At 42.2% G+C, this 137,718-nt stretch overlaps 2 protein-coding genes across 6 annotated transcripts in view; one reads left to right on the top strand and one right to left on the bottom strand.

Moving 5' to 3' along the window:
• Window positions 1-47,839: 47,839 nt before the first annotated feature.
• On the top strand, window positions 47,840-107,622 carry LOC133537943 (glycine receptor subunit alpha-2-like). The gene is made up of 9 exons (XM_061879131.1): window positions 47,840-48,186; window positions 54,525-54,646; window positions 75,079-75,146; window positions 86,100-86,323; window positions 95,783-95,865; window positions 95,961-96,098; window positions 96,162-96,376; window positions 102,780-102,929; window positions 107,206-107,622. Exons 1-9 carry the CDS (start codon window positions 48,119-48,121, stop codon window positions 107,485-107,487), a joined length of 1,350 nt encoding a protein of 449 aa, XP_061735115.1. The 5' UTR covers window positions 47,840-48,118; the 3' UTR covers window positions 107,488-107,622.
• A 10,117-nt stretch (window positions 107,623-117,739) lies between these two features.
• LOC133537942 (Fanconi anemia group B protein-like) overlaps window positions 117,740-137,718 on the bottom strand; it is a 20,400-nt gene continuing 421 nt past the window's right edge. For 2 of the 5 annotated variants that reach the window (XM_061879129.1, XM_061879130.1), the window contains 9 exons: window positions 137,700-137,718; window positions 137,136-137,568; window positions 130,666-130,815; window positions 130,189-130,278; window positions 129,859-129,987; window positions 126,759-126,931; window positions 125,872-126,296; window positions 124,548-124,788; window positions 117,740-118,607 (listed from right to left, as the gene is read on the bottom strand). The exon at window positions 137,700-137,718 is cut by the window's right edge. In XM_061879129.1, coding sequence (XP_061735113.1) covers window positions 118,223-118,607; window positions 124,548-124,788; window positions 125,872-126,296; window positions 126,759-126,931; window positions 129,859-129,987; window positions 130,189-130,278; window positions 130,666-130,815; window positions 137,136-137,568; window positions 137,700-137,718 — 2,045 coding nt within the window. In that variant the 3' untranslated portion in view covers window positions 117,740-118,222. Of the gene's footprint in view, window positions 118,608-124,547; window positions 124,789-125,871; window positions 126,297-126,758; window positions 126,932-129,858; window positions 129,988-130,188; window positions 130,279-130,665; window positions 130,816-137,135 lie in introns of all 5 variants that reach the window. The other 3 variants (XM_061879126.1, XM_061879128.1, XM_061879127.1) reach the window with 2 other exon arrangements.

Below are 137,718 nucleotides of genomic sequence, written 5' to 3'. Positions count from 1 at the left end.
AATGCGGCTGCTAGACTTTTGACAAGAACAAGAAAGTTTGATCACATTACGCCTGTACTGGCTCACCTGCACTGGCTTCCTGTGCACTTAAGATGTGACTTTAAGGTTTTACTACTTACGTATAAAATACTACACGGTCTAGCTCCATCCTATCTTGCCGATTGTATTGTACCATATGTCCCGGCAAGAAATCTGCGTTCAAAAGACCTCGGCTTACTAGTGATTCCTAAAGCCCAAAAAAAGTCTGCGGGCTATAGAGCGTTTTCCGTTCGGGCTCCAGTACTCTGGAATGCCCTCCCGAAACAAGTTCGAGATGCTACCTCAGTAGAAGCATTTAAGTCTCACCTTAAAACTCATCTGTATACTCTAGCCTTTAAATAGACCTCCTTTTTAGACCAGTTGATCTGCCGCTTCTTTTCTTTTTCTCCTCTGTTCCCCCCGGTCCGATGACCATGGATGAAGTACTGGCTGTCCAGAGTCGAGACCCAGGATGGACCGCTCGCCTGTGTATCGGTTGGGGACATCTCTACGCTGCTGATCCGACTCCGCTTGGGATGGTTTCCTGTGGACGGGACTCTCGCTGCTGTCTTGGATCCGCTTTGAACTGAACTCTGGCGGTTGTGTTGGATCCACTATGGATTGAACTTTCACAGTATAATGTTAGACCCGCTCGACATCCATTGCTTTCGGTCCCCTACAGTGGCGGGGGGGTTGCCCACATTTGAGGTCCTCTCCAAGGTTTCTCATAGTCATCATTGTCACTGGCGTCCCACTGGGTGTGAGTTTTCCTTGCCCTTATGTGGGTTCTTCCGAGGATGTCGTAGTCGTAGTGGTTTGTACAGTCCTTTGAGACATTTGTGATTTAGGGCTACATAAATAAACATTGATTGATTGATTGATTGAAATGTTGAGGGTAATAGAGGTTGAGTTGCTTCAGCTAAAAAATAGTTTGATGTTAATCAGTTATCATTAAATGATAACAAAACTAAATTTATGGTGTTTAGTGGTGCAAAGACCAAGCAAAATTAAATCAATTGGAAATTGATAAGAGTATATGAAACTAAGTTCTTGGGAATAATAATTGATTATAAATTATGTTGGAAACCCATCCATCCATCCATTTTCTACCACTAATTCCCTTTGGGGTCGCTGGTGCCTATCTCAGCTACAAATGGGCGGAAGCCGGAGTACACCCTGGACAAGTCGCCACCTCATCGCAGTATGTTGGAAACAGCATATTGAATATATAAAAGGGAAAAATATCCAAATCTGTTGCTATTATTTATAAAGTAAGACCCATGCAGAATAAGAAATGTCTGCATAGGTTATATTATTCTTTTATTTTTCCATATCTAACATATTGTGTTGAAGTTTGGGGAAATGTTTATAACACCAACACAGACCCCATAATACAACTTCAAAAAAGTGTAATTAGAATAATAACAAAGCGTGCTACTATGAACCTACCAATACATTATTTCTAAGTTCTAATGTGTTAAAATGTTCATATATTGTGGTTTTAAAAACAACGGAAATTGTGTTATCAGTAAAGAACAACAGCCTTTTGCGTGTATTATTAGGTTATTTAACTTAAGAGGAGACAACTATCATTTACGAGGGGAGATTGGTTTTTGAAATAGGTAAACTAAGAACGAATATAAAATACAAATGTATTTCAGTTTTAGGAGTTAAATGGTGGAACAAGCTCAGTGATGAGTTGAAGACGTGTAATTCTTTGTTCAGGTTTAAGAAAGCCTTGAACGGTGAAATAATGGAAAATTATAAAATATAGTAACAAGTACTTTCAGCCCTATTGATTTTTTTTTTAATGTTGATGTTCCAAGTTCCAGATTCTCCCTGTACGATCAGTGTCAGAGCTTGGTCCGCATTGCCGGTAGTAAGTCGGCCACGTTTCCAGTGAGGGTTGGACTCCGCCAAAGCTGCCCTTTGTCACCGAGTCTGTTCATAACTTATATGGACAGAATTTCTTGGCGCATTCAGGGCGTTGAGGGGATCCGGTTTTGTAGCTGCAGGATTAAGTCTCTGCTTTTTAGCAGATGATGTGATCCTGATGGCTTCATCTGGCCAGAATCTTCAGTTCTCACTGGGTTAGTTTTCAGCAGAGTGTGAAGCGACTGGGATGAGAATCAGCACCTCCAAGTTTGAGTTCATGGTTCTCGCCCGGAAAAGGGTGGAGTGCCATCTCCGGGTTGGGGAGGAGACCCTGCCCCAAGTGGAGGAGTTCAAGTACCTTGGAGTCTTGTTCACGAGTGGGGGAAGAGTGGATCGTGAGATCCACAGGCGGATTGCTGCAGTAATGCGGACGCTGTATCGAGCCGTTGTGGTGAAGAAGGAGCTTGTTGTTCCAAAACCTGTATGTACCTTTCAGCAATAATGGTGCCTTCGCAGATGTGTGCCTTGGGCACTAATGCACCCCCATACCATCACAGATGCTGGTTTTTGATAACAGTCTGGATGGTTCGCTTCCCCTTTGGTCCGGATGACACGATGTCGAATATTTCCAAAAACAATTTGAAATGTGGACTCGTCAGACCGCAGAACACTTTTCTACTTTGCATCAGTCCATATTAGATGATCTCGGGCCCGGAGAAGCCGGCGGCGTTTCTGGATGTTGTTGATAAATGGCTTTCGCTTTGCATAGTGGAGCTTAAACTTGCACTTACAGATGTAGCGACAAACTGAATTTAGTGACAGTAGTTTTCTGAAGTGTTCCTGAGCCCATGTGGTGATATCCTTTACAGATTGATGTCGGTTTCTGGTACAGTGTCGTCTGGGGGATCGAAGGTCACGGTCATTCAATGTTGGTTTCCGGCCATGCCGCTTACGTGGAGTGATTTCTCCAGATTCTCTGAACCTTTTGATGATATCATGGACCTTAAATGTTGAAATTTCTAAATTTCTTGCAATTGCACTTTGAGAAACGTTGTTCTTAAACTGTTTGACTATTTGCTCATGCAGTTGTGGACAAAAGGGTGTACCTCGCCCCATCCTTTCTTGTGAAAGACTGAGCATTTTTTGGGAAGGCAAAGCTCTCAATTTATCGGTCGATCTACGTTCCCATCCTCACCTATGGTCATGAGCTTTGGGTTATGACTGAAAGGACAAGATCACGGGTACAAGCGGCCGAAATGAGTTTCCTCCGCCGGGTGGCGGGGCTCTCCCTTAGAGATAGGGTGAGAAGCTCTGCCATCCGGGAGGAACTCAAAGTAAAGCTGCTGCTTCTCCACATCGAGAGGAGCCAGATGAGGTGGTTCAAGCATCTGGTCAGGATGCCACCCGAACGCCTCCCTAGGGAGGTGTTTAGGGCACGTCCAACCGGTAGGAGGCCACGGGGAAGACCCAGGACACGTTGGGAAGATTATGTCTCCCGGCTGGCCTGGGAAGGCTTCGGGATCCCCCGGGAAGTGCTGGACGAAGTGGATGGGGAGAGGAAAGTCTGGGCTTCCCTGCTTAGGCTGCTGCCCCCGCCACCTGACCTCGGATAAGCGGAAGAAAATGGATGGTTGTTCCAGGCAATCTAATTTTCAGTGAATGTATAGGATAGGCATGTATAAACCTGGGCTTCAGATTATTCCTTTTTCGGTCATTCTTTTTGTGTTTGTGTGTGTATGCGTATGATTGTTAAATATGAATAATCTGTGCTGTTAAATTGATCACACAAAATGGTTGTTTAAATGACTGAAATAAACTCATTTCATTGCATTATTTTTCTGGATTGGTTTATTTTTCGAGTCAGTACTTCAACTATACTCACACTCAATAATTCCAGCAATTAGGGTGAATAATTGAACTTATTTCATTGTATTTTCCAATTGGTCCTTTCTGTTTTTCAGGTTTTACAAAAAAAATAACAAATTAATACTTAAAGGCCTACTGAAACCCACTACTACCGACCACGCAGTCTGATAGTTTATATATCAATGATGAAATATTAACATTGCAACACATGCCAATACGGCCGGTTTAGTTTACTAAATTACAATTTTAAATTTCCCGCAGAGTTTCTTGTTGAAAACGTCACGGAATGATGACGTGTGTTTGTGACGTTTCGGGTTGGAGGGGACATACTAGCTTGACACCACTTACGGCTAAAAGTCGTCTCTTTTCATCGCGCAATTACACAGTAATTTGGACATCTGTGTTGCTGAATCTTTTGCAATTTGTTCAATTAACAATGGAGACTATAAAGAACAATGCTGTTGGTGGAAAGCGGTGTATTGCAGCTGTCTTTAGCACCAAAACACAGCCGGTGTTTCTTTGTTTGTTGTGAAGCTTTAACACGGAGCGGTCAAGCGAACATAATTCTCTACATCAACCAGCATAATTTTGGATGGTAAAATTGTGATATATATCTTACCGGAGACATCAGTGGATTATTCGTCCTCCTGCAGTAGCTGTCAAAAAAGGCAGCTGTGAGCTTGGCTCCTCGGCTTCTCTCTGAGACACTGCGTGTTCACCGCAGCCATCCGACCTCGAGGTATGTCTTCACAATCTCACTAAAACACTATTAAAACAATAAGCAGATAAGGGATCTTCCAGAATTATCCTAGTAAATGTGTCTAATTACATCTGAAACGCTCACACTGCCGCCGCCCAGAACCGTCGCTTTTTATTTATTTTTTCTAGTCCTTCACTATCAATATCCTCATCACAAATCTGTCATGCTCGCTCAAATTAATGGGGAAATTGTCGCTTTCTCGGCCCGAATTGCTCTTACTGCTGGTGGCTCAAATTATAAACAATGTGAGGATGTGAGGAGCCCTCACACCGGTGACGTCACGCGCACATACTTCCGGTAAATGCAAAGGTATTTTTATCAGCGACCAAAAGTTGCAAACTTTATCATCAATGTTCTCTACTAAATCCTTTCAGCAAAAATATGGCAATATGGCGAAATGATCAAGTATGACACATAGAATGGACCTGCTATCCCCGTTTAAATAAGAAAATCTCATTTCAGTAGGCCTTTAAAGCGTTGCCTTTGTCTGCATCCAGTTGGACGTTTTTGTTTTTTTGTCGCCTAGCCTGTTGTTTCCTTGGTGATCATTTGTATCTAAGGGCTCCATTTTTTTTTTCTGACACTGTCTGCCTTGTGTTGACTCTAGCTGACTATTTATCTATTTCCAGCTCGTGTGCTTGTTTCACTGAGCGATCCCTTCCGAGTTATGAGCCCATCAAAAATGTTATAAGACGGATGTTTGCAATAAGACGGGAATAGATCATTTACGCAGAAAAACAACTTATTTCTGTTTGGGGAAATTAATCTCCTCCTCTCAAAGGGCTTGTATTGAATATTAATGCCTGTTGATTTTCTTCAAGCCTAATGAGGCACGGCCCGATCCTTTTATCAGCTGTGTGACAAGACACCGGGAAGGTGGTGTGCTTGCACAAGCACGGCCTCACAAAAGTGATTAGCATGCATCCTGTCAAAATGAGAGAGCATGTAAAGTGGACCGCCTGTCTGCAGAAGACAGACTATTGTGTCTAACGGAGAAGGTGCATTGAAAGTATGACAGCACCGACATGCTCGAGATTAGTAATCAGTGCCGATGCACTTTGAAAAACTCCCGGCTGGGCGCTCGCCATGTCTTCCCTTACTAGTTAGTTTCCTGGCACCAGTGCTACTGTCTGTGGGTTATCAACATGCATCAAACAAAACATTAAATACAAACCTTGTTTCCATATGAGTTGGGAAATTGTGTTAGATGTAAATATAAACGGAATACAATGATTTGCAAATCCTTTTCAACCCATATTCAATTGAATACACTAAAAAGACAAGATATTTGATATTCAAACTCATGAACTTTGTTTATTTTTTTGCAAATAATAATTAACTTAGAATGTCATGGCTGCAACCCGTGCCAAAGTAGTTGGGAAAGGGCATGTTCACCACTGTGTTACATCACCTTTTCCTTTAACAACAATCAATAAACGTTTGGGAACTGAGGAAACAAATTGTTGAAGCCTTGAAAGTGGAATTGTTTCCCATTCTTGTTTTATGTAGAGCTTCAGTCGTTCAACAGTCCGGGGTCTCCGCTGTTGTATTTTACGCTTCATAATGCGCCACACATTTTCGATGGGAGACAGGTCTGGACTGCAGACGGGCCAGGAAAGTACCCGCACTCTTTTTTTACGAAGCCACGCTGTTGTAACACGGGCTTAATGTGGCTTGGCTTTGTCTTGCTGAAATAAGCAGGGGCGTCCATGAAAAAGACGGCGCTTAGATGGCAGCATATGTTGTTCCAAAATCTGTGAGTACCTTTCAGCATTAATGGTGCCTTCGCAGATGTGTAAGTTACCCATGCCTTGGGCATTAATGTACCCCCATACCATCACAGATGCTGGCTTTTGAACTTTGCGTCGATAACAGTCTGGATGGTTCGCTTCCCCTTTGGTCCGGATGACACGATGTCGAATATTTCCAAAAACAATTTGAAATGTAGACTCGTCAGACCGCAGAACACTTTTCTACTTTGCATCAGTCCATCTTAGATGATCTCGGGCCTGGAGAATCCGGCGGCGTTTCTGGATGTTGTTGATAAATGGCTTTCACTTTGCATAGTGGAGCTTAAGCTTGCACTTACAGATGTAGGGACAAACTGAATTTAGTGGCAGTGGTTTTCTGAAGTGTTCCTGAGCCCATGTGGTGATATCCTTTACAGATTGATGTCGGTTTTTGATACACTGTTGTCTGAGGGATCGAAGGTCACGGTCATTCAATGTTGGTTTCCGGCCATGCCGCTTACGTGGAGTGATTTCTCCAGATTCTCTGAACCTTTTGATGATATCATGGACCGTAGATGTTGAAATCTTAAAATTTCTTGCAATTGCACTTTGAGAAACGTTGTTCTTAAACTGTTTGACTATTTGCTCACGCAGTTGTGGACAAAGGGGTGTACCTCGCCCCATCCTTTCTTGTGAAAGACTGAGCATTTTTTGGGGAGCTGTTTTTATACCCAATCACGGAACCCACCTGTTCCCAATTAGCCTGCACACCTGTGGGATGTTCCAAATAAGTGTTTGATGAGCATCCCTCAACTTTATCAGTATTTATTGCCACCATTCCCAACTTCTTTGTCACGTGTTGCTGGCATCTAATTCTAAAGTTGATTATTTGCAATAAAAAATATGTTTATCAGTTTGAACATCAAATATGTTGTCTTTGTAGCACATTCAACTGAATATGGGTTGAAAATAATTAGCAAATCATTGTATTCCATTTATATTTACATCTAACACAATTTCCCAACTCATATGGAAACGGGGTTTTGCGACTAAGCGTCTTTTTTGCAGCAACTTCTGTTTAAGTTAACCTACAAGTTTGGTTTTCTAGTGTGCTTTTTTTTTTTTTTTTTTTATACAATCCCAAGCATCTCCAGGAGCCTGTTAAGTGGAGTGGACCGGGCATCAGTCCAGTCTGGCAGCCGGCTAACTCCCACTGATAGAGGGAGGCCTTTGATTGACAGGTGAGTGTTAGCATAGATCCTCAGCCTGGGGAGCAACGTGGTCCAAAGGAGAGGCATCTGGGTGAGCATTTAGACAGGCTCACTCGACCGTGCTTCCCTCCGAATTAAAGGCAAAGGAACGGCGGGCACGTGTCGACACATACCAACCACGGAATAGCTCGCCGGTGCAATGACAGAGGGATTATGATAAGTGTGTTGCGGCACGGGAGACTTGACAAAAAAAAATCCCTCCCCTCTCATCAAGAATCCACTCATTAAAGCCTTTGCATTCGTCCGGCGGGCGTGTTGGCAGCCAATCGAAAGAGCTCCCGGCAGCCAGTTATTTCGCCGCATCCTTTCAAGGCCTGGGATCAGCCCCCAAGAGTGGAATTAGAGCGGCGAGAGAACGGAATAATTAGACAAAAAAAATCGATGGAGCAATGGATATTTTGTTGTCTCCGGTCTAGCGCGCCAGCACGTCATCGTGTGACGCGCGTCTGCTTGCAGGTGAGCTCAGCGGCCAAGTGGCTTAAAGCGAGCTTTCCCCAACGCCATCAATGTGCACTGTAATTCATTGCAGTGACGTGCGGTCAGGGGAGGCAGGGGAGGCAGTGCCTCACCTATGATCATGCCTCCATCCATTCATTTTCTACTGCTTATTCCCTTTGGGGTCGCTGGTGTCTATTTCAGCTACAATCGGGCGGAAGGCGGCGTACACCGTGGACAAGTCGCCATTATGATTATGCAAATAAATAAAATATATGATGATGAAATAATTGCAATTGTTAGTTTTTAAATTTCATTTAGCTTCACCAATTTGGATTATTTATTTCTTCAGAATCGCAGAATTTTCGCAATCCCTCGTTAACTTCTCTGTCTGCCGTGCGGTTAGAGCGCGTTCTTGTCTGGTGAGTTGCTGAGCGTTCAGAACGGCAGAGAAAAAAGTCTGAGGTGAGGCAAACAGTTCTCGTGCCTCACGGTAGGGGCGCTCATGATCACAGACATACGGTGGCGTAAGCGAGTCAAGTGCAGCAGCAAGTAACATGTTTTGTGTGTTGGTTGAGCCATCAAAACGGCAGAGAAAAAAGTCTGAGGTGAGGCAAACAGTTCTCGTGCCTCATGGTAGGGGCGATCCTGATCAGAGACAAACAGTGGCGTAAGCGAGTCAAATGCAGCAGCGAATAACATGTTTTGTGTGTTGGTTGAGCTTCAAAACGGCAGAGAAAAAAGTCTAAGGTGAGGCAAACAGTTCTCGTGCCTCACGGTAGGGGCGCTCGTGATCACAGACATACGGTGGCGTAAGCGAGTCAAGTGCAGCAGTGAGTAACATGTTTTGTGTGTTGGTTGAGCCATCAAAACGGCAGAAAAAAAAGTCTGAGGTGAGGCAAACAGTTCTCGTGCCTCACGGTAGGGGCGATCCTGATCAGAGACAAACGGTGGCGTAAGCGAGTCAAATGCATCAGCGAATAACATGTTTTGTGTGTTGGTTGAGCCCTCAAAACGGCAGAGAAAAAAGTCTAAGGTGAGGCAAACAGTTCTCGTGCCTCACAGTAGGGGCGCTCATGATCACAGACATACGGTGGCGTAAGCGAGTAAGCGCAGCAGCGAGTAACATGTTTTGTGTCTTGGTTGAGCCATCAGAACGGCAGAGAAAAAAGTCTGAGGTGAGGCAAACAGTTCTCGTGCCTCACGGTAGGGGCGCTCATGATCACAGACATACGGTGGCGTAAGCGAGTCAAGTGCAGCAGCAAGTAACATGTTTTGTGTGTTGGTTGAGCCATCAAAACGGCAGAGAAAAAAGTCTGAGGTGAGGCAAACAGTTCTCGTGCCTCATGGTAGGGGCGATCCTGATCAGAGACAAACAGTGGCGTAAGCGAGTCAAATGCAGCAGCGAATAACATGTTTTGTGTGTTGGTTGAGCTTCAAAACGGCAGAGAAAAAAGTCTAAGGTGAGGCAAACAGTTCTCGTGCCTCACGGTAGGGGCGCTCGTGATCACAGACATACGGTGGCGTAAGCGAGTCAAGTGCAGCAGCGAGTAACATGTTTTGTGTGTTGGTTGAGCCATCAAAACGGCAGAAAAAAAAGTCTGAGGTGAGGCAAACAGTTCTCGTGCCTCACGGTAGGGGCGATCCTGATCAGAGACAAACGGTGGCGTAAGCGAGTCAAATGCATCAGCGAATAACATGTTTTGTGTGTTGGTTGAGCCATCAAAACGGCAGAGAAAAAAGTCTAAGGTGAGGCAAACAGTTCTCGTGCCTCACAGTAGGGGCGCTCATGATCACAGACATACGGTGGCGTAAGCGAGTAAGCGCAGCAGCGAGTAACATGTTTTGTGTCTTGGTTGAGCCATCAAAACGGCAGAGAAAAAAGTCTGAGGTGAGATATACAGTTCTCGCGCCTCACGGTAGGGGTGATCCTGATCAGAGACAAACGGTGGCGTAAGCGAGTCAAGTGCAGCAGCGAGTAACATGTTTTGTGTGTTGGTTGAGCCATCAAAACGGCGGAGAAAAAAGTCTGAGGTGAGGCAAACAGTTCTCGTGCCTCATGGTAGGGGCGATCCTGATCAGAGACAAACGGTGGCGTAAGCGAGTCAAGTGCAGCAGCGAGTAACATGTTTTGTGTGTTGGTTGAGCCATCAAAACGGCAGAGAAAAAAGTCTGAGGTGAGGCAAACAGTTCTCGGGCCTCATGGTAGGGGCGCTCAAGATCAGAGACATACGGTGGCGTAAGCGAGTCAAGTGCCGCAGCGAGTAACATGTTTTGTGTGTTGGTTGAGCCATCAAAACGGCAGAGAAAAAAGTCTGAGGTGAGGCAAACAGTTCTCGTGCCTCATGGTAGGGGCGATCCTGATTAGAGACAAACGGTGGCGTAAGCGAGTCAAGTGCCGCAGCGAGTAACATGTTTTGTGTGTTGGTTGAGCTTCAAAACGGCAGAGGAAAAAGTCTGAGGTGAGGCAAACAGTTCTCGTGCCTCACGGTAGGGGCGATCCTGATCAGAGACAAACGGTGGCGTAAGCGAGTCAAGTGCCGCAGCGAGTAACATGTTTTGTGTGTTGGTTGAGCTTCAAAACGGCAGAGAAAAAAGTCTGAGGTGAGGCAAACAGTTCTCGTGCCTCACGGTAGGGGCGCTCATGATCAGAGACGTACGGTGGCGTAAGCAAGTCAAGTGCAGCAGCGACTAACATGTTTTGTGTGTTGGTTGAGCCATCAAAACGGCAGACAAAAATGTCTGAGGTGAGGCAAACAGTTCTCGTGCCTCACGGTAGGGGCACTCATGATCACAGACATACGGTGGCGTAAGCGAGTCAAGTGCCGCAGCGAGTAACATGTTTTGTGTGTTGGTTGAGCCATCAAAACGGCAGAGAAAAAAGTGTGAGGTGAAGCAAACAGTTCTCGTGCCTCACGGTAGGGGCGATCCTGATCAGAGACAAACGGTGGCGTAAGCGAGTCAAGTACAGCAGCGAGTAACATGTTTTGTTTGTTGGTTGAGCCATCAAAACGGCAGAGAAAAAAGTCTCAGGTGAGGCAAACAGTTCTCGTGCCTCACGGTAGGGGCGATCCTGATCAGAGACATACGGTGGTGTAAGCGAGTAAAGTGCAGCAGCGAGTAACATGTTTTGTGTGTTGGTTGAGCCATCAAAACGGCAGAGAAAAAAGTCAGAGGTAAGGCAAACAGTTCTCGTGCCTCATGGTAGGGGCGCTCATGATCAGAGACAAACGGTGGCATAAGCGAGTCAAGTGCCGCAGCGAGTAACATGTTTTGTGTGTTGGTTGAGCCATCAAAACGGCAGAGAAAAAAGTCAGAGGTGAGGCAAACAGTTCTTTTGCCTCACGGTAGGGGCGATCCTGATCAGAGACATACGTTGGCGTAAGCGAGTCAAGTGCAGCAGCGAGTAACATGTTTTGTGTGTTGGTTGAGCCATCAAAACGGCAGAGAAAAAAGCCTGAGGTGAGGCTAACAGTTCTTGTGCCTCATGGTAGGGGCGCTCATGATCAGAGACAAACGGTGGCATAAGCGAGTCAAGTGCCGCAGCGAGTAACATGTTTTGTGTGTTGGTTGAGCCATCAAAACGGCAGAGAAAAAAGTCTGAGTTGAGGCAAACAGTTCTCTTGCCTCACGGTAGGGGCAATCCTGATCAGAGACAAACGGTGGCGTAAGCAAGTAAAGTGCGGCAGCGAGTAACATGTTTTGTGTTGGTTGAGCCATCAAAACGGCAGAGAAAAAAGTACAAGGTGAGGCAAACAGTTTTTCGTGCCTCATGGTAGGGGCGCTCATGATCAGAGACATACGGTGGCGTAAGCGAGTCAAGTGCCGCACTGAGTAACATGTTTTGTGTGTTGGTTGAGCCATCAAAACGGCAGAGAAAAAAGTCTGAGTTGAGGCAAACAGTTCTCGTGCCTCATGGTAGGGGTGCTCATGATCAGAGACATACGGTGGCGTAAGCGAGTCAAGTGCAGCAGCGAGTAACATGTTTTGTGTGTTGGTTGAGCCATCAAAACGGCAGAGAAAAAAGTCTCAGGTGAGGCAAACAGTTTTTCGTGCCTCATGGTAGGGGCGCTCATGATCAGAGACATACGGTGGCGTAAGCGAGTCAAGTCCCGCATAGAGTAACATGTTTTGTGTGTTGGTTGTGCCATCAAAACGGCAGAGAAAAAAGTCTGAGGTGAGGCTAACAGTTCTTGTGCCTCATGGTAGGGGCGCTCATGATCAGAGACAAACGGTGGCATAAGCGAGTCAAGTGCCGCAGCGAGTAACATGTTTTGTGTGTTGGTTGAGCCATCAAAACGGCAGAGAAAAAAGTCTGAGTTGAGGCAAACAGTTCTCGTGCCTCACGGTAGGGGCGATCCTGATCAAAGACAAACGGTGGCGTAAGCAAGTAAAGTGCAGCAGCGAGTAACATGCTTTGTGTTGGTTGAGCCATCAAAACGGCAGAGAAAAAAGTACAAGATGAGGCAAACAGTTTTTCGTGCCTCATGGTAGGGGCGCTCATGATCAGAGACATACGGTGGCGTAAGCGAGTCAAGTGCCGCACTGAGTAACATGTTTTGTGTGTTGGTTGAGCCATCAAAACGGCAGAGAAAAAAGTCTGAGGTGAAGCAAACAGTTCTCGTGCCTCATGGTAGGGGCGATCCTGATCAGAGACAAACGGTGGCGTAAGCGAGTCAAGTCCCGCATAGAGTAACATGTTTTGTGTGTTGGTTGTGCCATCAAAACGGCAGAGAAAAAAGTCTGAGATGAGGCAAACAGTTCTCGTGTCTCATGGTAGGGGCGCTCATGATCAGAGACAAACGGTGGCATAAGCGAGTCAAGTGCCACAGCGAGTAACATGTTTTGTGTGTTGCTTGCGCCATCAAAACGGTAGAGAAAAAAGTCTCAGGTGAGGCAAACAGTTCTCGTGCCTCACGGTAGGGGCGATCCTGATCAAAGACAAACGGTGGCGTAAGCAAGTAAAGTGCAGCAGCGAGTAACATGCTTTGTGTTGGTTGAGCCATCAAAACGGCAGAGAAAAAAGTACAAGGTGAGGCAAACAGTTTTTCGTGCCTCATGGTAGGGGCGCTCATGATCAGAGACATACGGTGGCGTAAGCGAGTCAAGTGCCGCAGTGAGTAACATGTTTTGTGTGTTGGTTGAGCCATCAAAACGGCAGAGAAAAAAGTCTGAGTTGTGGCAAACAGTTCTCGTGCCTCATGGTAGGGGCGATCCTGATCAGAGACAAACGGTGGCGTAAGCGAGTCAAATGCAGCAGCGAATAACATGTTTTGTGTGTTGGTTGAGCCATCAAAACGGCAGAGAAAAAAGTCCAAGGTGAGGCAAACAGTTCTCGTGCCTCATGGTAGGGGTGCTCATGATCAGAGACATACGGTGGCGTAAGCGAGTCAAGTCCCGCATAGAGTAACATGTTTTGTGTGTTGGTTGTGCAATCAAAACGGCAGAGAAAAAAGTCTGAGATGAGGCAAACAGTTCTCGTGTCTCATGGTAGGGGCGCTCATGATCAGAGACAAACGGTGGCATAAGCGAGTCAAGTGCCGCAGCGAGTAACATGTTTTGTGTGTTGCTTGCGCCATTAAAACGGTAGAGAAAAAAGTCTCAGGTGAGGCAAACAGTTCTCGTGCCTCACGGTAGGGGCGATCCTGATCAGAGACAAACGGTGCCGTAAGCGAGTAAAGTGCAGCAGCGAGTAACATGCTTTGTGTTGGTTGAGCCATCAAAACGGCAGAGAAAAAAGTACAAGGTGAGGCAAACAGTTTTTCGTGCCTCATGGTAGGGGCGCTCATGATCAGAGACATACGGTGGCGTAAGCGAGTCAAGTGCCGCAGTGAGTAACATGTTTTGTGTGTTGGTTGAGCCATCAAAACGGCAGAGAAAAAAGTATGAGTTGTGGCAAACAGTTCTCGTGCCTCATGGTAGGGGCGCTCATGATCAGAGACATACGGTGGCGTAAGCGAGTCAAGTGCCGCAGCGAGTAACATGTTTTCTGTGTTGGTTGAGCCATCAAAACGGCAGAGAAAAAGTCTGAGGTGAGGCAAACAGTTTGTTGTGCCTCATGGTAGGGGTGCTCATGATCAGAGACATACGGTGGCGTAAGCGAGTCAAGTTCCGCATAGAGTAAGATGTTTTGTGTGTTGGTTGAGCCATCAAAACGGCAGAGAAACAAGTCTGAGGTGAGGCAAACAGTTCTCGTGCCTCATGGTAGGGGCGCTCATGATCAGAGACAAACGGTGGCATAAGCGAGTCAAGTGCCGCAGCGAGTAACATGTTTTTTGTTGGTTGAGCCATCAAAACGGCAGAGAAAAAAGTCAGAGGTGAGGCAAACAGTTCTTTTGCCTCACGGTAGGGGCGATCCTGATCAGAGACAAATGGTGGCGTAAGCGAGTCAAGTGCGGCAGCGAGTAACATGTTTTGTGTGTTGGTTGAGACATCAAAACGGCAGAGAAAAAAGTCTAAGGTGAGGCAAACAGTTCTCGTGCCTCATGGTAGGGGAGGTCATGATCAGAGACATACAGTGGCGTAAGCGAGTCAAGTCCCGCATAGAGTAACATGTTTTGTGTGTTGGTTGAGCCATCAAAACAGCAGAGAAAAAAGTCTGAGTTGAGGCAAACAGTTCTCGTGCCTCATGGTAGGCGCGATCCTGATCAGAGACTAACGGTGGCGTAAGCGAGTCAAGTGCGGCAGCGAGTAACATGTTTTGTGTGTTGGTTGAGCCATCAAAAAGACAGAGAAAAAAGTCTGAGGTGAGGCAAACAGTTCTCGTGCCTCATGGTTGGGGCGATCATGATCAGAGACATACGTTGGCGTAAGCGAGTCAAATGCATCAGCGAATAACATGTTTTGTGTGTTGGTTGAGCCATCAAAACGGCAGAGAAAAAAGTCTGAGGTGAGGCAAACAGTTCTCGTGCCTCACGATACGGGCCCTCATGATCCCAGACATACGGTGGCCTTAGCGACTCGTGAACCCCGACTTTTGACATGGATGACTACCTTTCTGCACTTAAACAGTTTTCTAAAGTGGACTTTCAAGAGAAGCAGGAGATAATTACTAAATGAAGACCAACGCCGGAACTGAATGGTTTGTTTCAATCAACAGGACGGAAAGTTACTCGCTCTTTCCAAATGGAATGGTATACGTGAAAAGACTGGCTTTATGGATGTTCTGCAAGAAACAGCCTTTTCTGCTTTCCTTGCCTTCTTTTTTCAACCTGTGGAACTGTGTGGACTCAAATGGGATTCGGTGACATAAAGAATTTGCAACGAAGCCTCACCAAACATGAGCGGTCGGCCGCTAATATTAAAAGCTAGATTGCGCTAAAAAACGTTTGGGGTGACGAGGATAGACTTGACTTTGGATGAACAGCGGCGACTCAACATCAGTGTCCACAACGCTAAGGTAGAAGAGAACCGAGAGATTTAAAAAGATGTCATCAATGCGACCTGCTTCCTCGCCAAACAGCAGCTCGCATTTCGTGGAAATGATTAGAGTGGGAGCTCTACTGATCGCAGCAACTATTTTGAACTGTTATAAGACTTATTTAAACGGGGATAGCAGGTCCATTGTATGTGTCATACTTGATCATTTCGCGATATTGCCATATTTTTGCTGAAAGGATTTAGTAGAGAACATCGACGATAAAGTTCACAACTTTTGGTCGCTAATAAAAAAAAGCATTGCCTGTACCGGAAGTAGCAGACGATGTGCGCGTGGCGTCACGGGTTGTGGAGCTCCTCACTTCTGAACATTGTTTACAATCATGGCCACCAGCAGCGAGAGCGATTCGGACCGAGAAAGCGACGATTTCCCCATTAATTTGAGCGAGGATGAAAGATTTGTGGATGAGGAAAGTGAGAGTGAAGGACTAGAGAAAAAAAAATAGACTGCAGAGCGATTCAGATGTTATTAGACAAATTCACTAGGAAAATCCCTTATCTGCTTATTGTGTTACTGGTGTTATAGTGAGATTATATGGTCGTACCTGTAAAACCTGGAGGTCGGAGGGGTGTGGCCAGGGGTGTGGTGACCGCCTTTGTCTCCGAGGGAAGCGACGTTTCTCGACGAGGCGCAGGCAGCCGATGCTTCCTCCACGTTGGAAGCATCCGACGGTCGGGGGCGGCCGGTGGGAGGAGGCAAGACAGTCCGCATCTGCCTCTTTGACAAGCTCTCAGGTCATGTCTACGGTATGAGCCGACTTATTACCACCATTTCCTCACCGAAACCTGCCGGTTGACATATGGTAGGGAACCATGTTCGCTTGACCGCTCTGTTCCATAGTAAAGCTTCACCGTCATCTTTAAATCTTTAAATAGACTCCCTTTTTAGACCAGTTGATCTGCCGTTTCTTTTCTTTTTCTTCTATGTCCCACTCTCCCTTGTGGAGGGGGTCCGGTCCGATCCGGTGGCCATGTACTGCTTGCCTGTGTATCGGCTGGGGACATCGCTGCGCTGCTGATCCGCCTCCGCTTGGGATGGTTTCCTGCTGGCTCCGCTGTGAACGTGACTCTCGCTGCTGTGTTGGATCCGCTTTGGACTGGACTCTTGCGGCTGTGTTGGATCCATTATGGATTGAACTTTCACAGTATCATGTTAGACCCGCTCGACATCCATTGCTTTCCTCCTCTCCAAGGTTCTCATAGTCATCATTGTCACCGACGTCCCACTGGGTCATTATTGTCACCAATGTCCCACTGGGTGTGAGTTTTCCTTGCCCTTATGTGGGCCTACCGAGGATGTTGTAGTGGTTTGTGCAGCCCTTTGAGACACTAGTGATTTAGGGCTATATTAGTAAACATTGATTGATTGATTGATTGATCTTTCGGGAATGTAAAGAAAGTTTGTGTTGCTAAATCAGCCGCAATACACCGCTTCCCACCTACATCTTTCTTCTTTGACGTCTCCAATATTAATTGAACAAATTGCAAAAGATTCAGCAACACAGATGTCCAGAATACTGTGGAATTATGTGATGAAACGAGACGACTTTTAGCTGTGAATGGTGCTGGACCAAAATGTCCTCTAAAACAGTGTGGGGGTGGGGTGGGGGAGGGGGCTGGGGGGGGTAGAATCTTTTTTTTTTTTTCCTTTTTTTTTTTTTCTTCTTTGTCATGAAAAAGGGACGTTTTTGTCATGAAAAAGGGAGGTTTTTGTGGTTGGTGCACTAATTGTAAGTGTATATTGTGTTGTTTATGTTGATTAAATTAAAAAATATATATGTTTTTTATTTTTTTTAATAAAAATGAATAAAAAATTCTTCTGCGGTACCGGGGACCACTGCTCTAAAATGGCATCATACCGCGATATTTTAGCATGATACTTCCGTGCGAAATTTAAAATTTTAATTTAGTAAACTAAACCGGCCGTATTGGCATGTGTTGCAATGTTAATATTTCATCATTGATATATAAACTATCAGACTGCGTGGTCGGTAGTAGTGGGTTTCTGTAGGCCTTTAAAACTGAAGGAAGTGAAGGAGGACTTTTACCAGAAAGTGACGGATATTTTTATCCAAAAGGATTCCTATTTAATGAAATGCACATTTTGTGAGCGACAGTTTGTATGTGTAAAGAATGCAGAAACGAAACATAACCCGTAAACTGCTGCCAATCAAATGGCAAATAATCTGCGCAGAGCGTATTCTGTATATTTGTAAATCTGACCCCGATTACGTCACTGCCTCACCAGCTATAAACCTCACCGCACGTCACTGATTCATTGGAATGATGTAAATTATTGGGAGGCTTCGTCTTACAGTTATCAATTGAGCGGAAAATCCGTTTTACAACAATAAACCTTTAATCCCACGCAGACTAACTAATTTCGCGCGTGTGGGCAGCTTTAAAATAGCTGTGCTTGATAAGAGGCTGTAATTTTAATGGCTGTTGGATAATTGACAGTTCTTTTCACTCCCCCCCCCCCCCCCCCCCCAGACTCTCCTTCCCCAGATAGGGGACATTACTTCTCCCCTTAATGATGCACACATTTGACTTTTCCTTCCTTAATTGCATGACCCACCTGGCCCAAAGTCCCCCCCCCCTTATTAAACTAATGGCCAACGGTGCCATTAAAATGTCACCAGAAGCCGCCATTGGTCATTACAGAAGCAGCTGGGAGAAAATGTGGAAAGTAAGTCGGAAAACGGTGACGGTGATTTTTTTTGCTACAGATCAGTGGCATAAATCTCCGGGATAAGCGGACTCATCAGGGTGGAATTATGCGAGCGGAGTTAAAATAACTTTGCCCATTAAAAGATAGGAAATAAATAGCTACAAGTGCAAAAGTCTAGGGACAAACCGTGTCACTGTAATTATTATTTCAGTTTAATGTGCAGACTTTTGCTTAGTCGGTAAATGTATTTATTTACAAAACCCAAAACCAGTGAAGCTGGCATAGTGTGTAAATCCATCCATCCATCCATCATCTTCCGCTTATCCGAGGTCGGGTCGCGGGGGCAGCAGCCTAAGCAGGGAAGCCCAGACTTCCCTATCTCCAGCCACTTCGTCTAGCTCTTCCCGGGGGATCCCGAGGCGTTCCCAGGCCAGCCGGGAGACATAGTCTTCCCAACGTGTCCTGGGTCTTCCCCGTGGCCTCCTACCAGCTGGACATCCCTAGGGAGGCGTTCGGGTGGCATCCGGACCAGATGCCCGAACCACCTCATCTGGCTCCTCTCGATGTGGAGGAGCAGCGGCTTTACTTTGAGTTCCTCCCGGATGGCAGAGCTTCTCACACTATCTCTAAGGGAGAGCCCCGCCACCCGGCGGAGGAAACTCATTTCGACCGCTTGTACCCGTGATCTTATCCTTTCGGTCATGACCCAAAGCTCATGACCATAGGTGAGGATGGGAACGTAGATCGACCGGTAAATTGAGAGCTTTGCCTTCCGGCTCAGCTCCTTCTTCACCACAACGGATCGATAAAACGTCCGCATTACTGAAGACGCCGCACCGATCCGCCTGTCGATCTCACGATCCACTCTTCCCCCACTTGAGAACAAGACTCCTAGGTACTTGAACTCCTCCACTTGGGGCAGGGTCTCCTCCCCAACCCGGAGATGGCACTCCACCCTTTTCCGGGCGAGAACCATGGACTCGGACTTGGAGGTGCTGATTCTCATTCCGGTCGCTTCACACTCGGCTGCGAACCGATCCAGTGAGAGCTGAAGATCCCGGCCAGATGAAGCCATCAGGACCACATCATCTGCAAAAAGCAGAGACCTAATCCCGTGGCCACCAAACCGGATCCCCTCAACGCCTTGGCTGCGCCTAGAAATTCTGTCCATAAAAGTTATAAACAGAATCGGTGACAAAGGACAGCCTTGGCGGAGTCCAACCCTCACTGGAAACGTGTCCGACTTACTGCCAGCAATGCGGACCAAGCTCTGGCACTGATCGTACAGGGAGCGGTGTGTGTAAATCATGAATAAAAAGGAAGTCTAAGTCTAGTCTAAGTCTGAAAGCATAGGCAAAGGAGCTATTGCTCATACACACGTTGCTATAAAAGTTCCACTATATGACTGATACGTACGTGTCAACGAGAAACATTTTCATTCAATCAAATCCATAGATCATATGTGATGTGCAAATGCAATGAAGCAACATTGTCGTAATGTTAACGCATGATTCTTACATTAAATGGGTTGTACTTGCATAGCGCTTTTCTACCTTCAAGGTACTCAAAGCGCTTTGACACTACTTCCACATTTACCCATTCACACACACATTCACACACTGATGGAGGGAGCTGCCATGCAAGGCGCCAACCAGCACCCTTCAGGAGCAAGGTTGAAGTGTCTTGCTCAGGACACAACGGACGTGACGAGGCTGGTACTAGGTGGGATTTGAACCAGGGACCCTCGGGTTGCACACGGCCACTCTCCCACTGCGCCACGCCGTCCCTATTCTGAGTAACAGCAGCATGGTTGGGATCAGACTACAAGTTGGCATTGTGATGCACATTTTAAGCAAATGTGCCCCCCTTAGTGTGACATGTTGTTGACTAAGTATGCCCTTCATTCGCCCGTGTGCAATGTGTTCAAAAACCAGATGATTGCGTCATTAGTCAGAGTTAAAGGCCTACTGAAATTAGATTTTCTTATTTAAACGGGGATAGCAGGTCCATTCTATGTGTCATACTTGATCATTTTGCAATATTGCCATGTTTTTGCTGAAAGGATTTAGTAGAGAACATCGACGATAAAGTTCGCAACTTTTGGTCGGCAGTATAGCTCGGTTGATAGAGCGGCCGTGCCAGCAACTTTAGGGTTGCAGGTTCGATCCCCGCTTCCACCATCCTAGTCTCTGCGGTTGTGTCCTTGGGCAAGACACTTTACCCACCTGCTCCCAGCGCCACCCACACTGGTTTAAATGTAACTTAGATATTGGGTTTCACAATGGAAAGTGCTTTGAGTCACTTGAGAAAAGCGCTATATAAATATAAATATATAATTCACTAATAAAAAAAGCCTTGCCTGTACCGGAAGTAGCAGACGATGTGCACGTGACGTCACGGGTTGTGGAGCTCCTCACATCTGAAATTTGTTTACATTCATGGCCACCAGCAGCGAGAGCGATTCGGACCGAGAAAGCGATGATTTCCCCATTAATTTGAGCGAGGATGAAAGATTCGTGGATGAGGATAGTGAGAGTGAAGGACTAGAAAAAATACATAAAAAAATAGACTGCAGAGCGATTCAGATGTTATTAGACACATTTACAAGGAAAATTCTGGAAAATCCCTTATCTGCTTATTGTGTTACTAGTGTTTTAGTGAGATTATATGGTCGTACCTGTACAACCTGAAGGTCGGAGGGGTGTGGCCATGGGTGTGGTGACCGCCATTGTTTCCGAGGGAAGCCACGTTTCTCGACGAGGCGAAGGCAGCCGATGCTTCCTCCACGTTGGAAGCATCCGACGATCGGGGGCGGCCGGTGGGAGGAGGCAAGGGAGTCCGCACCTGCCTCTTTGACAGGTGCAAAAGGAACGACGCAAGCTCTTCGCTCATGTCTATGGTAAGAGCTGATTTATTACCACGATTCGGACCGAGAAAGCGACAATTTCCCCATTAATTTGAGCGAGGATGAAAGATTTGTGGATGAGGATAGTGAGAGTGTAGGACTAGAAAAAAAAAGTGAGGGCAGTGGGAGTGATTCAGATGTTATTAGACACTTATCTACTTATTGTGTTACTAGTGTTTTAGTGAGAGTATATGGTACCTGAAAGTCGGAGGGGTGTGACCGCCAGTGTCTCCGGTGGGAGGAGGTAAGAGAGTCCGCAGCTGCAGGAGGACGCAAGCTCCGCTCATGTCTACGGTAAGAGCCGACTTATTACCACAATTTTCTCACCGAAACCTGCCGGTTGACATGTGGTCGGGAACAATGTTCGCTTGACCGCTCTGTTCCATAGTAAAGCTTCACCTTCGGGATTGTAAACAAGGAAACACCGGCTGTGATTGTGTTGCTAAAGGCAGCTGCAATACACCGCTTTCCACCTACGTCTTTCTTCTTTGACGTCTCCATTATTAATTGAACAAATTGTAAAAGATTCAGCAACACAGATGTCCAGAATACTGTGTAATTATGTGATTAAAGCAGACTACTTATAGCTTGGATCGGGCTGGAAAAAAATGTCCGCTACAATCCGAGACGTCACGCCCGCGCGTCATCATACCGACGTTTTCAACAGGATACTTCGCGCGAAATTTAAAATTGCAATTTAATAAACTAATTTAGTATTGGCATGTGTTGCAATGTTTATATTTCATCATTGATATATAAACTATCAGACTGCGTGGTCGGTAGTAGTGGCTTTCAGGAGGCCTTTAAAAGTTAAAGTTAAAGTACCAATGATTGTCACACACACACTAGGTGTGGTGAAATGTGTCCTCTGCATTTGACCCATCCCCTTGTTCACCCCCTGAGAAGTGAGGGGAGCAGTGAGCAGCAGCGGTGGCCGCGCCTGGTAATCATTTTGGTGATTTAACCCCCAATTCCAACCCTTGATACTGAGTGTCAAGCAGGGAGGTAATGGGTCCCATTGGTATAGTCCTTGGTATGACTCGGCCGGGGTTTGAACTCACAACCTACCGATCTCAGGGCGGACACTCTAACCACTAGGCCACTGAATAGTTCATTATCGAATAACATGAAATCTTGGTTTGGGTTTGTTAATTAGGGACTATATGATTTATAACTTTTTTATTGTGTTATACGGACTAAACCGCCAGAAATGTAACAACAAGGTTGATTATTCCAAAATTACTCTTAAAGATTGAAAGTTGGCATCAATCCCATGCGTGTGTTGATGTTGTGCAAGTATTTTTCAAAGACAGTAAAGTACCTTTTTTAAATCATTAGCACCGCACTACTTTATTGATACCGTTATTATACTGTACAACCCTACTAGATATTACGGTTTGAGTGACACGCTAATACTTTTTAGCATCGACTTGGTAAAATTAAATGACATCTGGTTCATTGCATGGATCATCCAAAGTTTCTTCTATGTCGCTTTTGTCAGAACAATTGTATCTAAGTTATCACAAAACTTTGTGAGATTGAGTTCAGCTCGCCCCGCGAGAGGATAATAGCCGTCTTTGATCCTGCCAAGAAGGCTTGTAAAACTCCACTGTGTAGGATGGGAAGCAACATGAAGGTGTTCTGTTTCTGTGATGCATTGTAATCAACAGAAAGATATTGCTTTGACCCGAGATCTACAAAGTGGAGAGAAAGCAGGACTTGCCCAAGCTCCAGGCTCCTCTTCTTTGAACTGTTTTCGACCTTTTCTTTGAACTGTTTTAAGACCTTTTCTTTTAACTGTTTTAAGACCTTTTCTTTGAACTGTTTTGTAACCACAGGCAGCAGCTGTTCCAAATAAAAGAGTACAATCTTTCGTCAGAGAGCGGTGAGACACTGTACAAGGGTACAGGTGTACGTACTCTCATCATTGAGCCAAATTTAATTATGTCTCTTTTTAATTCCTTGCTTCTTGTCTTGTTTAATAGATGTTATCAGTGTTTGAACCTGACAGCGTTCAGTTGGATTTTCTTGTTCTATGGCATGGGTGTCAAACTCTGGCACGACGTTTAATTTCATTTGGCCCTTGAGGCAATATCAAATTAACATTAGAGCTGGCCTTCCGCTGTAACACCGCATTCACCACTAATACTCATACTCGTCAACCCTCCCAATTTTCCCGGGAGACTCCCGAAGTTCAGTGCCCCTCCCGAATTTCTCCCGATTTCCACCAGGACAATAATATTGGGGGCGGGCCGTAAAAGCACTGACTTTGGCGTTCTCTACATGTCGCCACGTCCGCTTTTCCTCCATACAAACAGCGTGCCGGCCCACTCACATAATATATGCGGCTCATACAGACACACACAAGTGTATGTAAGGCATACTTGGTCAACAGCCATACAGGTCACACTGAGGGTGGCCGTATAAACAACTTTAACACTGTTACAAATATACGCCACACTGTGAACTCACAGCAAACAATAATGACAAACACATTTCGGGAGAAAATCCACACCGTAACACAACATAAACACAACCGATCAAATACCCAGAATCCCTTGCTTGCATCACTAACTCTTCCGGGATGCTACAATATACATCCCCGCCCCAACTCAAACACGCCGCCGAAAAGAGGCATTCAATTTGTATTTTTATTTTATTTGATATGCCATTGATATTTTTTAATTATTATTATTTAAAACTCGATTTTGCATGTCACTATAAAGTTATATAAGCCTTGCTTGGTCAATATTCAATGCAAAACTTGTTTGGGTCCTTATTAAAGGATTCATTTGTTCAACCTTGGCCCGTGGCTTCGTTCAGTTTAAAATTTTGGCCCACTCAGTATTTGAGTTTGACACCCCTGTTCTATGGCTATCATTACACTTAAGATTTTGAAAAAGACTAGTAACCTTCCGTACTGTTGTGACAGAAAAGAAAAATAAAAAAAAATTCAACAACAACTGTTCCCCCAAAATTTTACTCCCCATCTTTACAGCATCATTACATGTCTGTGGTTAAAGTTAGTGACTTGCTGTTTTTTTGGTTAAAATCACATCTTAAGATCTTTCAAAGAAGCCCCAGATTGTGTCTGAGTGTGTAGTATAAAAGTATAAAAACCTGTGGGAAAAGTGTGAAATATAAAAAACACACCTTTTCTTTCGGGGTTGCGGGGGGTTGCTGGAGCCAATCTCAGCTGCATTCAGGTAGAAGGCGGCGTACACCCTGGACAAGTCGCCACCTCAGCACAGTGCCAACAAAGATAGACAGTGGAATAGAGTACATGTTTACATTACAGCAAGAATCATCTGCAAGTATCTGTGCATTGTTTTCTTTTTTGCCTTTTTGCTCATTAGTTTTTAATTTTCCCACTGTGCAGTGTGGGGGACCTCAGGCACATTGCTCATCTAAATATGATTTGCATACTTAAACGGGGCGTGCACAGGGAGGGGCCAGCCACATGTTGATTGGGAGGTACCAAAAAAATGATTAATGCCTGCAGACACTTTAATACATCCGTGCGTATGTTTTTGGGATTTGAGCGTACAACATTCTTTAGTAGAAAATCCACGCTGGCTTTTGAACTTTGCGCCTATAACAACCTGGATGGTTGTGTTCCTCTTTGTCTCGGAGGACACGACGTCCACAGTTTCCAAAACCAAATTGAAATGTGGACCTGTCAGACCATGGAACACTTTTGCATCAGGTATAAATAAATATATAAATAAATAAACAGCCCTAATATATACATATACATATATATATATATATATATATATATATATATATATATATATATATATATATATAAATATATAACGGCCTCTTCTTGTACGCCGTGGCTTGCTGGGGCAGCGGGCTAAGAGCGAGGGACACAAACAGACTGGACAAGCTGGTAGAGAAGGCCAGTAACGTGGCGGGAGTGGAGCATGGACTCTCTGGCGGTGGTGTCAGAGAGGAGAAGTCTAGTAAAACTCCTAACCATTATGGACAACACCTCCCACCCACTACACTCGGACCTTACGGAGAGAATGAGCACGTTCAGTGGAAGGCTCTGACTCCCAAAATGTAACAAGGAACGACACAGGAGGTCCTTCGTACAGACAGCCATCAGACTATATAATGTATATGTTCCTTGACTGCACTTAAATGGAGAATATATACAGATTTATATTATTCATATATAAAATATTATATATATATATATATATATATATATATATGTATATATATATATGTTATATATTATTTATTATTATTATTGTCTATTGTGAGAAAACTGTGGTGCTGAATTTCCCCCAGGGATCAATAAAGTACTTTCTATTCTATTATATATATATATATATATATATATATATATACAGCTTCACGGTGGAAGAGGGGTTAGTGCGTCTGCCTCACAATACGAAGGTCCTGCAGTCCTGGGTTCAAATCCAGGCTCGGGATCTTTCTGTGTGGAGTTTGCATGTTCTCCCCGTGAATGCGTGGGTTCCCTCCGGGTACTCCGGCTTCCTCCCACCTACAAAGACATGCACCTGGGGGATAGGTTGATTGGCAACACTAAATTGGCCCTAGTGTGTGAATGTGAGTGTGAATGTTGTCTGTCTATCTGTGTTGGCCCTGCGATGAGGTGGCGACTTGTCCAGGGTGTACCCCGCCTTCCGCCCGATTGTAGCTGAGATAGGCACCAGCGCCCCCCGCGACCCCAAAAAGGGAATAAGCGGTAGAAAATGGATGGATGGATGGATGGATATATACAGTATATATATATTTATATATATATATATATATATATATATATATATATATATATATATATATGTATATATATATATATATATATATAAAAGGGCTGGACGATATATCGATATACTCGATATATCACGGGTTTGTCTATGTGCGATATAGAAAATGACTACATCGTGATATTCGAGTATACGTTCTCACGCAGTTGCTTTTAGCTGCCGGCATTACACCGCATGCTCTTCCCACTCTTTCTTGACTCTGCTTCTCACTGAGACATAAAACAAGCGCACCTTCTTACATATGTCCCATACAACGTCATACGCCCTCGCGGAGATGAGAGGTAACAGCATGTGTAACGTTAGCTGCACGTAAGCGATGATAATACGGACCTTTGATCCCTCAGGCGGAGCCGTGCGAGTGGTAATACGAGAGAAAGAAGGTGCAAATGAAGGAAGAATTCATTCCCAAGAAAAACAGCAGGGGGTCCATCGTCTGGCAGTGGTTTGGCTTCAAGTGTGGGCCAAAAGTAGCATTACAGCTAATATGTAGCATTATCCGAAAAGTCACCTGCTAGAGAATGAAGAGTGATTACTCTGCATGTCAGCATCTCCATTTTGTGCCACACGCCCACACCATCAAAATGCTGAGGCAAACATTTCCAGATCAACACCATATGAAAAAATAGTCAACAACAGGATTTAATAACATCCGTAGTAACCTACCACATAGCAAAGCACGAACACTATTCGATTTCCTATTATCTAGCTCATTTTTAATTGACAGTTATTGAAATATCTTGTGTGACATCATGCACAAAAGTGCACTTTATTTGTTTTAAACTATTGTAATGGTGTTCTGTACAAAAAGTGCACTTTAATTTAGTGTTGTTTTGGAATGTCATCTTAGTGACATCATGCACAAAAGTGCACTAATAGCTTGTTTTAAATGTCTCTGACAATCTTGCACTTTTCTGTTTTGGAAATGATATGAATGTTTGTGCCACTGCTTAATAATTGTTAAATAAATACACTTTTGGTCAACTGACTTAGTTGTGGTTTCCCTCTCTGCATGAAATGTTAAAAGTAGCATAGAATAATGCAGTATGAAGAAGAATGTTTTAATGTAGACACATACAAACCCCGTTTCCATATGAGTTGGGAAATTGTGTTAGATGTAAATATATACGGAATCATTTTCAACCCATATTCAGTTGAATATGCTACAAAGACAACATATTTGATGTTCAAACTGATAAACATTTTTTTTTTGTGCAAATAATCATTAACTTTAGAATTTGATGCCAGCAACACGTGACAAAGAAGTTGGGAAAAGTGGCAATAAATACTGATAAAGTGGAGGAATGCTCATCAAACACTTATTTGGAACATCCCACAGGTGTGCAGGCTAATTGGGAACAGGTGGGTGCCATGATTGGGTATAAAAACAGCTTCCCAAAAAATGCTCAGTCTTTCACAAGAAAGGATGGGGCGAGGTACACCCCTTTGTCCACAACTGTGTGAGCAAATAGTCAAACAGTTTAAGAACAACGTTTCTCAAAGTGCAATTGCAAGAAATTTAGGGATTTCAACAGAGAATCGGTAGAAATCACTCCACGTAAGCGGCATGGCCAGAAACCAACATTGAATGACCGTGACCTTCGATCCCTCAGACGGCACTGTATCAAAAACCGACCTCAATCTCTAAAGGATATCACCACATGGGCTCAGGAACACTTCAGAAAACCACTGTTATTAAATACAGTTTGTCGCGACATCCGTAAGTGCAAGTTAAAGCTCTACTATGCAAAGCAAAAGCCATTTATCAACAACATCCAGAAACGCCTCCGGCAGCTCTAGGCCCAAGATCATCTAAGATGGACTGATGCAAAGTCTAAAAGTGTTCCGTGGTCTGACGAGTCCACATAATAATAATAATAATAATAATAATAATAATGGATTAGATTTATATCGCGCTTTTCTATTGTTAGATACTCAAAGCGCTCACAGAGAGGTGGGAACCCATCATTCATTCACACCGGTGGTGGTAAGCTACATCAGTAGCCACAGCTGCCCTGGTGTAGACTGACGTAGGCGTGGCTGCCAGTTTGCGCCTACGGCCCCTCCGACCACCACCTATCATTCATTCATTATTCATTCACCAGTGTGAGCGGCAATCTCTAAAGGATATCACCACATGGGCTCAGGAACACTTCAGAAAACCACTGTCACTAAATACAGTTTGTCGCGACATCCGTAAGTGCAAGTTAAAGCTCGACTATGCAAAGCAAAAGCCATTTATCAACAACATCCAGAAACGCCGCCGGCTTCTCTGGGCCCAAGATCATCTAAGATGGACTGATGCAAAGTGGAAAAGTGTTCTGTGGTCTGACGAGTCCACATAATAATAATAATAATAATAATAATAATAATAATAATGGATTAGATTTATATCGCGCTTTTCTATTGCTAGATACTCAAAGCGCTCACAGAGAGGTGGGAACCCATCATTCATTCACACCGGTGGTGGTAAGCTACATCAGTAGCCACAGCTGCCCTGGGGTAGACTGACGTAGGCGTGGCTGCCAGTTTGCGCCTACGGCCCCTCCGACCACCACCTATCATTCATTCATTATTCATTCACCAGTGTGAGCGGCAATCTCTAAAGGATATCACCACATGGGCTCAGGAACACTTCAGAAAACCACTGTCACTAAATACAGTTTGTCGCGACATCCGTAAGTGCAAGTTAAAGCTCTACTATGCAAAGCAAAAGCCATTTATCAACAACATCCAGAAACGCCGCCGGCTTCTCTGGGCCCAAGATCATCTAAGATGGACTGATGCAAAGTGGAAAAGTGTTCTGTGGTCTGACGAGTCCACATAATAATAATAATAATAATAATAATAATAATGGATTAGATTTATATCGCGCTTTTCTATTGTTAGATACTCAAAGCGCTCACAGAGAGGTGGGAACCCATCACTCATTCACACCGGTGGTGGTAAGCTACATCAGTAGCCACAGCTGCCCTGGGGTAGACTGACGGAGGCGTAGCTGCCAGTTTGCGCCTACGGCCCCTCCGACCACCACCTATCATTGATTCATTATTCATTCACCAGTGTGAGCGGCAATCTCTAAAGGATATCACCACATGGGCTCAGGAACACTTCAGAAAACCACTGTCACTAAATACAGTTTGTCGCGACATCTGTAAGTGCAAGTTAAAGCTCGACTATGCAAAGCAAAAGCCATTTATCAACAACATCCAGAAACGCCGCCGGCTTCTCTGGGCCCAAGATCATCTAAGATGGACTGATGCAAAGTGGAAAAGTGTTCTGTGGTCTGACGAGTCCACATAATAATAATAATAATAATAATAATAATAATAATAATGGATTAGATTTACATCGCGCTTTTCTATCGTTAGATACCCAAAGCGCTCACAGCACAGCTGCCCCGGGGTAGACTGACGGAGGCGTGGCTGCCAGTTTGCGCCTACGGCCCCTCCGACCACCACCTATCATTCATTCATTATTCATTCACCAGTGTGAGCGGCAATCTCTAAAGGATATCACCACATGGGCTCAGGAACACTTCAGAAAACCACTGTCACTAAATACAGTTTGTCGCGACATCCGTAAGTGCAAGTTAAAGCTCTACTATGCAAAGCAAAAGCCATTTATCAACAACATCCAGAAACGCCGCCGGCTTCTCTGGGCCCAAGATCATCTAAGATGGACTGATGCAAAGTGGAAAAGTGTTCTGTGGTCTGACGAGTCCACATAATAATAATAATAATAATAATAATAATAATGGATTAGATTTATATCGCGCTTTTCTATTGTTAGATACTCAAAGCGCTCACAGAGAGGTGGGAACCCATCACTCATTCACACCGGTGGTGGTAAGCTACATCAGTAGCCACAGCTGCCCTGGGGTAGACTGACGGAGGCGTAGCTGCCAGTTTGCGCCTACGGCCCCTCCGACCACCACCTATCATTGATTCATTATTCATTCACCAGTGTGAGCGGCAATCTCTAAAGGATATCACCACATGGGCTCAGGAACACTTCAGAAAACCACTGTCACTAAATACAGTTTGTCGCGACATCTGTAAGTGCAAGTTAAAGCTCGACTATGCAAAGCAAAAGCCATTTATCAACAACATCCAGAAACGCCGCCGGCTTCTCTGGGCCCAAGATCATCTAAGATGGACTGATGCAAAGTGGAAAAGTGTTCTGTGGTCTGACGAGTCCACATAATAATAATAATAATAATAATAATAATAATAATAATGGATTAGATTTACATCGCGCTTTTCTATCGTTAGATACCCAAAGCGCTCACAGCACAGCTGCCCCGGGGTAGACTGACGGAGGCGTGGCTGCCAGTTTGCGCCTACGGCCCCTCCGACCACCACCAATCATTCATTCATCATTCATTCACCAGTGTGAGCAGCACCGGGGGCAAGGGTGAAGTGTCCTGCCCAAGGACACAACGGCAGCGATTTGGATGTCAATAGGTGGGAAGCGAACCTGCAACCCTCAGGTTTCTGGCACGGCCGCTCTACCCACTACACCATGCCGCCCCAAATATGATCCAAGTAGACTGGATAGGCATACTCCCAGGCCTTCTCCAGGATTCCCGCGATGTATGTATGTAATTCGGGAGTCCATCCATCCATTTACTACCGCTGATTCCCTTTTGGGGTCTCAGCTACAATCGGGCGGATGGCGGGGTACGCCCTGGACAAGTCGCCACCTCATGGCAGGGCCAACACAGATAGACAGACAACATTCACACTCACATTCACACACTAGGGCCAATTTAGTGTTGCCAATCAACCTATCCCCAGGTGCATGTTTTGGGAAGTGGGAGGAAGCCGGAGGACCCGGAGGGAACCCACGCATTCACGGGGAGAACATGCAAACTCCACACAGAAAGATCCCGAGCCTGGATTTGAACCCAGGACTGCAGGAACTTCGTATTGTGAGGCAGACGCACTAACCCCTCTGCCACCGTGAAGCCCGTAATTCGGGACTCTCCCGGGAAAATCGGGAGGGTTGGCAAGTATGTTTTCTGCTGGTGGTGTGCCTCCGTATTTTCTTGATCAAAAAAATGTGCCTTGGCTCAAAAAAGGTTGAAAAACACTTGTATTAGTGACACCCCTAGAACTTTGTATTTTTTTCTGGATTCCTGCTGACTAGCAAACCAACCAACCAACCAAGTGCGGCCGAACCAGCCCTTCGCGCTCTTAGCAGACGTAATAAATCCAAGACGTCTGCACGGCTCGTGAATATTTCATAGCAGGCCTTCGGTATTCACTTATAAACATGCTCCTTGTGATACATCCGCAGATATACGAGCATACGCACATGAAAATACATACAGGCACGCTCGCTTTTCAGCTACCACGCGATGCAATGTGACACTGGTGACCTCAGCATTAAAAAGAGGAGCTTTTGTCCGCCGGCTCTTAAAGGCCATGATGATCAGGAAGCTGGTCAGTAACCAAACACCAGACCAATATGGCCTCCAGCGAGTCACAGTGATGAGCATCCCGTCCACACACACAAGAGTGAGCCCACAGTCCTACTTGAAAGTGAATGGAACAGTATTTTTTTTTTTTAGGCGCTGCATGCTTCTACCACACATGAGTCACCTCGCAGCTTACTCCCACACTGTCAGGACCAAGTCACAGTATTATATCGCATACAGTAGCCCCTTTCACACAGCCTGTACGTGCTGCCTTTCCCCCGTTTTAGGTGACGTGAAAACGCATTGCATTGTGGGTCTTGCTGGACCCTGACTCAATGCAAGACTCTGTTTTTTTCTTTAACAAGTTCAAACGTGCGACATCATTAACTGCCACAATCGTGGTCATGATTGCTTCAGGAAAAAAAATGGATTCGGTGAGATATTTCTCATTTCCAGCATGAAAGCAAAGCCAAAATCAATCAATCAATCAATGTTTATTTATATAGCCCTAAATCACAAATGTCTCTAAGGACTGTACAAACCATTACGACTACGACATCCTCGGAAGAACCCACATAAGGGCAAGGAAAACTCACACCCAGTGGGACGCCAGTGACAATGCTGACTATGAGAAACCTTGGAGAGGACCTCAAATGTGGGCAAACCTCCCCCTAGGGGACCGAAAGCAATGGATGTCGAGCGGCTCTAACATGATACTGTGAAAGTTCAATCCATAGTGGCTCCAACACAGCCGCGAGAGTTCAGTTCAAAGCGGATCCAAGACAGCAGCGAGAGTCCCGTCCACAGGAAACCATCCCAAGTGGAGTCGGATCAGCATCGTAGAGATGTCCCCAACTGAAACACAGACGAGCGGTCCATCCTGGGTCCCGACGAGCGGTCCATCCTGGGTCCCGACTCTGGACAGCCAGTACTTCAACCATGGTCATCGGACCGGACCCCCTCCACAAGGGAGGGGGGGACATAGGAGAAAAAGAAAAGAAGCGGCAGATCAACTGGTCTAAAAAGGAGGTCTATTTAAAGGCTAGGGTATACAAATTAGTTTTATAGTGAGACTTAAATGCTTCTACTAAATAAGTTGGGTTAACAAGCTAAAATTGGAATTGTCAACAAATTAGAAGTTGGTGGCAGTCTGACTGCCACAAATGATTGGAGGATGCGGGAAGAACTGTGGACACTTGTGGTTTTGGGTCACATCGGACTGTCTGCCCTGCATGATGAATTTTGAGGACCAGTCATAGACAATTTAGAGTGAAAAGCAAGTTTTATTTTCACTCGCATACAAAACCTCAGTAGAAACATTTAAGTCTTATCTTAAAACTCATTTGTATACTCTAGCCTTCAAATAGACTCCCTTTTTGGACCAGTTGATCTGCCGTTTCTTTTCTTTTTCTCCTATGTCCCGCTCTCCTTTGTGGAGGGGGTCCGGTCCGATGTCCATGGATGAACTTCTGGCTGTCCAGAGTCGGGACCCAGGATGGACCACTCGTCTGGAGTCGGGACCCAGGATGGACCGCTCGCCTGTGTATCGGCTGGGGACATCTCTGCGCTGCTGATCGGCCTCCGCTTGGGATGGTTTCCTGCTGGCTCCGCTGTGGACGGGACTCTCGCTGCTGTGTTTGATCCGCTTTGGACTGGACTTTCGCGGATGTGTTGGATCCACTATGGACTGAACTTTTCACAGTATCATGTTAGACACGCTCGACATCCATTGGTTTTGGTCCCCTATAGGGGGTGGGGCGGTTGCCCACATATGTGGTCCTCTCCAAGGTTCTCATAGTCCTCATTGTCACCGACGTTCCACTGGGTCATCATTGTCACCGACGTCCCACTGGGTGTGAGTTTTCCTTGCCCTTATGTGGGCCTACCGAGGATGTCATAGTGGTTTGTGCAGCCCTTTGAGACACTAGTGATTTAGGGCTATATAAATGAACATTGATTGATTGATTGAAAACATTCTGACTTGGATTGTTTCCCTGGGTTCGAGACTCTCCCGAAGGACAGTGCGGCGAAGACACAACAAACTCCCTTCTTGTCTCTCATTGACACACACCTGTTGCTGTTGACTTTGGACTTTGGACGGAATAGAGACACGCGGCAGGCTTACCCAAACACATGCATCCACAAAAATATACACCACACACACGTACCCCACCCCCCATCCAACGCCCTTGACGCAAGTCCCTTAGGGGTGATGGGCGGATGGGCAGCGCCTGAGGAACTGCAGCCGGCCACCGTGGCCCCCACTCCCTCCCCTCTGTTGCAAGTCTTGAGATGTTGTAATATGGATATGTGCTTTGCTATGGAGGTTTTTTTCCCACTCCAGACTGGGCCCCCTTGGGAGCCCAGTCGAAATCGACATAACTCTTGACCCAACTCTCTCCTTTGAGTCACACATTAAAAGCGTTACTAAAACAGCCTTCTTTCATCTCCGTAATATCGCTAAAATTCGCTCCATTCTGTCCACTAAAGACGCTGAGATCATTATCCATGCGTTTGTTACGTCTCGTCTCGATTACTGTAAGGTATTATTTTCGGGTCTCCCCATGTCTAGCATTAAAAGATTACAGTTGGTACAAAATGCGGCTGCTAGACTTTTGACAAGAACAAGAAAGTTTGATCACATTACGCCTGTACTGGCTCACCTGCACTGGCTTCCTGTGCACTTAAGATGTGACTTTAAGGTTTTACTACTTACGTATAAAATACTACACGGTCTAGCTCCAGCCTATCTTGCCGATTGTATTGTACAATATGTCCCGGCAAGAAATCTGCGTTCAAAAGACTACGGCTTATTAGTGATTCCTAGAGCCCAAAAAAAGTCTGCGGGCTATAGAGCGTTTTCCGTTCGGGCTCCAGTACTCTGGAATGCCCTCCCGGTAACAGTTCGAGATGCTACCTCAGTAGAAGCATTTAAGTCTCACCTTAAAACTCATCTGTATACTCTAGCCTTTAAATAGACCTCCTTTTTAGACCAGTTGATCTGCCGCTTCTTTTCTTTCTCATATGTCCCCCCCTCCCTTGTGGAGGGGGTCCGGTCCGATGACCATGGATGAAGTACTGGCTGTCCAGAGTCGAGACCCAGGATGGACCGCTCGCCTGTATCGGTTGGGGACATCTCTACGCTGCTGATCCGCCTCCGTTTGGGATGGTTTCCTGTGGACGGGACTCTCGCTGCTGTCTTGGATCCGCTTGAACTGAACTCTCGCGGCTGTGTTGGAGCCACTATGGATTGAACTTTCACAGTATCATGTTAGACCCGCTCGACATCCATTGCTTTCGGTCCCCTAGAGGGGGGGGGGTTGCCCACATCTGAGGTCCTCTCCAAGGTTTCTCAAAGTCAGCATTGTCACTGGCGTCCCACTGGATGTGAATTCTCCCTGCCCACTGGGTGTGAGTTTTCCTTTCCCTTTTGTGGGTTCTTCCGAGGATGTTGTAGTCGTAATGATTTGTGCAGTCCTTTGAGACATTTGTGATTTGGGGCTATATAAATAAACATTGATTGATTGATTGATTGAACTAGAGTTATGTGGACTTCCTACTAAAAATAGACCTGCGTTTAGATCCAGAAAACTACGTACGCAAGTAAAAAATCAGATGTATTAAAATGTGCATACATACAAATCCAAGCACATTAACCAGCTTCTAAGGAGGCTCATAGTCCTGATGTTGTATCATGATGCTCTTATATAAGGCAAACATTGAATCTGTCATCCGTTATGGCATCCCCACATGGTTTGGAAATCTGTCTGTCAAACTCAAAACCCAACTTCAAAACCTTATCAAGAGGCCTGGTAAAACAATTGGCATGCAGCCCCCCTTTTCCCTTCAAGAAATATTGGACAAGACACCACATAGTTCATAGTGAAATTGTGTTGATTCCAAATAGTAAATGTACAAAACAGCAACATACAAATTCAAATTTTCCTTTGTCCCACTGGCAATCAAAGCACTTAACAGAAAAATACGTCAATAATTGGATGCAATAATAAGGAGTGCAATATTGGGATAGTGCAATACGGGAAGTGTGCAATACGGGGGGAGTGTAATGTGTGATATCATAACTAACTGATATACTTGCGCACTGTTAACTGTCGTCACTGTATTGTCGACTGAACTGTATGTATGTATGTCCATCCATCCATCCATTTTCTACGGCTATCTCAGCTACAATCGGGCGGAAGGCGGGGTACACCCTGGACAAGTCGCCACCTCATCGCAGGGCCAACACAGACAGACAGACAACATTCACACTCACATTCACACACTAGGGCCAATTTAGTGTTGCCAATCAACCTATCCCCAGGTGCATGTCTTTGGAAGTGGGAGGAAGCCGGAGTACCCGGAGGGAACCCACGCATTCACGGGGAGAACATGCAAACTCCACACAGAAAGATCCCGAGCCTGGATTTGAACCCAGGACTGCAGGACCTTCGTATTGTGAGGCAGACGCACTAACCCCTCTGCCACTCTGTATGTATATATTAGGGCTGCAAATCTTTGGGTGTCCCACAATTCGATTCAATATCGATTCTTGGAGTCAGGATTCCATTCAAAATCTTTTTTTTTTTTCCAATTTAACACGATTCTCGATTCAAAAACGATTTTTTCCCGATTTAAAAAGATTCTCTGTTCATTCAATATATAGGATTTCAGCAGGATCTACCTCAGTCTGCTGACATGCAAGCAGAGTAGTACATTTTTGTGAAAAGCTTTTATAATTGTAAAGGACAATGTTTTATCAACTGTTTGCAATAATGTAAATTTGTTTTAACTATTAAACAAACCAAAAATAAGACTTATTTTATCTTTGTGAAAATATTGGACACAGTGTGTTGTCAAGTTTATGAGATGCCATGCAAGTGTAAGCCACTGTGACACTATTGTTCTTTTTTTATTATTTTTATAAATGTCTAATGATAATGTCAATGAGGGATTTTTAATCACTGCTGTGCTGAAATTATAACTAATATTGATACTGTTGTTGATAATATTCATTTTTGTTTCACTACTTTTGGTTTGTTCTGTGTCGTGTTTGTGTCTCCTCTCAATTGCTCTGTTTATTGCAGTTCTGAGTGTTGCTGGGTCAGGTTTGGTTTTGGAATTGGATTGCATTGTTATGGTATTGCTGTGTAATGTTTTGTTGGATTGCTAAAAAAAAAAAAAAAAAAAAAAAAATACAAATATAAAAAAATAGATTTTTTAAAATGTATAATCGTTTCTGAATCGCACAACGTGAGAATCGCGATTCAAATTCGAATTGATTTTTTCCCACAACCCTAGTATATATGTATGTATGTATGTATGTATGTATGTAAAAAGCTGTGACTTGATGTCCTGGACAACTTTCTCCTCTGAGACATACATCCATCCATCCATCCATCATCTTCCGCTTATCCGAGGTCGGGTCGCGGGGGCAGCAGCCTAAGCAGGGAAGCCCAGACTTCCCTCTCTCCAGCCACTTCGTCTAGCTCTTCTCGGGGGATCCCGAGGCGTTCCCAGGCCAGCCGGGAGACATAGTCTTCCCAACGTGTCCTGGGTCTTCCCCGTGGCCTCTTACCAGCTGGACGTGCCCTAAACACCTCCCTAGGGAGGCGTTCGGGTGGCATCCTGACCAGATGCCCGAACCACCTCATCTGGCTCCTCTCGATGTGGAGGAGCAGCGGCTTTACTTTGAGTTCCTCCCGGATGGCAGAGCTTCTCACCCTATCTCTAAGGGAGAGACCCAAACTCATTTGGGCCGCTTGTACCCGTGATCTTATCCTTTTGGTCATGACCCAAAGCTCATGACCATAGGTGAGGATCGGAACGTAGATCGACCGGTAAATTGAGAGCTTTGGCTTCCGGCTCAGCTCCTTCTTCACCACAACGGATCGATACAACGTCCGCATTACTGAAGACGCCGCACCGATCCGCCTGTCGATCTCACGATCCACTCTTCCCCCACTCGTGAACAAGACTCCTAGGTACTTGAACTCCTCCACTTGGGGCAGGGTCTCCTCCCCAACCCGGAGATGGCACTCCACCCTTTTCCGGGCGAGAACCATGGACTCGGACTTGGAGGTGCTGATTCTCATTACGGTCGCTTCACACTCGGCTGTGAACCGATCCAGTGAGAGCTGAAGATCCCGGCCAGATGAAGCCATCAGGACCACATCATCTGCAAAAAGCAGAGACCTAATCCCGTGGCCACCAAACCGGAACCCCTCAACGCCTTGACTGCGCCTAGAAATTCTGTCCATAAAAGTTATGAACAGAATCGGTGACAAAGGACAGCCTTGGCGGAGTCCAACCCTCACTGGAAATGTGTCCGACTTACTGCCAGCAATGCGGACCAAGCTCTGACACCGATCATACAGCGAGCAGACCGCCACAATAAGACAGTCCGGTACATTTGACCGAGGGACACGGTCGAATGCCTTCTTAAGTCCACAAAGCACATCTAGACTGGTTGGGCAAACTCCCATGCACCCTCAAGAACCCTGCCGAGAGTATAGAGCTGGTCCACAGTTCCACGACCAGGACGAAAACCACACTGTTCCTCCTGAATCCGAGGTTCGACTATCCGACGTAGCCTCCTCTCCAGTACACCTGAATAAACCTTACCGGGAAGGCTGAGGAGTGTGATCCCACGATAGTTGGAACACACCCTCCGGTCCCCCTTCTTAAAGAGAGGGACCACCACCCCGGTCTGCCAATCCAGAGGTACCGCCCCTGATGTCCACGCGATGCTGCAGAGTCTTGTCAACCAAGACAGCCCCACAGCATCCAGAGCCTTAAGGAACTCTGGGCGGGTCTCGTCCACCCCCGGGGCCTTTCTGCCGAGGAGCTTTTTAACTACCTCAGCGACCTCAGCCCCAGAAATAGGAGAGCCCACCACAGATTCCGCAGGCACCGCTTCCTCAAAGGAAGACGTGTTGGTGGGATTGAGGAGGTCTTCGAAGTATTCCCTCCACCGATCCACAACATCCGCAGTCGAAGTCAGCAGAACACCATCCACACCATACACCTTTGAGACAATAAAGCTAATTATTATTATTATTTTTAATAATAATTATCATTGTTAAACAATTTTTACATTGCAACCAACTTCAAATGCTATAGAAAATGGATGAATGGATTTCTTTGAAATAATGTAAACATGCCGGCATATTACAAAGGATACGAAAGGTTTTGACTAATTTGATTACTCAATTTACTATCACAATATAGGAGCTTCTTGCGGTATGGCAGCCGTATACGTGTGACCCAGGGGTGTCAAACTCAAATACAGAGTGGGCCAAAATTTTAAACTGAACAAAGACGCGGGCCAAGATTGAAGAAATTAAGCTTTTAATAGGGACCCCAACAAGTTTTGCTTTGAATATTGAAAAAGCAAGGCTTATATGACTTTATACTGACATAAAAAAATCGAGTTTGAAATAATAATAATAATAATAATAAAATATCAATAATTATTGCTCAGTTTGTAATTATTGCTCAGTTTGGGGCTTCACGGTGGCAGAGGGGTTAGTGCGTCTGCCTCACAATACGAAGTTCCTGTAGTCCTGGGTTCAAATCCAGGCTCGGGATATTTCTGTGTGGAGTTTGCATGTTCTCCCCGTGAATGCGTGGGTTCCCTCCGGGTACTCCGGCTTCCAAAGACATGCACCTGGGGATAGGTTGATTGGCAACACTAAATTGGCCCTAGTGTGTGAATGTTGTCTGTCTATCTGTGTTGGCCCTGCGATGAGGTGGCGACTTGTCCAGGGTGTACCCCGCCTTCCGCCCGATTGTAGCTGAGATAGGCGCCAGCGACCCCCGCGACCCCAAAAGGGAATAAGCGGTAGGAAATGGATGGATGGATGGATAATTATTGCTCAGTTTGCTACACTGATTTGCTTTAACACTGAATAGAATAGAATAAAATAGAATAGAGTAGAAAGTACATTATTGATAGAATAGAAAGTACTTTATTGATCCCTATGGAACAAGAAACGCTTATATAACTTAATAGTGCAAAATCCATCCATCCATCCATTTTCTACCGCTTATTCCCTTTTGGGGTCACAGGGGGCGCTGGCGCCTATCTCAGCTACAATCGGGTGGAAGGCGGGGTACACCCTGGACAAGTCGCCACCTCATCGCAGGGCCAACACAGATAGACAGACAACATTCACACTCACATTTACACACTAGGGCCAATTTAGTGTTGCCAATCAACCTATCCCCAGGTGCATGTCAAATCAACTTTCAAAAGACAAACAAAAAAACATCAATGGCATATTAAATACAATTTTAATAAAAAATTTAATGCCTCTTTTCTATTTGCAGCCTTCTGAGGTAAATAGCAACATTAACTTTTTCCACAGGCTAATACATTTGAAAATAAAACGGGGGAAGGGGTTTGTTGGTAGCGGGGAGGTTTATATTGTAGCGTCCCGGAAGAGTTATTGCTGCAAGGGGGTTTGGGTATTTGTTCTGTTGTGTTGCGGTGCGGATGTTCTCACAAAATGTGTTTGTCATTCTTGTTTAGTGTGGGTTCACAGTGTGGCGCATATTTATAACAGTGTTAAAGTTGTTTATACGGCCACCCTCAGTGTGACCTGTATGGCTGTTGACCAAGTATGCCTTGCATTCACATACTTGTGTGTAGAAGCCGCATATATTATGCAACTGGGCCGGCACGCTGTTTGTATGGAGGAAAAGCGGACATGACGGTTGTAGAGGGCGCTAAAGGCAGTGCCTTTAAGGCACGCCCCCAATATTGTTGTCCGGGTGGAAATCGGGAGAATGGTTGCCCCGGGAGTTTTTTCGGGAGGGACAGTGAAATTCGGGAGTCTCTCGGAAAATCGGGAGGGTTGGCAAGTATGAATATTAGCGGTGAATGCGGTGTTACAGCGACACCGCCGCTGTATAATACCGGCGGGCCAGCTCTAATGTTAATTTGATATTGCCTCAAGGGCCAAATGAAATTACACGGCGGGCCAGAGTTTGACACCTATGGTGTAACGTCTTCGGTCTCCGGTTCGCCTGGATAAATTATTACATGTGCATTTTTTTTTTTTCCCAAGATGGCGCTGCTGTAGTGGCTGCTGTAGGCAGGAGCTCTGTGCTCTTGTGTCATCCTTTTGTGTTTCCCTCTTGTTTTCATGTCTTATTATATTTTTTTGCCTTTTGGTCCGGGACCCTTTGGGACTGTGTGACAAGGGGTGGCACTTTCGTGACCTCTGTGGTGCTTTTTTTGTGGACTTCTGGATCTGCCTCCCGGGAGCCTTTTGGCCATGGAGACCAGCTGCTGGGTCTCTGCTACACCAGAGTCTGTTTGGAGGGACTGGAGGAGATGCGGATGAGGGGGACAGGACTGTGGAGCTAGCACTGAGCTACTGGGACGGAGAGGCTTCGCGGTGTCTTGACTGGGTGAGCAGGTGTCGGACACCTCAGTCACCTTGGACGTATCCTCGCTCATCCATGCGGACTGGACACTGGCCGAGAGTGGAGTCGGCTGTCTTGGTTGCTTTGTTGGGTCTGCTTCTGTCTCTGGCCATGCTCCCTCCACCCCAGCAGACGATGGCGTGGAACACCGCAGAGGCCACCACAGTGGATATGTTTCTTTTACTTTTTATTCATAGCTGTATGTAGAAGTGTCTGCTTGTATCTGCTGCTTTAATGTCTTTAATGTCCTCTGTGTTCTTTGATGTTTGATGTTTCCCTCTTACACACATGGAAGAGGGATGTGTACTATGGCTATGAGTTGTTTTTTTATTTTTTTTAATTTATTTGTTTTTTTTCCTTGGCCTCAGTCTGAATTGAATTGAATTATATTTTATATAGCGCTTTTTCTCTAGTGACTCAAAGCGCTTTACATAGTGAAACCCAATATTTAATGTTTACATTTAAACCAGTGTGGGTGGCACTGGGAGCAGGTGGGTAAAGTGTCTTGCCCAAGGACACAACGGCAATGACTAGGATGGCTGAAGCGGGTATCGAAACCTGCAACCCTCAAGTTGCTGGCCCGGCCGCTCTACCAACCGAGCTATACCGTCTGCACCCCCACTCCAGGGCCCAGGCAAAGACCGATTTTTTAAATTTTATTTTAATCTTCTATTTTTCCCCCCCCTTTGTTTACCTTTATCTCATCTTTTTTGAAAGGGGCGCTGGAAGCCGGCAGACCCGTCAGCGATCCTGTTCTGTCTCCCTGTAATGTTTGCCTAAACTTCAATGGGATTGTGCTGAAAATTTTAATTTTCCCGAAGGAACTCTCCTGACCGAATAAATAAAGTACTATCTAATCTATCTAATTTGAATATGAAGCATTAAATGCATTGGCAAAAAAGTGAATTTTGTGTCCTTGATTCAATCGTTTTTGCATTGTCAAAATCGAATGTTAGCAAAGCCTTAATGACTACCTCCACAGTCTGTAGAAATGCACGTATGTCACGTCAACCTCAGTTTTGAAACATCTCTGCCGAGAAAAAGGGCGTACACCAAGTTTTTGTGCGTATGTGAATTATATTTATATAGCGCTTTTCTCTAGTGACTCAAAGCACCTTACATAGTGAAACCCAATATCTAAGTTACTTTTAAACTAGTGTGGGTGGCACTGGGAGCAGGTGGGTAAAGTGTCTTGCCCAAGGACACAACAACAGTGACTAGGATGGCGGAAGCGGGAGTCGAACCTGCAACCCTCAAGTTGCTGGCACGGCCGCTCTACCAACCGAGCTATACCGCCCCTTGCGTAAGCAAGCACGTTACATGAGCCCCCAGGTGTGTGCTGTATAAGGCAGGGGCGTCAAACGTTCGGCCCGTGGGCCACATCAGGCCTATGTTAGAATAATTATGTATAAGTTATCACACAGCTCTCATGCTTAAAGGCCGTTGCTGTAGTAATTATCAATTGTGCTGAAGTTGTACTTATCTATTTGGGCAAAGGCACAACGCGTAATCTTCCATTGTGAGTTGTCTCGTATCAGCAGTTTGTTTCCAGACCCTGCCTGCTGACAGCCAAGGACGGACATGGAGTACCTCAACGCAGACAAAACGGAGACAGGGCGAAATCATGAGTGTCAGCACATTTCCATTCTGAATAATCACATATTGTGTCTACTGGTGCTGCTTGCATTACCCCTCCCTTCAGAAGCAGCCTCAGTGATGTTAACTAGCGACCTCCAGAATAAATAGAGGAGCATGTGGGACTGTACCTTAGAGCAGTGGTTCTCAAATGGGGGTACGCATACCCCTGGGGGTACTTGGAGATATGCCAAGGGGTACCTGAGATTTTTTTTTAAATATTCTAAAAATAGCAACAATTCAAAAATCCTTTATAAATATATTTATTGAATAATACTTCAACAAAATATGAATGTAGGTTCATAAACTGTGAAAAAAAATACAACAATGCAATACTCAGTGTTGAAAGCTAGATTTTTGTGGACATGTTCCATAAATATTGATGTTAAATATTTCTTTTTTTGTGAAGAAATGTTTAGAATTAAGTTCATGAATCCAGATGGATCTCTATTACAATCCCCAAAGAGGGCACTTTAAGTTGATGATTACTTCTTTGTGTAGAAATCTTTATTTATAATTAAATCACTTGTTTATATTCCAACAAGTTTTTAGTTATTTTTATAGCTTTTTTTTTTAATAGTTCAACAAAGACCACTACAAATGAGCAATATTTATACCATTTAATAAATCAGAAACTGATGACATAGTGCTGTATTTTACTTCATCTCTTTTTTTTAACCAAAAATGCTTTGCTCTGATTAGGGGGTACTTGAATTTAAAAAATGTTCACAGGGGGTACATCACTGAAAAAAAGTTGAGAACCACTGCGTTAGAGCGTAGAGTGAAGCTGTAACTGGGTGTACAGCCCAATCGTCTCTCCTCATGAGCCAAATTGAACTCTGTCTCATCTTGATTCCTTGCTTCTTGTCTAGTTTAATACATAGTTTGGTGTTTGAACCTGACGGCCTGAGAACAAGTTTTACCCGGCCCGCGTGATGAGTTTGCAAAGTATAAAAACAAGCTGCTTTTTTTTTTTTGGAACAAAAGAAACTGATGTTCTAAATGTGTCTACTGGGTGTCACCATATAAATTCTGTTAGGCAAGCAAACAGTTTGTACCGCGGCTAAGCAAGAGGTACACTGTAAAGGGGGACTGTGGCTCCTCCTCATCGACCCACATGATACTTAAAACCTTTCCTTTTTACGTCTTCTACTTTGAAAACATTGTCATTTAGCAGCCTTACACCCCCAGAACGTCTCTGTCAAACACGAGAAAAATGAACTTAACCTTTTTGAATAGTTTTTACCTCAGTTTCTGACGGTTTGTTGAGTTCGCACTGGATTGATAGGTGGACATGACAAAGGAAATATTTGATACCTACAAAAGTTTACATGTGTTTTTGTTCAAACCCAAAAAGACTGTGATTTAAAGGCCTACTGAAATGAGATGTTCTTATTTAAACGGGGATAGCAGGTCCATTCTATGTTTCATACTTGATCATTTCGCGATATTGCCATATTTTTGCTGAAAAGATTTAGTAGAGAACATCGATGATAAAGTTCACAACTTTTGGTCGCTAATAAAAAAGCCTTGCCTTTACCGGAAGTAGCAGATGATGACGTAACCGGTGTGAGGGCTCCTCACATCCTTACCCATCCATCCATTTTCTACTGCTTATTCCCTTTTGGGGTCGCGGGGGGCGCTGGCGCCTATCTCAGCTACAATCGGGCGGATGGCAGGGTACACCCTGGACAAGTCGTCACCTCATCGCAGGGCCAACACAGATAGACAGACAACATTCACACTCACATCCTCACATTGTTTATAATGTGAGCCTCCAGCATCAAGGACTATTTTGACCGAGAAAGCGACAATTTCCCCATTAATTTGAGTGAGGATGAAAGATTTGTGGATGAGTATATTGATAGTGAAGGACTAGAAAAAAAATAAAAATAAAATAAATAATAAAAAAAAAAAGGCGATTGCATTGGGAGCGATTCAGATGTTTTTAGACACATTTACTAGAATAATTCTGGGAAATCCCTTATCTTTCTATTGTGTTGCTAGTGTTTTAGTGAGTTAAATAGTACCTGATAGTCGGAGGGGTGTGTCCACGACTGTGTTGATGCCAGTCTCTGAGGGAAGTCACGGCAGCTGCATGGACGGCACAAGCTCAGCTGATGTCCGGTAAGAGGCAACATTTTACCACAATTTTCTCACCGAAACATGCCGGTTGACAAGTGGTCAGGAACCATGTTCGCTTGACCGCTCTGATCCATAGTAAAGCTTCACCTTCGGGAATTTTAAACAAGGAAACATCGTGTGTTTGTGTGGCTAAGGGCTAAAGCTTCCCACCTCCATCTTTGTACTTCGACTTCTCCATTATTAATTGAACAAATTGCAAAAGATTCAGCAACACAGATGTCCAAAATACTGTGTAATTGCGCGATGAAAAGAGACGACTTTTAGCCGCAAGTGGTGCCGCGCTAATATGTCCCCTCCAACCAATAACGTCACGAACACGCATCATCATACGCATCATCATTCCTCGACGTTATCAACAGGAAACTCCGCAGGAAATTCCATCCATCCATCCATCCATCATCTTCCGCTTATCCGAGGTCGGGTCGCGGGGGCAGCAGCCTAAGCAGGGAAGCCCAGACTTCCCTCTCCCCAACCACTCCGTCCAGCTCTTCCCGGGGGATCTTGAGGCGTTCTCAGGCCAGCCGGGAGACATAGTCTTCCCAACGTGTCCTCTGTCTCCCCCGTGCCCTAAACACGGATGTGTTTGGGTGGCATCCTGACCAGATGCCCGAGCCACCACATCTGGCTCCTCTCGATGCGGAGGAGCAGTGGTTTTACTTTGAGTTCCTCCCGGACGGCAGAGATTCTCACACTATCTCTAAGGGAGAGCCCTGCCACCCGGCGGCGGAAACTAATTTCGGCCGCTTGTACCCGTGATCTTATCCTTTCGGTCATGACCCAAAGCTCATGACCATAGGTGAGGATGGGAACGTAGATCGACCGGTAAATTGAGAGCTTTGCCTTCCGGCTCAGCTCCTTCTTCACCACAACGGATCGGTACAACGTCCGCATTACTGAAGACGCCACACCGATCCGCCTGTCGATCTGACGATCCACTCTTCCCCCACTCGTGAACAAGATTCCTAGGTATTGAACTCCTCCACTTGGGGTAGGGTCTCCTCCCCAACCCGGAGATGGCACTCCACCCTTTTCCGGGCGAGAACCATGGACTTGGAGGTGCTGATTCTCATTCCGGTCGCTTCACACTAGGCTACGAACCGATCCAGTGAGAGCTGAAGATCCCTGCCAGATGAAACCATCAGGACCACATCACCTGCAAAAAGCAGAGACCTAATCCCGCGGCCACCAAACCGGAACCCCTCAACGCCTTGACAGCGCCTAGAAATTCTGTCCATAAAAGTTATGAACAGAATCGGTGACAAAGGACAGCCTTGGCGGAGTCCAATCGTCACTGGAAACGTGTCCGACTTACTGCCAGCAATGTGGACCAAGCTCTGACACCGATCATACAGGGAGCAGACCGCCACAATAAGACAGTCCGGTACATTCGACCGAGGGACACGGTCGAATGCCTTCTCCAAGTCCACAAAGCACATCTAGACTGGTTGGGCAAACTCCCATGCACCCTCAAGAACCCTGCCGAGAGTATAGAGCTGGTCCACAGTTCCACGACCAGGACGAAAACCACACTGTTCCTCCTGAATCCGAGGTTCGACTATCCGGCGTAGCCTCCTCTCCAGTACACCTGAATAAACCTTACCAGGAAGGCTGAGGAGTGTGATCCCACGATAGTTGGAACACACCCTCCGGTCCCCCTTCTTAAAGAGAGGAACCACCACCCCGGTCTGCCAATCCAGAGGTACCGCCCCCGATGTCCACGCGATGCTGCAGAGTCTTGTCAACCAAGACAGCCCCACAGCATCCAGAGCCTTAAGGAACTCCGGGCGGATCTCATCTACCCCCGGGGCCTTGCCGCCGAGGAAATTTTTAACTACCTCAGCCCCAGAAATAGGAGAGTCCACCACAGATTCCCCAGGCACCGCTTCCTCAAAGGAAGACGTGTTGGTGGGATTGAGGAGGTCTTCGAAGTATTCCTTCCACCTATCCACAACATCCGCAGTCGAAGTCAGCAGAACACCATCCGCACCATACACGGTGTTGATAGTGCACTGCTTCCCCTTCCTGAGGCGGCGTATGGTGGTCTAGAATCGCTTCGAAGCCGTCTGGAAGTCGTTTTCCATGGCTTCCCCGAACTCTTCCCATGTCTGAGTTTTTTCCTCCGCGACCAAAATTTAAAATTGTAATTTAGTAAACTAAACCGGCCGTATTGGCATGTGTTGCAATGTTAATATTTCATCATTGATATATAAACTGTGTGGTCGGTAGTAGTGGGTTTCAGTAGGCCTTTAAAGTTTAATCCTAGCTTTATAGATACACTGAGACCAAGTCTAAGGTCATTGTGTCTTTGAAGCTGCACCAATTTCCTCAGTATTTTTAACACATTTGAAGTGTTTTGTCCAGAGGATTATTTGTGATTTGTATGTTTTTAGAATGTGCTTGTTCTATTTTTGGCCAAAATTAAACAAAGAAAACAACCTTAAATTGCCTTTATTTTTAAATTATCATGGCATGATTTTACCATTCCGGTCCACTTTTCCTCCATGCGGCCCCTGAGATTAAATGAGTTTGAAACCTGCCAGCTACTGTAGTGTCATAACAACAAGTTACATTACTATGTGTTTATTAGGGAGGGCGAACAGGTAGCATCAAATCTATTTGGTTGGTCCAAATCGTATGATTTAATTAAAAATGTGTTTTAGCATTGTTCTGTTTGACTATTAACAGTTCTTCCCTTATTTTTACACTTGCACGACGGCTAGGGAAGTTGAAATATTAATAATTATAATTGTCTCTGCAGCTAATAAAGGTTTTATGATGGCTATAGTTTAATTCTGGAACAGATTATTCCCATTATAATTGGACCTGACTGGGGGAGGAAAAAATTGTTTTTAAAATGACTATGAAACTCAGACCAGCGTGACCGACAGGACTGGGTCGCGGACTTATGAATGACACTTAACGCGTCTAAGTGGACCTTTCGCCTCGTGCAGCCTGGCAGAATACCTCCTCCTCCTTGTCTGTCACTCACATCTCATCTCGTCTCGCTCGGAAGAGGCCAACCTTTGCAGCATCTCCAATCATATGCCTGGAAATCTGTTTCCAGGGTAACCGTGGTACCAAATACTCTCCATCCAGCAGCCTCTGCTGGTCCAACCTTTGTTTACACTCCTGAGGAGGGAGGGAGAGGGGGTTCACACAATTAAAAAGGCTGACCAAACATGCAAAAGTGGAAAGTGTCAAATATAAAATCCAGTAATTAATCTGGTGCTTCTGAATTGTTTTAGGCAACAAATTGCATTTCCACATGTAAAATTTGCAGTATTCAAAAGTGACAGGTCCCTATTATGTAACAGGCACCGCTATGTTACAGATTACCTTATTTTATTGGAACCCAACGCACGTCCGCCGCTTGTGCGCCTGCGCGTAAAAGGACCAAAAAGCTCTCGAAGCGCCCAAAGGAGAGAGAGGCGTTACTCACCCATTCCTCCACCGTGGCCGCGCATCCAACCTCCTCCTGGAGACTGGAGAAGAAGGTGCTTTTTATTTTTAATCCTTTTTTTAGTATTTTTAAGCCACCTTTTTCCTTGTAACCATCATTGCGTGTGTGTGTTTTTTTTTTTTAAAGAGTTGGGCTACAACTAAACTATGTTGTGCAGTGTGCCGTACAGAAGCGATATGTATTTTTGGGAGACGACTGACAGATGGAAGAAGTGAAAGTACAAAAGTGAGCGCAAACAGCCAACGGCGCCCGGAATGCATCGCTCCTTCGTGGTGGTTTGGGGAGCTTTGCTTGCGTGTTTCATGGAGACGAACAACTTCAGGTGCGTACACGCAGACGACTCGTTCGAAGCCGATCATATGCACCGAACGTGAAACGACATCGGGTCGTGCGTAATGCGCAATAACGCACGAACCCGCCCGCCCACGTCGGGAATAGAAATACAACAATGTGCAACAATTCTTCTCAGGTAAAGAGGAGAAATATAACCTTGGAGCAGGGGTCTCAAACTCAATTTACCTGGGGGCCACTGGATGCAGAAACTGGGTGAGGCTGGGCCGCAAGAAAAGATTTCTTAAAAAAATCTAACATGCACTTTTTTAATGAATTTTACCTTCTTTGAATGGCTTTCCCGTTCTAGTAACATACTTGCCAACTCTCACGCACCCGAATATCAGTGCCCTTCCCGACAATCTCCCGGGGCAATCATTTTCCCGGTTTTCACCCGGACAACAATTAACGTCCTCTACAACCTGCCGTCTCGTCCGCTTTTCCACCATAAAAACATTGTGCCGGCCCGGTCACATATTGTATGAGGCTTCTGCAGACCCACGGAAGTGACTGCAAGACATACTTGATCATCAACCATACAGGTCACACTGAGGGTGGCCGTATAAAAAAATGTGTCACTGTTACAAATATCCGCCACACTGCGAACCCACATCAAACAAGAATGACAAACACATTTTGGGAGAACATCCGCACCGTAACACAAAATAAACACAACAGAATAAAATCCCCAGAATCCAATGCAGCCCTAACTCTTCCGGGCTACAATGGGGGGGTCGGGGTATATATTGTAGCCCGCAAGAGTGAAGTGAAGTGAATTATATTTATATAGCGCTTTTCTCTACATAGTGAAACCCAATATCTAAGTTACATTTAAACCAGTGTGGGTGGCACTGGGAGCAGGTGGGTAAAGTGCCTTGCCCAAGGACACAACGGCAGTGACTAGGATGGTGAAAGCGGGAATCGAACCTGCAACCCTCAAGTTGCTGGCACGGCCACTCTACCAACAGAACTAGGGCTGCATGGGATTCTGGGTGTTTGTTCTGTTGTGTTTATGTTGTGTTACGGTGCGGATGTTGTCCCAAAATGTGTTTGTCAATCTTGTTTGGTGTGGGTTCACAGTGTGGCACATATTTGTAACAGTGTTAAAGTTGTTTATACGGCCACACTCAGTGTGACCTGTATGGCTGTTGATCAACTATGTCTTGCAGTCGCTTACTGCGTCTCTAGAAGCCAAATACAAGATGTGGCTAGGCTGGCACGCTGTTTGTACGGGTTGTAGAGGACACTAAAGGCAGCGCCTCCACGGTGCCCCCTTATTATTGTTGTTTGGGTGAAATTCGGGAGAATGATTACCCCTGGAGGGTCACTGAAAATTGGTAGTCTCCCGGAAAAATTGAGAGTGTACAAGTATGACGCTATAAAGCGCTATTCATATGAAACTCGCAGGCCGCACCATCATTAAATTTTCATATTAAAGGTGCTGGCCGCCAAATAATGTCTCGCGGGCCGCGTGTTTGAGACCCCTGCCTTGGAGGAAAATCTAATTCAAAAAATGTGTTTGATCTAGAGATGCGTGATTTGCGGTTTCATCCGCGGAGTCCGCGGATAAACCGCGGGTCGGGCGGGTGACATGACGAAAAAAATAGATTTTAATTAGATTCGGGCGGGTGGCGGTTGAACCATCCGGAAATATTTGATATACATGGTTCTGGGATCGTTATCCTTTGCCATTCAAAGAGCCATTTAAGACCCGTGTCACAAAGCGAAGAAGACAATAGGAGACGCTAATATTCTCTAGAATGACTGCCGAGAGTCACCCAGATAATAAGTATTAGGGTGTGCGATGAAGCCATTGGCTTTGTCGCCTTCTACAACATGTACGATCTGCTTGTCAGTCCAGCATCATGTTGTGTGTGGCTTCCGCGGCAACACACACACGACTGCAAGGCATACTGGGTGACACAGAGTACACTAATGGTTGTGATATAAGCAATTTTAACACTCTTAGTAATATGCGCCACGCTGTGAAGCCACACCAAACAAGATTGACAAACACATTTCGGGAGAACATCCTCACAGTAACACAACATAAACGCAACACAACAAATACCCAGAATCCTTTGTATCATGACAATTCCGTGTCCCGAGCGTCGGTAATGTGGGCGGGGTTGGGGGCGCGTTGGTGTAAAATGTATTCAGGTGTGTCACAGATACAAAGGATTCTGGGTATTTGTTGTGTTGCGTTTATGTTGTGCTACTGTGAGGATGTTCTCCCGAAATGTGTTTGTCAATCTTGTTTGGTGTGGCTTCACAGCATGGCGCATATTAGTAAGTGTTAAAGTTGTTTATATCACAACCATCAGTGTACTCTGTATCACCCAGTATGCCTTTCAATCTTTTACGTGTGATTGTGGAAGCAGCACACAACATGTTGCCGGACTAACAATCGGTTAGTACATGTTTTTGAAGGTGTCAAAGGGAATGGCTTCACAGCACGTTAGAGGCTCCAATTGTCTTCATTACTCTGTGAAACGGGTTTAAATAGCTCTTTGAGTGGTTAAGGTGGCCGACCTCTGATGTATTTCAGCGGGCGGGTGGCGGGCGGTTGGTGTCCTGATAAAATGTTGGTTCGGGTGGACGGCGGGTGGATGACGACTTTGGTGATGCGGTTGCGGATTATATAATTGCCTATCCGCGCATCTCTAGTTTGCTCGTACAACACTTAAAACCTTTAGCACAGGGGTCTCAAACTCAATTTACCTGGGGGCCACTGGATGCAGAGTCTGGGTGAGGCTGGGCCGCGAGAAAAGATTTCTTTAAAAAAAAGTTGCATACTCCTTAGCATGTCTAGTTGTATAATGACATTTCAAATTGTATCCCTTGTGCACCGCAACTTTCTCTGTCCAAATAAGACACGTCGGGGTGCCCCTGTGCTCAACAAAGAAATATTGCATCTCCAACTTTTCCTGGAATTGTCTTTGCTCATCACTAACCCTTCTCTTCACTGCAGGCTTTGAAAAAGACATGTTTGGGGTTGTGGAATATATTTGTATTTCGCCGACGCACGGAGAATAATGTTATTTCCGCAATGTGTGTCATTCCGCTTTTCCTCCCTAAAGCAACACGGCGGTCGGCGGACAATAGAAAGTACTGGGATAGCGAGCGCAAAAAAGTGACGGCTCCCATAGTGTTATCCGGGCGTCACATAGAAATATATGTATAGTGTTCATCGAGTGAGGCAATGCAAGTTAAACAATATGGTTTGGATTGGTCCAGGTTATCGGGGACTGTTATTACTGACGGACAGGTGTCGCGGTGTGACTGCAGCCAGGCATGTAAGAAAACCCTCGTCTCCATGGCAACGTCTCTGTCGCTTTCACTCATTTGCCGCTTTTCCACCAATGCAGGGGTAGGCAACCCAGAACGTTGAAAGAGCCATTTTGGACCCAAATTACACAATGCTGTCAAGCGCCATTCATATAAAACTAGCGGGCCGCATTAACATTAAACTTTCATATTAAGGTGGGGGCCGCAAAATATGTCTCGCGGGCCGCGTGTCTGAGACCCCTGCTTTTGCATATCAGCATGTGGAATTAAATTATGGAACTGATTAACCAAGGGAATCAAACAAAGCAGCAATATGATTCAGTTTAAGAGACTGTTTAAACTACAAGTGATCACAAAGTACACAGAAAAAGAATTGTGATGAACGTCTTAAACCAAGGGTGTCAAACGTACGGCCTGAGGGCCGGATCAGGCACGCGAACAGGTTTTATCCGGCCCGCGGAATGAGTTTGCTCAGTATAAAAATGAACCTCAAATTTTTTAATGTCCACTGGATGTCGCCATATAAATTATTTGTATCTTTGTAGATCAGGGGTGTCTAAAGTGCGGCCGTGGGGCCATTTGCGGCCCGCAGCAAATCGTTTACCGGGCCGCCACACAATCTGCGAAAATTGCAAAATTGATAGTATTGCAAAAATAAATAAAAAAAATTGAAAAAAGTGGAATGAGGTGAAATCTAATGAGAAAAACTGGCAATGTTGACACAAAGCTGCCATGCAGGCAGTTTTTTTTCCCCTTTTATCTTTATTTTCTTTTTTTCCATTGCTCATAAAAAAAAAAAGGACCAAAAAAAATCTATGTTATAATGAATTATTACTTTAAAATTATCACTTTAAAATGTTTTATGTGGAAAAAATATTGCATATGTTGTGTGGTTGCCATATAAAAACATCAAAGTTTTGACAAAAGAGCATAAAACAAACAAAATAATAGTTCAAACTTATAATCGACAGATATATCGGAAGTTTATCTTGAAATTTAAGTGTTAAAAGTAAAAAAAGAACTAAAAAAAAAATGCATGACTTTATGAGTGGGGAAGCTTTTTGATATCAAATATATTTAATAAGATTTAATTTAACATTTCACTGTGATCACTCAAAAATATTAAATAAATATTTTCAATGATGTCCTGCATTATTGATCTGTGAGGGCTTTAATTGCTAAATAAAGAAACTCTCCTGAAGGAATCAATAAAGTACTTACTATCTATCTATCTATCTATCTAAATACTGCATATTTCAGTTTTACTATAAAAAACAAAGTTGTCTTTGACAGAAAAGGCATACAACATTAAATTTAAAAAAAATAATAATAATTTGACTTATTTTTAAAATTTTAGTGACTGAGACCCTCTATGCTCCCCAGGAGCCCAAAGGATAAAAAAATAAAAAAAATCCATATATTTTGTTACGGTTTGAAAATGAAAAAATATCAAAATGGCCCCCGCATGCTTAAATTTTTCCGTGTGCGGCCCTCTGTGGAAAAAGTTTGGATACCCCTGTTGTAGATGATCCTATATATGTACAAAATAAACCACAAGATGTTAGTACATAAGTCGAGGAAAATGATCAAACTACATTAATAACATCCTGTAATGCAATTTTGATACAATTTTTTTTATCTTGACGGATTGAAAATTAATGAGTTGACTGATGAACATTATCACATTATTTACCCAGAAAATATAAATAACGACAAATAAAGATAGAATGCTATTAACCGCAAAATGTAAGTGTAAAAAAACCAAAACAATAACATTATGATTTGCACACTTTCAGAATGTGCCTGTTCTATTTTTAAACAAAGAAAACAATCTGACATTGTCTTTATTTTTAAGTTATCATACCGGGATTTTACAACGCTGGCCCACTTGGGAGTAGATTTTTCTCCATGTGGCCCCAGATCTAAAATGAGTTTGATACCCTTTTTAGGGGCAGCACGGTGTAACAGGGGTTAGTGCATATGCCTCATAATACGAGAGTCCTGAGTAGTCCTGAGTTCAATCCCGGGCTCGGGATCTTTTTGTGTGGAGTTTGCGTGTAAACATGATGTAAAATCTTCCACTCCTTCTTTGTCTCATTTTGTCCACCAAACGTTTTATACTGTGTGAATGCACAAACATGCTTTGTTGATGTTATTGACTTGTTGGAGTGCTAATCTGGCATATTTGGTCAGAACATGACTGCAAGCTAATGAATGCTAACATGCTATTTAGGCTAGCTGTGTGTGCATATTGCATCATTATGCCTCATTTGTAGCTATTTTGGAGCTCATTTATTTTCCTTTACTATTATCCTCTTTGTATATAATTTAGTTTTGCATGTCTCATGACATGGGCAGCACGGTGGCTGCAAAACTAAGATCCTGGGGTCGATCCTGCGCTCAGGATCTTTCTGTGTGGAGTTTGCATGTTCTACCCTTGACTGCGTGGGTTCCTTCTGGAACCTCCAAAGACATGCACCTGGGGATAGGTTGATTGGCAACACTAAATTGGTCTTAGTGTGTGAATGTTAGTGTGAATGTTGTCTGTCTATCTGTGTTGGCTCTACGATGAGATGGCGAATTGTCCAGGGTGTACACCGCCTTCCGCCCGAATGCAGCTGCGATAGGCTCCAGCACCCCCCGCATCTCCAAAAGGGACAAGCGGTAGAAAATGGATGGATGGATGTTTTATTGAGACAAATATTATTTATGTATTTAATATTTGTTTGCTTAGTATTGTATATTATTTATGGGTGTACCCCGCGTTCCGCCTGATTGTAGCTGAGCAGTAGAAAATGGATGGATGGTATTATTTATTTTTAAATGGGATAAAATTGCTACGGTATGAAAAGGGGTAGGATTAAATAAGCTCTGCTTCTTCCTACTCCTTTTCGGACGTGCTGTAATGAAACAACTTGAAATGTGTGATGAATTACATTGTATTGTATGCATGTTCGAAATAAACAGAAACAGAAACTGAACTGAACTGAACAGTATTTTTGTGTTTTGACTCCTATCTCCATCGGCGTGCATGTGTTGCAGGCTTGTGGGCGCCAAGGAGCACGACCCCAGGTCCTCCACCAACATGTCTCCATCGGACTTTCTGGACTCACTAATGGGTCGGACGTCGGGCTACGACGCGCGAATACGACCCAATTTTAAAGGTTTGCATTCAACTGCGTATCACATTGATTTATTTGACATTCACTGTTAAGTAATACAAACCCTGTTTCCATATGAGTTGGGAAATTGTGTTAGATGTAAATATAAAAGGAATACAATGATTTGCAAATTCTTTTCAACCCATATTCAGTTGAATTCACTACATAGACAAGATATTTGATGTTCAAACTCATAAACTTTATTTTTTTTTTGCAAATAATAATTAACTTAGAATGTCATGGCTGCAACATGTGCCAAAGTAGTTGGGAAAGGGCATGTTCACCACTGTGTTACATCACCTTTTCTTTTAACAACACTCAATAAACGTTTGGGAACTGAGGAAACTAATTGTTGAAGCTTTGAAAGTGGAATTCTTTCCCATTCTTGTTTTATGTAGAGCTTCAGTCGTTCAACAGTCCGGGGTCTCCGCTGTCGTATTTTACGCTTCATAATGCGCCACACATTTTCGATGGGAGACAGGTCTGGACTTCAGGCGGGCCACCAAAGTACCCACACTTTTTTTTTACAAAGCCACGCTGTTGTAACACGTATTGAATGTGGCTTGGCATTGTCTTGCTGAAATAAGCAGGGGTGTCCATGAAAAAGACAGCGCTTAGATAGCAGCATATGTTGTTCCATAACCTGTGTACCTTTCAGCATTAATGATGCCTTCACAGATGTGTAAGTTACCCATGCCTTGGGCACTAATGCACCCCCATACCATCACAGATGCTGGCTTTTGAACTTTGCGTCGATAACAGTTTGGATGGTTCACTTCCCCTTTGGTCCGGATGACACGATGTCGAATATTTCCAAAAACAATTTGAAATGTGGACTCGTCAGACCACAGAACACTTTTCCACTTTGCATCAGTCCATGTTAGATGATCTCGGGCCCAGAGAAGCCGGCGGCGTTTCTGGATGTTGTTGATGAATGGCTTTCGCTTTGCATAGTGGAGCTTAAACTTGCACTTACAGATGTAGCGACGAACTGTATTTAGTGACGGTGGTTTTCTGAAGTGTTCCTTAGCCCATGTGGTGATATCCTTTACAGATTGATGTCGGTTTTTTATACCATGCCGTCTGAGGGATCGAAGGTCACGGTCATTCAATGTTGGTTTCCAGCCATGCCGCTTACGTGGAGTGATTTCTCCAGATTCTCTGAACCTTTTGATGATATTATGGACCGTATATGTTGAAATCCCTACATTTCTTGCAATTGCACTTTGAGAAACGTTCTTAAACTGTTTGACTATTTGCTCACGCAGTTGTGGACAAAGGGGTGTACCTCACCGCGTCCTTTCTTGTGAAAGACTGAGCTTTTTTTGGTATGCTGCTTTTATACCCAATCATGGCACCCACCTGTTCCCAATTAGCCTGCACACCCGTGGGAGGTTCCAAATAAGTGCTTGATGAGCATTCCTCAACTTTATCATGAATTATTGCCACCTTTCCCAACTTCTTTGTCACGTGTTGCTGGCATCAAATTCTAAAGTTAATGATTAATTGCAAAAAAAAAAATGTTTATCAGTTTGAACATCAAATATGTTGTCTTTGTAGCATATTCAACTGAATATGGGTTGAAATTAATTTGCAAATCATTGTATTCCATTTATATTTACATCTAACACAATTTCCCAACTCATATGGAAACGGGGTTTGTAATTATCTGGTCATTGCAAACGTGTCAACCAATAGTTCCAGCGCAAGCTGTTTAATACATAAATCTGCCCTTAAAAGGGTATTGAGAGATTGTGTTGAATAATACTTTTGACAACTGTTGAACTTTACATGGTGGATGTTAACAACATGCAAAAAGGTAAGTAAATCATGAGAATCATGCACACAAATGGTTGTAGTTAGCAGTGGATTGCAAACTGTTAGAAAGACATTGCATAGATTTACCAACATGGTATAATTGTACAGTAGTACCTCAACTTACTAGCTTTGTTCTGTGACGGCACTCTTGATCCAAAATATTTGTATTTCACGTTGAAATCCATTTAAAAGCCTATCGAAATGAGATTTTCTTATCTAAACGGGGATAGCAGGTCCATTCTATGTGTCATACTTGATCATTTTGCGATATTGCCATATTTTTGCTGAAAGTTCGCAACTTTTGGTCGCTAATAAAAAAGCCTTGCCTTTACCGGAAGTAGCAGACGATGTGCGCATGACGTCACAGGTTGTGGAGCTCCTCACCTCTGAAAATTGTTTCCAATCATGGCCACCAGCAGCGAGAGGGATTCGGACCGAGAAAGCGACAATTTCCCCATTAATTTGAGCGAGGATGAAAGATTCATGGATGAGGATAGTGAGAGTGAAGGACTAGAAGGAAAAAAAAAGAAGGCGAGGGCAGTGGTAGCGATTCAGATGTTATTAGACACATTTACTAGGATAATTGTGGAAAATCCCTTATCTGCATATTGTGTTACTAGTGTTTTAGTAAGATTATATGGTACCTGAAAGTCGGAGGGGTGTGGTGACCGCCAGTGTCTCTGGTGGGAAGAGGCAAGAGAGTTCCGCAGCTGCAGGAGGACGCAAGCTCCGCTCATGTCTATGGTAAGAGCCGACTTATTACCACAATTTTCTCACCGAAACCTGCCGGTTGACATGTGGTCGGGAACCATGTTCGCTTGACCGCTCTGTTCCATAGTAAAGCTTCACCTTTGGGAATGTAAACAAGGAAACACCGGCTGTGTTTGTGTTGCTAAAGGCAGCTGCAATACACCGCTTCCCACCTACATCTTTCTTCTTTGACGTCTCCATTATTAATTGAACAAATTGCAAAAGATTCAGCAACACAGATGTCCAGAATACTGTGTAATTATGCGATTAAAGCAGACTACTTATAGCTTGGATCGGGCTGGAAAAAAATGTCCGCTACAACCCGAGACATCATGCACACGCGTCATCATACCGACGTTTTCAACAGGATACTTTGCCCGAAATTTAAAATTGCAATTTAGTAAACTAAAAAGGCCATATTGGCATGTGTTGCAATGTTAATATTTCATCAATGATATATAAACCATCAGACTGCGTGGTCGGTAGTAGTGGGTTTCAGTAGGCCTTTAACTGGTGCTTGGCCCCTCCAAAACAGCAAAATTTGAACATGTAACATGCCTTTTAAAAAGAAAAAACTAACTTTTAGATAATCAATATTGTATATAAAAAAAAAATACAATAGCAAGTATGACAAACAACTACAGTAGTTTTATGAAGTAATGTAATAATGTTCAGCATTTACCTTGGGGAGTAGACTTTTAGGTTATCTCCTTCAAGTTGCTTCTCCGTCAAACACACCATCAGCAGCTTTTCCATATTTTCCGTTTTGGGTATTATTTTAACATTCTTGGCTGGTATTGGCAACACTAAATTGGCCTTAGTGTATGAATGTTGGCCGTCCATCTGTGTTGGCCCTGAGATGAGGTGGCGACTTGTCCAGGGTGTATCCCGCCTTACGTCCCAAAAAGGGACAAGCGGTAGAAAATGGATGGATGGGCTGGCATTGGGTTAATTATGCTTCACTATGTTGCGGGCGAGTAGTGATACGCTCAAACTGCTTCGGGAGGTCATGTTATTGATGATTTCTTTCTTCAATTCGATGACTAGGATCTACTTCTTCTTCTCAGCGCTGTCCTTCATGTGCTTGGAAAACAATGTAATGTCAATCTCATGCTTTAAGCGAATGCTTGCAAGTGAGACCGGATGTTTTAGGTGGCTCTTATGGGGTTCACTGTGGCATTTGCTGCGCCAACTAATAGTGGGGGTGTTTGTATCTCAAATGTTTGCTGGTAACTTAAAGCATAACAGTTTTTTTTTATCTCAAAACACTCTTAAGTTGAGGTACCACTGTAGTAATGTGCAAACCCAAAACCAGTGAAGTTGGCACGTTGTGTAAATGGTAAATAAAAACAGAATACAATGATTTGCAAATCCTTTTCAACCTACATTCAATTAAATAGACTTCAAAGAAAATATACTTAACGTTAAAACTGGAAAACTTGGTTATTTTATGCATATATTAACTCATTTGGAATGTGATGGCTGAAACTTGTTTAAAAAAAGCTAGCCCAAGTGGCAAAAAAGACTGAAAAAGTTGAGGAATGCTCATCAAACACTTATTTGGAACATCCCACAGGTGAACAGGCTAATTGGGAACAGGTGGGTGCCATGATTGGGTATGAAAGCAGCTTTCGTGAAATGTTCACTCATTCACAAACAAGGATGGGGCGAGGGTCACCACTTTGTGAACAAATGCGTGAGCAAATTGTCGAACAGTTTAAGAACAACATTTCTCAACGAGTCATCGCAAGGAATTTAGGGATTTCACCATCTACGATCCGTAATATCATTGAAAGGTTCAGAGAATCTGGAGAAATCTCTGCATGTGAGCGATCCCACAGGCGGTACTGCATCAAAAAGTGACATCAGTGTGTAAAGGATATCACCACATGGAACACTTCAGAAAACCACTGTCAGTAACTACAGTTGGTCGCTATATATGTAAGTGCATGTTAAAACTCTACTATGCAAAGCCAAACCCATTTATCAACAACACCCAGAAATGCTGTTAGCTTTGCTGGGCCCAAGCTCATCTAAGATGGACTGATGCAAAGTGTAAAAGTGTTCTGAGGTCTGATGAGTCCACATTTCAAATTCTTTTTGGAAACTGTGAACGTCGTGTCCTCCGGACCAAAGAAGAAAAGAACCATCCGGATTGGTATAGGCGCAAGGTTCGAAAGCCAGCATCTGTGATGGTATGGGGGTGTATTAGTTCTCAAGGCATGGGTAACTTACACGTCTGTCAAGGGCACATTAATGCTGAAAGGTACATACAGGTTTTGGAGCAACATATGTTGCCATCCAAGCAACGTAATCATGGACGCCCCTGCTTATTTCAGCAAGACAATGCCAAGCCACGTGTTACAACAGCGGTGCTTCATAGTAAAAGAGTGTGGGTACTAGACTGGCCTGCCTGTAGTCCAGACCTGTCTCATAATAAAAATGTGTGGCACAATATGAAGCCTAAAATACCACAACGGAGACCCTGGACTGTTGAACAACTTAAGCTGTACATCAAGCAAGAATGGGTAATTATTTCTACCTGAAAAGCTTTAAAAAATGTTATTCTCAGTTCCCATACATTTGAGTGTTGTTAAAAGGAAAGGCCATGTAACACAGTGGTTAAAAATGCCCCTGTGCCAACTTTTTTTTTGCAACGTGTTGCTGCCATTAAATATTTGCCCCAAAAAAATGTAATTTCTCAGTTCAAACATTAAATACATTGTCTTTGCAGTCTATTCAATTGAATATAAGTTGAAAATTATTTGCAATTCATTGTATTCTGTTTTTATTTATGAATAACACAACGTGCCGACTTCGCCGGTTTTGGGTTTCGTACGTAGATTCAGCATATTAGAAACAGTGCAGCTCTAAACCACTGCAATGATAAATGCATGGTCAAATTATTATGATTACGTTGGGCAGGTGTGCCTGATAAATTGTTCACACCCTTTCATCCAAACATTGCACCCCCCCCCACCCCACCCCCCCCCCCCCCACCCCACTCCACCACACACCATTCCATTATCACAGATACAAATAAATAAAAAAAAGATGGTGTGTAAATACCACAGTGCTTCCAGAAGTCTTTATAAGTGCTCGCAGCAGGCATGGGGGGGGTGTCACCCTGTCAAGTCCGAGTGATGGAAGGTGCCCCCGTGGCAAGGCTGCAGGCTTCTTGTGTGTTGTGGTGCTGCACATGCGGGGAAGCTGCAAACACACAAACAGCATCTGTCACTGCATAACATAAGGAGAGGCTTGGCTTGCTTTAAACTGGCTCAGGTGGGCCCGGATGAGGGCTGTTTTTTTTGTTTGTAGGCGGTTGCAGTATAGTTGGGAGTCAAGAGGTCTGGCAAGGGACATGTTTACTTACCAATTTATAGTCAGTCGTCGGCACTTATGGGGGAGGAAAAGTACACTGCAAAAACTGAAATCTAAGTAAGATTAAATATCTCAAATACGAGTGATATTTGCTTCTTTTCTGTCTAATAAGATAATTCTTCTCCCTAAGCAGATTTTATGTGAGAGTGTTTTACTTGTTTTAAGTGTTTTGGTCCCAAATGATCTCAGTAAGATATTATCAATCAATAAATGTTTATTTACATAGCCCTAAATCACAAATGTCTCAAAGGACTGCACAAACCACTACGACTACGACATCCTCGGAAAAACCCACATAAGGTAAAAAAAAACTCACACCCAGTGGGGCGTCGGTGACAATGACTATGAGAACCTTGGAGAGGACCACAAATGTGGTCAACCCACACCCCTAGGGCAGGGGTGTCAAACTCAAATACAGAGTGGGCCAAAATTTAAAACTGAACGAGGTTGAACAAATTAATCCTTTATTAGGGACCCAAACAACTTTTGCATTGAATATTGACCAAGCCACCTCAGTAGAAGCATTTAAGTCTCACCTTAAAACTCATTTGTATACTCTAGCCTTTAAATAAACTCCCTTTTTAGACCAGTTGATCTGCCGTTTCTTTTCTTTTTTCTCCTATGTCCCCCTCTCCCTTGTGGAGGGGGTCCGGTCCGATCCGGTGGCCATGTACTGCTTGCCTGTGTATCGCCTGGGGACATCTCTGCGCTGCTGAACTGCCTCCGCTTGGGATGGTTTCCTGCTGGCTCCGCTGTGAACGGGACTCTCGCTGCTGTGTTGGATCTGCTTTGGATCCATTATGGATTGAACTTTCACAGTATCATGTTAGACCCGCTCGACATCGATTGCTTTCGTCCTCTCCAAGGTTCTCATAGTCATCATTGTCACCGACGTCCCACTGGGTGTGAGTTTTCCTTGCCCTTATGTGGGCCTACCGAGGATGTCGTAGTGGTTTGTGTTGTGGTTTGTGCAGCCCTTTGAGACACTAGTGATTTAGGGCTATATAAGTAAACATTGATTGATTGATTGATATAACTTTATAGTGACATGCAAAATCGAGTTTTGAATAATAATAATTAAAAAATATCAATGGCATATCAAATAAAATAAAAATACAAATTGAATGCGTCTTTTAGGCGGCGGGTTTGAGTTGGGGCGGGGTTTGGTGGTAGCGGGGGTGTATATTGTAGCGTCCCGGAAGAGTTAGTGATGCAAGGGGTTTTGGGTATTTGTTCGGTTGTGTTTATGTTGTGTTACGGCGCGGATATTCTCCCGAAATGTGTTTGGCATTCTTGTTTGCTGTGGGTTCACAGTGTGGCGTATATTTGTAACAGTGTTAAAGTTTTTTATACAGCCACCCTCAGTGTGACCTGTATGGCTGTTGACCAAGAATGCGTTTCATATACTTGTGTGTGTGTATGAGCCGCATATATTATGTGAGTGGGCCGGCACGCTGTTTGTATGGAGGAAAAGCGGACGTGGCGACATGTAGAGAACGCCAAAGTCAGTGCTTTTACGGCTCGCCCCCAATATTATTGTCCGGGTGGAAATCGGGAGAAATTCGGGAGGGGCACTGAACTTCGGGAGTCTCCCGGGAAAATCAGGGGGGTTGACAAGCATGAGTATTAGTGGTGAATGCGGTGTTACACCGGCGGGCCAGGTCTATTGGTAATTTGATATTGCCTCAAGGGCCAAATGAAATCAAATGGCCCGCGGGCCACAGTTTGACACTCATGCCCTAGGGGACCGAAAGCAATGGATGTCGAGCGGGTCTAACATGATACTGTGAAAGTTCAATCCATAGTGGCTCCAACACAGCTGCGAGAGTTCAGTTCAAAGCAGATCCAAGACAGCAGCGAGAGTCCCGTCCACAAGAAACCATCCCAAGCGGAGTCGGATCAGCAGCGCAGAGATGTCCCCAACCGATACACAGGCGAGCGGTCCATCATGGGTCCCGACGAGCGGTCCATCCTGGATCCCGACTCTGGACAGCCAGTGCTTCATCCATGGCCAATCGGACCAGACCCCTCCACAAGGGAGGGGGGGACAGAGGAGAAAAAGAAAAGAAGCGGCAGATCAACTGGTCTAAAAAGGAGGTCTATTTAAAGGCTAGAGTATACAAATTAGTTTTAAGGTGAGACTTAAATGCTTCTACTGAGGTAGCATCTCGAACTGAACAGAGTACTGGAGCCCGAACGGAAAACGCTCTATAGCCCGCAGACTTTTTTTGGGCTTTAGGAAGTCACATCTTAAGTGCACAGGAAGCCAGTGCAGGCGTAATATGATCAAACTTTCTTGTTCTTGTCAAAAGTCTAGCAGCCGCATTTTGTACCTACTGTAATCTTTTAATGCTAGACATGGGCAGACCCGAAAATAATACGTTACAGTAATCGAGACGAGACGTAACAAACGCATGGATAATGATCTCAGCGTCTTTAGTGGACAGAATGGAGCTAATTTTAGCGATATTACGGAGATGAAAGAAGGCCGTTTTAGTAAGGCTTTTAATGTGTGACTCAACGAGAGAGTTGGGTCGAAGATAATACCCAGATTCTTTACCGAGTCGCCTTGTTTAATTGTTTGGTTGTCAAATGGTAAAGGTGTATTATTAAATAGAGGTCGGTGTCTAGCAGGACCGATAATCAGCATTTCTGTTTTTTTGGCGTTGAGTTGCAAAAAGATTTTAATACCTATTTTGAGTAAAACATGCTTGAAACTAGAATATTAACTGTTGCAAAGTGGTGTCATCAACAATCAAAAGTATAAAACTGCATTTTTAAAGTAATAATTTCTTATTTCAAGCACGAAAAAAAAAAATCATGATTTTGACACAATTGTGTCTCATAATCAAAACAGATGACAGCCAAATGGATTTTGCTGTTTTATTTTCAATTAAACAATTGAAAATACGTACTCATATAGTAGTAAAGTTGGCACAGTACATTAAACTGACAGATAATATCTAAACATTTAAAATATGACATTTTAAACAATTTTGAACAGAAATAGTTCATGCACATTCAGATAAATTCCTCAAAATTAAAATTAAAAAAAATGTTGGCCGGGGGCCAGGTTTTATATATGCGAACTAATTGAATGAAAGAGAGCGCCAATAAACCTTGAAGGCACTGCCTTTGCGTGCCGGCCGAGTCTCGTAATATATACTGCATTTACACGCACATGACTGAATGCAAGGCATACTTGATCAACAGCCAAACAGGTCACACTGAGGGTGGACGTATAAACAACTTTCACACTGTTACAAATATGCGCCACACTGTGAACCCACACGAAACAAGAATGACAAACACATTTCGGGAGAACATCCGCACCGTAACACAACAGAACAAATACCAAAACCCCTTGCAGCACTAACTCTTCCGGGATGTATATAGACCCCCGCTACCACCAAACCCCGCCCACTTCAACACCCCCCATCTCCCGAATTCGGAGGTCTCAAGGTTGGTAAGTATTGGCGGCAACTACATTTTGAGTTCGGACTTTGTTTTTGAACAAATATTCTATTTGGATGTACATTTTGCTGTGCTCCAATATTCCGTTTACGTTGTAGCTTGTTCAGTTTAGTGTCCGTTTTGCATCGTGTTCCATATGCTCCCAGAGCACTTCCCGGCTGCTCTCACCTTTTGTTTGTTCGCTCAATACATTTTTTTTACCTGCTCACTGCCTCCTTGACTTTCTGCATCTTAGGACAACGGCTGTCATCGCTGTCACATATCCAAATCGATTCAGTAACTTTTTATTTTAAAAAAAACAACAAAAGAACAGGTGTGACTATGAAATAAATACAGGCAACTGGACACTATGTTTTAAATCGATGTTGGATCGATACTTAGCTTCCGGAAGGCCGACTTGCTGAGCACAAATCGATATACTTGAAATTTAGGAATGTGAATCGAATTACCCACCATCGATCAATTGTTACTCACTTATAATACAGTAAATACAAGTTGTAGTAATTTACATAAAAAGCATGATATTGGCTAAGAAAGAAATTGTATGTACTATGGCTGTAATACTTAAAGTAAAAGTAACAAGTCTATGAAAATAGTCATAATATAAAACACATTGCATTTCACGAAAAACAAACACAATTCCTAAAAAAATTAGTAAAGTTGTAAAATTGTATGATAGTGTGGGTGTACTGTTACTGATGGGGTTTTTATAAGATGAGTTCTGGGCAAAACACATTTTCAGATGAATAAAATCCCAATTTTACAGGATTACGGTCGTTACAGTTTCTTTAACATTAAAAAAGATTGGATGACAATGTTTTTACGACTGTTCTTTATTACAACTTCAAATTCTGATATAGTTTCAGTGTGACCTTAGCACTCCTTCATGTATTTATCCCGTTTCTTAGTTTGGTTGAATATACACCAATGCAAATACGCCGTTGACATCTCTCGATCGAATTCAATTCAGCAACGTCAGCTTTTAAAAACAACAACAAATTAAAGCTGCAAGCAGCGTTGGTCGGGTCCGCCTTTGGCCGCTGCCAAGCCCTGGTCTAAGTCAGACCTACATAGAGGTTTTTGTTTCATGTCTCTACGACATTCCTAACAGAAGTTACAAGCAGTTTTGTCAGGGTTTTTCCCTAGGGGGCGCTAGAGCGCAATTTTGACTTTAGGGGTTTGGTTTTTTTATTAGATGGCAATTTTTGCCAGTCCTGATGTGTGTGTAAAATTTGGTGAGTTTTGAAGCATGTTAAGGGGGTCAAATTACTGATCGGCGTTTCTGGATGTTGTTGATAAATGGCTTTCGCTTTGCACTTTGAATCATTTTAAGGGGGTCAAATTACAGCTCAAAGAGGCAAAAATAGCACTTTTTGCGAAAATTTTGCTTTGAATGGGTTTTTGCAAAATTCTTGTTGATTTTTGCCCTAGAAAGTAAAATTATGAAATCTAAGTTGAAGTCAGCCCTACATAGAGGTTTTTGTTTCATGTCTCTACGACATTCTTAACGAAAAGTTACAAGCAGTCTGTTTTTTTTTTTCTTTTTAGGGGGCACTAGCGCGCAATTTTAATTTTTTGGGGTTCTGCTGCTGTGAGTTTTGAAGCATGTTAAGGGGGTCAAATTACAGATTGGTGTTTCTGGATGTTGTTGATAAATGGCTTTCGCTTGGCATAGTATAGCTTTAACTTGCACTTTGAAGCATTTTAAGGGGGTCAAATATCAGTTCAAAGAGGCAAAAAAGGCATTTTTTGCAAAAATTTTGTTTTGAAGGGGTTTTTGCCAACTTCCTGTTGATTTTTGGTATAGAAGTGTTTTATTGGAAATGTAGGTCCAAGTCAGACCTACATAGACGTTTGGGTTTCATGTGTCTACGACATTCCTAACGGAGGTTACAAGCAGTCTGGTTTTTGTCTCTCTTCCTAGGGGGCGCTAGCGCGCAATTTTCATTTTTGGTGTTTGGTTGCTTAATAAGTTGGGAAGGTTTGCCACACCGATGTGTGTGTCAAATTTGGTGAGTTTTGAAGCATGTTAAGGGGGTCAAATTAGGGTGCGATGATGTGGAATAATAAAGAATAAAGAATAATAATAATAATAAAACCTTACAGTTTCAATAGGGTCCTTTGGCCCATTGCAAAAGGTTTGGAGTCCTTTTGCAATGGGCCAAAAGACCCTAAAAACAAGCATGCCCGCTCTTCACACCGTGACGAGTGCCTTGCTTTTCTGCAGGATGACCTATATTTTTACCCTCGCTGACATTGTTTGCGAGCTGTTTCTGCTTTTATTTTCCTGTTAGTCAGCTGACAACAAAGCGAGGCAAATATTAATACGGCGGCCGATGCAATATTGATGAAGAAAGCAGAGGGAAAAGGGCACGGCGAAGGCTGACAACTCCACTTTTTACACATGCCAGGTGAAGGTTTGCCGGGTATGAAAACGGCACATCCTTGCATAACTTGCGAGGTTTTATTTTGTAGGAAAGGAAGTGATCTGAGACTAGAAGTTTGAGAGTGAGTGGAAACTCTTTTTGTATTCATAAACTAATTGAAGCCATATTCAATACAAGGGCTGTATGCAAAGTTCTGCCTATTGATTGGCCTTAAATGTCCGCAATTATGCAACATTGACTTTTTAATGAAGTTCTAACAGGAGTAAGTTTCCCTAGAGCGTGTTCATCAGCACCAGACATGAGACAAATCGATCATCTCCCTCACCGGTTTGCTCTTTCATGAAAGAAGAGGCGCCTAAACAGTCACTTTTGAAGTTATGGATTTTCATGATGTGTGGAAAAACCAAATTTCTCATGGAAGGGATACAAAGGAAAGCAAAAACAACAACAAAAATGATTCGCTACACATCTTTTAAAAAAAAAAAGCCCGGAGCTCTGCCAGCAACAGTATCCATCAGTCAGCTACAGATATGATAGCTCTAAATGCACTGCAAAAAGTCAGTGTTCAAAAACAAGGAAAAAAAATACAAAAATTAGAGGTATTTTATCAGAACTAAGCAAAATTATCTGCCAATAGAACAAGAAAATTCGACTTGTCAAGACTTTCCAAAACAAGTAAAATTAGTTAACCTCAATGAACCCCAAAATACCTTAAAATAAGTCTATTCTCTTTAGGTGTGTAACGGTACACAAACATTTCGGTTCGGTACGTACCTAGGTTTAGAGATCACGGTTTGGTTCACTTTCGGTACAGTAAGAAAACAACAAAATATAAATTGGTTTTGGTTATCTATTTACCAAATTTGTAAACAATGGCATAACATACATATACACACAGGGTCCATTGGTTTATGTGGTCGACATATATAACATTTAAACTCAATAAGATAAGGCTCAGAATGGTTTCTTAACAAAAACTTTCTACATATTTAGTGCTTTTTTTGATTGATTAATTGAGAATTTTATTAGTAGATTGCACAGTACAGTACATATTCCGTACAATTGACCACTGAATGCTAACACCCTAATAAGTTTTTCAACTTGTTTAAGTCGAGGTCCACGTTAATCAACATTAAACTGCCTCAAGTTGTTACTCAGTTGAAATAAAATGACCAAACTTTTCTTCTACTTATAAAAAGTGCAACATTAAATAGTTTCAAGTCAACTCAGCCTCAGATTAACTTTTCTTTACGCCCCCCAACCCCCAAGCCTGGCTAACTTGGCAGTAAGAGGATATATGGGCTTATTGTTCTTCCACCATAGAAGTGGGTCAAAATCTATTATTAATGCAATACAGCAACCCCTCGCGATTACGGACGGGACAAGCGTTAGAAAATGGATGGATGGTCTTAAATCTGCTGCTAAAAAACATTTGTTATTGCTTCAGCCCTGCCTGACTCGCCGAGGAGAGGCTGCTTGAATGCGGTGGTGACGCTTCAAAGGAGTTAGCATGTTTGACATGTTGGCAGAAGCATACCCTACTGCTGCTCAACAATGTCGGCAAACCTCCGTCCTCCATTGTTGTATCGCACCGTGCAGCCAAAGTGTTCCCAAAGGGAAGATGTTTACGAGGCAGGAGGGTCTTCCAGCTCTGGCTTTTACATGTTGTCCTAGCCCGGTCGCTGCTAGCATGCCGTGTGTTGTGCCTCACTCTGCATTGTTTACACAACGTGCGGTGCGCTACCTAATATGTCCGTGTGGAAACTCATTCGGTACACCTCCGAACCGAACCGAAACCCCTGTACCGAAACGGTTCAATACAAATACACGTACCAATACACCCCTAATTCTCACTAATAAGTGCATTTTTTTTGGTAGAAAAAAAAAGTGAGACCTTTTTGCTCAATATGTTGAAAAATATTGTTAAAATTAAGTAAATGCTAGTGTCATTATCTTGACATTTATATGCATACATCATTTTTTTTCATGCTTGGAGGAAGAAATTACTTTTAAAAAAGTAGTTTTATACTTGTGAGTGTTAATGTCACAGCTTTGCAACAGTTGATATTATAGTTTCAAGCATGTTTTACTCAATATAGGTCATAACATCTCAGGAAGAAGCTGTAATATCTTACTGAGATCATTTAGGACCAAAACCCTTAAAGGCCTACTGAAATGAGATTTTCTTATTTAAACGGCGATAGCAGGTCCATTTTATGTGTCATACTTGATCATTTCGCGAGGTTGCCATATTTTTGCTGAAAGGATTTAGTAGAGAACATCGACGATAAAGTTCGTAACTTTTGGTCACTAATAAAAAAGCCTTGCATTTACAGGAAGTAGCAGACGATGACGTCACCGGTGTGAGGGCTCCTCACATCCTCACATTGTTTAAAATGTGAGCCTCCAGCATCAAGAGCTATTCGGACCGAGAAAGCGAGAATTTCCCCATTAATTTGAGCGAGGATGAAAGATTTGTGGATGAGGATATTGATAGTGAAGGACTAGAAAAAAAAAAAGAAAGTAAAAAAAAAAAAAAAGAAAAGGCGATTGCATTGGGAGCGATTCAGATGTTTTTAGACACATTTACTAGGATAATTCTGGGAAATCCCTTATCTTTCTATAGTGTTGCTAGTGTTTTAGTGAGTTAAATAGTACCTGATAGTCGGAGGGGTGTGTCCACGGGTGTGTTGACGCCAGTCTCTGCACTGCAATAAGTCAGTGTTCACAAACAAGAAAAAAAATATATATAAAAGTAGGGATATTTTATTGGAATTAAGCAAAATTATCTGCCAATAGAACAAGAAAATTTGGCTTGTCAAAACTTTCCAAAAGAAGTCAAATTAGCTAAGCTCAATGAACCCAAAAATACCTTAAAATAAGTACATTCTCACTAATAAGTGCACTCCCTGGGGGAAGTTCAATAAAGTACTTTCTCTTCTATTCTATTCTATATGGATACGTATTTTCTATTGTTTCATTGAAAATAAAACAGCAAAGTCCATTTGACTATCATCTGTTTTAATATGACACACAATTGTGTCAAAGTCATGATTTTTTTTTTCATGCTTGAAATAAGAAATTATTACTTAAAAAAAGTAATTTTATACTCGTGAGTGTTGATGACACAGCTTTGCAACAGTTGATATTCTAGTTTCAAGCATGTTTCACTCAATATAGGTCATAAAATCTCAGCAACAATCTGTAATATCTTACTGAGATCATTTAGGACCAAAACCCTTAAAACAAATACAACACTCTAACATAAAATCTGCTTAGTGAGCAGAATTATCTTATCAGACAGAAAATAAGCAAATATCACCCCTATTTGAGATATTTAATCTTACTTAGATTTCAGTTTTTGCAGTGTGAGGGAATTCACGGCAGCTGCATGGACAACGCAAGCGCCGCAGAGCTCCGGTAAGAGCCGACTTTTTACCACAATTTTCCCACCGAAACCTGCCGGTTGACAAGTGGTCGGGATCCATGTTCGGTTGACCGCTCTGATCCATAGTAAAACTTCACCTACGGGAATTTTAAACAAGGAAACACCGTGTGTTTGTGTGGCTAAAGGCTAAAGCTTTCCACCTTCATCTTTCTACTTTGTCTTCTCTATTATTAATTGAACAAATTGCAAAAGATTCAGCAACACAGATGTCCAAAATACTGTGTAATTGCGCGATGAAAACAGACGACTTTTAGTCGTAAGTGGTGCTGGCTAATATGTCTCCTCCAACCAATAACGTCACAAACACGCGTCATCATTCCCCGACGTTTTCAACAAGAAACTCCGCGGGAAATTTAGAATTGTAATTTAGTAAACTAAACCGCCCGTATTGGCATGTGTTGCAATGTTAATATTTCATCGATATTTAAACTATCAGACTGCGTGGTCGGTAGTAGTGGGTTTCAGTAGGCCTTTAAAACAAGTAAAACACTAACATAAAATCTTCTTAAAGAGAAGAATTATCCAATCAGACAGAAAAGAAGCAAATATCACCCTTATTTGAGATATTTAATCTTACTTAGATTTCAGTTTTTGCAGTGTGCTATCTCTTTTTTTGTTAAAGACGCAAATCCAGCAGGATATTGCTGTTAAAATATCTCAGTAAGATATTATCAATCAATAAATGTTTTTTTATATAGCCCTAAATCACAAATGTCTCAAAGGACTGCACAAACCACTACGACATCCTCGGAAAAACCCACATAAGATAAAAAAACTCACATTCAGTGGGACGTCGGTGACAATGACTATGAGAACCTTGGAGAGGACCCCTAGGAGACCGAAAGCAATGGATGTCGAGCGGGTCTAACATGATACTGTGAAAGTTCAATCCATAGTGGATCCAACACAGCCGCGAGAGTTTAGTTCAATGCGGATCCAAGACAGCAGCGAGAGTCCCGTCCACAGGAAACCATCCCAAGCGGAGTCGGATCAGCAGCATAGAGATGTCCCCAACCGATACACAGGCGAGCGGTCCATCCTGGGTCTCGACTCTGGACAGCCAGTACTTCATCCATGGCCATCGGACTGGACACCCTCCACAAGGGAGGGGGGGACAGAGAAGAAAAAGAAAAGAAGCAACAGATCAACTGGTCTAAAAAGGAGGTCTATTTAAAGGCTAGAGTATACAAATGAGTTTTAAGGTGAGACATAAAGGGAATAATTATCCCATCAGACAGAAAATAAGCAAATATCACCCTTATTTGAGATATTTAATCTTACTTAGATTTCAGTTTTTTGTTCATGACGCAAATTTAGCAGGATATTGCTGTTAAAATATAAGTAAAATGCAGTCGCGATCAAAAGTTTACATACACTTGTAAAGAACATACTGTCATGTTTGTCTTGAGTTTCCAATACTTTGTACAACTCTTATTTTTTTGTGATAGAGTGATTGGAGCACATATTTGTTGGTCACAAAAAACATTCATGAAGTTTGGTTCTTTTATGAAATTATTATGGGTCTACTGAAAATGTGACCAAATTTGCTGGGTCAAAAGTATACATACAGCAATGTTAATATTTGCTTACATGTCCCTTGGCAAGTTTCACTGCAATAAGGCGCTTTTGGTAGCCATCCACAAGCTTCTGACCACAGAACTTTCCTCCAGAAGGGCTTATCTTTGTCCATGTGATGTCAGATGAAACACAAATTCAGCTGTTTGGCCACAATACCTATGTTTGTGAAGTTGGGTGTTCCAACAGGACAATGACCCCAAACACACGTCTAAAATGGTAAAGGAATGACTTAATCAGGCTAGAATGGCCTTTCCTAAGTGGACAATGCTGAAGAAACAAGTTCATGTCAGAAAACCCAAAAAATTTAGCTGAACTGCACCAATTTTGTCAAGAAGACTGGTCATAATCTCAACCAGAAGCTTGTGGATGGTTACCAAAAGCGCCTTATTGCAGTGAAATTTGCCAAGTGACAACTACTATTGTGGGACTTATTTTCAAGTCTTATCAAATACTACAACATACAGCCTTATATTATATTAAAGCAATAAGGATGATTAAATTACAATACCCTGCAAAGTATTTTCCACCTGCCAGGATTTAAATGTCCCGTGTTTACAGAGCTTTTTATTTGTTTTTAGTCATTGACTTTACATCATAACTATTCAAAGAATATATTGTGGTTTTCCCCACTTAAAAAATGTTGTTTAAAGATTCTGCAACATCTCGAGGATGCTTATATTCAAGAATTGCAAGTTGAATAAAATAAAGAGTGGATCGTAAGATCGACAGGCGGATCGGTGCGGCGTCTTCAGTAATGCGGACGTTGTACCGATCCGTTGTGGTGAAGAAGGAGCTGAGCCGGAGGGCAAAGCTCTCAATTTACCGGTCGATCTACGTTCCCATCCTCACCTATGGTCATGAGCTTTGGGTCATGACCGAAAGGATAAGATCACGGGTACAAGCAGCCGAAATGAGTTTCCTCCGCCGTGTGGCGGGGCTCTCCCTTAGAGATAGGGTGAGAAGCTCTGCCATCCGAGAGGGACTCAAAGTAAAGCCGCTGCTCCTTCACATCGAGAGGAGCCAGATGAGGTGGTTCGGGCATCTGGTCAGGATGCCACCCGAACGCCTCCCTAGGGAGGTGTTTAGGGCACGTCCAACCGGTAGGAGGCCACGGGGAAGACCCAGGACACGTTGGGAAGACTATGTCTCCCGGCTGGCCTGGGAACGCCTCGGAATCCCCCGGGAAGAGCTAGACGAAGTGGCTGGGGAGAGGGAAGTCTGGGTTTCCCTGCTTAGGCTGTTGCCCCCGCGACCCGACCTCGGATAAGCGGAAGATGATGGATGGATGGAAGTTGAATAAAATACTTATTTCGGTCTTAAAAGTATAGAATTACAGTATAGGCCAAAAGTTTAGACACACTTTCACATTTCAATGTATTTTCTGTATTTTCATGACTATTTACATTGTAGATTGTCACTGAAGGCATCACAACTATGACACCTGTGACGTGAAAACCCTTTCAGGTGACTGTCTCTTGAAGCTCATCGAGAGAATGCCAAGAGTGTGCAAAACAGTAATCAGAGCAAAAGGTGGCTATTTTGAAGAAAGTATAATATAAAACACCTTTTTTGATAAGTACATAATTCCACATGTGTTTATTCATAGTTTTGATGCCTTCAGTGACAATCTACAATGTAAATAGTCATGAAAATAAAGAAAACCCATTGAATGAGAAGGTGTGTCCAAACTTTTGGCCTGTACTGTATATATAAATCTTAATTTAGAATGTCTCAAGTAAATTTAACTACATAATTTCACCAGTTTGTAGTATTATTTCCCCGAAAATCTATTCTTTTTATCTTATAATTAGTCAGCTCCTTTTGTGGTGTGCAGCAACTTTACTACAGCTCTGCAAAAACTGAAATCTTAGTTGTCACACCGAGGTGAGGGAAGTCTTGTCTTGGTTTTTCTGTCTTGTGATTTACGTGTTTTATTTTGAAAAGCTACCCTCTTGTTTCAGACCACGGGCCCTTCCTCTTGTGTCACCAGTCTGACGTCATCCCTAATTCCTGATTGTTTTCACCTGTTAACCATCACTCCCACATCCTATTTAAGCTCACTTCTCCGTTTGTCCTTTGCCAGATCGTCTCGTCTATCGTGCCTTTCTAGCGTCCATGTCCATGTCCTTGATTAGCTCCTTGTCTTGCTCCTGTTTTCCTAGTTAACCTAGTTTTTGCTGTAATTTTGAGTTTACTTTTTCCTCCTTTGAGCGTCCTTGGTTATCATTCGTCTTCTTAATTGGTGAGTTGTTTTTTTTTGAAATTTCGAATTTATTGCCTCATTGATTGAGTGATTTTTTTTTATTTATAGTTAGTGTTTATATATAGGTCGTTTTGGTGTTTTTTCCTCCTGTTGAAGCGCTTTTCGTTTATTCTATTAATATTCTTTTTTTGTTAGAATTTCCTTAGATTAGTATTCCTCCTTATTTTTGCGTAGTGATTTTAAGTTAGATGTTTATCCTCGGAATTATTTTTCCGCGTGCTGATTATTCTTGTGAAAAACTTTTTCCATTGGAGGTAAAAAGTTGTTTCACAATAAAAGCTTGATTTTTTTTAACTTCTTCTCTGCATCTGGGTCCTCTCCTTACTCCGAGTCGTAACATAAGTAAGATAAAATATCTCAAATAAGGGTGATATTTGCCTATTTTCTGTCTGATAAGATAATTCTTCTCTAGGCAGATTTCATGTTAGGGTGTTTTACTTGTTTTAAGGGTTTTGGTCCTAAATGATCTCAGTAAGATATTAGAGCTCGTTGCTGAGATTAAATGACCTATATTGAGTAAAACATGCTGAGATAGGCTCCAGCCACCCCAAAAGAGACAAGCGGTAGAAAATGGATGGATGGATGCTTGAAACTAGAATATCAACCGTCGCAAAGCTCTGTCATCAACACTGATGCGTATAAAACTACTATTTTAAAGTAATAACTTCTTATTTCAAGGATGAAAAAAAAAATCCTGACTTTGACACAATTGTGTGTCATAATTAAAACAGATGACAGCCAAATGGACTTTAAAGTTTTATTTTCAATGAAACAATAGATAATACGTACTCGTTTAGTAGTACTGTTATTAGGGAGAATATACTTATTTCAAGGTATTTTGGGGTTTATTGAGGTTAGCTAAATTTATTTGTTTTGGAAAGTGTTGACAAGCCAAATTTTCTTGTTCTATTGGCAGATAATTTTGCTTAGTTCAAATAAAATACCCCTCATTTTTTTCTTTTTTTTGAACACTGACTTTATGCAGTGTAGGTAGAGCAACTACAATTGTGCTGTCATCCACTTACGGTCCAGGATATGTCAAATGGGATACGTCGTGGTCATCTACTGCCACAACCATGCATTTGAGTTATCCCAGTAAAGGCAGAATTTGGGGAGCAGGTCTCATTAAATCAATGTGACTAAACAGGAAGTGAACCAACACACCCAAACACATCATTGTCATTCCATTCCACAGGTCCCCCCGTAAACGTTACTTGCAATATTTTTATCAACAGTTTTGGCTCGGTCACGGAGACGACCATGGTGAGTCCTCCGGCGTTTTGCCTGCTTTTCTGTGCAAACATGTGAATGTCCTGTCTTGTCCCTCAACCTGCAGGTCCGCCTGTTAATGTTACCTGCAACATATTTATCAACAGCTTTGGTTCTATAGCAGAAACTACAATGGTGAGTTGAGAGCTCAGAATGACTGAATGAATCTTCATCATGCTTCTTTGTTATACATAAATTGAGCGTTTTTTTTTTTTCTTTTTTCCTTTGTCGTCATCTTGTGACAATTCCCAATGACATCCAGAGGTGGGTAGAGTAGCCAGAAATTGTACTCAAGTAAGAGTACTGTTACTTTAGGGATTTATTACTCAAGTAAAAGTAAGGAGTAGTCACCCAAATGTTTACTTGAGTAAAAGTAAAAAGTATGTTGTGAAAAAACTACTCAAGTACTGAGTAATTGATGAGTAACCTGATTACGGCAACAAATAATGCACAAAAACATAAAAATAGCAATGAGCAAATTCAGAGCCAGGAATATCTCTTAAGCAACTAAAACAATAATATATATTAAATAATAGTACATTAAAATAAAACAATGGCACATTGAGCCACAATAACTTAACAGCACCATAGCCTTAGTAGGCATTCATTGATTTGATTGATTGATTGATTGATTAAAACTTATATTAGTAGATTGTACAGTACATATTCCGTACAATTGACCACTAAACGGTAACACCCCAATAAGTTTTTCAACGTTTATCAATTACTTAGTAAATCACCAAGTCGAGGTGATCTACCTCATATATACATATACATACACACACATATCATTTATACACACACAAATCATTTATACACACACATATCATATATATTTATATATACAGTATATAATTTATATTTATTTATTTTGCCGTTTTTGTTCACATGTTGAAGGTGTTTTAATGAATATACATGCATGTTTAACATATAGATTCCTATCTTTCATGAAGACAAGAATATAAGTTGGTGTATTACCTGATTCTGATGACTTGCATTGATTGGAATCAGACGTCCACGTTTTCAAATGGAGGAGAAAAAAAGTTCCTCTTTCCGTCTAATACCACATGAAAGTCGTTGGTTTTAGGCATCTTATTTGTCCAGCTTCCATATTCGTTTTTATACACTTTACAAGAAATACATTGGCGGCGAACTCCGTAGCTTGCTAGCTTGTTTGCGCTGGCTTTCGGAGACTCTTATTTTGTTAACGCAGGCGCGATGGAGCGGCGCTTTTATTGTGAAGACAGGAACTGTGCGATCAGTCTTTAGACTTTTGACGGGAAGTACGGTTGAAATAAAAAGTGTATTTTTTCCTTTACACTTTTGATTGATTGATTGAAACTTATTATTAGATTGCACAGTACAGTACATATTCCGTACAATTGACCACTAAATGGTAACACCCGAATTAGTTTGTCAACTTGTTTAAGTTGGGTTTTACGTATCACGGTCATGTGACCGCCTGGCTCTGTTTGATTGGTCCAACGTCACCAGTGACTGCATGTGATTGGTGAAACGCAGGCATGCGTAGATTCTACTTTGAAGCTCTGTCATTAAGCAAAACAAACATTAATAGATCGATAAAAAAAAAGTAGCGAGTAGCGAGCTTAATGTAGATAAATGGAACGGAGTAAAAGTAGCGTTTATTCTCTATAAATATACTCAAGTAAAAGTATGTTGCATAAAAACTACTTGTAGAAGTACAATTTATCCCAAAAGTTACTCAAGTAAATGTAACGGAGTAAATGTAGCGCGTTACTACCCACCTCTGATGACATCACACAAAATGTTAAGGTATCACACAAGACATCAGTTCAGCGAGCTTTAAAATGCATCACATAAAACAGGGGTCGGCAACCCAAAATGTTGAAAGAGCCATATTGGACCAACAATACAAAAAAAAAAATCTGTCTGGAGCCGCAAAAAATTGAAAGCCTTATATAATGAAGGCAACACATGATGCAAGTGTCTATATGAGCAATATTAGCCTACTATCAAAGGCTGACGCAAATCTCCATTGACAGAAATGTTGTATTTTAATTTGTATTCTACACATTTTTGCGACATTGGAAATTATTAGTTAAAAGGAGGCTTCTCACAGGGTGAGATAACTTCTGGACCGGTGAAGCCACGTACCTTTCCGATGTGGTATAGTACCGACTAAGATTCATTAGTATCGCGGTACTGTATACCGTACAACCTTAACGCACAGCATAAAACATTTGGTTGTCAAAATGAGACGAAGAAGGAGTGGCATAAAACACGTCTTTCTGTGGCAGCGGCGGAGAAAGTTGTGCATGTATAACAAACTACGGTGAGTTCAAGGATCGCTGAATTTAGTAGGACAAAACAGTGCTTACCAAATACTCTCATCAGTGAAGCATGTATAACATAAACTGCGAGATTCCTAACAATTAGGAATGTTTGTGTCATGTTTAGAAAATATATTACAACAAACAAAAACAAAAATTTCTTCATCTTTTTGCATTTTCATACATCTTTGAAGGAGGTCCAGCGAGCCACTCGGGCAACGTTAAAGAGCCAAATGCGGCTCTAGACCCTGGACATAACACCCTCGTTATTAGTTGTACAGTGGTTTTCTTGTGTGAGAGCTTCCTATTGCCAGAGTTTAACTTGTTTTATACTTGTATGTCAGGTAAATGTTAAAATGTGCGCTGAATTTTTAATCAGATTACTGTATCACCCTATGTTCAACCTTAGAGGTTCCATTGTAGTTTCCGGAGGTTTTTTTTTTTGTGCTAATAAAACAGTCTGTTGTTGGATCATGCAGAGAATAGTGCTTGCTGAATTACAATAATACTCATAATATTACTGGAGAGGAAAAAACATATAAGAAAAAAATAAAGCCATAATAAAACCAGAATGAAGTCATATCCACAGAATAGGGTTTTAACATTAGAAATTTTTTTTTTTTTTTTATGAGATTAGGGGGACATAACTTTTATGAGAATAAAGTTGTAACTTTACAAGTAAAACTCGTAATTTTTGCTGGCACGGCCGATCTATCAGCCAAGCCACACTGCCTCTGAAATTAACTAGAATAATTGTTTTGCACTTATAAATACATAGACATGCCCACAGCTGGTTGACTTGTTGCCAATTATTAGCGGAATCAAACCGCCCACGTAACGTAAACTAATGCAACTGTATATTGAAATGACTAAGTTTCAAAACAAATTCCCACTATTTAATTTGTGTTTTATCTTTAACAATGTGGGCTTTACCTGCTGCATTTCTCATCTACGTAGTTTTAGACATAGTGTTGTTTCTAGTATTAATTAGGCCTCTTAATACTGATTATTGTATTTGTCTTAAAGCACAGATCAAAATTGGCAAACATGATCCATTAAAGATGTACTTTAATACTAATTATTGTATTCGTCTTAAAGCACAGATCAAAATTGGCAAACATGATTCATTAAAGATTTACTACAATTTCAATAAAGCTTTCTCTTCTATTCTAACCTAATCCTAGATTATGGCAGGCTATATGTAATATGCAAAGTTGTAACAATTAAGCCCAGTGTATTTAATGCCTTTTAATTTTAATTCCAATCTTCTAAAATTGTTCAAGTGTAATAAAAAATGTATGTTTAATGTATCATAAGAATATAAAGCCATTTAATTTGAAAAGTATCAAAAAGTATTGATATGCATGTTGGTACCGATACCAAAATATTAGTATTGGAACAACCCGAGGTGGGACATATATGCAAACGTAACTATGTAACTTACGTGCTCGAACAATGCAAGTTCCAATTCTTATGGAAGATTACAAAACTCTACCCCATGTTGCTTCATTTCCAGGATGTAGGTGAGGTCGAGTGGTACTGAGTAGGGTGGACATTGAGATTGGGCTGAAATATTTGGAGGGAAAAACACTTCTCATTTTATAAGAATAAAGTCGTAATATTAAAATAATTCTGCCTAATTTCACGGTAATAATATTGACTGGGAGAAACAAGGTTTGTATTAAGGTTGTACGGTACAGTGCCGCAATACTAATGAATCATATTCGGTACTATACCGCCTCTAAAAAGTAGCAGTCCCCCACTAGCAGCTAAAGTCCATCAGCAGTCTGCAGTGTTTTAGCTACTTCTAAATCACTAATCCTCGCCTCCGTGGCGACAATTAAAGTACGTTTCTTACAAGTTTCATCACTGCAGGACGAGAAATAGCTAAAAATGTTTCACTACACACCGTAGCTCACCGCCGTCAAAATGTAAACAAACGCCATTGGTGGATCTACACCTAACGGCCACTGTAATGATACCAAGTATCTAGTCAATACTACTATGATTACATCGATATTTTTTAGCGTCACAAAATCTTTTTTGGTTTTGAAAAAATGTATATTGTTTATAAACTGAGGAAATACGTCCCTGGACACGAGGACTTTGAATATGATCAATTTATGATCCTGTAACGACTTGGTATCGGATTGATACCCAAATTTGTGGTACCATCCAAAATTTATGTAAAGTATCAAACAACAGAAAAATAAGTGATTATTACATTTTAACAGAAGTGTAGATAGAACATGTTAAAAGAGAAAGTAAGCAGATATTGACAAGAAGATTAATACTTCATTTTCTACCACTTGTCCTTAATAATTTTGACAAAATAATAGAATGGAAAATGACACAATATGTTACTGCATACGTCAGCAGATTAATTAGGAGCCTTTGTTTGCTTACTTAATAAGAGACAAGTTGTCTTGTATGTTCACTATTTTATTTAAGGACAAACTTGCAATAAGAAGCGTATCATTAATGTACCCTAAGATTTTTTGTTAAAATAAAGCCAATAATGCAATTTTTTGTGGTCCCCTTTATTTAAAAATGTATCAAAATACATTTTGGCACCAGCACCAAAATATTGGTATATTTGTATTCAACTAAAGTTCTAATTTTACCAAAGAAAAATTACAGGATTATTCAAGTTAAGGAAGGGTTTTGTATTTCTCTTATGTTTTCCTATTACCAATGTTTATTTTTACACTTGTATGACAATGAGCTGAGGCTGTGATGCATAAAGATGTTGAAAAATAACAAATTTTAATCTCAAAAAGATAATCAATCAATCAATCAATGTTTAATAGTATAGCCCTAAATCACTAGTGTCTCAAAGGGCTGCACAAACCACAACACAAACCACTACGACATCCTCGGTAGGCCCACATAAGGGCAAGGAAAACTCACACCCAGTGGGACGTCGGTGACAATGATGACTATGAGAACCTTGGAGAGGAGGAAAGCAATGGATGTCAAGCGGGTCTAACATGATACTGTGAAAGTTCAATCCATAATGGATCCAACACAGTCGCGAGAGTCCAGTCCAAAGCGGATCCGACACAGCAGCGAGAGTCCCGTTCACAGCGGAGCCAGCAGGAAAACATCCCAATTATCATTAATTCCATTCACAAATTGATTTTTAACTAACAAGCTTACTTACTCCACGTATACGTCAACAGCCAAGAGGGGGTTTTGTAACCTGTAACCTGTTTTAAAAAGGTTTATTATAATTTTTTATACCAAATAATGTACAAGTATTGCGAGAGTTGATTTGAATGGAGAATCGTGTTGAACCAAAACTGAATCCAATGGTCACGGCAAGAATCGTAATCGAATCGGAATGTGAGTCGCTGTAAAACTCGCATTCCTAATGATACATTGATTTTGTACTAATAGTAACAGTGGCCAACTTAGTTTTACACTTATGACCGTTAAATGTTAAAATTGTTGTTAAAAAAAATTATTTTTCTAGCCATAAAAAGAGTCTAATGGTAGATCGTGCAGAGAATATAAATGAAACATTTTGCTTTCAGCTCTCACTTCTTTGTAATAATCCAAGTTAATAATTCATACAGTCAATCCCAGCTGGTAAATCAGCTCAAATTTAGCCAATAACAGCGGGGGGTTGGGGAGGGATTTTTCAGCTTTCCAGAAGCGCTGACATTGCTAAAATACCCCGCTGCTGAGGGGATAAAAATACAAAAACAAACCCCCTGTGAGGCTGCTCTGCAACGCAACCATCAAAGGCGTCATAATAGCTGATAATCACCACTTAGATCGTCGGAATAGAAGATGTTGATTTGCGGCCGGGTTGGCAATTACATGGATTTAGACACGGCTGTAAACATACGCAGGCGCCAACATGCTGATGAAATGTCAAACAGCATAATAGTTCGTCATGGCGGGTGACACACGGATTGCTCCGAGCAGCTCGCCGTATCTAATAAACACATCGCTTGCTTTCTATTATTCCTACATGTTTGCAGTTAATGAGAAAAGTTGCTGCCCCGCCACTTTAAAATCGTATAAAATATTTGCCAAACACTATTACATGATGCAGATTCATTTGTGTTTCTCCTTCTCCGTATAATTACTATATATGTACACATATATACATACATACATACATACATACATATACAGACATTTTATATATATATATATATATATATATATATATATATATATATATATATATATATATATATACAGGGGGGCAAAAGCCACCGATTGTGCAAGTTCTCCCACTTAAAATGATGACACAGGTCTGTAATTTTCATCATAGGTACACTTCAACTGTGAGAGACAGAATGTGGAAAAAAAATCCAGGAATTCACATTGTAGGAATTTTAAATAATTTATTTGTAAATTATGGTGGAAAATAAGTATTTGGTCAACCATTCAAAGCTCTCACTGCTGGAAGGAGGTTTTGGCTCAAAATCTCACGATACATGGCCCCATTCATTCTCTCCTTAACACGGATCAATCGTCCTGTCCCTTTAGCAGAAAAACAGCCCCAATGCATGATGATTCCACCACCATGCTTCACAGTAGGTATGGTGTTCTTGGGATGCAACTCAGTATTCTTCTTCCTCCAAACACGATGAGCTGAGTTTATACCAAAAAGTTCTATTTTGGTTTCATCTGACCACATGACATTCTCCCAATCCTCTGCTGTATCATCCATGTATCCATTTTGATATAAACTCAACTCGTCGTGTTTGGAGGAAGAAGAATGCTGAGTTGCATCCCAAGAACACCACACCTATTGTGAAGCATGGGGGTGGAAACATCATGCTTTGGGGCTGTTTTTCTGCTAAGGGGACAGGACGATTGATCCGTGTTAAAGAAAGAATGAATGGGGCCATGTATCGTGAGATTTTGAGCCAAAACCTCCTTCCATCAGTGACAGCTTTGAATGGTTGACCAAATACTTATTTTCCACCATAATTTACAAATAAATTCTTTAAAATTGCTACAATCTGAATTCCTGGATTTATTTTTCACATTATGTCTCTCACAGTTGAAGTGTACCTATGATGAAAATTACAGACCTTTGCCATAATTTTAAGTGGGAGAACTTGCACAATCGGTGGCTGACTAAATACTTTTTTGCCCCACTGTGTGTGTGTCTATATATATATATATATATATATATATATATATATATATATGTATATATATATATATATATATATATATATATATATATTAGACTTTGACAAACTGTAATGATCCACAAGGGAAATTGTTCATACACACATATATAATATATATTATATATATATATATATATATATATATATATATATATTACTCATAATTACATTGAAGGGCTGCTTGTGTTTGTTCATGTGTTATCGCTGTTGTGATGGAATGTTAGCATGTGAGAATTTGTTTCGTGCTTTCTTCATATCCAAAGTGTAAAATAAAAAAAAGATGCATTGTTGAAGTCTCCCGCGAAGTGACTCATGCTATTGATATTTACTGATTTTTTTTTTTACGGCGTAGGGGCAACAATGTAAAAATGCTATTTGGATATACTTTATAGTAGTCGTTTAGGAGCAGAGATATCCGACTAAGTTGATTAGGGGCCCACATTTCCAGAAATCTATGAACCGTAGGGGCCAGACTTCTCTCTTCACTGTTATTCTTATTTTGTTTAGTCCGAAAAATCGGCGTCCTCTACAGTCTGAATTTGATTTTGTTTTATTTATTTTATCGAAGTTGCAGGAGCGCTCTGCTGTTTTCAAAGACCTTCTGCAAAAAAGTTTGAGATCATATCTATGGCAGCACACCAGTATTTTTAGGAATCTGCTGCAAAAAATTTTTTTTTTAATTGAACTCACTAGCCATCAACAGAATATCCCAAATGATTAAAAAGACGAGACCTAAAATGGAACCTTGAGTAACACCTAGTATAACTAAAAACGTTACACAAATGACTACTGACTGCATCTGAAGTAAACAAACCACAGCAACAACAAGAAATCACATTACGAAAAACAATTAAAGTGCTAAAAATATAAAGGACTTGACGTGGTGCTTTGAGGAATGCCTTAGTTATATAAATCACAGGTTTGTTTTTTTATGTTTGCTAGCAAGGTTAAAATGTAAATGGCAGCATCTGCCAATGTCTTCAGTTGACCATGTTCTTCTTTATCAGTGTTTCTTAACATTAGGCCAATCTTGGGCAACGAGTGTCCCCTAGAGCAGTGGTTCTCAACCTTTTTTCAGTGATGTACCCCTGTGAACATTTTTTTAAATTCAAGTACCCCCTAATTAGAGCTAAGCATTTTTGGTTGAAAAAGAGATAAATAATTAAAATACAGCACTATGTCATCTGTTTCTGATTTATTAAATTGTATAAAAGTGCAAAATATTGCTCATTTGTAGTGGTCCTTCTTGAACTATTTGGAAAAAAAGATATAAAAATAACTAAAAACTTGTTGAAAAATAAACAAGTGATTCACTTATAAATAAAGATTTCTACACATAGAACTAATCATCAACTTAAAGTGCCCTCTTTGGGGATTGTAATAGAGATCCATCTGGATTCATGAACTTAATTCTAAACATTTCTTCACAAAAAAATAAATCTTTAACATCAATATTTATGGAACATGTCTGCAAACAATCTAGCTGTAAACACTGATAATTGCATTGTTGCATTTTTTTTTCACAGTTTAAGAATTTACATTCATATTTTGTTAAAGTATTGTTCAATAAATATATTTATAAAGGATGTTTGAATTGTTGCTATTTTTACAATATTTTTAAATAATCTCACGTACCCCTTGGCATACCTTCAAGTACCCCAGGGGTACACGTACCCCCATTTGATAACCACTGCCCTACAGGGTCGTCCAGAAATATGTGTTTCTTAGCCATGGTCCTTACCGTGGTACTCAATTGTAAACCACTTTTCCACCACTTGTGGCAGTAATCACAATCTCAAACAAACAGAAGAAGTCTGGCGCTAAAGTTATTGAAAAGTTCCTTAAAAATGATGAATAAAAGGGGTGAATCTGTATTTTCATTTGCACACAAAGTATTTAAAAAAACATATATTATTATTTCTAATTTAGTTAAAATGGATATATTATAGCACTGCGTGATTGTATGAACATTCATTTTTCAACAGTTTTTACAAGTCCCTTCTTCTGCAGTATATTTGAATAGTATTTATATTTGTTCAGCCTTGATAACAGTCCGTGTGATGGTTTCATATCACCTGACAATGTTTACCCTGTCAAACTGTAGGTAGGTTAGATATAATTATTGGACACAGTTAAAATTAAGAGTAACATTACTTATTCAGTCTCTAATAGCCATTAGAGACTGGAGACACATGGCGTATAATCAATAGTCACATGAGAGAGAGTGCATGGACACTTGGACTTCACACGTAGGTGTGAAAATAAAAAAAAAGAATATTTGAGGAATCAGACCAATTTAGTGCGCGTGTTATCTTTTCAGTTAAAATTAAGAGTAACATTACTTATTCAGTCTCTAATAGCCATTTGAGACGGGAGACACATGGCATATAATCAATAGTCACATGAGAGAGAGTGCATGGACACTTGGACTTCACACGTAGGTGTGAAAATAAAAAAAAAGAATATTTGAGGAATCAGACCAATTTAGTGCGCGTGTTATCTTTTCAGTTAAAATTAAGAGTAACATTACTTATTCAGTCTCTAATAGCCATTAGAGAAGAGAGACACATGGCATATAATCAATAGTCACATGAGAGAGAGTGCATGGACACTTGGACTTCACACGTAGGTGTGAAAATAAAAAAACCTAATATTTGAGAAATCAAACCAATTTAGTGCGCGTGTTATCTTTTCAGTGGGGCTCCAAGGTCAAAAAAGTTAAGAATCCCTACTTTGTACAACAGGAGCACACCATTGTTTGTAGGAACTGGCTGCTAATATGTTTGTCCCTCAAGTTTTGACCCAAACTACGGGTCATTCTTGGACCAGATTTGGCCTCTGGTTGAATAGCTATGGCTTGAATAGCAATATTGACTATTTACCGTAAATTACTCAACGCACAGACATTATTGTCCAAAATGGTTTCACTCTTTTTTTTTTTAAAGGACACGTAAATCTATACACTAACAACCGTATTGCCCCTTGAGAAGAAGAGGTCAAACGTCTATGTGAATAGGTACATAGTAGACATGTTCAGACATTATAGCCTCTGGGTCCACACAACACAATTGATTTTAAAAGAAAGCGAAGGTAGTTGAGGTCAAATATCAGAACGTACTGTGCAAAGCTTCTCATAGGTCGATTAGGCACAGTTTTGACAGATCTTTACATTTTTTTGCAGTGTTGGTCAATGTTATTGATTTCAACCGATACATGCCTCGGATTGCCCAGTGGAGCTAATGCTCAAACAAGCTTTGATTTTAGTCGCTAGACCTATCAATCAATACAAATAGATCTTCAAAACTTCAGAGCTCATTCCTATTTATCAAGACACAAACCCTTTTGATTTGGAATAACACTAAATCCAAGGTTAAACAGCATACTAATTGATCCGTTCGGACAATTTTCGGACAATTCACCAATGAACGCATCGCGGGGACTACACACTGTTCTGTTATGGTTTCGAATAATGCCGTTTTTTTAATCCAATTTCCATGCTACAAAAGATGAGATTGTATTAAAAAAAAGACAATGCTTCGTGTCACCAGCGTGTGCTGTTTCACGAGTCCAATCACTGCCACAAAATATGCAAAGCCGCTTGTTCCTGTCTGCAGGATTACAGAGTGAATATCTTCCTGCGACAGAAGTGGAATGACCCCCGCTTGGCGTACAGCAAATACCCAGACTCCTCCCTGGACTTGGACCCATCCATGTTGGATTCCATATGGAAGCCCGACCTCTTCTTTGCCAACGAGAAGGGCGCCAACTTTCACGACGTCACCACGGACAACAAGCTGCTGAGGATCTTTAAGAACGGGAACGTCCTTTACAGTATAAGGTAAAAATAAAATAAATTTATACCGTATTTTTAAGAGTATAAATCGCTCCGGAGTATAAGTCGCACCTGGCGAAAATGCATAATAAAGAAGGAAAAAAACATACATTAGTTGCACTGGAGTATAAGTCGCATTTTTGGGGGAAATGTGTATCGGCTGGGGACATCTCTGCGCTGCTGATCCGCCTCCGCTTGGGATGGTTTCCTGCTGGCTCCGCTGTGAACGGGACTCTCGCTGCTGTGTTGGATCCGCTTTGGACTGGACTCTCGCGACTGTGTTGGATCCGTTATGGATTGAACTTACATACATACATACATACACACACACATACATGCACACATACATACATACACACATACACATACATACATACATATACATACACATACATACATACATATACATACACATACATACACATACATAGTCCGCTGTGAACGGGACTCTCGCTGCTGTGTTGGATCCGCTTTGGACTGGACTCTCGCGACTGTGTTGGATCCATTATGGATTGAACTTTCACAGTATCATGTTAGACCCGCTCGACATCCATTGCTTTCCTCCTCTCCAAGGTTCTCATAGTCATCATTGTCACCGACGTCCCACTGGGTCATTATTGTCACTGATGTGCCACTGGGTGTGAGTTTTCCTTGCCCTTATGTGGGCCTACCGAGGATGTCGTAGTGGTTTGTGCAGCCCTTTGAGACACTAGTGATTTAGGGCTATATAAGTAAACATTGATTGATTGATTGATAAAACCCAACATCAAGAATAGACATTTGAAAGGCAATTTAAAATAAAGAATAGTGAACAACAGGCTGAATAAGTGTACGTTATATGAGGCCTAAATAACCAACTGAGAAGGTGCCTGCTATGTTAACGTAACATATTATGGTAAGAGTCATTCAAATAACTATAACATATAAAACATGCTATACATTTACCAAACAATCTGTCACTCCTAATCGATAAATCCCATGAAATCTTATACGTCTAGTCTCTTACGTGAATGAGCTAAATAATATTATTTGATATTTTACTATAATGTGTTAATAATTTCAAACATAAGTCGCTCCTGAGTATAAGTCGCACTCCTGGCCAAACTATGAAAAAAACTGCGACTTATAGTCCGAAAAATACGGTATTTACATTTTGAGTTAGACTAGAAACAAAATGCCAAACATTCTGATAATAGGTAGTGTTCAACTGTGAAATAAGCATATTGACCCAAATGTAAGACCGTAGCCCTCCCAAAGAAATCTGAAAAAGACACCCACAGTTACTCACACATCCATCCATTTTTTACCATTTGTTCCTTTTCGGGGTAACGGGGGGAGCTGGAGCCTATCTCAGCTGCATTCGGGCGGTAGACGGGTTACCCCCTGGACAAGTCGCCACCTCATTGCAGGGCCAACACAGATAGACAGATGACATTCACACACTAGGGTCAATTTAGTGTTGCCAATCAAACTATCCCCAGGTGCATGTCTTTGGAGGTACAGGAAGCCGGAGTCACGGGGAGAACATGCAAACTCCACACAGAAAGAGCCCAAGCCCAGGGATCGAACCCAGGACCTTCGTATTGTGAAAAACCCAGAGCCCAGGGATTGAACCCGGGACCTTTGTATTGTGCGGCACATGCACAAACTCCCATTCCACCGTGCGGCCCTCACTCACACATACCAGTAAAAATACATATTTTATTACAATCTATGTTATTGACATTGAAAACATGGTAACATGTTGTCCTTAAAATAGTTTTTTCCCCCAAAAACAGGTCTAGAAAGACGGTTATCTAATATTCAGGTCAACACAGCTTTGGTGATAATTTACCTTGCTGTATTTCTTTATACTGTGGTTTCTGCTCAAATATACAGCATATTTCAATTAGTTGACAGGTGTGTCATCGACTTCCCAAACAGACGCACCATTTTTCCCCCTCAGAAATTTACCAGAGAAACAAGTAACACAAATTCCCTTAAATCCTCTATCCGTCGTGTAGACTGAACTGGAAACAGATGACTAAAGTCAACAATAGCACATACAACATACTAATTACTAAAGATTTCCGCTAATATCGGACTGCCGATATTATCGGCCGATAAATGCTTTAAAATGGAATATCGGAAATTATCGGTATCGGTTTCAAAAAGTAAAATCCATGTCTTTTCAAAACATCGCTGTACAGAGTGGTACACGGACGTAGGGAGAAGTACAGAGCAGTTGCGTCTCCCGGTCATATTTGCCAACCCTCCCGATTTTCCCGGTGGACTCCCGAATTTCAGTGCCCCTCCCGAAATTATCCCGGGGCAACCATTCTCCGGAATTTCTCCCGATTTCCACCCAGACAACAATATTAGAGGCGTGCCTTCTGCTTTTGCGTGCCGGCCCAATCACATAATATCTATGGTTTTTCACACACACAAGTGAATGCAAGCATACTTGGTCAACAGCCATACAGGTCACACTGTGGGTGGCCGTATAAACAACTTTAACACTGTTACAAATATGCGTCACACTGTGAACCCACACGAATCAAGAATGACGAACACATTTCGGGAGAACATATACACCGTAATACAACATAAACACAACAGAACAAATACCCAGAACCCTTTGCAGCACTAACTCTTACGGGACGCTATAATATACAGACCCCGCTTCAAACACGCCCACCTCAACCTCCTCATGCTCTCAGGGAGAGCATGTCCCAAATTCCAAGCTGCTGTTTTGAGGCGTGTTGAAAAAAATAATGCACTTTGTGACTTTGATAATAAATATGACAGCGCCAGGTTGGCATTTTTTTCCATAACTTGAGTTGATTTATTTTGGAAAACCTTGTTACATTGTTTAATGCATCCAGCGGGGCATCACAAAAAAATTAGGCAGAATAATGTGGTAATTTCACGACGGTATATATCGGTATCGGTTGATATCGGAATCGGTAATTAAGAGTTGGACAATATTGGAATATCGGGAAAATAGCCATTATCGGACATCAATCAATCAATCAATGTTTATTTATACAGCCCTAAATCACAAGTGTCTCGAAGGGCTGCACAAGCCAAAACGACATCCACGGTACAGAGCCCACATAAGGGCAAGGAAAAACTGACTCCAGTGGGACGTCGATGACAATGACTATGAGAAACCTTGGAGGGAACCGCATATGTGGGCAACCCCCCACCCCAGGGGGGACCGAAAGCAATGGATGTCAAGAGGGTCTAACATGATATTGTGCAATTCCAGTCCATAATGGATCCAACCTAATAGTGAGAGTCCAGTCCATAGTGGATCTAACATAATAGCGAGAGTCCCGTCCATAGTGGAGCCAGCAGGAGACCATCTCCTACTAAATAGATACTGTATCAACATGGTCTCACGGCCGTGCAGCAAGTGCCAATGATTATTAGTGCTTAAGAAACAAGAACGTAAAAGTTAGTTCAACCTTTACCTGAAGTGATTGGAAACCCGATAAACTACTGCAGACTCTCTTTCAGACCAGTCAACCAACCAACGTCTAGCTCCACCCTACCGCAAATAGACGCCTTGTACTGTCTGCAGTTAAGTCACAACACATTTTTTAGGGACTATTTGAGAAAATACAGTCATTCTTATTGCAAAGTTTTTTTTTTTTTTTGTTCTTTCTCTACTGTGTGAGGGAGTACAGCCCTTGGTCCAAAGACTGTCAGGCTTTCCCCTGACAGTTTGTCTATGTTTTAGTTTTCCTCTGCATTTGTCTGTTTCCTCTGTGTTTAGTATCTCCTGTCTTTAGTTCCTGTCTAGTGCTCTTATTTTGTCAGCTGCGGCTGATTGGCACCTGGTCACACCAGTTGCCAATCAGCCCGCTCCTATTTGTACCCTCTTCGTCTTGTGTCAGTTGCTGGATCATTGTATTGTATTGTCCCTCTTGTCGTGTCGTTTTGATTTCAGCTATTACCTGTCGTGCTACATCTTGTCCTGGTCGTCGTAGCGGTAAGCTGTTTTTGTTAGCCATAGCTATTTCCAGTTTTTCTGTTTGTTATCCTCTAGCTTCCATGCTAAAGTTTCTTTTTGTTTCTTGTTAGCTTCTATGCTAAATGCCTTTTGTTTTTTATCCGCCCACGTGCGCGCTTTTGGTTTGAATCCTTTGTTTGTCTTAGTATTTATAGTAAAATAATGTTTGCTCACTCCATGCCTGCCTCCATCTCTGCATCTTGGGGTTCGACACCAAATACCCCTGACAAAGACACAATTAAGCAAGCGCAGCTTTGAGGTTTCATTCTTTCCGGTAAGAAGTGATTCTGCAATATTTGTGAGGAACGAAATAAGTACTGTTGACCTACTCTATAACTAGTACTGCCAACTAGTTAAACCTGTTAAGGTGTATACATTTTACCATGTAGACTTTGTTTTCTGTATGGTTTATGTAGTATGTTGTCGTTTGGAGAAATGTAGTGCCAAAAGGCAAGCAAGTACTGTAGTTTTTTTTAGTATGGAGCCGACCTAAGTGGTTTAAGATAGGGATGTCCTTATCCGATATTGCTATCGGATATCAATCCGATATCAGCAAAAAAACAAGTATTGGATTCAATGGGCTTGCATCTAAATTTTCCGATATTCGCTCCCATAAAAGCAGTCTTGCAGTGTATTTACATTTGCAGAGCTCGACAACCAGTTAACATGTACATTTCCTCCAATAAACACACCTTTCTTGTATTTTAGTCGTCATTTACAAAACGTAGCCTTAGAGGCCATAGGACTGGTTACTGGAAAGCTTGTAGCTACACAACAGCGAAGCACACAAGCTAGACATACAAACCCCGTTTCCATATGAGTTGGGAAATTGTGTTATATGTAAATATAAACGGAATACAATGATTTGCAAATCATTTTCAACCCATATTCGGTTGAATATGCTACAAAGAAAACATATTTGATGTTTAAACTGATAAACATTTTTTTTTTTTTGCAAATATTTATTAACTTTAGAATTTGATGCCAGCAATACGTGAACAAGTAGTTGGGAAAGGGCATGTTCACCACTGTGTTACGTCACCTTTTCTTTTAACAACACTCAATAAACGTTTGGGAACTGAGGAAACTAATTGTTGAAGCTTTGAAAGTGGAATTCTTTCCACGGGGTTTGTATTTTACATTTTTTGAAAATGCAGGCAAATAACGTGAAATGACTCGAACAGAGAACAATGGTAGGTATGAAGAAGCCTAACTTATTTATTATTAACCCTCTAGAATGAAGTTCAATTGAAATAGTAGCCACAATAATTCGTTAAGCTCAATACGCAGTAATTTGAATGATGCGAATACGTTTTTTACTAGATACTTTCCAATACGCTTCCGCCATGGAGACCGTGACTGTAAGTAATATTCAACTATGACTATTGGCAAATGTCATGTTTCAGACTGCTGTATTGTTCAAATAGGAATACATACGTATAAACGTAGTAAAAGTATGTAATATCAGTAGCGGTCACTTATCAAGGCTCCATTGGCATTGTATCGAAATTGACAAAGTTGTATCAGGAACCCCGTAGTTAGAGAACCACATTTTTTCCCATAAAACTAATTAAAAGTACATGTTTCCTAAATAGATAGAATAGCTGCGATATGAATCTAAGTGTGAAAAAAATACAACATTTCTTCTTCGACATCAGGACTTCAAGGTTGTCAGGAGACAGTTTAAATTAGATTTGATCCCATTGTAATCGCTCCTTTGACATCCTCTAAATTCATGCATGTAGATTTTTAATAAAAAAAGAGCGTAGCACGTGTTAATCTCTGGGTTTCCTTGCTGAAAGGATCAAAAGATAAAAAACGGGACGTCTTGCTGGGATTTGCGTTTGCGGGACTTTGTGGACTTTTTGAAAGAATCCGAAGATGGATTGGGGGATTTTAATTAAAGCCGAATAGCTAAGAGGACGAACAAAATAATACGCATGTATGGAAAATATTTCATTCCATTTCAATACAACTCGCATCGGTTGCAGATTTCAATTTTCTTGGTGGAGATGGCAACACTGAGCCGAAAATGTTTCAGTTTATCAAGGAGGCTGCTCGGGGGGGCTGAGGGGTGCTCGGGTGTGAACGCCGAGCTGGTTAGCCTGAATCGGCGCTCACAGACAGGAAAGATGGCGGGAGTGCGGGTTGGTCAAGCGGGCTCCCGAGTGGATTGGCAAGACAATAAGTTACGGTAATGAAAGTGGGATTGGAAGCTGCTGGAGTGAATCCTTGCTGTTGTGTCCCGGCAGAGTGCGTTGGAGACACAGCAGATCACACTTTACCTGAGTGTAATGCAGGGGTGTCAAACCTACGGATCAGATTTTATCCGGCCCGCGGGATGAATTTGTTAAGTATAAAAAAAAAACTATTATTTTTGGAATGAAATAAATTGCTGTTCTAAATGTGCCCACTAGATGTCGCCATAGCAATTCTTTGTATCTTTGTAGATTATGTATCCATCCATCCATTTTCTACCGCTTATTCCCTTTTGGGGTCGCGGGGGGTGCTGGCGCCTATCTCAGCTACAATCGGGCGGAAAGCGGGGTACACCCTGGACAGGTCCCCACCTCATCGCAGGGCCAACACAAATAGACAGACAACATTTACACTCACATTCAAACACTAGGGCCAATTTAGTGTTGCCAATCAACCTATCCTCAGGTGCATGTCTTTGGAAGTGGGAGGAAGCCGGAGTACCCGGAGGGAACCCACGCATTCACGGGGAGAACATGCAAACTCCACACAGAAAGATCCCGAGCCTGGATTTGAACCCAGGACTGCAGGACCTTCGTATTGTGAGGCAGACGCACTAACCCCTCTGCCACCGTGAAGCCCAAATAAACCACATGTCGGTGCACCAGTCGAAGAAAATTAGCAAACTACATAAATAACATAGTGTAATTTAAATTTGATATTTTTTTTTGTCTTGATAGGTTGAAATTTAACATTAATTAGTTGACTGATTATCACATAATTTGTTCAAAAAGTATAAATGACGACAAATAAACATAGGATACTATTAACCGCAATATGTAAGTGTAAAAAAAAACCCAACAACAACAATATGATTTGTACATTTTCATAATGTGCTTGTCCTATTTCTAAACAAAGAAAACAATATGAAGTTGTCTTTATCCATCCCTCAGTTATTATCCTCATCCCCCATCCACCTCTATGTGCCCACTGCCCACCTCATCACTATGGGGGGGCAGAACCTTCAGTCGCTCTGCACCCCAACTCTGGAACAATCTACCACCGCCCTGACCTCCGCAACTGCGACTCTCTGCCCACCTTCAAATCTAAACTCAAAACACACCTGTTCCGGTCTGCCTACTCAGTGGTTCTCAAATGGGGGTACGCGTACCCCTGGGGGTACTTGGAGATATGCCAAGGGGTACGTGAGATTTTTTTTTAAATATTCTAAAAATAGCAACAATTCCAAAATCCTTTATAAATATATTTATTGAATAATACTTCAACAAAATAGGAATGTAAGTTCATAAACTGTGAAAAAAAAATACAACAATGCAATATTGAGTGTTGACAGCTAGATTTTTTTGTGAAAATGTTCCATAAATATTGATGTTAAAGATTTATTTTTTTTGTGGAGAAATGTTTATAATTGAGTTCATGAACCCAGATGAATCTCTATCACAATCCCCAAAGAGGGCACGTTAAGTTGATGGTTACTTCTATGTGTAGAAATCTTTTTATATATTTTTATATATTATATATTTTATATATTATATATTTTCTTCCAAATAGTTCAAGAAAGACAACTACAAATGAGCAATATTTTGCTATACAATTTAATAAATCAGAAACTGATGACATAGTGCTGTATTTTACTCCTTTATCTCTTTTTTTTCCAACCAAAAATGCTCTGATTAGGGGGTACTTGAATTTAAAAAAATGTTCACAGGGGGTACATCACCGAAAAAAGATTGAGAACCACTGGTCTAACTCATTAAATACTCTTGCCTTATTTTTATTCTATTTTGTAGTTTATTTATATGCCTTCTGTAGCCGAGGATCGGACCGCTAAGTGCCCTGCCTTCGGCTGCCGCCCAGCTCACAATGCACCCGACCTCTATGGCCCCTGCTATGGGTGGTGAGCCCATTGGAGGGATGACCCACGTTGCCTCTTCGGGCTGTGCCCGGCCGGGCCCCATGGGGACAGGCGCTCGCCATCGTGCCCCAACTCCGGGCCTGGCTCCAGAGCCGGGCCCCGGTGACCCGCGTCCGGGCGAGGGAAATCTGAGTTCATTTTGTTGTAATTCCATAGAAGTCTTTGAGCTGCTCTTTGTCTGATCACTCACCTAGGACCTGTTTGTCTTGGGAGACCCTACCAGGGGGCATGAAAGCCCCCAGACAACATAGCTCCTAGGATCATTGGGACACGCAAACTCCTCTACCACGGTAAGGTGGTAAGGTGGTCTCCTCCACATCGAGAGGAGCCAGATGAGGTGGTTCGGGCATCTGGTCAGGATGCCACCCGAACGCCTCCCTAGGGAGGTGTTTAGGGCACGTCCAGCTGGTGGGAGGCCACGGGGAAGACCCAGGACATGTTGGGAAGACTATGTCTCCCGGCTGGCCTGGGAACGCCTCGGGATCCCCCGGGAAGAGCTAGATGAAGTGGCTGGAGATAGGGAAGTCTGGGCTTCCCTGCTTAGGCTGCTGCCCCCGCGACCCGACCTCGGATAAGCGGAAGATGATGGATGAATTTATATGCCTTTGGTTTTATTGTATTTTATATTTTTGTAAAGCGACCTTGAGTTTCCTGAAAGACGCTACGAAATTACATTTATTATTATCTATTTTTAAGTTATCGTGCTGTGATTTTACCAGTCCGGTCCACTTGGTGTCAGGCTTGTTCCTGACAGTTTGACTATGTTTTAGTTTAGTTTTTCCTCTGCATTTGTCTTTGTTTCCTCAGTGTGTGTGTAGTGTTTCCTGTTAGCGCTCTTACTTTGTTGGTTTCCTGTCTTTCTCCCTGAGTGCTGTGTCCCCTCAGCTGTGGCTGATTGGCACCTGGCCACACCTGGTGTCAAACAGCCCGCTCCTATTTTGACCTGTTTTCTCCTCCAGGCTGTGCTGGATTATTGTCATGTATTGTCGTTCCTGTCGTGTCGTGTCAATGCAGCTTTGCGGTAAGATATATTTAGTAGCGGTTTGTTCCCTGCTTCCAAGTTTGTTTGTCCATAGCCAAGTTTGTTATCCGCGCTTTTTGTTGTACCCTTTGTTGGGTTTTATTTTCGTGTTAAAGATTAAATCATGTTTTCTCACTCAATGCCTGCCTCCTTCTCTGCATCTTGGGGTTCGTCACAAACTAACTCTGACACTTGGGAGTAGATTTTTTTTCTCCATGTGGCCCCCGATCTAAAATGAGTTTGACACCCCTGGTGTAATGTCTCTTTTCTAGCACATGCTCCTATTTATTTGTTGTGTGTGTGTGTGTGTCTCAGATTGACTCTCATCCTATCCTGCCCGATGGATCTGAAGAACTTTCCCATGGACGTCCAAACGTGTACAATGCAACTGGAGAGTTGTAAGCACTGATTTTTGTTTCGCATAAACGTGCTAGGTCGTTGCGGGGAAAATACTGGAGTGAGAATTTGAAAGAGGTTTTTTGTCTTCCTGAAGTCGGCTATACCATGAACGACCTGATCTTCGAGTGGCTGGAAAACGGCGCCGTGCAGGTGTCAGACGGACTGACACTGCCTCAGTTCATCATGAAGGAGGAGAAGGAGCTGGGATACTGTACCAAACACTACAACACGGGTCAGTGGATTCAATATGTCACGTTTCCCGCTACAGCATTTGAAAACGGTCATTTCTGAACAGGCAAATTCACTTGCATTGAAGTGAAATTCCATCTGGAGCGTCAGATGGGCTACTATCTGATCCAAATGTACATCCCCTCTCTACTCATCGTCATCCTCTCATGGGTGTCTTTTTGGATCAACATGGATGCCGCTCCCGCCAGAGTGGCGCTGGGCATCACCACCGTGCTCACTATGACGACACAAAGCTCCGGCTCCAGAGCGTCTCTTCCAAAGGTAAGAGGACGCATCGGAGCGATGCTGCATACTACTTAATACAGGAGCCTATAGAGCCAAATATACACTATATTGCCAAAAGTATTTGGCCACCTACTTTGACCCACATATGAACAAGTGCCATCCCATTCCTAAACCATAGGATTCAATATGATGTCGGTCCACCTTTTGCAGCTATTATAGCTTCAACTCTTCTGGGAAGGCTGTCCACAAGGTTGCGGAGTGTGTTTATAGGAATGTTCGACCATTCTTCCAAAAGCGCATTGGTGAGGTCACACACTGGTGTTCTAATTCAGGGGTTGAGAACCTTTTTGGCTGAGAGAGCCAGAAAGCCAAATATTTTAAAATGTATTTCCGTAAGAGCCGTATAATATTTTTTTTAACACTGAACACAACTAAACACGTGCATTTTTAAGTAAGACCAACATTTCTAGAGTATAACAGGTCTCTTATTCTTTGTAATAACATTGTTATTCTGAAGCTAACTATGGAGGGGGCGTGGCCCACCGGCCTGCAGCAAACTGGGGTGTGCCAGGACCGGCCTCCAAATCAGCGAGAGATGCGTAGATGGCCCACCTGAGCCTTGTTATCTAATCACCTGTCGCTCTGTTATAAGCGGCAGCCAGGAGGAGAGATGGGGATGGGGCTGGAGCCAGAGCGCGAGCGAGAACGAAAGAGAAAAATACAATTGCTGGATGGCAACTGAGAGACTTATTGAAAAATAAAACAATAGTGTAAACCTGAAACGGGGTCTCATGTCGGTGCTTGGTGGTCTGAAGAACCCCCAGGAGGACAAGCCCCACACTAACCAATAATAAATAAATAACTTCTTAATGAAACTTCTTGTACAGGTGCGGTAGTAAACGGATGGATGGACTAAAAATGCATGAGAATGTTTTATGTTTTGAACATTATTTTTAACACTTATTACAAGTGGAATTATTCATTACTTATGTTAAGCAATGTCAGCTCAGATTTATCCAAGAGCCAGATGCAGTCATCAAAAGAGCCACATCTGGCTCGTGAGCCATAGGTTCCCTACCCCTGTTCTAATTCATCCCAAAGGTGTTCTATCGGGTTCAGGTCAGGACTCTGTGCAGGCCAGTCAAGTTCATCCACACCCGACTCTGTCATCCATGTCTTTATGGACCTTGCTTCGAGCGCTGGTGCACAGTGTTATTGGAAGAAGAAGGGGTCCACTCCAAACTGTTCCCACAAGGTTGGGAGTATGTGATTGTCAAAAATTGTTCGGTATCCTGGACTATTCAAAGTTCCTTTCACTGGAACTAAGGGGCCAAGCCAAACTCCTGAAAAACAACCCCACACCATAATTCCTCCTCCACCAAATTTCACACTCGGCACAATGCAGTTCGAAATTTACCATTCTCCTGGCAACCTCCAAACCCAGAATAGTCCATCACATTGCCAGATGGAAAAGAGTGATTCATCATTCCAGAGAACGCATTTCCACAGCTCTAGAGTCCAGTGGCGATGTGCTTTACACCACTACATCCGAAGCTTTGCATTGGACTTGGCGATGTATGGCTTAGATGCAGCTGCTCCGCCATGGGAACCCTTTCCATGAAGCTCTCTGCGTACTGTACGTGGGCTAATTGGAAGGTCACATGAAGTTCGGAGCTCTGTAACAACTGACTGTGCATAAAGTCGGCGACCTCTTTGCATTATTCGCTTCAGCATCCGCTGACCCCTCTCAGTTTACGTGGCCTAACATTTTGTGGCTGAGTTGCTGTTGTTCCCAAACTCTTCTGTTTTCTTATAATAGAGCCGACAGTAAAGTTTGGAATAATTAGGAGCGAGGAAATTTCACAACTGGATTTGTTGCACAGGTGGCATCCTATGACCGTTCCACGCTGGAAATTACTGAGCTCCTGAGAGCGGCCCATTCTTTCACAAATGTTTGTCGACACAGTCTCCATGCCTAAGCGCGTGATTTTATACACCTGTGGCCGAGCCAAGTGATTAGGACACCTGATTCTTATCATTTGGATGGGTGGCCAAATACTTTTGGCAATATAGTGTATGTAAGCTGACACTGAATATAAGACAACCAATATTTTTCATGGCTGTTCTTGAAAATAAATACAAAAAGATTCAATGCCATTGAACTTACAACTTGTATCATATTTGTGAGCTTCTGGAATTATAGATAGGGCACAAACCTTCGCCAGGCCTTATAAAAAACAAAAAGTCCTGAATCCAGACGATGACCAGGTTTAGCTCCAAAATGTTTCCTTATTTAAATAGGACATTTCCTGAAAGGTAGATGAAAATCTGTCCATAACGATATGAGCTATCTAGTGGAATGAAAGATACAGATTCACTGTCTTTGTCTCTGAAGCTGGATTTGGGACCGCTAGCATACATACACAAAGAAGTTGAAGCTCGAAACTAAAACGTAAGGTAAGTAGTAGAAATGAACTTGATCAGCCCATAAGTGTAATCACTTGTTCTTCCTCCAATTTCAGACATTTCCTGCAAGGTAGATGAAAATCCACCCATATGTTTTAAACTATCTATAAAAGAATGAAAGAACCAAAGTAAACACTTTTGTCCGTCTCTATACACATACAGAGAAGCGTAAACATAAGTTAACATGGAAGAGCTGATCCGGATCAGGCCCAAAATCTAACCAGTTGTTTCTTATCCCATTTTGAACATTTCCTGAAAGTTTAAGGAAAATCCACTCATTACTTTTTGAGTTATTTTGTTAACTGACCTACAGACAGACAGATGGCAACACAATAACATAACCTTCTGAAACATGTATTAATAAGGAAGTCGTAGTAAAAAAAAGGCTAACTTATTCCCGGGAGAAAAATATAGCCTTACAGTATATTCACGTTAAGTAGTTCATTGTTTGTTGAATTTATATTGTTATTGCCTGCTTTGCTATGGGATTTAACACCCCTCTTTAACATTACTATTATTGAATGTAACTTAATAGAATGTAACGTAATCTTCAATCTAGTTTGAAATATTTGTGTTTTGTTACTTGAAGATGTGGTAAAATGTAGTATTTCATGACAATGTTTGTGAGTCTTGCTGATGTTGCCTTCTGAATAATGTTTTGGCGCAAATATAAGACGGTATTTTTTCCACAGGAAAAAAGTCTGGAAAGAAACGTTCGCTTATATTTTAAATTTTTTCATGTAAACCACCAGGAAGTGCCAAACTTCTTCCCTAGTCAGTTGAAGTGTTCTGTTTCTCACACAGGAGTGACATAAACAAATAGATTTCGTTGCAAGTTCTTGTCTTTGATTATGTCTTAAACATAATTTTCCAAAATCAGGTGTAAAAAACATTGGCCACTTACATTGAGTGTAGTCTCTTATGTTGATTTTTTTTAAATAATGCAATCTAGCTGTTGTTATTCAACCGATATTGAAATCATGATTTTCCCTGAAAATGTTTCTTTTTTTTTTACAAAAACAAGTCTTGAAAAAGAGGGTTGTCTTATATTCGAGTCAGTGCAAGGAACTAAAATGTTATCATGGGTGGATAATACACAGCTGTACAAACCCCGTTTCCATATGAGTTGTGAAATTGTGTTAGATGTAAATATAAACGGAACACAATGATTTGGAAATAATTTTCAACCCATATTCAGTTGAATATGCTACAAAGACAACATATTTGATGTTCAAATTTATAAACATTTTGTTTTTTGCAAATAATCATTAACTTTAGAATTTGATGCCAGCAACACGTGACAAAGAAGTCGGGAAAGGTGGCAATAAATACTGATAAAGTTGAGGAATTGCTCATCAAACACTTATTTGGAACATCCCACAAGTGTGCAGGCTAATTGGGAATAGCTGGGTGCCTTGATTGGGTATAAAAACAGCTTCCCAAAAAATGCTCAGTCTTTCACAAGAAAGGATGGGGCGAGGTACACCCCTTTGTCCACAACTGCGTGAGCAAATATTCAAACAGTTTAAGAATGTTTCTCACAAATTTGGGTATTTCATCATCTACGGTCCGTAAGCGGCATGGCCGGAAACCAACATTGAATGACCATGACCTTCGATCCCTCAGAGGGCTCTGTATAAAAAATATGACATCAATCTTTAAGGATATCCCCACATGGGCTCAGGAACACTTCAAAAAACCACTGTCACGAAATACAGTTTGTCGCTCCATCTGTAAGTGCAAGTTAAAGCTCTACTATGCAAAGCGAAAGCCATTTATCAACAACATCCAGAAATGCTGCCGGCTTCTCTGGGCCTGAGATCATCTAAGATAAACTGATGCAAAGTGGAAAAGTGGTCTGTGGTCTGACGAGTCCACATTTCAAATTGTTTTTGGAAATATTCGACATCGTGTCATCCGGACCAAAGGGGAAGCGAACCATCCAGACTGTTATCGACGCAAAGTTTAAAAGCCAGCATCTGTGATGGTATGGGGGTGCATTAGTGCCCAAGGCATGGGTAACTTACACATCTGTGAAGGCACCATTAATGCTGAAAGGTACTCACAGGTTTTGGAACAACATATGCTGCCATCTAAGCGGCGTCTTTTTCATGGACGGCCCTGTTTATTTCAGCAAAACAATGCCAAGCCACATTCAGCACGTGTTACAACAGCGTGGCTTCGTAAAAAAAGAGTGCGGGTACTTTCCTGGCCCGCCTGCAGTCCAGACCTGTCTCCCATCCAAAATGTGTGGCGCATTATGAGGCGTAAAATACGACAGCGGAGACAGCAAGAATGACTGAAGCTCTACATAAAACAAGAATTGGAAAGAATTCCACTTTCAAAGCTTCAACAATTAGTTTCCTCAGTTCCCAAACGTTTATTGAGTGTTGTTAAAAGAAAAGGTGATGTAACACAGTGGTGAACATGCCCATTCCAACTACTTTGGCACGTGTTGCAGCCATGAAATTCTAAGTTAATTCTTTTTTGCAAAAAAAAAATAAAGTTTGAGTTTGAACATCAAATATCTTGTCTTTGTAGTGCATTCAATTGAATATTGGTTGAAAAGGATTTGCAAATCATTCTATTCCGTTTATATTTACATCTAACACAATTTCCCAACTCATATGGAAACGGGGTTTGTATTTGTCCCTGGCAATGTGTTGTATGTGAAGACCGTTTTAAAATAAACACTGTGAGTACACTGGTATGTATAAGGCCCCCCAAATTGTTGTCTGTCTTAACCAATGGGGAACCATTGTTGTAGCGTAATATGGATCTAGGTCAGAATCTAATGAGTTCTCTAAGGACGTATGCTCCAATTCCAAGGTTTATTGAAATTGAGAATTGTTTGCTAAATACACCTCACAGTCCAAGTAGGTAAAGCTGTTTTGTGTATAAAAATGTACTGTGGTGCTGGAGATCTTCTTGGTTTTTGTGAGGCATAACGATCACCAGAATTGAATTGAAGAAGGCTTTTGAATGCAAAGACCAAGACACAGTCAGGTAGCCTTTGTCATTTATGGGCTTCTACACATCAATTTATTCTAATCTAAACCATTCTCTAATTGGAATTAAGGTTGTACTCATATTTGTCGTAAGATATAGCAAGCTTGAGCAGCTATTGAACTGTCCATACGGGACGCTTCTATTACCAATTCACAAAAGGAAGTGTTTGCAAGTTCAAGTAAATGGGGAGCTAAAGGGATTTAAAGCAATCGTGACTACCTGTGCAGCTTCTGCAAACTATCTCTCAAAACACGCTGTACTTTTTGGAGTTAAAAGTGTGGTGCCTAGTGCCAAAGAGATCCCAGTGTTTTAGAGCTTTACTGAAGACAAAAGGAGCAAGTCTTTCAAAGACATTCTGACTAATCCACAGTCAAGTTCTAAGAAAGCCTGCATAACAAGAGTTTTTGAGGTATCTTGCCGTGCAACTTTTGAGGATACTTGCGAGTCTGATGTTGCTGATCAATCGGTATTTGCATGAGCAGAGACAGCCTATATATACACGTCTCTAACATAAAAGGGAAGTACAAGGTGATGAATGCATAAAATGAGGCCTTTGAGAGACCGCCACTGGAGGAAACAATAAATAGGTACGCTCCGGTGCCCTCATAAAGCTGAGATGTTGTGTTCCACATGCTAATCGGCAGGCGCAGAACAGCCGAGGTCATCAAGGGTGAGCAGCTTTCATCTCCCTCGCCAATGATGACAAGCTGATATCTCTATCGAACAAAGGTTCCTCTTTGTTTGTAGCTAAGGCGGCTATTATTTACCCATCTTCGGTTTACGGTCATGTAAATATCAACGTGAGAAATATTAAGAAATATTTCTAGTCAACATATATAAGGGCAATCAAATGGTATGATTTATTTAGCAACTTGCCAAATTATTTTTATGCTCAACACACAAAGTGCACCTTATGCACTGGCTGACTGGAAGATGTAACGCAAATGTTTCCTGTCGCCCGCAGGTCTCTTACGTAAAAGCCATTGATATCTGGATGGCGGTGTGTCTGCTCTTCGTATTTGCTGCATTGCTGGAATACGCTGGGGTTAATTTTGTCTCCAGGCAACAGAAAGAGTTCCTGCGCTTGAGGCGAAGACAAAGGAAGAATCTCAAGGTAGACTTTTATAGCACCTTGCTGTTTACCTTTTCTGTCGGCACATTGGGGGCATGGCGATAAGAACCCCATTGGTAACCCTGCAACCTCAACTTTGGGATGAAAGCTACTTCTTATACGGTTATAAAAGTTGTTTTTTTTAATCAGGGCGATAAGCCTTTGCAACAGGAAGAGTGGCTTTTTATCTCCATCAAAAATTAGCAACAACAAAACCCTTATTATGCATGTATGCACCGCACGGATCATTTGATACGCTTTGGGAATCATAAGGGTATCTACATAAAATAACTCTTAATGCTAAAAGAAGAGCCATATGCTGCTTTTTTATGGTAACTATAATGGAATTTATATATAAACCTGTAAATATGTTGATGCAATTATATAGATTTGTTTTAACAAAAAGCTGCCTAAAAGGAGGAATAGGTCTACAGGTATATCCACATAGGGTACATGTTGTAATTGTATTATTAAGTATGAGTATTAGTATCAGAAATTAAAATCAATAGTAATATAGTAATGTAAATCAGATCAATCACTCTTTTGATTTGGGTTAATCATGATTAATCAGAGTTAACTACTTGATTGAATAATTTATATAACCTTTATGAAAAGATCCCGATAGTTTAACAAAAGGGCTTGATGCTTTCTGCTATTTAACATCAGAATAATAATAATTGTAATATGTGCCAATAACACAGCGGACGTCAGTTAGAACAAGTTGTAAGGATCCAAATAGGTCAACCAGAAAAGGAATTCATCTAACCGCGGAAAAGGAAAAAGCGCCCCCCAGTGTACGGGAGACACATGGCTTATGACCAATAGTCGAGTTAGAGAGAGTGCACGGACTCGTTGACTTCACACGTAGGTGTGAAAATACAAAAAAACAAATATTCGAGAAATCAGACTAATTTAGTGCATGGAAACATAGTGTGTTGTCATTTGAGTGGTACCCCGAGGTCAAAAAAGTTAACAATCCCTGCTTTGTACAACAGGAGCACTTCAGTGTTTTTAGGAATTGGCTGCAAAAATGTTTCTCTCAAGTTTTGAACTCGACTCCGGGTCATTCCGGACTTGGCCCCCGGTTAAATAGCAATGGCTTGAATAGCAATATAGATTGACTATTTACCGAAAATGACTCAATGCTAGGGGTTTAACGGTACACAAAAATTTCGTTTCGGTACTTACCTCGGTTTAGAGGTCATGGTTCGGTTCAGTTTCGGTACAGTGAGAAAACAAAATATACATTTTTTGGTTATTTATTTACCAAATTTATAAACAATGGCTTTATCCTTTTAACATTGGGAACACTATAATAATTCTGCCCACGTTAATCAACATTAAACTGCCTCAACTTGTTGCTCGGATTAAATAAAATGACAAAACTTTTCTTCTACATATAAAAAGTGCAACATTAATCAGTTTCAAGTCAACTCATCATGCTTAATTTATTACAGCATTTGGAAAGCCTGTAGTTGATTTTTAATATGTAAATGTTATATTTTTATCAAAATGTGATAGCAGGGACCCTGCCATTCAAAACTAGGCTGCTACATTTGCCGGCACTGTTTAATGTAACTATAGCTGAAAAAATAGTACAAAAGCAAAAGGAGAGACTATTCATCCCTGAACACCATGGAGTTCATGTAGGCTTAATGATGCACTTACATTATTATGTCACTAGCATACACACACACACACAGCAAAATGAACTAATATTACGCTAAAAGCTAATTAGCCTTCACCTCAAGCCAGGACTGCGAGCGAGCTGAGCTGCAGTTTAAGTTTCTAGAAAGTCAACGGGCTCATATTGATGATAGTAGTAGTTGACTGGGAAGTGTTTATTATAATTTGGGGAGAGTCCGCTGCCTTATGCTCACCTGCTAAACACCTATCTGCTAACCCCACCGCAGAAGCACTGACTCCATGCGCTCTGAATGCGCACTGCTGATTGGCTGTTACCGCTATGGTTGTGTGGGTGGAACAATGCTGGATGCTGTGTAGGAGACAGAGGCAGAAAGCAGAGCAGCTTGTTAAGACTTTAGGTTAGGCGGCTACTACATATGTTCATGTGGAAACTCGTTCAGTACACCTCCGCACCGAACCGGAACCCCCGTACCGAAACTGTTCAATACAAATACACATACCGTTACACCCCTACTCAACGCACAGACATTATTGTCCAAACTAGTTTCACAAGTATAAAGATTTTTTTTTTTTTTTTTTTTTTAAAGGACCTGTAAATCTTTACACTGACTACCCTAAGTTATTGAGTATTGTCCCTTGAGATTGGTGTCCAATATTTGGACACCCATGTGATTTTACTGTAAGAATGTCACATGGGATTTTTTTTAATTGTTTACTTGAATGCATGTCATTTATTTGCCCAAAACTCACTAACAGTTTTATCTAAAGTCTGATCACGGTGTATATTGGATTGAAATTTGCCACTAAGCACACGGAATCGGAGTCTACTCACTCATTTTTGCACTGACGTAGGCATTGACCCGATCCCTGACAAGATAACAACCTGTGCAGCTTTTTAGACAGTCAAAGCGCTCACAGAGAAGTGGGACTCAACATTCATTCACACCTGGTGGTGGTAAGCTACATCAGTAGCCACAGCTGCCCTGGAGTAAACTTAACGTAAAGGAACATGATACATTGCATATTCAATCTGCTTAAAATTAATGAATAATGGGATCATTTATTGTGATTAATCACAAGTTAACTTATTTTTGACAATACTATTTTTTATATTTTAGGTATTTTACTTGTATTGCACTAAAGAATGGCACATCATTTTGTTGCTAACTATGATGACAATGACTATAAAGAGATTCCATCCATCCATCCATCCATCCATTTTCTACCGCGTGTCCCTTTTGGGGTCGCGAGGGATGCTGGAGCCTATCTCAGCTGCATTCGGGCAGAAGGCGGGGTATACCCCGGACAAGTCGCCACCTCATCACAAGGGATTCCATTCAATACAATTCTAAGATTCGCCTTTTCCAATGTGCATCCAATGACTGAAATTTACATAATGTAGATAGATGCCTTTGATGTTATTGCACTCAATATATAACTAAACTTGTTCCAGAGTGCCACTCCAAGTTACAACAGCATTAGAACATTTAAAAAAATACCATGAACATAATAAAAATTACCCAAAATATGTTCATAAAATAAGAAGTGAAGACACATTAATAAAGTGCTCTTACAATTTTAAAATATACATATTTAATATAGGAGATACAAAAGTCGGGCAGGTTTTAGCAGCATTGAAATATTGCTCACAAAATGTATCTACAGAGTATGCTGTTGTCTCTGCACTAGGGATGTAACAATAAGAACATTTTATATCATGGTTATAGTCACCATAATTATCAGTTGTTATTATTACTACAGTATTGTTGAATGTGGTGCTCAAAAAGTACTTATATCACGACTGAGATACTTTAATAAATTATTTCTTTATTACCAAAATGATTAGACAGTGTCAGAAAACCCACTATTTTGTATGTTTTGTGTTCCTTATGCTTCACTGATAGTGTTTTAGTCTTATTATTTTACCAGTTTTAATGGCTAAGCTTCTAATTTTTGAATATTGTACTGTAGCACTTTAAAATGTATTTAAATAAAATGTGCGTAACAAATAAAATCTATTTTTTATTTCTGGCGGGCATTGTAGCCTCCTATTCTGTTCAATGGTCCATCAACGCACAGTAGAAACACCTCCGTCTGTTTTCCTCTGAGTATATGTCGATCATTCTGCACAGCGTTTAGGTTCAATGTGCATAATTGAATAGCTTACTTGCTCAGGCTGTAATGTGTTTATGTAAGTTTAGAGTGGGGTATGTCGTTTAATGGGGAAAGAAGTTAATGTCATTACCATGAATTGATTAACGTGGACCCCGACTTAAATAAGTTGAAAAACTTATTCGGGTGTTACCATTTAGTCGTCAATTGTACGGAATATGTACTGAATTGTGCAATCTACTAATAAAAGTATCAATCAATCAATCAAAATGTTTTCATGTTAGCATTTAAGCTAACATTGAGTATATCAATCATGTTTTTTTGATCATTCTAATTTAAAACTGTAACACTAACCGTCAGGAGTTTTACCGCGGATTACCATTACATCTCTAATGTGCATATCCACACATGCGTGTTTGGCAACGATCAATTCTGTCAAATTCCAAATGTGATTCCTGGTAGAAAATAATTACATAACCATGTGACCTCTTATGTGTCCACATGTGTGGGTATTTTTCAGGATGAAGACATGCGTGACGGTCGCTTTAATTTTGCTGGCTACAATGTGAACCAGTGTCTGCCAACGAAAGACGGCTCAGCTGTTAAGAGCGTCGCTACGGCCCCGAACCCTCAGTCGGCGGTCCAAAAAGACATCGACAACATGAAGAAGAAGTTTGTGGACCGAGCTAAGAGGATAGACACAATCTCTCGAGCTGCCTTCCCGCTGGCCTTCCTCATATTTAACGTCTTCTACTGGATCACCTACAAGATCATCAGGCACGAGGACATCCACCAAAAGTAACGAGTCACAGGGTTTTTCCTTCATGTTCTCTCAGACTGGGAGAAGACAGTCGAGGTGTAATGCCAAGTGGTGTTCTTTCAGGGATAATGTCCGGGGATGTTCGCTTTGTGGACGTTCCGTTGTACTGCTGCAATCATCGAGAAGGGAGTCTGGGGTAGGGGGCGGGAACTCAAGGTTTTAGTAGCATTACGGTTACAGCGGACCAAATCGTTTTCTAACCCATCTTGCCTTGAGGTCTGGGGAACAAAAATAATATTTATAAATCGTACGGTAGCTTAGTATAGCCTCTAAGACTCTGCGGCGGTATTTCTAATCGAGGGGGTTTCTTTTATATTGTACTATTGTCAACGGCACTTCCTTTAACACATGACAGTGCTGGAAATGTGTAACATATACAAGAAGAGGAAGTACAGTCGTGGTCAAAAGTTTGCATACACTTGTAAAGAACATAATGTCATGGCTGTCTTGAGTTTCCAATCATTTCTACAACTCTTATTTTTCTGTGATAGAGTGATTGGAGCACATACTTGTTGGTCACAAAAAACATTCATGGAGTTTGGTTCTTTTATGAATGTATTATGGGTTTACTGAAAATGTGAGCAAATGTGCAGGGTCAAAAGTATACATACAGCAATGTTAATATTTGGTTACATGTCCCTTGGCAAGTTTCACTGCAATAAGGCGCTTTTGGTAGCCATCCACAAGCTTCTGACCACAGAACTTTCCTCCAGAAGGGCTTATCTTTGTCCATGTGATGTCAGATGAAACAAAAATATATATAAAAAAATATATACCAACCGGCATAGCAGCCATGCCAACAACTTGCCCTTTTGTGGGTTCTTCCGAGGATGTTGTAGTCGTAATGATTTGTGCAGTCCTTTGAGACATTTGTGATTTGGGGCTATATAAATAAACATTGATTGATTGATTGAACTTGAGGGTTGCAGGTTCGATCCCTGTTTCCGCCATCCAAGTTATTGCCGTTGTGTCCTTGGGCAAGACACTTTACCCACCTGCTCTCAGTGCCACTCACACTGGCTTAATTGTAAAAATTAGATATTGGGTTTCACTATGTGAAGTGCTTTGAGTCACTAGAGAAAAAGTGCTATATAAATATAATTCACTTCACAAAAATTGAGCTGTTTGGCCACAGTACCCAGCAATATGTTTAGAGGAGAAAAGGTGAGGCCTTTAAACCCAGGAACATCATTCCTACCTGGTGGTAGTATTATGCTCTGGGCCTGTTTTGCTGCCAATGAAACTGCTGCTTTATAGAGAGTAAATGGGACAATGAAAAAGGAGGATTACCTCCCAAATTCCTCAGGACAAGCTAAAATCATCAGCCCGAGGGTGGGTCTTGGGCGCAGTTGTGTGTCCCAACAGGACAATGACCCCAAATACACATTAAAAGCGGTAATGGAATGGCTAAATGAGGCTAGAAATAAGGTTTTGGAATAGCCTTCCCAAAGTCCTGACTTAAACGTGTGGACAATGCTGAAGAAACAATTCCATGTCAGAAAACCAACAAATTTAGCTGAACTGCATTAATTTTGTCAAGAGGAGTGGTCAAAACTTCAACCAGAAGCTCGTAGATGGCTACTAAAAGCACCTTATTGCGGTGAAACTTGCCAAGGGACATGTAGCCAAATATTAACATTGCTGTATGTATACTTTTGACCCAACAGATTTGGTCCCATTTTGAGTAGACCCATAATAAATACATAAAAGAACCAAACTTCATCAATGTTTTTTGTGACCAACAAGTATGTGCTCCAATCACTTTATCACAAACAAAGAAGAGTTGTAGAAATTATTGAAAACTCAAGACAGCCATGACATTATGTTCTTTACAAGTGTATGTAAACTTTTGACCACGACTGTACATGCGATCTGCCTACCACTGGGGTGTGTTTAAAATATTTTAAGGATCTTCTAATCTACAGGGGACAATCTCGGCAGAAACTATTTCAGATTTGAAATCCGTAAGCCACATTTTCTAACATTTATTGGGAATGATCTTCCTCTTCGCATGCGGCTGTTTATTTGAAGGTTTGCTTTGAGAAAAAGTACCTTTTGTGTTCTTCCTAGTCCGTTGCCATTGTTGCAGGGTCCCTAATAACCAGTCAACGGACTGCAATGCCTCCAGCTCCACCCTTTAGGTACTATACCCTCGGGTATACCAACTTCAGTGATAATGGGGCTAACTTAACTTTTGATATTGAAAATGCAAAAAAAAAAAAAGAAATTGCCTATTTAAGTCTATTGCTAAATGTGAAAATGGGCATATTTGTTGTCCCTGGCAGTCGCTCACACCGCGTTTGTTTTGTAATACAAACCTGCATTACTGCAACTTTTTTTTACTTTGTGGATGAATTCTTTTGAGTCACTCTGTTAATCGGTAATCTTACAATCACATTATTGTGACGCATATACCTTCTGAGCATTTGTTTATGTTATGCAAGTTGGCTGGTTAACAACTATCGGGAAGAGGAGTGATCAACATTGACATGCTTGTTGTGCATTTCTACTATGTTCAGGCCCACCAAATAAATTCCGTTTGGGGTCTATATATATTTTTAAAAGTTATGGTAATTTCATCACACATAACAAAGTTTGTCAAACTTTGGCCTACAATCTGTTTTAGGGGACAATTTCTTCTCAAATGGATTTATGATCCATGCCAGTTGTGTTCTTTATCATCAGTTTAAATGCCAATGTGGGGCAAAAAATAATGACAAGTTCCATGGTACCTTGGCTTATGAGTTTTTTGGGATACAAGCTGTCCCTCGGTTAATTGTCTTGCTTTAGGTTGTGAGCACGACGGGCAAAAATTTGGGTTCAGAGCCTCCCCGCTGCTTTTTGGCGTGAATGTCACAGTAAACCCATTAAGAGCCAACCAAAACATCTGGCGTTTCAATCGCTAGCAAGATCTTGTTTATCCAACCATGGGAATGAAGACAGTGAGTGTGAAAGAAAGCGAGAAGAAGAAGCAGTACATATTCATTGAATCCAAAAAATAAATCTTCGAAACATTACTAAGGTGTGCGTGCAATACGAGCATAGCACTGCTAGCCTGTATCCAACTAAAGCAGAGCGAGTTGACGGACAAAATTTGTTCTAAACGGCATGCATTTTTTTGTAGGAAGACAGAAAATCTGCTGATGGTGTGTTTGACCAAAAAAAATCAGCACGCAGGACAAACTGTAATTACTATTTTAAATACATCACTTCGTAAAACTACTGTAGTTTGTAGTACATTTTGTTGTACTGTTTTTGATTAAATTTGCATTATCTAGTTTATTTTTCCCATTAAAAACTATGTAAAAATTGGGGTGTTTTTTGGGTGGCCGAGAAGGGAATAAATACATTTCAATTATCTCACTGATTATCACTATCTCATTGATTTGAGATATGCGTATTTCGGGTTACTAGGTCCGTCACAAAACCCATTAAACTTGTGAGCTGAGGTACTACTGTATAGATGTATTTTGTAACTTTTTAAAGGAGCAAACATGTTTCAGGTTTGATTTTTGAAGTGAAAATGCTTGGAAAACCCTGAGAAATATTTTACATTTTCAAGGAGTTTGGAGCGTGCATTTATGTACCATCACCCAAGTAAATAAATCTCTCTCTTTTAGAGTTTAAAACTTCTTTTTGTAGTCTGCTGAACTATTTCTTATTGGTAGAAAACTCACATTTATTGGAAAACAAATGATCTTTCTGTATACTTCTCTCGCCTCCGCTGTGGACTTTTTGACAAAACTGGATGTTGGCAGATACTCGGCGGAAGGACAAGGCTGCACCCGCCTAAAAGTCATGCTGTAGAAACAAAAAACGGACACATTTTTTTCTTTGAATGCTATTATTGAATATGTTTATCAGCCTGAACATCAATAAAACTGACTGCACCGTGTTTGCTTCATTTTCTCCCATCTCATATAAGGTCAACTCATCTTTACACATTTCATGAATACGGCTAGACTTTATATTGCTTTTCTTTATTATAGAATAAGATATAGTCTCCGTTATAAGAGAATAGCACACAAATGCTGCAATGGCCCGATTACAGGTCAGATAAAAAGTCTCATCTCGCTGAGGTGATGACACTGGCCATGGATGGCTGCTTGGCCTGGGGTAATGTAGATATTATCTGACAGTGGGTTTCCACCAATGCGTGGTGATAATAACGGACCTTCAAATTGGGCTGGCTTAAGAACCAAAGTGAATTAAAAAAAACACGTGGAAAACTACATTAACAGCAGAGCAACCATTTGATGTAAAAAGTCATAAATATTTGTTTTGTGCGCTACAAGTACACAACGCATATTACGCATAAGACAGCAGCCCTTTAGATGCAGATTAACGTCCTATAATAACTACATTAGCTTATGTTTATGCATAAGAAGGAAAATGGGCCAGTTTAGTAAATAAATATGCGAGGCTGCATGAGTCATCCAGCCTAAATCATGGGGATTGTAAACTAATCAATACCACTAATCCTCACATAGGATTCCCATCAATTTCAGCTTTGCATAACGTCCCATTGATAAATGTTTGAAAAGGCAAATGAAAGAAAAATTACTCGCGGTGTACAATTACGCTCGGGATTGAAATAACTTTTCATCGTTTGATCGAGGTGCAGGGAGGGCGTTGTCAGCGCTGAGAGGCGAGAAATGAGAGTTGCCATGACAACTACACCCAATCAGGAAGGCCAGAGTGTGAGAAATAGCAAATTGTTCTAGAATGCCAGTACATTATTTAAGCCAAAGGTTGTATGCGCTACATTAAAACAAAGCAGTAGATGAAAAATAATGCTTCTATGAAGATTGCAGTGGCATGAACTACAATTTTAGCAATGTAGAGATACTGCTGTTAGATGTCTAACAGCATTTTTATTTACTAAACTGCATAGTGCCAGGCTTTTATTTAAATATATTGATATTTTTTTTATTTGAATTATTTTACCTGATACAGCTCTTCTTTATCTTTAAATTTTTTTTAATCGTGAATTTGTTCCTATTCTGCATGGTGACTTTAGGTGTTAAGAGTTCAAGTTAAAAGGTCTTGATATTAGCTGGGGAAAGATGTCTCAAGTGCATTGAAGCATGTTGTCATTGCAGTGGACACCACTGTTTTAGAATGCAGTGTTTTATGTAAAACACAGGAATATGCGCTTGATTGTTAATGAATAGAATCCTATCATGTATTTTATCGTACAATACCCGGTATAACTTAGTTCAATATCCAACTTGGTTGCCACGGAGCCATCATTTTCCGCTTGTGACCAGCCTCATCATATCCAGTGGCATCACTATGAACATGTTGGAGCCACACTGTTTACCACTGTGCATGGAGGGAGGTTACTATTATTAGCACATCAGTCTGGGTACAAGGGGCCAAGCATTAACCCTTTACAAATTTTTAAAAAACAGTGCTGGAGAATGCTCAGATGCAAAAAAAAGTGTTTTGATTAATTTTTGGAACTTGTGAGTGGGAGGTTTTTTCAGTACCCATATTTTTCGGACTATAGGTCGCAGTTTTTTTCATAGTTTGGGTGCGACTTATACTCAGGAGCGACTTATGTGTGAAATTATGAACACATTACCGTAAAATATCAAATAATATTATTTATCTCATTCACGTAGAGACTAGACGTATAAGATTTCATCGGATTTAGCAATTAGGAGTGACAGATTGTTTGGTAAACGTATAGCATGTTCTATATGTTATAGTTATTTGAATGACTCTTACCATAATATGTTACGTTAACATACCAGGCACCTTCTCAGTTGGTTATTTATGCGTCATATAACATATACTCATTCAGCCTGTTGTTCACTATTCTTTATTTATTTTAAACTGCCTTTAAAACGTCTATTCTTATCACGTTCTGTTTGTGTTGTGTTGTTTGCTCGGTCTTCGTATTATCTTTTAACCTGTCCATTGTACAGCACTTTGGCTACTCCTGTGGTAAATTTTAAATGTGCTTTATAAATAAAGTTGATTTGATTTGATTTGATTTGTTGGGTTTTATCAAATAAATTTCCCCCCAAAAATGCGACTTATACTCCGGTGCGACTTATATATGTTTTTTTTCCGTCTTTATTATGCATTTTCGGCAGGTGCGACTAATACTCCGGAGCGACTTATACTCCAAAAAATGCGGTATATAAAAAACGCGTCCAGCTAGGCCTGACGGATGGTCAAAAAAACCTGTGGGACGTGGGACCTCACCTCACTGGGGGGGAAGGAGCCTGAGCTAGTGCGCGAGGTAGAGAAGTTCCGGCTGGATATAGTCGGACTCACCTCGACGCACAGCAAGGGCTCTGGAACCAGTTCTCTCGAGAGGGACTGGACCCTCTTCCACTCTGGCGTTGCCGGCAGTGAGAGGCGACGGGCTGGGGTGGCAATTCTGGTTGCCCCCCGGCTCAAAGCCTGTACGTTTGAGTTCAACCCAGTGGACGAGAGGGTAGCTTCCCTTCGCCTTCGGGTGGGGGGACGGATCCTGACTGTTGTTTGTGCTTACGCACCAAACAGCAGTTCAGAATACCCACCCTTTTTGGGTACACTCGAGGGAGTACTGGAAAGTGCTCCTCCGGGTGATTCCCTTGTCCTACTGGGAGACTTCAACGCTCATGTTGGCAACGACAGTGAAACCTGGAGAGGCGTGATTGGGAAGAATGGTCGCCCGGATCTAAACCCGAGTGGTGTTTTGTTATTGGACTTTTGTGCTCGTCACAGTTTGTCGATAACAAACACCATGTTCAAACATAAGGGTGTCCATATGTGCACTTGGCACCAGGACACCCTAGGCCGCAGCTCCATGATCGACTTTGTAGTTGTGTCATCGGATTTGCGGCCTTATGTTTTGGACACTCGGGTGAAGAGAGGGGCGGAGCTTTCTACCGATCACCACCTGGTGGTGAGTTGGCTGCGATGGTGGGGGAGGATGCCGGACAGACCTGGCAGGCCCAAGCGCATTGTGAGGGTCTGCTGGGAACGTCTGGCAGAGTCTCCTGTCAGAGAGAGTTTCAATTCACACCTCCGGGAGAACTTTGAACATGTCACGAGGGAGGTGCGGGACATTGAGTCCGAGTGGACCATGTTCCGAACCTCTATTGTCGAGGCGGCTGATTGGAGCTGTGGCCGCAAGGTTGTTGGTGCCTGTCGTGGCGGTAATCCCAGAACCCGTTGGTGGACACCAGCAGTGAGGGATGCCGTCAAGCTGAAGAAGGAGTCCTATCGGGTTCTTTTGGCTCATAGGACTCCGGAGGCAGTGGACGGGTACCGACGGGCCAAGCGGTGTGCAGCTTTAGCGGTCGCGGAGGCAAAAACTCGGACATGGGAAGAGTTCGGGGAAGCCATGGAAAACGACTTCCGGACGGCTTCGAAGCGATTCTGGACCACCATACGGCGCCTCAGGAAGGGGAAGCAGTGCACTATCAACACCGTGTATGGTGCGGATGGTGTTCTGCTGACTTCGACTGCGGATGTTGTGGATCGGTGGAGGGAATACTTCGAAGACCTCCTCAATCCCACCAACACGTCTTTCTTTGAGGAAGCGGTGCCTGGGGAATCTGTAGTGGACTCTCCTATTTCTGGGGCTGAGGTCGCTGAGGTAGTTAAAAAGCTCCTCGGCGGCAAGGCCCCGGGGGTGGATGAGATCCGCCCGGAGTTCCTTAAGGCTCTGGATGCTGTGGGGCTGTCTTGGTTGACAAGACTCTGCAGCATCGCGTGGACATCGGGGGCGGTACCTCTGGATTGGCAGACCGGGGTGGTGGTCCCTCTCTTTAAGAAGGGGGACCGGAGGGTGTGTTCCAACTATCGTGGGATCACACTCCTCAGCCTTCCCGGTAAGGTTTATTCAGGTGTACTGGAGAGGAGGCTTCGCCGGATAGTCGAACCTCGGATTCAGGAGGAACAGTGTGGTTTTCGTCCTGGTCGTGGAACTGTGGACCAGCTCTATACTCTCGGCAGGGTTCTTGAGGGTGCATGGGAGTTTGCCCAACCAGTCTACATGTGCTTTGTGGACTTGGAGAAGGCATTCGACCGTGTCCCTCGGGAAGTCCTGTGGGGAGTGCTCAGAGAGTATGGGGTATCGGAATGTCTTATTGTGGCAGTCCGCTCCCTGTATGATCAGTGTCAGAGCTTGGTCCGCATTGCTGGCAGTAAGTCGGACACGTTTCCAGTGAAGGTTGGACTCCGCCAAGGCTGTCCTTTGTCACCGATTCTGTTCATAACTTTTATGGACAGAATTTCTAGGCGCAGTCAAGGCGTTGAGGGGTTCCGGTTTGGTGGCCACGGGATTAGGTCTCTGCTTTTTGCAGATGATGTAGTCCTGATGGCTTCATCTGGCCGGGATCTTCAGCTCTCACTGGATCGGTTCGCAGCCGAGTGTGAAGCGACTGGAATGAGAATCAGCACCTCCAAGTCCGAGTCCATGGTTCTCGCCCGGAAAAGGGTGGAGTGCCATCTCCGGGTTGGGGAGGAGACCCTGCCCCAAGTGGAGGAGTTCAAGTACCTAGGAGTCTTGTTCACGAGTGGGGGAAGAGTGGATCGTGAGATCGACAGGCGGATCGGTGCGGCGTCTTCAGTAATGCGGACGTTGTATCGATCCGTTGTGGTGAAGAAGGAGCTGAGCCGGAAGGCAAAGCTCTCAATTTACCGGTCGATCTACGTTCCCATCCTCACCTATGGTCATGAGCTTTGGGTCATGACCGAAAGGATAAGATCACGGGTACAAGCGGCCGAAATGAGTTTCCTCCGCCGGGTGGCGGGGCTCTCCCTTAGAGATAGGGTGAGAAGCTCTGCCATCCGGGAGGAGCTCAACGTAAAGCCGCTGCTCCTCCACATCGAGAGGAGCCAGATGAGGTGGTTCGGGCATCTGGTCAGGATGCCACCCGAACGCCTCCCTAGGGATGTGTTTAGGGCACGTCCAGCTGGTAGGAGGCCACGGGGAAGACCCAGGAACCGTTGGAAAGACTATGTCTCCCGGCTGGCCTGGGAACGCCTCGGGATCCCCCGGGAAGAGCTAGACGAAGTGGCTGGAGATAGGGAAGTCTGGGCTTCCCTGCTTAGGCTGCTGCCCCCGCGACCCGACCTCGGATAAGCGGAAGATGATGGATGGATGGATGGATGGTGATTGGTAAATTGCCATGTTTGTGTGTGCTTTTTTTTTTTTTCTGTCGCAATCAGGGTGCAAGAGGGTTTACTCTATGCATCACTCTGTTAATTTAAAATAAATTAATGAATGCAGTGCACCCTGCTGTCATCCATCTACAATCCTTGTCTCTGTGGGCGTGGGCTACTGACCTGGCTAGAAACATATTATTGCAACGCCAAATGTCTATGCGTGGGAATATTTTGGCTTCAAACGAATGAGCAACACTGACAAAAGCACAAGTATGCCAAATTTGTTAGAAAGTGATGGCAACAGAAAAAAAAACAACCTCCCAAACCAGTTTTTCCAGCTAGGGAAAAACTACACTTCAAGATGATTAATATTTCAGTTGAATTTTTGCTAACAAGGATTGAAAGTCTATTTCATTTTTATGTCCATTTACTTGTTTAGGATAATCATAAGTTCTTGATCGTTCGATTGCAATGGTAAGACATACTACAGAAAAATACATGTTTATTGTATTTGAAAAAGTTACTTGCATTATTCTATATTATGATTACATTAGTGCTTAATTTGATCTCAAAATTATGTTGACAATAATATTGTTTATCAGCAAAATCTTATGGCACAATATATTATCCTGCCAAATTTGTTATCGGCCCCGTCCTGCATCCATGATTATTAGTCGTTTGTAGTGCTGTAGAAGTGCACACTATAAGCCTGACAGGTTTCGAATATTTTGATTACTTTACCTAGCTAGTTAAGTCCAAATTACATTTTATTTGTTGAATTGGCATTTTTGGAGGAAATGACTCTACGTTATGTAAAGATACCAAAAAATTCTCAATTATGAATCAATTGTAAACAACATTACAGCAAGTACTGTAATTAAATAAGTTGTTTTAAAACACATACATATGAAGAGGTTGCCTACGGCCATAGCTGTTAATGCCATTGTCTTTTGTCCGAGTGCTAATTAGCCCGGCGCTTTTGTAGACAATGTTATAGGAAACTCAGTGGTGAATTAAATATTTAAATAAACAAAACAACAACAACAAAAAATCTATCTTTCATAGCCTTTTCTGTACAGGTTTATAATGTGGTAGGTTATACTAAAAACAAGCAAGATCATTTAGAATAGGGCAAACGATTGTATTTCATCAACATTTCTTAACCAGGTATATTCTTTTTTAATTAAAATCTCTTTCATGTCATCTTAGTCTATTCCCACTCCCTTGTGTAATTTCCAGCGAAATTCTGAAACAAAACAAATTGCTTGCAGTCTGTTGAGACATTTAGTGCATACAAGAGTCTCTTGACTTCAGTTGTGGCATTTTAACAGGAGCATCATTGGTGAAAACAACTGAAGCGTGAGGTGAAAGAGCGGTAAAAGCTTTTCTATGTGCTATCCCCACCATAACACTTCTCACTTTGAGGTAAAACTAGAGAGCATCCACGGAGAGTGGTGCTTCGAAGGACACATCAATTCAGGACGGATGCGATGACACCTCAGAGGTGGTATTGTGGAAGTAAGCTCATTAAGGGATGGGATACGACATTGGAATGTTGTTGTAAGTTGGCTTCACCACCCACAGTAAAGTTTGTATTATTTCATCAAGACGAGGTCTCCATGAGAGCAGCTAAATCCTCATCAAGCTGGATTTCCGACAGCTTTTGGATAAGCTTGCGGTACCTACTCACATCCACCAGGGGGTTTAGAGTCTGCCTACTCCTCTCCACATCATATTGCCAGGCCAGTCGGCACCTCTGGAGCCCCTCCAGCGAGCCTGTCTCGGGGGTCTCAGTCATCCTCTCGCTTTCCTGCTCGACACATGGCAACAATGACAAAAACTCATGTAGTGTTGCCACCTCCTTTTCCAAAGTCAGAGAAAAAATCTGCTGTGGCCACTCTCCTCTTGTGTACTTGACGGGCTGGATGGTGGAGGACGCTGGAAGGTAGCCTAGCAGGGAGTCCAGAAGCTGGAGCATCTGGAAGTGGCTGCAAAGGACCAACAAAGCCAATTTGTAAAGACTATTGTATCCACAAAGACTTCTTTTTATCATGTTTTAAAGGCCTACTGAAACCCACTACTACCGACCACGCAGTCTGATAGTTTATATATCAATGATGAAATCTTAACATTGCAACACATGCCAATACGGCCGGTTAAGTTTACTAAATTGCAATTTTAAATATACCGCGAAGTGTCCTGTTTAAAACGTCACGGAATGATGACGCTTATGTTGACGCGTGCTTGTGATGTTATTGGTTATAGCGGACATTTTATCCCAGCCCCACTCACGGCTAAAAGTCGTCCGATTTAATCGCATAATTACACAGTATTCTGGACATCTGTGTTGCTGAATCTTTTGCCATTTGTTCAATTAATAATGGAGACTATAAAGAAGAATGCTGTTGGTGGAAAGCTGTGGATTGCAGCTGCCTTTAGCAACAAACACAGCCGGTGTTTCTTTGTTTGTTGTGAAGCTTTAATATGGAACAAAGCGGTCAGGCGAACATGTTTCTCTACCACATGTCAACCGGCAGGTTTTGGTGAGAAAATTGTGGTAATAAGTCGGCTCTTACCAGAGACATGAGCGGAGCTTGCGTCCTCCTGCAGCTGTCAAAGAGGCAGCTGCGACTTTCTTGGCTCCTCCATGGCTTCCATTAGAGAGACTGGCGGTCACCATACCCCTCCGACTTTCAGGTATGACTTTATAATCTCACTATAACACTAGTAACACAATAAGCAGATAAGGGATTTTCCAGAAATATCCTAGTAAATATGTCTAATGACATCTGACTCGCTCCCACTGCCCTGTCGGTTTTTTTTCCTTTATTATTCACTCTAACTTTCCTCATCCACAAATCTTTCATCCTCGCTCAAATTAATGGGGAAATCGTCGTTTTCTCGGTCCGAATCGCTCTTGCTGCTGGTGGCTATGCTTATAAACAATGTGAGGATGTGAGGAGCCTTACAACCAGTGACGTCACGCGTACATCGTCTGCTACTTCCGGTACTGGCAAGGCTTTTTTATTAGCGACCAAAAGTTGCGAACTTTATCGTCGATGTTCTCTACTAAATCCTTTCAGCAAAAATATGGCAATATCGCGAAATGATCAAGTATGACACATAGAATGGACCTGCTGTCCCCGTTTAAAATAAGAAAATCTAATTTCAGTACGCCTTCCAAGGTACTTGCGCTGAAGTAAGATCCGAGCAGAGGACTCTGCTGTGGCTTGTGCAGCCCTTTGAGACATTTGTGATTAAGGGCTATATAAGTAAACCTTGATTAATTGATTATAGGTATCGAATTAGAGGTTAAAAACTTTTATTGAAACTTCCCTCATCATCATCATCATCGAGCAACTCTGGGGCGCGGGGCACACTTGATTACCCGCCACCACAGTTCATGGTCCGTCGTGATTAACGGGGAGGTCCTCCTTCTTTAGCCCAGCATCCCTTGATAGTACATATGGGAAGGTGAAGCCTCTGTAGCGGACAGGGCCGCTGGGTTTCCACAGCAGTAGTGGCTGAATGATTTCCCCAGTGGTCCGATATCAGTGCCCAACCAACGAGAGCCTCCACTTAGCAACCTCCTGAAATAGTGGCTGGAGTATGCCCGTATATACGCTCTAAGGTAGCATGCTTGGACCAGTCGATGTTTTGGACTCATCTGAGCATGTAGGTGTAAGCTCCATCCAGGCGCTTCTATTGTTGTGTGGCCAGAGTCCACGTTTATGCGCCGTTGAAGAGAATAGGCCCTATTAACATTCCAAACATGTACATTTTCGTCTTATTATTGATGATCGAGTGCCGTATCTTATGCAGTTTTGCAGGCTGTCCACGCCGAGTGTTGTGGAACTTCATAACCTTTGCGGCGTCCAATTATAAAAGACCCGAGTTACTTGAAGACGATTTCTTGGTTTATACTGTTACCAGAAAATGACAAAAAAACAGCAATTTGGAACTGACGGGATTATTTCAGTCTTGCTATCATTGCAATGGAGTCCTATTAGGCCACCAGCGTTTTGTAGTGAGTGGAAAAGGGATTCAGCATTTGTGACAAAATCGGAGACCAGACCGATGTCCTGTGCAAAATCAAGGTCTGTATGGTGTGTGGCAGGTTGACTCTCCTTTGAGTCACACATTAAAAGCGTTACTAAAACGGCCTTCTTTCATCTCCGTAATATCGCTAAAATTCGCTCCATTTTGTCCACTAAAGACGCCGAGATCATTATCCATGCGTTTGTTACGTCTCGTCTCGACTACTGTAACGTATTATTTTCGGGTCTCCCCATGTCTAGCATTAAAAGATTACAGTTGGTACAAAATGCGGCTGCTAGACTTTTGACAAGAACAAGAAAGTTTGATCACATTACGCCTGTACTGGCTCACCTGCACTGGCTTCCTGTGCACTTAAGATGTGACTTTAAGGTTTTACTACTTACGTATAAAATACTACACGGTCTAGCTCCAGCCTATCTTGCCGATTGTATTGTACCGTATGTCCCGGCAAGAAATCTGCGTTCAAAAGACTCCGGCTTATTAGTGATTCCTAGAGCTCAAAAAAAGTCTGCGGGCTATAGAGCGTTTTCCGTTCGGGCTCCAGTACTCTGGAATGCCCTCCCGGTAACAGTTCGAGATGCTACCTCAGTAGAAGCATTTAAGTCTCATCTTAAAACTCATCTGTATACTCTAGCCTTTAAATAGACCTCCTTTTTAGACCAGTTGATCTGCCGCTTCTTTTCTTTCTCCTATGTCCCCCCCTCCCTTGTGGAGGGGGTCCGGTCCGATGACCATGGATGAAGTACTGACTGTCCAGAGTCGAGACCCAGGATGGACCGCTCGTCGGGACCCAGGATGGACCGCTCGCCTGTATCGGTTGGGGACATCTCCACGCTGCTGATCCGCTTGAGATGGTTTCCTGTGGACGGGACTCTCACTGCTGTCTTGGAGCCACTATGGATTGAACTTTCACAGTATCATGTTAGACCCGCTCGACATCCATTGCTTTCGGTCCCCTAGAGGGGGGGGGGTTGCCCACATCTGAGGTCCTCTCCAAGGTTTCTCATAGTCAGCATTGTCACTGGCGTCCCACTGAATGTGAATTCTCCCTGCCCCCTGGGTGTGAGTTTTCCTTGCCCTTTTGTGGGTTCTTCCGAGGATGTTGTAGTCGTAATGATTTGTGCAGTCCTTTGAGACATTTGTGATTTGGGGCTATATAAATAAACATTGATTGATTGACTTCTGCAGCATCACGGATGGAGCTGCAGGCCTTTATGGTTAATTGTGTCCAGAGAGAGGCGCTGGACAAAGACCAATACAATGAGAAAGAAAAATGGAGCAAGTGTGTACCCTTGTAAAACTCCCGCCTCAATTTGGAAGTACACACTCGCAGTTTCGCCATCAGTTGTAATACCCATAGCCTGAGTGTTGGCAGAGTTCTTTCATGGCGGCAATGAAAGGTTGTGAGATGCTGTACAGGAGAAGGATATTGATCAAGACTTCTTAATTGATCGATTGGTGTCAGAGCGATGCCTCGATAGTTGAGTCCAATGTTAAGTCTCCTTTTTTGGAAATTGGCACAATACCAGACTTCATCTAAGCAGATGGTGGCGATAAAGCAGAAAAAGTGTGACTATAGAACTTGAGCAGTAGGTTGTGAAAAATGGGCTCTATTCAGATGAGACTGGATAATATCGAGGCCAGGAGACTTATTGGCTCTTAGAAACTCTACTGCCTCACGCGGCTCCTGCATGGTAAATGGAGACGCACTAATGTCAAGAGGCTTGGCAATCTGAATAAGAGGTAAAGGTCTGTTCCCTTGGTGGGTAGCTTGTTGTCCCCCTAAGAGGTTTTAAAAGTGGGATGCTCAGTTTTCTTTCCGTTTTTTAGAGGATATACCTTTGAATAGAATAGATGGTTTGCTTTTTTGTCCAGCAAGATCATTAATGGTATATAATAGGCCAGACTGCTGCATGTTGGTTCGAAAAGCGGAGATTTCCGATTTGAGGTTCTTCTCTGTACATTCTGCCACCGTCTTATCATAGGCTCTGTCAAATCGGGAGTGGGATTTAGTCAGTGTTCTGAGAGACGTTCGTTGTAGGCTTTTGACCATGTCTAGTGGTGGCTTCGCGCATAGCCGATCGAGACTTCCCAAGTGTGCACCTCATTTCCTGACATTTTAGGAGTTGTGCTGGACAAAAAAGTTAAGGCTTTTAGCTCCCTCAATCAGGGGACTGTGGTTTAAAATCCCAAGCAAGATGCAGGGGCAGGACCAGGTGGGCTACCTAAACCAAGCTTAAAATTAATCAACAAAATGGTGAAACTATTTATTAGTAAAAGGGAACTGCACTTTTTTGTAATTTTGCCTATTGTTCACAATCATTATGAAAGACATGATGACGGATTATTTTTTTATGCATTTTTACTTGTAAATAAAAGTCCCCTTACAGCTGAGCCAATGGGAGCTTCTCCATTTTGTCCAAAATATCCAATAAATAACTATTCAAAACCGCTACATTTACATTTTGTGATTTGAATATTAACCAAGTATTAGTGATGCTATTATAAGCGCTAACACAGACAAACTAGTTATAGCGGCACCGTGATCACTTCCGTGTGTCCCTATGTCTAGATCATCGATTGGTCTGCTGCTTTTTTGCTTCCTTGCTCCCTGTAAGTTTATTCGACATCATATATCATGCATCTCACCTGGACAGAAGATGTCTGAGTAGGTATTCTGACAACTTGGGACACTGACAGCCATTTAGGACTCGAAACTGGCGAAAACAACACAAAAAAGGTTTGGTCCACCCAGCCCCCTCACCCTGTTTCTTCATAAGGATTATGAGTCATTCTTCACCTAAGTGGGAATATATGAACATCCTAGCAGTCAGCCTCCTAATGACAGCAGAGCTTGCACAACTGCTGTTTTAATATGCTTGTTGGCTCCCATGAAGTCTGCATTGAGTAATAATTAGTGATGAAGAAAAACAAAAAATAAATGTGATGCATTTTAGAAATGTTTTAAATTATCAAAATATGTAAATAATAAATATTATTATGAATATGATCATTACTACATTACATTTATACTTGCATAATGTACATAAAACCTCAATAGAAGTGTTTCGATGTTTTTTTAAAGGGCTTTATAGGCGGAATTGCCCGGCTCCCATCGGCTACATTGTAAGCGAACTTTTGCGTGGCGCAGTGGAAGAGTGGCCGTGCGCAACCCGAGCGTCCCTGGTTCAATTCCCACCTAGTACCAACCTCGTCACGTCCGTTGTGTCCTGAGAAAGACACTTCACCCTTGTTCCTGATGGGTGCTGGTTGGCGCCTCGCATGACAGCTCCCTCCATCAGTGTGTGAATGTGTGTGTGAATGAGTAAATGTGGAAGTAGTGTCAAAGCGCTTTGAGTACCTTGAAGGTAGAAAAGCGCTATACAAGTACAACCCATTTATTCATTTATCATTTATGTATTTAATATTTACAATGCAAAAATTATTTTATTTTTTTACATCGATCATCGTGTCTTTTATAATAGGCAAAATTCCCCAAAAGTCTAGTTCTCCTTTAAATCTTTTGACACTTTGATAGGATTTTTTGAGCTTGTACTTTATGATCTGAAACGTTTAAATAGCTGATGAACAGAAAATTTTGTTTCAATTGTATTACCATTTCTTCTTTTTGCATTGTGAAGCTCTGCTTAGCACGTTCTTAAGATCCAGCAGTGCAAAGTGCACATTTTTGCTATTTTCAATTGGTGATTTGACATCTTTCTCACAAAACAGCTTTTGTGAGAAAGATGTCAGTTAGTAAGTTTGCTTACTAAACTCTTGCTAAGTCACACTTTTTGCTTGATTTCTATTTGTAAAAGCTCTTCTGGCCTGAGTGTTCTGTTTTGGCACTAGAAATATGTCCTTCTCACCTGGAGTGGACTGTCAGCTCCCCTTGGAATGGGCTGATGAGATGCCAGTGCAACAGTGAGATAGCAGATGGTTCTTGAGAAGCCAAAAGTCGATGCTGAGGGCTCACTTCTATCCTCTTACAGCCCACTCTCCTTTGCAGCCAGCCGTCAATATCACCAAAGCTGTGATTGGGAGAGTTTATGCGGAAAACCCAATGGTCTTGCACCACCAAAAGACACAGAAAGTCCTCTTGAGCCTCTTCTGGGTACAGTAAAAAAAGGTAATGGTTAACATACATGAGTTGAATTTTTACAGTATTATAAACGATTAAGGCCACCCTGAAACAAAACTTTGAGAATAGTCATAGAAAGTTTAAGTAGCAATAACATGGATTCATGTTTAACAGAAAACATATCACAATTGAAATTACGTATTACATAAAAAGATAGTAATTTTACAGGAATTAAGTAATACTATTATGACACAAAAGTCTTCGAAGACAAACTTTTTCCATGTACACAAAGTCAGAGTTTTATTAGAATAAAGTGTGCAATAGTATATAAGAAGTTGTAGTTTTAAATATGAAGTCATAATAGTATCAGAAAATAAAAAGTATAATTTTATTTGAATTAAGACTTTGTTGTAATTTGATGTGATAAATGATATGCAAAAATAGAAACATTTTATTAAATTAAAAAATTGGGTTTTACATCGGACGTTTATAGTAAGAGAATAAAGGAATTTGGCAGTTGGAATTTTAGGCGAATAAAAGTTTTAATTTAATGTGAATAAAGCTGTAATTATACAAGAAAAAGATCTAAATTAACAAGTAGTTATGTTACGAAACGTGTTTAGAAAAAATAAGAAAAAAAGCCAATTGATATGAACATGTTCTGATTGTCCAAACATTTTGAGGACTACACAATTGAAATCACTTATTTTTATAGTTTGTTTGATCATAAGCAATCATAAGTGTTTTAATTGCATTTCATTTTCCTACAATTATTTTTATACATTATCATCACATCAGTGCAGTCAATCTATTATTTTTTTCATCAGATTAACCACACTTTTAAAAGTTGACTATATAAGAAGTTACAACTCGCGCAGTATTTCAGGTAATATTTTTTGGTTAAGGTAAGGCAGCATGTGTGGTCAAAATAAGTTGCGTCATTAATCTGCTTTTACACATGACGAATGCAGTCATTTTGTGTGATTAATCATATGTGTTACAGCGTTAACTTTGACAGCCATAATTCTAATAATATTACAATGTTACCATGATCTATTTTCACTGTGGGCCCTGATGCGCTTTTGAAGGAATGCCTTTTAAACTCTCCTTACCTGTTTTAATCTCGGGGTTTTTCAACAGTTGAGCTTTGAAATCTTTGTGGATGTCTACAGTAACTTGACCGCAATGCAGGACAGCCGGTGTCGATACGCTGGCAAGGCCAAGGGAATCATCCTGTCTCGGGGCGTAATGGAGCATGACATCGCACTTGACACAGCCGGAGTTCAGCAAAGGTGCCAACCTGGTCACGGCAGTCACGGCGAGTCTGGCAGTGTTGAGATCATTTGGGCCGCCTGCGTCGTGCCGCTTGCTTCTTTTGGCTGTCGGCTCTGGGAAGGTGGAGGCTGAGGAGGTGGCGGCGACGGCAGAGGGGCCGAGCGCGGGGAGCCACAACACTTGGCTTTGGGTCTGGATGACTGCGGGCGGTGAGCTCTGGCTCGCCACTGTCAGGACGGATAAACTCGTACCGACCGCTGGTCTGGAACAAAAATAGCACATCACTGAGGACCAGACATCATAGGGACAGTAGCACAGATGTGTGAGTGTGTTTACAAATGCAAGAGGGTGATTAACAGTAATATTCCAGATGGTGAGAATACATCAAAAATTCAATAGGCACCCAAGGCAATAGGAATTTTTTTTCTCTGTGTGCTGGAACAGGTGGTGGAAGGAAGTACGAGATTGCTGCAATCTTGCTCCTGCAAAGTATCAGGTAGGTTGAGGAGGAAAAGGTGTTGCCATGACAACCACCTAACTACCCTGCATGTGGCTTAAATTCACATAAGGCACAGGCCATCAAAAATATGTAATACTTGGTAAAACCTGGTTTTGTGTCTTGTAAATGATAATAGGCACACCCACACGACGCCTTTGTAATGGCAGACAGCTCTAATGCAGGCTTTTATGTTGCAGCCAGCCAGCGTAAAGTGTATAAACTTACACCCAGTTCTCAGCCTTGAGTATCACTCCCACGACCAATCGGTCCAGGACAATGCGATGCCAGAGCTTGTCAACTTGAGGTTTGTAGGACACCGCTGGCATGACTTGGGTCTTGTCATCAGAGGCCTCGTCCTTTGACTCGTCATCACTTTCCCACAGAGAGACGAGGCCTTCCTGGACGGAAAGATGATAATGACTAATGACAAGTGTGTGACAGTGCTGATAGTCATTACAGTTTTGGAGTTGGGATGTCGACAAAAGATAGTTTAGGTGCACAAGTGGCGACCTTTGCTTTTAGAAGCGACGTTTGCTTTTTTAGTGCTGCTGTACTTGGTTACATGGTCGCCCTCGGTGCCTGTGGCAGCATCACAAACACAGGCTGTCACCTTGTTGTTTCCATTTTGACAACATATCAACTTGAGTGACAAGTGCCAGCATATCCTATCACATGAAAGACTTATGGGGTAGGGAGGCGAAAGGACTCACATATTGAAGATATACTGCATATACACAATCTCAAAAGAGTGAGTGCACCCTTCACGTTACTGCTACAATTTGCATCACAGTATCGCTTCTCAAAGGACAATACTAAAGTAATGAAACGTGGACATATTCTTTAAAATAGTAAGTGTGCAGCTTGTATACTAGTATAGAATTACTAATACTGAAAATGACTCAGACAAGTGAGTAGCACGATAATCATGTGACGGACCGGCACTGCACAAGTGCTACAGGCACCGGGGTACCGCGGTATATTCAGATGTACAGTGGTAGCTGTAACCTCTTGTTGAAGGAACTTTTGGATTTACAAACCGCAGAATGAATAGAAATACCGTATTTCCTTGAATTGCCAACGGGGCGCTAATTAATTTAAAACCTCCTCTCACTCCTGCGCTTACCAAAGGCATGCGGTAAAAGTAAGCATGCGCTAATTATCTTAAAACCTCTTCTCACTCCGGCACTTACCAAAGGCATGCAGTAAAAATTTGAGTGTGATGTAAGCTTGGACCTTAAATCCTACTGAATAGCTCTTAAAGGCCTACTGAAACCCACTACTACCGACCACACAGTCTGATAGTTTATATATCAATGATGAAATATTAACATTGCAACACATGCCAATACGGCCGGTTTAGTTTACTAAATTGCAATTTAAAATTTCCCGCGGAGTTTCTCGTTGAAAACGTTGCGGAATGATGACGCGTGCGCGTGATGTCACGGACTGTCAGGAAATATTAGCGCAACACTATTTGCGACTAAAAGTCCTTTCTTTTTATCGCGCAATTAAACGGTATTCTGGACATCTGTGTTGCTGATTCTTTTGAAATTTGTTCAATTAATAATGGAGACTATAAAGAACACTGCTGTCGGTGGAAAGCGGTGTATTGCAGCTGTCTTTAGCACCGAGACACAGCCGGTGTTTCTTTGTTTTTAACACAGAGCGGTCAAGCGAACATGTTTCTCTACGTCAACCAGCATGTTTTTGAATGGGAAAATTGTGATATGTATATCTTACCGGAGACATCATTGGATTATTCGTCCTCCTGCAGTAGCTGTTTAAAAGGCAGCTGTGAGCTTGGCTCTTCGGCTTCTCTCTGAGACACTGCGTGTTCACCGCAGCCATCAGACATCGAGGTATGTCTTTACAATCTCACTAAAACACTATTAAAACAATAAGCAGATAAGGGATCTTCCAGAATTATCCTAGTAAATGTGTCTAATTACATCTGAAACGCTCACACTGCCGCCGCCCAGAGCCGTCGCTTTTATTTTATTTATTTTTTCTAGTCCTTCGCTATCAATATCATCATCCACAAATTTTTCATGCTCGCTCAAAGTAATGGGGAAATTGTCGTTTTCTCAGTCCGAATAGCTCTTGCCGCTGGAGGCTCCCATTATAAACAATGTGAGGACGTGAGGAGCCCTCACCCTTGTGACGTCATCGTCTGCTACTTCCGGTAAAGGCAAGGCTTTTTTATCAGCACCAAAAGTTGCGAACTTTATTATCGATGTTCTCTACTAAATCCTTTCAGCAAAAATATGGCAATAACGCGAAATGATCAAGTATGACACATAGAATGGACCTGCTATCCTCGTTTAAATAAGAAAATCTCATTTGAGTAGGCCTTTAATATTCTTCCCTTTAGTCGATTTCAAATTACTGGTATTGAAATCAGCCTCCTCCATTTTGAAAATTATGACAGGGGAAGTGTCACTTGTGACGTCACGAGTTTGACCCGGCGGTAATACTAAACATGCGCTAATTATTTTGCGAAGTGAGTTTGACCCGGCAGTAATTCAAGGCAGGCGCATATTATATGCCCTCCGGAAATTCAAGGAAATACGGTATACTTTGTTGAACAAACAATTAATTCACCCATTGTGTGGCTGCAGCACATCATTTGTGGGCAAACTGATTGATCGCCATTCTCATTCAGTCAGCAGAGCAGTGCTGTTGTTAGCAACAGCGCTATTTGCTACTCGGTGTGCTTTTTAAGTGGTTTTTTTTAGCCTTTTTACAATATTTTTCAAGTTTTGCTCGCTAAATGTGACTACAAAGAAAGCTATGGAGAAGCAATTTGGGGTTTGAAACATTCGGGAAATATGCACAGATAACTGTCCCTTGAAAATAAGATTAACCAACCAGATAGGGTGGATTTTATTTTTTTTTATTCCTAATCATTGTAGCATACTGTCTGTTAAAGTTAGAGTTTTGTGATTTCAAACTGTGAGTGCACAACAGGTCGAAAGACTGTGTGTGTGTGTGGCGCTTGCATAAGAAAAAGGAACAGTTCAGCTGTTGTTGTTATTTTGGCTTTGCTATTAAATATAAAAATTATCCATCACCCCTTTGTTATGTTGTTTGATATACAGCACTGTATGGGACTTTAAATTGTGTTCAAAGTCCATCAACTTTTCCTGAAATATGGATGTTTGGGAAAGCTGGAACCCATTGTTCATGTTTACAATGTTTATGGAGAAATGTGCTTCAGTAAACCATTGTTTTTATTTCAGAACCCTATTCAAGAAACCGTAAATTGAGGTTCCACTGTACACTGAATATATTGAGGAAGTTGCAGTTTGCAGCACAATGGTAATACCTGTTCAGGCTGTGTGAGACATGGCTCTCGACGGTGGATGACATCAGTGAGGGCTTTCACCGACTGTTGCACAACTCTTTCCTTCACTCTCACTTCTCTTTGAAGGTCTTGCAGCACGCTCAGTCCACTCTGAGTTACAGACGGCAGTCACGCGGCAGAGGGAAGTCAAAAGACACGGGACAGTGGAAAATATGTAAGACGCATCATATTAAAAATAGTCCAATTGTTGTCATCAAAATCAAGTATGACTCAATGAAAAGTCACAAGAACTGAGTTATTTCCTATTACAACAAGTTATTGGTGTAACATCAGCAATATGTTATGGATCACCTGCAGTCTGGACTCTAAAGCTCGAAGTGTGAGGAGGTGGTTCTCCGGTGGAGCAGCAGCCTTTGATGTTTCTCCGCTGTGCTCACCACGCTGAAATTGCAATATATTTACATTAATGAGAAGCATGCTGAATGCTAGTTCTACATCTTTGTTTATAGCTTTCTAATTGATATTGGTCCTAATATCCCTATTTCATTTGCTTTCTTTCCAAGAACTTTCTGGAAGTCCACAGACAAGCTACCAATAGCCTTTCAGAACAGAACTTGGTTTTGTTTGTTTTCAAGGAGCCCCATTGGGAGCAGTGAAGCCTGTGCAATAAACAAAAGATAAACATGAAGGACATTCAGCATTTTGAGTGTTTAGGAGAAGGCCTTTTTCTCTTCCCATTGCTGTTGCCGGTCAGACCAGAAAATTCTCTGACAATCAATCAACGGCGTGATCGGGGAACACTGATTAACTAAATTCGGATTTCCTTACTGAATAAGAGATCCCACATAGGTCTGTGATGATGTAATGCTCCAGCGGTGGTCCCCCTTCATCCTTTAAAAATAACAGCATCTGTTCTGTACCACAACCAAGATAGTCATCCACATGCACGGAGCTCACTTCCGACCACTGGGCGACGACCTGCAAAAGAAAATGACAATAATGATGAGCGAGGTCATTGTTTTATTTAAACAATTTTAGGGTTATGTTACTGTATATGTGATAAATAAGGAACATGTAATACATTACTGCATGTTATAGTAACCCATAGACTGTGTGTGTGTGTGTGGGGGTTAGGGGGGCTTGAGTGTTGAATTAATTAGTTGGTGATGACAAATTTTATTCTGGAGGAGACTGAGGCCAGGGATAAAATAGAACACTGCAGCAAAGAGGAGATTATGTAGTACAGGTAAGCGTAGGATGAGTGTTTTGTTTTTTGTTATTTCTTATTATGTTTTTTTTTTCCGGACTATAATGCGCTACTTTTTTCCCACGTTAGAACCCTGTGGCTTATAATACGGATTTTTCCTTGTTAACGGCCATAATGTTTTGTATTGAACAAATAGTTTTCAAGTAACACCAACATAAGTGCTGAAAAAGTGTGTGTTATTTTTGTGCTATGGCGCCATCTTATGGGCAAACTTGCTCACTGGTGATGCGGGTTGAGAATGTCGTTCCTGATTTGTGCCTTGAACCGGAAGTATATCCGTCCATAGTGTTTCAGCTCGAAAAGGATTCTTAAGCAACATTTGTAAGTTTTACAATATAACTAAAACAATTCATACTTACAAAACCGTCCCATTTGTGATGACTGTAGGAGTGTTTCCACGCATATTTGTTTGTGTTATCTTAATATAATCAAACTCGCGAATATTCTAAATATGCTAACTTCACGTCAGTATTGAGTTATTGAGTCTGTTTAGCTGATTGGAGAGCTAGCTTCCGCTGCTAGTGGGTCCATGACAATGACCTCTGTTTTGTTTGATTATCTATTTTACTGCTAGATGACAGGCACACTTTGGAAACAATTAGGGTATGTCTGTGGTTATATACTCTATGTAAAAAATATTTATTTCTTCCAAATTTTGGTGTGTGCGGCTCAAATACCGACACGCTCTGCAGCCCAGAAAATGCGGTGTGTGTTTTTTTTTTTTTTACAATGTTGCAAAAATAAATAATTTGTTCAACCAATGAACAACCTGCAGTGGGGATACACTATCGCTATTTAAACCCCACCAGGCCAGATATTTTAAATAGTATGAGAAATGTTCATGGTTAAAGCAAATATACTTAAGACTTAGACTTCCTTTTATTGTCGTTTGAATAAAGAACTTTACGAAAATGCAACACAATTTTGTTGCATTAGCTCGCTGTGGTGTAGGATAAAAGAGCAGTAAGGTGCAGATATAAATAAATAGATTACTGTACAGATAAAAATATTGCACTGTTGCATATGCATCCAGGTTTATGGATGTATGTTATATTGTCTTTATATTCCAGCATGTTCATCCGTTTTTTGGAGGAAATGAGGGGACTATTATGATGCGTGAGTCTTATGGCCTGAGGGAAGAAGTTACTACAGAATCTGGAGGTTCAACTACGGAGGCTGCGGAGCCTCTTTGTAGAGTTCAGGTGCAGTATTAGAAATAGTACTTGGCTAGCCAAAATTAAAGAAAAAGAACCTGCATACTTATGACAAAATAGCCAATGGCAAATACTACATATACCCTGACAACATTGTGTTGTGTCAGAAACTGGACTTCTAAGACATCCATCCATCCATTTTGCCAACAGCTCAGTGGCCTTGTGGTTAGAGCAGTGGTTCTTAATCAGGGTTCGATCGAATCCTAGGGGTTCAGTGAGTCGGCCTCAGGGGTTCGGCAGAGGTCAAAACACACCCGACTCATCGTCTAAATAAAAGCTTCTCCCTATCGGCGCATTACGGATACGGCAACAGCAGAAGTCACACTGATTTGCAGGTGTGTAATTTGTTGTGAGTTTATGCAGTCTAGTGTGACTTTAGTGTCAGTTTTGTTCTTTGAACAAGGTGATGTTTATGCATGGTTCATTTTGTGCACCAGTAAAAAAAAAAGGTAACACTTTAGTATGGGGGACATATTCACCATTAATTAATTGCTTATTAAAATGCAAATTAGTAACACATTGGCTCTTAACTAGTCATTATTAAGTACTTATTAATGCCTTATTCGGCATGGCCTCATTATAACCCTAACCCTAACCATCCACCCATTTTCTACCGCTTATTCCCCTTCGGGGTCTCAGCTACAATCGGGCGGAAGGCGGTGGACACTCTGGACAAGTCGCCACCTCATCACAGGGCCAACACAGATAGACAGACAACATTCACACTCATATTCACACACTAGGGCCAATTTAGTGTTGCCAATCAACCTATTCCCAGGTGCATGTCTTTGGAACCTTTACCCTAACCAAATAACTCCAACTTAAGTCGTTGTTACTTACAATATGTTCTTCATACTAAAGTGTTACCAAAAACACATAACTTTGTCTTGAGTTTGAAAAAAACAACATTTTATTCGGTACCTCCAACAAGGTTAAGAACCACTGGGTTAGAGTGTCCGCCCTGAGACTGGGAGATTGTAAAACCCCGGCCAAGTCAGGCCAAAGACTACAAAAAATGGGACCCATTGCCTCCCCGCTAGGCACTCAGCATCAAGGGTTGAAATTGGGGGTTAAATCACCAAATGATTCGTGCTCACTGCTCCCCTCACCTCCCAGGGGGTGAACATGGGGATTGGTCAAATGTAGAGGACATTTTTCACCACACCCGGTGTGTGTGTGACAATCAATGGAACTTCATAACTTTATTTTCTACCGCCTGTCCCTTATGGAGCCTATCCCAGCTGCACAAGGGCGGAAGGCGGTGTACACCCTGGACAAGTCGCCACCTCATCACCTTGCTAAAAAGCTGTATTATTCGTTTGTTGTCTGTGTTGGCCCTGCGATGAGGTGGAGACTTGTCCAGGGTGTACTCCACCTTCCGCCGGAATGCAGCTGAGGAAGGCTCCAGCACCCCCCGCGACCCTAAAAAGGGACAAGTGGTAGAAATTGGATGAATGGATGGATAGCATATCATAGAAACGCCCAGCACCACTACCCTCAGCATGGTGTTCAGTGAATAATCTGGCACTGAACACCACAAAAACCAAGGAACTCATCTTTGACTTCAGGAAAAACACTGCAGACTCTGCCCCCCTCTACATCAACAGCAAGGAGGTGGAGAGAGTCAGCTCCTTCAAGTTCCTCGGCACCCTCATATCTGCTGACCTGACCTGGACCCAAAATACAACTGTGATCATCCAGAAGGCCCAGCGGAGACTCCACTTCCTGAGGGTGCTGAGGAAGAACAGACTGGAGAGGCAGCTGATGGTGACGTTCTATTGCTCGGCTGTCGAGAGCCTGCTGACGTACTGCATAACAGTGTGGTACGCCAGCTGCACTGAAGCAGACAAACAGCCAATTCAGAGGGTCATAAAGTCTGCAGAAAAAATCATCGGCTGCCCCCTGCCCTCCCTGAAGGATTTACATAACTCCCGTTGCCTCAAGAAAGCAAATACCGTCACCAGAGACAGCACACACCCTGGCTACCACCTGTTCCACCTGCTACCATCGGGCAGGCACTACAGGCGCATCACAGCCAGAACAAAAAGGCTCAGAGACAGCTTTTTCCCCAGAGTTGTCACCATGTTAAACTGTAACTTATAATAATAATAATACACCCCTGTACAATATCCTGCCATAATACCCTACTGTGCAATACTACCCTTCGAGTGCAATACGTCCGACACTGATTATTTATTACTTCAGTACTATTGTCTTGTTCTGTATATTATACAGTATTTTGTATTTCTACAGTGTTTTGTATATTGTACAGGATTGCTTGTTCTCAAAAATTTGCTCCATTTTGTCCACTAAAGACGCTGAGATCATTATCCATGCGTTTGTTACGTCTCGTCTCGATTACTGTAACGTACTATTTTCGGGTCTCCCCATGTCTAGCATTAAAAGATTACAGTTGGTACAAAATGCGGCTGCTAGACTTTTAACAAGAAGAAGAAAGTTTGATCCTATTAAACCTATACTGGCTCACCTGCACTGGTTTCCTGTGCACTTAAGATGTGACTTTAAGGTTTTACTACTTACGTATAAAATACTACACGGTCTAGCTCCAGCCTATCTTGCCGATTGTATTGTACCATATGTCCCGGCAAGAAATCTGCGTTCAAAAGACTCCGGCTTATTAGTGATTCCTAAAGCCCCAAAAAAGTCTGCGGGCTATAGAGCGTTTTCCGTTCGGGCTCCAGTACTCTGGAATGCCCTCCCGGTAACAGTTCGCGATGCCACCTCAGTAGAAGCATTTAAGTCTCACCTTAAAACTCATTTGTATACTCTAGCCTTTAAATAGACCTCCTTTTAGACCAGTTGATCTGCCGCTTCTTTTCTTTTTCTCCTCTGTCCCCACCTCCCTTGTGGAGGGGGTCCGGTCCAATGACCAAGGATGAAGTACTGGCTGTCCAGAGTCGAGACCCAGGATGGACCGCTCGCCTGTGTATCGGTTGGGGACATCTCTACGCTGCTGATCTGCCTCCGCTTGGGGTGGTTTCCTGTGGACGGGACTCTCGCTGCTGTCTTGGATCCGCTTTGAACTGAACTCTCGCGGCTGTGTTGGAGCCACTATGGATTGAACTTTCACAGTATCATGTTATACCCGCTCGACATCCATTGCTTTCGGTCCCCTAGAGCAGTGGTTCTCAAATGGGGGTAGGCGTACCCCTGGGGGTACTTGAAGGTATGCCAAGGGGTACTTGAGATCGTTTTAAAATATTCTAAAAATAGCAACAATTCAAAAATCCTTTATATATTTATTAAAAAATACTTCAACAAAATATGAATGTAAGTTCATAAACTGTGAGAAGAAATGCAACAGTGTTGACAGCTACATTCTTTTGTGGACATGTTCCATAAATATTGATGTTAAAGATTTCTTTTTTTGTGAAGAAATGTTTAGAATTAAGTTCATGAATCCAGATGGATCTCTATTACAATCCCCAAAGAGGGCACTTTAAGTTGATGATTACTTCTATGTGTATACATTTTTATTTATAATTGAATCACTTGTTTATTTTTCAACAAGTTTTTAATTATTTTTATATCTTTTTTTCCAAATAGTTCAAGAAAGACCACTATAAATGAGCAATATGTTGCACTGTTATTCAATTTAACAAATCAGAAACTGATGACATAGCGCTGTATTTTACTTCTTTATCTCTTTTTTCCAACCAAAAATGCTTTGCTCTGATTAGGGGGTACTTGAATTAAAAAAATGTTCACAGGGGGTACAACAATGAAAAAAGGTTGGGAACCACTGCCCTAGAGGGGGGTTGCCCACTTTTGAGGTTCTCTCCAAGGTTTCTCATAGTCATCATTGTCACTGGCGTCCCACTGGGTGTGAGTTCTCCTTGCCCTTATGTGGGTTCTTCCAAGGATGTTGTAGTCGTAGTGGTTTGTACAGTCCTTTGAGACATTTGTGATTTTGGACTATATAAATAAACATTGATTGATTTTTCAACTGTTTGTTTTTCCTTTATTACCTCTTGTGCTATTTATTTTACCCCATATTTGTTCCCACAGCCGGACCTTAAATTGGAGTCTTTAATCTCGTTGTATGCAGATATCAATCAATCAATCAATGTTTATTTATATAGCCCCAAATCACTAATGTCTCAAAGGACTGCACAAATCATTACGACTACAACATCCTCGGAAGAACCCACAAAAGGGCAAGGAAAACTCACACCCAGTGGGCAGGGAGAATTCACATCCAGTGGGACGCCAGTGACAATGCTGACTATGAGAAACCTTGGAGAGGACCTCAGATGTGGGCAACCCCCCCCCCCCCCCCCCCTCTAGGGGACCGAAAGCAATGGATGTCGAGCGGGTCTAACATGATACTGTGAAAGTTCAATCCATAGTGGCTCCAACACAGCCGCGAGAGTTCAGTTCAAGCGGATCCAAGACAGCAGCGAGAGTCCCGTCCACAGGAGACCATCTCAAGCGGAGGCGGATCAGCAGCGTAGAGATGTGCCCAACCGATACACAGTCGAGCGGTCCATCCTGGGTCCCGACGAGCGGTCCATCCTGGGTCTCGACTCTGGACAGCCAGTATTTCATCCATGGTCATCGGACCGGACCCCCTCCACAAGGGAGGGGGGGACATAGGAGAAAGAAAAGAAGCGACAGATCAACTGGTCTAAAAAGGAGGTCTATTTAAAGGCTAGAGTATACAGATGAGTTTTAAAGTGAGACTTAAATGCTTAATATAATATAATGACAATAAAATCTATTCTATTCTATTGTATTCTAGATAATGCACCCAAGAGGCTGTGAAAATTGTCAACAAACCCCTACTGATACTGTACCTGCAACGTGTCCTTCCTGACAGCACACACATGTCCGTGGCAAAAAGACACGACAAAGAGGAGTCCATTCCGTCCGGTGTCAACCACCTGAATATTTTCAGGTTGCTGGAATGGTAGCTGACATGTGTCCTTCACCACGCCGTCCTCCAGGTATACAAGTTGTTGACTGGACGTGGCTGCAACCACGGTGCATCCTAGCAAATCACCTTCTTGGTGAGCTGACAGCACATGGATGCACTTAGTGATGCTGATGTATGGGTATGGTAGAATCATGGAGCCATCAAAGGTGCAAGCAGTCTCTAGCAGGTAGCCAAGGGTCTGGTTTGTGGAGGACTGTCCCAGTAGGAATGCTCGTCCCCCATGGAGTGGAAGCTCCCCGATGAGACAGTGGGACAGCTGGAGGGCCACTTCCTTCACCCGTCCAGAGTCCTCCCTGGATGTATGAAACACAGCATCCGCATGTGTCCACAACACCGTGGGACCCTTGAGGATGCAAACATCTCCACGGAGGTGGTAAGGCAGCTGGAACTCAATGCGAGGCTCCAGGGTGTCGGACCCACTCACCGTGAACAGGCTGTACAGG

The sequence above is a fragment of the Nerophis ophidion genome, linkage group LG19 (assembly GCF_033978795.1).
Source record: "Nerophis ophidion isolate RoL-2023_Sa linkage group LG19, RoL_Noph_v1.0, whole genome shotgun sequence".
NCBI lineage: Eukaryota > Metazoa > Chordata > Actinopteri > Syngnathiformes > Syngnathidae > Nerophis > Nerophis ophidion.
The sequence above is the reverse complement of the archived record's forward strand: the minus strand, read 5'-3'. Positions and strand labels throughout refer to the sequence as shown.

Bases quoted from the DNA above. Each gene is read 5' to 3' on its own strand.
- LOC133537943 (XM_061879131.1), top strand. From the start codon at position 48,119: ATGCATCGCTCCTTCGTGGTGGTTTGGGGAGCTTTGCTTGCGTGTTTC. The intron at 48,187-54,524 runs GTGCGTACACGC...CATGTGTTGCAG, and splicing joins ATGGAGACGAACAACTTCAG to GCTTGTGGGCGCCAAGGAGC. The intron at 75,147-86,099 runs GTGAGTTGAGAG...TCCTGTCTGCAG, and splicing joins CTATAGCAGAAACTACAATG to GATTACAGAGTGAATATCTT.